General features: G+C 42.1%; 2 protein-coding genes and 1 pseudogene across 6 annotated transcripts; 1 reads left to right on the top strand and 2 right to left on the bottom strand.

The window, feature by feature from the left end:
- Positions 1 to 3,249: 3,249 nt before the first annotated feature.
- On the bottom strand, positions 3,250 to 7,256 carry LOC144283805 (zinc finger CCCH domain-containing protein 14 pseudogene; annotated as a pseudogene).
- Positions 7,257 to 25,157: 17,901 nt separating this feature from the next.
- Positions 25,158 to 85,926, bottom strand: CHIC2 (cysteine rich hydrophobic domain 2). Of its 5 annotated transcripts, XM_077848034.1 has the most exons (8): positions 85,539 to 85,818; positions 64,572 to 64,626; positions 64,273 to 64,428; positions 42,600 to 42,656; positions 42,374 to 42,433; positions 29,801 to 38,645; positions 29,353 to 29,385; positions 25,158 to 25,610 (listed from the first exon to the last, which is right to left on the bottom strand). In XM_077848034.1, the coding sequence occupies exons 1-6, from the start codon at positions 85,655 to 85,657 to the stop codon at positions 38,595 to 38,597; spliced, it is 498 nt and encodes a 165-aa protein (XP_077704160.1). In that variant the 5' UTR covers positions 85,658 to 85,818; the 3' UTR covers positions 25,158 to 25,610; positions 29,353 to 29,385; positions 29,801 to 38,594. The 5 variants fall into 5 exon arrangements, with proteins under 5 accessions (XP_077704160.1, XP_077704164.1, XP_077704163.1 ...); XM_077848038.1 differs by lacking the exon at positions 29,353 to 29,385 and having other exon boundaries at positions 85,539 to 85,787; XM_077848037.1 differs by lacking the exons at positions 29,353 to 29,385; positions 85,539 to 85,818 and adding an exon at positions 84,967 to 85,223.
- Positions 85,927 to 118,199: 32,273 nt separating this feature from the next.
- GSX2 (GS homeobox 2) lies at positions 118,200 to 120,491 on the top strand. Its single transcript, XM_077846629.1, has 2 exons — positions 118,200 to 118,903; positions 119,618 to 120,491. The coding sequence occupies exons 1-2, from the start codon at positions 118,324 to 118,326 to the stop codon at positions 119,956 to 119,958; spliced, it is 921 nt and encodes a 306-aa protein (XP_077702755.1). The 5' UTR covers positions 118,200 to 118,323; the 3' UTR covers positions 119,959 to 120,491.
- Positions 120,492 to 144,179: the final 23,688 nt, after the last annotated feature.

Consider the following 144,179-nt stretch of genomic DNA (forward strand, 5'->3'; position numbering starts at 1 on the left):
GATGTGTAACAAGAGTGATCTCGCTGCAAGGTAGCAGATCACCTCCAGACCTGACATTTCAAAAAAAGTCAATAATTTGCTTCCCAGCTTCATTTTCTAATGCCAGGGGTGTGCGAGAGGGGGGGGGGGGTGCGGTGCTTGGAGGGGTGGGAACAGAGGAGCCAGCTCCTTGAGACGGAGCACAGCAGAGGCCCGGGGCCTGGAGAGGCTGCGGAAGGATGGTTGGTGGGAGGCCTCCTTGTTCCCACCGGGAGTGAACCCACTTCCCTCGTGCCGAGCCCCAGGGAGGAATCCGGCAGGAGGAAAAGATGAGTCTTAGATCCCATGAAAAGTACTCTTTAGTAGGAATCTTGGAATCGTCTTGGAGGCTTGTCGCTTGGAGGATCAGGGACGAGCCCGGAGGCTGCTAACCCTTTGTTCCTCTTTGGCACTGCCTAGGGTCCCTGTCCGCCAACCCCTGATGGAAGGCAGAGTGAGAGCACCGTGGACCCTGTAGGAGCGCCGCATGGTCTGAGCGCACCAGCGCTGCCTGGAGGCCCCGGGCACATTGGGGTTTTCCAGGGGGTCAGGGGAAGCATCGTGCTCCAGGGGGACAGGAGGCAGATGAAGGCAACCTTGAAAAGATCCGCACAACAGGGCTGTGAGGCCCCTGCAAGAGGTCAGGGGGAGCTAGAGGCACCTGCAAGAGGTCAGGGGAGCTAGAGGCACCTGCAAGAGGTCAGGGGGAGCTAAAGCTCACCGTGGCTACGGAGGAGTGAAGAAGGAGTGAAGGCAGAGGAGGCTGGAGCCCCGAGCGCGGCCTTGAACACCCTGCCAAGGAGCCGGGCCTCGGGCCTCCACCAGATGGAGAAGAGTAATGCAGCGCTGGGGAGGCCGGTGTAACTGAGCCTCCGGCACGCATTGGTAGAGGCCAGGCCGGGAGGGGAACACTCAGGAGGCCGGTGGGTTGCCCAAGCGGGAGGTGCTGAGGCTGCGGGGCCGCGAGCGTGGAGGAGAAACAGGCACGTGGGGACGCGGCTTGGACAAGACCCGGCCTCGGGGCGCCGGCTGGATGCGGATGGCCCCTGCGAGCCGCCGGGGATGCAGCAGGAGGGAAGGCTGCCTTGGGACGGAGGGAAGGGGGACCTGGGCCCCCTGGGCCTACCGGGGGGGGGGGGGGGCCCGCACGGAGGTGTCCCTTGGGACATCCACGCACCTGGTGCCCACAGGCAGTTGGGGAAGCACAGATTGGGTGGATTCCGTGTTGCTGGAGAAAGAGGTGGGGCTCGTGTCTGTGGGACCCAAGAGCATCACTCAGGAGCCGTGGGCGGCCGGGCCGCTGAGCAGGGCTTTGAAAAAGGGGGTAAAGGAGGGGGGCTTCAGGCACGGGCTGAGCGTTTGCTCCTCCTAAATTCCCCTGCTGAAATCCGAATCTTGCATGGGATGGTTTTCTGGGCGCTCGGGAGGTGGTGAGGTCACGGGGCTGGAGGGGAGCACCCTGGGGTAGGAGAGCCCCCGGGGGACCATGCCGTCTGGGACCCGGGAGGAGGCCTCCACCAGGCCCTGACTGCGCCACAGCCCTGCTCCGGGGCTCCCCGGCCTCGGCGATGGGAGATGCCAAGGCCCGTTGCTCAAACCCCCCAGTCTGTGGACACTGGCGACGATGCACCCGCCAGACAGGCCTCGGGCTCAGCGCTGGCTTTAGCATCCCACCATTGCTGTGCCCGTTACAGACCTCAGCGGTTCAGCACCGCCTGCGGCCCAGGGCATGGTCCTGGGGTCCTGGGGTCCTGGGATCGAGTCCCACGTCAGGCTCCCTGCATGGAGCCTGCTTCTCCCTCTGCCTGTGTCTCTGTCTCTCTCTCTCTGTGTGTCTCTCATGAGAAAATAAATATTTTATTTTTTTAATTTTTTTTTTTAATTTATGATAGGCACACAGTGAGAGAGAGAGAGGCAGAGACACAGGCAGAGGGAGAAGCAGGCTCCATGCACCGGGAGCCCGACGTGGGATTCGATCCCGGGTCTCCAGGATCGCGCCCTGGGCCAAAGGCAGGCGCTAAACCACTGTGCCACCCAGGGATCCCAATAAAATATTTTAAAAAAAGAATAATGCCTATAATGGATTTAAAAATATCAAGTATATAAACAAAAGGTATGAGTTTCTAATATTAAAAAAGAGAGAGACAGAGAGAGAGAGAGCTGGGGCACCCTGAGGGGAGACCAGGGCCAGGAGCAGAGGAGCCAGACGGTGCGGAGGTGAGCAGGGCCCCGGAGCGTGGAGGCCACCAGGAACTTTCTAAAGAGCCGGATAGGAAAGCAGGAAAGAGCCTCTCGGGGATGCGGCATTAAGGGGGGACTTGCATCCTACCCTGAGCCCACATATGAGGGAGAGGCGGGGTGACAGGGAAGAGCGGGGGGGGGTGGGAAGAGGGGTGATGATGGGAGGCACGGAGAGGGGGGCTGCTGGCCCTGTGCTGGTTCGGGCCCCCCTTCTCTGCGAGGTGGGGCTGCAGGACTTGCCGTCTGGTTTCCTGCGTGCACGTGCCCCTGCTCTCCTTCTCTCCGCTGGGAGGGCCCCCCCGTCCCTCTGCGCCCATCACCTTGAAACAGAAGCCACCTCTCCCGAGGCTCCCTCAGGTGCCCCTCGCTCTAGGGCCCCCCAAGCCTCGGGCTGCCGGTGATGTTTCCCTGTTCGGCGGCCTTGGCGTTGCATCTGGGTTTGTCCTTTTCTCGGGGCTCACCCCGAGTTGCCGTTGTTGGGAGTCGGGACGTCCCCACTAGTGGGAGTCGCCTGTCAAGGGCAGGATCGTACCTGAGCCACTTTGGAGCCTCCCGCTCAGTTCACCAGCCTGAACGGCGGGGTGCACACCGAGCACCCCGCAGCCCTGCCCAGGAGACCAAGTGCGCCCTAAGCCAGTGGGAGGAAGACGCGGATCCCAGGGCCTCACGCACCCGTGGCAGTGAAGAGGTCCAGCAAAGGATCCTGGAGGGGAAGAGAGGAAAAAGTAAAACAAGACAAAATCAGAAAGGGAGACAAACCCAAAGAGACTCTTGGTCACAGGAAACAAACTCAGGGTCACTGGAGTGGGGAGGGCTTGGGGGGACGGGGTGCCCGGGTGATGGGCATGAAGGAGGGCACATGGTGAGCCCTGGGGGTTATATAAGGCTGAGGACTCGCTGACCTGTGCCCTCTGAAACCTTTTATTATTTATTTTATTTTATTTTATTTTATTATTTATTTTATTTTATTTTATTTTTTCTCTGAAACCTTTAAGGTTGAATCCATTTCAAGGCATGTCGTGGTGGCACAGTAGTGGTGGGATGCTAACGTGTGCGGCCAGGTCTTGTACACTGAGTGTTCAACCTGCAGTGTTTTGGACGATAGAAGGGACATTCCATTGTCTTACAAGCAATGAAATAACGACACAGTTGACCACTAGAAGGTGGTGCTGGTGGTGCAACTGGTTTTGGAGGCAGTACTGGAATTCTCCTACTCTTATGAGTGAAGGGACGGTCTGGTTTAGTACATTTTGCGTCGTATTTACAATTTGGATGAGCAAATAAACATTTTGCAGCAAATTTACAATTGGGGAAGGCTTTGCAGGGTGAAACAGGCTGATGGTAAACACACTCATCCCCATTTTTACAGGCAGGCCAGTACTTGCAACGCTCCAGAAGTTTCTCTGGCTTCTGGACCACACTCACTTCACTCATTTCAGCCTGACGGATCTGTAGGGTTTCTGCCGTTACTGGGTCAATCTGCAGTCGAGATAATAACAGCCTCTGCTGAAATTTGGGGTGGAATTTCCTTGGCTTTTTTCTATATTATCTCCCTTTGCTTCCTCTTCTTTAATGGGGGCTCTGTCAAGGGCAGGATCGTACCTGAGTCACTTTCGAGCCTCCCCCCTCCTCCAACAGCAACACGGGGTGAACCACGAGAAAAGACCATATAATACACCTTATGTTAATTCATTGAATCTATATTTAAAAAATGAACAGACAAAAAAAATAAAAAAAATAAAAAAATAAAAAATGAACAAACAAATAAATGAGAGATGGAACTCATAACCTGGGAATACACTTACGGGGTGCCCGGGTGGCTCAGTGGTTGAGCGCCTGCCTTAGGCTCAGGTCATGATCCCAGGATCCTGGGATCGAGTCCCGCATTGGGGTCCCCATGGGGAGCCTGCTTCTCCCTCTGCCTGTGCCTGTGTCTCTGCCTCTCTCTCTCTCTCTCTGTGTGTGTCTCTCATTAATAAATAAATTTAAAAAAAAAGAAAATGATTTGCATCTTAACTTGAACTCCTAAATAAAATGTATTGGAAAAATAAATGCACCATGATCAAAGGCACATATAAAAATATTTGAGTGATCTTTGCCACCCAAGGCAAGTCATGTAACCTCTCGGTTTAGTGATTGCGGTTCCTCAATCACTAAAGGGAGAATAATAATTATAAAGGCTACTTTTAGTGCTGTTTAAATCATTGCATAAGACGGTGCATATACAGTGCTTAGCACAACATTTTGCATACAGTAACTGCTTAATAAATAATAGATATTACTATTATTAACCAACTAGACAATCTCTGAGACCCATTGTGACTCAGTTCTGTGATTTTTTTCTTCCCCAGTGCAGATGATTGAAAGTAAACCATAGCTATAAAACATGCTCGCATTTGATAATGCATGATAGCCGTGAAGCTAGGGTTAATCCTATACTTTTTTTTTTTAATTTTATTTATTTCTTCATGAGAGACACAGAGAGAGAGAGAGAGGCAGAGACACAGGCAGAGGGAGAAGCAGGCTCCATGCAGGGAGCCCGACGTGGGACCCGATCCGGGGTCTCCCGGATCACACCCTGGGCTGGAGGCAGGCGCTAAACCTCTGAGCCACCAGACTGCCCTAATCCTATACTTTAAAGTAGAAAAAAAAAAAAAAAAAAAAGTCAGAACTTGAAGCAAACTGAGAAAAGGACCCTTCCAGATCTCTTTCTGTAAACATTTCTAATGTAATTAGGGGCTATTATAGCTCATTCATTTGTTCACTGCACAAGCAGTTTGGAAGCTCTTAGAATGTGCAGACCGCTCTGGAAGGAGCCGCAAGGGAATCCAAGGGGAATAAAACTCGAGCTTTGCTCTGAGGTGTTCAGAGGTGGGGGGGGGGGGGAATAAATAACTGCACACCACAAACAGCCTTCTGTATGGATAGGAGCCGGTCCTGGAGGAGGGCTCTAGGACAGGGGCAGAGAGGACCAGGCCGTAACAAAGATACTGCACCAGGCACATCAATCTAGAAGCAAAAGCCTTAGGAGCTTGCCTTTGACCATGCTGGATTAAGAAAAAATATGCTGTTCCTCTGAGTTTCCTTCTCTCCTTCACTCAAATTCTTCACAAAGGTGGGGAAAGGGGCTGGCTTGCCCACAGGAAGCGCCAGCAGGGCCCGAGGACGCCAATTTCAAGGGACCTTCCATTATTAGGGCCGGTTGGATTTAGGGAGCCCTCGGAGGTTTGGTGACGTCTGTAGAGCAGGTTGATGCTGGATTTTTTTTTTTTAAGATTTTATTTATTCATTCATGAGAGACACCGAGAGAGGAAGAGACACAGGCAGAGGGAGAAGCAGGGAAGCTCGGGACTCGATCCCAGAACCCCAGGATCATGCCCTGAGCCAAAGGCAGATGCTCAACCATTGAGCCACCCAGATGCCCCTGTTTTGTTTTTGGTTTTATCTCTTTCTTTCTTTCTTTCTTTCTTTCTTTCTTTCTTTCTTTCTTTTTTCTTTTTTCTTTTTTCTTTTTTCTTTTTTCTTTTCTTTTCCTTTCCTTTTCTTTCTTTCTTTCTTTCTTTCTTTCTTTCTTTCTTTCTTTCTTTCTTTCTTTCTTTCTTTCTTTCTTTCTTTCTTTCTTTCTTTCTTTCTTTCTTTCTTTCTTTCTTTTCTTTCTTCTTTCTTCTTTCCCAAGTCCTCAAAAGAGCCAACAGAACCAAAATCTGAAGGAGAGGTGCTTTTGGGCTTTCTATGGAAGCTAGGTCTTCATTAATTCAGAGACTTAACTGGCTTCCTAGCATTTCCATGAGCAGGGAAGCAACCTCGTCATGCAAGGAAAAGACACTCCTTAGAATGCCAAGCAGCATTTTTAAAACAGAATTTTCCAAACAATTTGCAATTTGAAATACAGACTTGAGCTCTAGGTTTTTTGAGAGGGGAAAGTAAGCCAACCGTGTGACTCTAATTAATGGCGCAGACCAGCAGCCCCTGGAAGCCATGAAAGAACTTCAGCCTATTGGCTCACTGGGGGGCGCTCCCCTTCTGCCTGTCGTGGGGTTCTAGGGCTTCGGGGAAATGCTTGGTGGGGGCAACGGCAATGCAGGACCCACCCTCGAGGCCACTCGTGTGGCCTATCCATTCCCTACCTGGGAGTATTTCCCTGGTGAACCTGAAGCTCATGCTTTGAAAGTCTTGGTGCAAGAGGAGTGTTCCACACTCACCAACAAACAAACAAAAACCAAAAAACACACACGAAAAAATGCCCTTGGCTTTAAAATGTCTAAACCCACCAGGCACTGGTGACAATTTTGAATTATTGACGTCAACATGAGCTTTTAGTGTTCTTAATAGAAGCTTTAGAGCATAATGAAGATCATTTGCAGATACTCTGAGTTTTTAAATTCACATGAAATCTGTTAGAGGCACAAATTTTAACTAACTCTGAAACCTAGTTTTCTTTAGTCCGTAAAGCTCAGTGTAGACACCTTATTATTCTATTTAGAAATTGAGAAAATTTTAACCATCGGTTTCAAGGGGATTTAAACCCTGTCAACTAAACATTACAGAAACGAAATTCTCCTAAACAGTCTCATTTGCAAACTCAATTAAATTCCATCAGAAATTCAAGCTCTCCTATATATTTAATATATTGGATCATTTTTAGCACTTCAAATGCTTCTAACAAGCAAAAAGTTCCCCAAGTACTTACATTAACTCTAGCAAAACATAACCATAGTGAATCTCAAGTTCTCTTACGCATTCCAGAATGGTTTCTAGAGGTCTCTTTACACGTTTCAACTGACAGTTAGAAATTACGCTCTTTGAATTGGGATTGCAATCCTCTAATGAGCCAAATCCTCCTTTGCAAATACTTGAAATACCAAACAACGCACATCATACTCAAGATTATAAAACTCTCTTCAAACACACACACACACACACACACACACACACAAACAACTCTCTTCCTGAACTTACACAAAAATGGTAACTGCAGATTTGATCAACTTCACCATGTCTCTAGTTAACTCTGTATCTTAACACCATTAGTAATTCCACCAAGGGGGCACCTGGGTGGCTCAGTCAGTTGGGCATCTGACTCTTGGTTTCAGCTCAGGTCCTGATCTCTAGGTCATGAGATCGAGCCCTGCTTCAGACTCCAAACTCAGTGGGGAGTCTGCTTGAGATTCTCTCTCTCTCTCTCCCTCTCCCTCTGCCCCTCCCCCTGCTCTCATTCTCTCTCTTAAAAAAAAAAAAATCCATCAAGAGAACAGTTATACCATCCCAAGCGAAGGTCACCCCATTAGGAGAATGAGCATTCATATTGGCAGGAGGTTCCTGGCCAAGGTATGAGATTTTTTATCTCCCCCTGATGATGGCCAGAGCACACTCTCATTATGGTCACCATAGCAAAAGCAACTCCAGTCCATGCCCGTTAGAGGGTGTTGGTCTCTCCCAATTTTAAGATATATCACTACCTGGGGTGCCTGGGTGGCCCAGTTGGTTAAGCATCCAGCTCTTGATTTCAGCTTAGGTCAGGACCTCAGGGTCAGGAGATCAAGCCAATTGGACTCCATGCTGGGCGTGGAGCCTACTTCAGAGTCTCTTCCTCCCTATCTCTGTCCCTCTACCCCCACTGCTCGCACTCTCTCTAAAAATATTAAATAAACCAATAAATAAAATAAAAATAAATTAAAAATTTTAAAAAGATATATCATTACCTGGTGCATCTGCAGTCCAGAACCTGCCCATTTCCTTACTACTTTATTAACTAGAATATTCATGCCTAGTTCTATTCTGAATGTTTTTCTTATTCTTCCGGTCTGACCAGGCCATGACTCTTATAAATATCCAAAGGACATTTTTGTCAAATTTTGCATATCTGCCTTTGTCTGGCTCTGCCTATTACTCGATCGAAGCGATGGTCCAAACTGCTTCTGTCCAAATGACCCACCTCATCTCATAAGATGTGGGAAGGCTGACACACGCTCTTTCCCTCTCTCATTAGGTCCACCTCAAACAGAAGCTAGTCGCTCGCTCCCCAAGGGATCCACCCAAGATCACACACTGCAGATCAGACGAGGTGAAAAGTGGCTCTTTTTCACAGCACTGCCTCTCAGACTTGAGCGTGCGGGTGATGAGGACCCAGGATCTGGTTCATGTGCAGACTGTGATGCAGCAGGTCTGGCCTGAGGCCCAAGACTCCTCGTTTCCAAACCTCTGGCCATGCTGGCGCTGTTGGTCTTCCGACCACACCTTACATACGGAGCTTGATAGTTGATGGTGTTTGAGCTGAAGGGTCGATCTGGCCCCCAATTTCTATAAAGTATGCATAGAAACATCTAGTTTCCCCTCACTAAGTCCTTCTGTCTCTTTTGTCAGTCGTCCTCAACTGATTCTCTGTTTCTCTCTCTCTCTCACACCCGCACACACATATACACGCACACCATGCTTTTTCTCTGCCCCCTTTCAAACCTGCTGGTGAGAATCTAATACTTGAGTCATTTAAAAAATATCATTCTGTGGAGTTGGAAAGAAGGCTCTAGGGAGGAAGGGCACACATTTCAGCTATGTACTAATAATAATAGTTACCTTTTACTGAGTGCTAATTACACGCTAGTCACAAGAGCCATTGGTCTCATCTGATGCAATCCCAGGAAAAAGGTTATCATTACTTACATTTTATTTTTTTATTTTATTTTTTATTTTTTATTTTTTTCACTACTTACATTTTAAAGGATGAGGACACTGAGGCTCAGAAGTTATTGCAAGTAGCCTTAGGCCAGCGAGCTGGTACACAGCAGGGTGGGTAGCAGTTCAGATGCTCATTGAGGCTCATCCCACCAGGTGGCCTTGCGACTAACTTTGCCCACATGTAGCAGAAGTGCCTTGCAAGCTTTGGCCTCCGGAGGCTGGAAGCTTCGGCTCTCGCCTTTCTAGAACACCGCTGCCTGTGAAGAAACGCAGCCTCCCCTCCTTGAGGATGAGAGACTGCATGGAGGGTGAGGCCCAGTTATTCCAGTTGTTCCAGCAAACTAGACATGTCTGGCACCAGCCACGCCTGGCCCATCTGCCGGCTGACCAGAGAGAGTCACAGGAATGAGCCCAGCCACCACCTTGTGGGACACAGAGATGAGCCGCCCAGCTGAGCCCAGAGCCTAGATGAGGAAATAAACAGTTGTTGTTTTAAGCCACGAAAACACATGGAGGTTTGTTATATAAAAGTAGATGAGTGGGGTGCCCAGGTGGCTCAGTCGGTTAGGCATCTGCCTTTAGCTCAGGTTGTGATGCTGGGGTCCTGGGATTGAGCCCCACCTCAGGCTCCCTGCTCAGCGGGGGGTCTGCTTCTACCTCTCCCTCTGCTGCTCCCCCTGCTTGTGCTTTCACTCTTTCTCTCTCTCTCTCTCTCTCTCTGTCAAATAAATAAATAAAATCTTAAAAAAAAAAAACCTAGCTAGTGAGCCAAGATTTGAATTCCAAGAATGTGGGAGCCTAAACCTCTTCTGAGTGAGCCCAAAGCCAGCACCCACCAAATCTAACTTGATGCTCCATAACTGGTCTTGGTCCTGCTTACTCCTCTCTGGGTCCCACCTCAGGCCTGGTCCCGCCCACACGTCGCTGCAGATTTCCCTGTCTGTCACCCCCAACCCGTCCCCTCGGACTGACTGCCTTCCAGTGTCCCCTCAACACCACCCCTTCCACTCTTCTCTGAGCTCTCTTCCTAATCTTTATGTAGGGTTAACTTCTAGTCCTCCTTTGATGTTCTAGGCCAGTGTCTCTTCCAGTTGGGTCAGCTTAAGAATCCTCTGAGGGCTAGGCACAAGGACCCCTGCAGGTGACGCTGTGACAGCGGTGTAACAGCGGGACAGACCAAACCTCGCAGCTGCATGCATGGCGACCACAACACGACCTGTGGAGCTGTGGGATCACTGTGTCATACCCCGGGAGTGAACATGACGTTGTATGTTGACTATACTCATTAAAAAAAAAAAAAAAAAATCTGAGACTCTGCTAAAATGCAGATTCTGGCCTGGTGCTCTGCGGGAGGACCTGAGATCCTGCATTTTGAAGAAGCTCCCAGGTGATGCCTTCACGGTGGCCTGCGGGTCACCACTGGGGCAGCTAGGCTCTAGGCTACTCTGTGAGGCAACTGTGGCCCAGCTCCACCGTCCGCACGAGTAACGAGCAGAGCTGATGGGGGGAAGGCCCGGGCTGGATTCTTCCGGCCAAACAGATAGCCTCCACTGGGCACTTGCCAACCCCCCTCAGCCCTGGCTCAGAGGAACCTGAGGTCATGTGCTGCGCACTGACCTCATCGTGCTTGACCCAGGGCATAATGCAAGAGAGAACAGATAAAAGACACAGGTCCTGTGCTCGTGGCATTCAGACCACAGCAAGCATTTACTGAGCACCTACTGCAAACACGATGGGATGATGGAATCTGGGCAGGGGAGCCCAGGGCATCCTCTCCTGGGGGCCTGGACCCCCTAAGCAAATATCGTTTTATAATTACACTTTTTTCTCTGGCCACCAGACAGGCCTCTGAGCTAACTGAAGCCTGTGGCCTTTACCCAGGATGCTGTCGGATGCGATTCCATTGTAAGACAGCAGCGTGACTTTAGGAGTAAGTGTGACGCTGGAAATGTCACAGTGCAGTTAGTGTCCAGCTATCTGTGTGCAGAGGAATGATGAGTCTTTAAGAATGTGTGTGTGGGTGGCGCGGGGTGTGTGTGCCTGGGGGGCTCAGTGGGTTCAGTGTCTGCCTTTGGTTCAGGTCATGATCCTGGGGTGTTGGGATCGAGTCCCTCCCTGGGCTCCCTGCTTAGTGTGGAGCAAGCTTCTCGCTCTTCCTGCCCACCTGTCCCCAGCTCCTGCTGTTGCTCAGGCACACGTACTTGGGTGCACGCTCTCTCTTTCTCTCTCAAATGAATAAATTTAAAAATCTTTAAAAATAATGTGTGCATGCGCAGAACAACCCCTTTCTTAACAGGAATCAAGAATGTCCACAGGTGACCCCATAACATGGCCAGGTCGTTATCTTTTTTGATCTGAATCCCTGAAGACTTTGCTTCAGAAGTACAGGCCCCCAAAGGGAGATGCCCTGGGCCTCCCTGGACAGGTACTGCCACAGCATGTCTGGCACAGGTCCTTGGAAAGTATTTGGTATACTACTGAATGAATGCCTTGAAATTTGGATCTTTATCTTTTATCTCTTTTCCTCTTTTATCAGCTGAGTCGTCCTAGGACAAGTGCCATGTGTCTGACCAGATGAAGGAGCTCATTTCTTTCTTTTTTTTTTTTAAGAGTTTATTTATTTATTCACAAGAGATGCACACAGAGAGAGAGGCAGAGACACAGGCAGAGGGAGAAGCAGGCTCCATGTAGGGAGCCCAATGTGGACTCGATCCCGGGACTCCAGGATCATGCCCTGGGCCAAAGTCAGGCTCTAAACCACTCAGCCACCCAGGAGTCCCCGTGGAGCTCATTTCGCTAGGGACCGATCAGCTGCAAGAACATCCCCACCTCCCATCCCCAGTACACACGCCCCTGCCTGGCATGGCGAGGAAATGTAATTCTTAACTTTTCTCTCCAGCCAGGGATCCACCTCCCTTCTTTTCTTCTAGAAGAGTAGAATGAGATTAAAGCTTGGTTTGTTGTTTTGGGTTTTGTTGTTGTTGTTTTTGTTCCTTTTTAAGATTTATGAATTTATTTGAGAAATAGAGAGCATGGGCGGGGGCAGGTAGGAGCAGAGGGAGAGAGAGAGAGAGTGTTAAGCAGACTCCATGCTGAGCCCAGAGCCGGATGTGGGGGACTCGATCTCACGACCCTCAGATCAGGGCCCTGAAATCATGAACTAGGCTAAAACTGAGAGTCAGACCCTTAACCCACTGAGCCACCCAGGCGCCCCAAAGCTTGCCTTGTTTTATCCATTCCTGGGTTTGCAGGTCAAAGGCCTACCTCTGGAACTATGAGCTCAGCCTTCAGTCAGCCCACAGGTTAGGCTGAGGAAGCAGACACAGTCCCTCCCTCTCCATGGCCTAGTGAGAGACTGACTGGTCCAGCCAAGCTCTAGGGCATGAAAGTGGTTGCACGCTACAGTGAGGAACAACCGCTGTTCACATGGGAGCACTCAAAGCGGGATACCCACCCTCGTCTCGGGAACCGGGCTGGTGGTGGCCACAGGAAAGACGTCCCTAGGAAGTTGTCACCTAAGCTGAGTCTTAAAGACTGAGTAGTAAGCTGAACCAAAAAAAAAAAAAAAAAAAAAAGGAAGGAAGGAGGGGGGAATCGCTGGGTAGCTCTGCGATTTGGCACCTGCCTTTGGCCTGGGGAGTGATCCTGGAGACCCAGGATCGAGTCCCGCATCGGGTTCCCTACATGGAGCCTGCTTTTCCCTCTGCCTGTGTCTCTGCCTCTCTGTGTCTCTCCATGAATAGATAAATAAATAATCTTTTTTAAAAAAAAAAAAAAAAAGGAAGGAAAGAGCATCCTGAAGGAGGAAAAGCCAATGTAGAAAAGATGTTTGCAAAGACTGTGGAATCAAAGTCCAATCCAAGCGCCAACACAATTGGAAATGTGGAGGGAACCTCAGTAGCACCATGTGGGCTACAAATACACCTGAGCCGGTCCCAGGGGACTGGGGAGTTTAAAACAGGTATATATTATCCTTGCAAAGAACTATTTCTAGAGAGGAGACAAATGCACACCATTCTGTTTCTTAGCATTTGGAGTGTGGCTCCCTTCTTTGCAATCGTGCTGCCTTCCAGTAAGTGCATCCCGCGTTGGAATGCTCCCCCGCGGAGCATGTGCCAATGGCGCAAGGCCGGGCTGACAGTTACCTTGGCTGCACCTACAGAGGAAGAATTTTGCTAAGTTGATGAGTAGAGGGACTGAAAGCGGAGAGTGTCCTTAACCTACTTCAAGGGCACATGTCTTTCGTTGGGCATTTTGTCAACCATGCTATATGCAAATGATGTTACACATGAAATTAAAAATCGGCCTCATCCATCCATCAGAGCATGGCCGCAGCTTCCCCTCTACTGGGAAACACTTAGCCCTCATAAAAATAAGCTTGAGCTGAATTACACAATGCAGCATTTCATAAGTACTTTTATTAAAACCTTGTATGAGTTTTACGTGACCTTCTAACTTATCTGACTGGTGAGGTTGCTTCAAATTTGGCAGATGCTCGACTTACGTTTTTCTTTTTCTTTTTTCTTTTTTTTTCTTTTTATTTTTTGACTTACATTTTTCTAAGCCTTGTATATAAAAAGGCAAGTTTCTCAATTCTTCTGATATGAAGAGTTTAAACACGACTGTAATAACCAACAACCGATACACATTTTACTTATTACCACGAAACTTAGGCCCAGCCTCCTTATCTCATTGTCTTACGGAGGCTTTATTGGTAAGACAATTGTTTTTTAATGTCTGGCAAAGGGTGTCAAAAAATCATTAATGCCGAGCTAGAGAGGAGCTTAGAAGTTTCTTGGACTCCAAGTCCTCTCTCTACACTGAAAGAACTAATGTCTAGAGAAATGAGGGATTTCCTGCAAATTCACAACTCTTAGTAAAATATCACTATAGGGTCACCTGTTCTCATTTGAAATCTCAAAAGCTCTTGAAAACAAAAGTTATTTTTTAGGTTTAGTACCAAAACGTTTTTTTAAGATTTATTTTATTCATTTATTCGGGTGGTTTTGGGGGGCGGGCGTTGCGGGCAGAGGGAGAGGGAGAAAATCGCAAGCAGACTCTGTGCTGAGTGCAGAGCCCGATGCGGGGCTCCATCTCACGACTCTGAGGTCATGACCTGAGCTGAAATCAAGAGTGGGATGCTTAACGGACTGAGCCCCCGGGTGCCCCTTAGTGCCAAAACTTATTAAGTAGCAAAACCTGGCCCAAGCTAACGTGAGGCTACGTAGCCCACTTAATGTGAATATTCATACAATTCTCTGAAGAAATACCAACGTGTTTGATTGCGGAGAGCTATCCAATACCTCAACAGAGATGCCAATGCGCAGCCTTTATACAATCTGGAGAGTTCCAGATTATAAATCATACCCGGTGTCGAAGGTTTTGGGTAAGGTATTAGAAGCTCTTAGCAACAGCCATTGAGCATTTGCTTTGCACCAGGTATGGGCCCAAGATGTTAGATGCCTTTTCATAATTTTAATTCGACAGATTCCATGCTGACCCCGCCTCCTGTCTTTCCAGCTCACTCTTTCCAGTGCACCCCTTCCTCCAATCCATTGATCTTTTCGCCCATTTTTTTTTAACTTGAGGCCCTAGCTTCTGTCCTTACCCAGCTCAACTCCTTGTATTATCACGTTGTAATTACTCACTTCAGAACCCCTGAAATCCCTTGCCCCTCTCGCTTTGTCACACTCGCTTAGCAAACCCACATGCCTGGCAAAACCCAAGCCTCAACACGGACTCAAATGGTTGAATGTGTCTGACGAAAAACTCAACTGTGTGGACTGGCCTCATTTTGAGCTCATGATCCTTAACCCCGTAAGTGGGCCCTTCCTGTTGCCTCCCATTCACAGTGTCTCCCACTCGCTCTCCTGTTCTCCTCGACATTCCATACTTTTCTCTCCCCCATCTCCTCTCGGCTGATTACTGTGCTCCCTTCTTCTCTGAGACATTCGAGAGAACCAGAAGCAAATGTCCACAGACTCCCACCACCAGACCCGCCCACCACTGCCAGCGTCTGCACCCACACCTCTGCCCTTCACCTGTTGCCACAGAATCCCTGTGCACCCACCCAGAGCCGATCCCTCTCACTACCCAAGCACATCCTTCGAGCATTGTTCTCTCCTCTCTCCTGCATCAGCAGTGTTCACTCATCACGATCGTCACACAACTGGATCCTCTGCGCACAAACCCATTATCCCTCCCGCACCCAGGCCCCCCCCCAACCACCAATGGTGAGCCTTTAAAATATGGGTCAGACAGGCTCCCCATTGCACTCCCCATTGCACTCCCCATTGCACTCCCCATTGCACTGTGGGTTCTGAGGGCAGCCCAAAGGCCTCCACAGTCTGGTCTGCAGTTGCTTCTCGCCCTCCAAGCCAGCCACACTAGCCTCCTTCACACTAGCTTCTCTCACACATGCTGGGCATACTCCTGGCCTCTGGCCTTTGTACTGGCTGTGCCCGTTGCCTGGAACATTTTGCCTTCTGATATCCACATGATTTACCCTCTCGCAAACCTCAAAACTTTGCTCAAGCATCACCTTCTCAATGAGGCCTAGCCGGTCTGCCTCTGTCTACACTACATGGAGTTGCAATGCGCTCCCACCTCCCGGGTCCCTGCACCACTGTTTTCCCAGCCCACAGAACTTCTAACAAAGCATGTACTGATTTTATTCTGTTTATGGTTTCTTCGTTTGCCCCCCACCCCTCTACCCTTGCACTGCTCCATTCCCTGATGTGGGCCGTGCCTGGCACACAGTAGGTGTTCAGTGCGTGTTGAATGAATGCAATCCTTCACAGTAACCTTATGAGCGAGCTTTTCTATTAACCTTGTTTTATAGATGAAGAAACAGGCTGAGGGAGGTCCCCAAAATGTGCCTATGGTCATGCCATAAGAAAGGGAGAGGGTGAGAAACCCAAGTCTTTCTGACTCCGTAGTCTGCTGGCTAAATGGCCCTGCCGCGTGGCCTTCCTACGCTGTACTGCCTCGGGGTTTGGAATAAACGCGTTGAGTCACATCTACCATAAATAAACCAGCATCCAGGGCCACCATCTTATGTCCCCTTGGGGCACTTGACAGTTGGTAGTTTTCAATCTAAGATCAAACGCTACTCAATTTACTTCCTTACTCCAGAAGACAAAAGGCCGGGAGGCCAACCGAAGGGATGGGTTTTCCTTCGTTTATGTCTACATCCACTGGATCCGTGTTTACTGAGGCCGTAGTGAGGACTGGTGCTGTGGATGCAACCAGTGGACCAAATTTCTCCTTCAAGCCACCAGGAAGGGAAAAACAAAACCAAAAACCAAAATACTCCACCATCATTTTTGGAACTAAGTCCGCAGATGGCAGATGATCTTCACTCCAACTCCCTCAGCAGGAGTGGCACCCCCTCGCCCAGGAAGCATCTGGGGCCAGGCCCTGTCCTCCGGCCTCCCTTCCAAGCAGAGTGACAGAGGCGAGCCTGCGGGGCCAGGCCCAGTGCGGGGCCAGGCCCAGTGCGGAGAGCTTGCTCCTTCCCAGTGGCCCGGTGCTGGAATTTGGAAGGAATTTGTGCAGTGCTCACCATGCAGCTCAGTTTGGCTTCAGGGACTATTTTAATTAAATTAATTATCTCTAGAAGAAACACTTGGAGCTATTTAAGCCTAAACAATAGGGACTTGTTCTCACTTCTAATAGGATGGCCTTGTGCAGCGTTCTCGTGGTGAGCCGAGGACAAAGCCACAAGCAGATATTTAAAGAAGGCCCCCACCCCCGTGCCCTCTCCTCCTCCTTTGCTCTCCCTGCACAGGCGGTGAAGAGGCTTTCAGGGAGGAGGGGTGCAGGCACCAGCAAGAGGGAAGCGCCCAGAATCCACAGAAACGAGCTCTGTGGCCTCCCCGGCTTTCCCTCCTCTGCCTGCTGGGGCCCAGGTCACCCAGCCTGGGCCCACTAGTGTGCATTTCCAGGAGAAGGGGGTCCACCCCTGTGGCCCTTCCTGTGGTTACCCTAAAGGGAAAAAAGGTCACCACTCTTTTCTTCTCCCCGCCTCATTTCCTCCTAATGTGTCCTTGTTTCCAAGAACTCTGGGTGGATTTTTTGGTTTGTTTTAATGTCATACCTGCCTCGTTGCAAAAAAAGAAAGAGAGGTTCACGCTGGCTCATTTGTTCCAGTCTATCCGTTCCATTCAAGACTGTGGTGCAAGGAAGTAAAACGAGTCAACACCCACCTCGAGCTCACCCCTGGTCCTCACATCTAGTTATGCTCTGCGACGTGTCACTAGAAACGGGAGTCCAGGCCTGGGGGTTCCCTTACCCCTCAAAATCCACTCTTCAGACCTGTGTATTATCTCTCAGTGTGCATCACTCCTTTGGGGGAAAGCCTTGATGCCATGGGATTTTTTTTTCTTTTTCTTTTTCATTACTGAAAGTGAGAATGTTTAAAACCTTTCTGTGCGGGGCTCAAACCCTCCTCCCTGAGCCTTTCCTCTGAGTTTGATTTACCTTCAACAGAGCCATAAAGGGCCTCTATTCTTTGGTGGCTCTCCCAGGGCCTGGTGGACAGGACACACAGCACAGAGCCCTAAGGGCAGTCGCTATGGTAGATGGATGGACAATGACACTATTAAGTGCTATAGGGGCTGGGTTTGCTGGAATGAGTGCGGAATAAGGACCAGAACTTGTCGAATTAGCTTCACGTAATGACCCTGTGCAACTGGCGTTGGAAGAAACGACCAACAGCCCAGGCCGCAGGCCAAACGGGGTCCCACGCAGCTTTGACTGGAGGCATTATTTAGCAAGTCGGACTCGGTCAATAGGGCCAACTCCACCCTTAGACTACAGTGATATGTAATAATGACACTCTGGATTATCTTAAGTTTCCTTTTGGTATATTCTAATCATTACTAACGGGCAGTAGAGAAAAGGAAAACAGATCTGTTACTTAAAGAAAAAAACAGTTTTGTTGTAATTAAAATCTCATGACTAATTGTTAATGTCTGTTCCTTTTTCTTTTCAGAGATGACCCCAACTTCCAACCTATTTAGCAAAAACTCTTAGAATGTAACACACAGTAAAATTCCAAGTCTTTTCAACATCATTTGCCTACAGGTTAACAATCCAGGGAGTAGACCAATTGCGAATGGCCAATTTTTAGTTTTCCTAATCTGCCTTGGTACCCTTTGCTTCATGGTCTAACAATAATGACTAGAGCCCCTCCCCCCTTCTACGGGTGAGGAAGCAGAAATCTAGTAAAATTGAACAGTAAAAGTGAGCGTGATAACAGATCATATTGAGACAAGCCTCTGTTCATGAATGCTAAAACTTTAGCCCGTGCACTACCCATTTTTTCTAAGATTGACTATTTTAGGATACAGATGAGTTCCCATATGTCCTACGTAAGAGAAAAGAGGCAAATATCTAAGACCGGTAACCATACTCTGCCTTCCACTTGTAAATGCCTAGTAAGGTTTACTCCACACACACGCATTCTCACACTAGGGCATACATTTGGATTAATGAGGACTAAGTTTCATGGTTTCACTCACTTGAAAAATGAAAAAGCAAAAAAAGCAAACAAAACCCAAAACAACAAACTTCTATAATTCCAGGAAAGATTAGTCTGTGGTCAGAAAAGAGCAGACTACCCTCTAAACTGTACTTTGGACAAACACAAAAAAGATAGAGATGTTGGTGCTGTTTTTCTTTCCTGTGTGTGTGTGTTTTTTTTTCCTCATAGGATGGACTGTGTGTGGTCTAAAGTCATGACCTGTCCAGGATTTACATATTTTCAAAGTAGACTCCCGTCTTTGTCTCATCTCTCTTCACATCACATGATACTATTACCTTTTGTGGGCCCCATCAGGGAAGCTCACTACTTTACTTAAATCAAGGGTCAAGCCAGATAGATACTCCAGTGTGTGAGAGATTTTGACGATAGTGTCTCTGGGTTTTTTGTTTGTTTTGGGCCTGCACTGATAATCTACTGATGAGTTTCCTCACTGATGTCTCTTCAAAGATCCTTTTGCCCTTCTTCTCATTCTGAAGGGGTTTGAAGATGATAATTTCTTAACAGTGGCTGGTTAGGAGTGGCCAAGCTTCTCAAAGCAAGGAAGGAGGTAGTGATGCCCTGGACCCACAGAACAATGGGAGAAATGAGGCACATTTCCTAGGGTCCAAGTTGTGGGGTAATGCCAGTTGTATATTAAAACAAGGGCAGCCCTGGTGGCTCAGCGGTTGAGTGCCTGCCTTCAACCCAGGGTGTGATCCTGGAGACTCAGGATAGAGTCCCACGTTGGGCTCCCTGCATGGAACCTGCTTCTCCCTCTGCCTCTGTCTCTGCCTCTCTCTCTCTCTACGTCTCTCATGAATAAATAAAATCTTTTAAAAATAATAATAATAAAATAATAATAATAATAATAATAAATAAAAAAATAAAACAAGTATGCCTGCAGGATTTATTCATTCATTCAGCAGATATTTCTTGTGTCAGCCTATGTTCTTGGTGCTGGTAATATGGGGGCTGGGATTTAAATTGGCCAATGTCCTCCACTTCATGGGGCTGATAATCTAATAGAAGACATACCAAGGGACAAAAATGTGAATAAGATAAATGCAGACCGTGCAGAGTAGAATCAAGAAAATACAGGAGCCCCCCCCCCCACACCCCCCGGGGCAGAGGGTCTAACTCAGATTGAGCGGCTGGGAAAGGTTTCACTGATGAAGGGAGGCGGTGGGGCTGAGGCCCGAAGGACAAGAAAAATCAGTCGTTTTGGGAAAAGGCAGAGGGGAATAAAGGGCCCCAGAGGAGAACTAAACTTTGTCGTTTTGAGTAACCAGAAATGACCAAGGATCCAGACTGCAGTGGGTGAGAACCGGGTGCTGGGAAGGGGGTGGAGGGGTGAAGGTGAAAGTGAAGCAAGGACCAGATTACACAGGAGGATGGAAAACCAGTTAAGGGGCGGCTGGATGGCTCAGAGGTTCAGCACCTGCCTTGGCCCAGGGCGTCACCCAGGGGACCCGGGATCGAGTCCCACGTCTGGGCTCCTGCATGGGGCCTGCTTCTCCCTCTGCCTATGTCTCTGCCTCTCTCTCTCTCTCTGTCTCTCATGCATAAATAAATAAAATCTTTAAATAAAGAAAAGAGAAAGGCAGTTGAGGGCGACACTCCTGGGAGGAAGTGACAGGAGGCCTGGACCAAAGGGAAGGCGATGCTCTGGACAGAGATGAGTACCGAGGCGGGGGGGCGGGGAGAGGGGCGCTCGAACCCGGGACCGGAGGAGCCACTCGTGACCCGTGGGAGGACACCGAGGGCAGAGTGGTTTGCTCGCGGGACCCAAGGGCCCTGCCCCGGCCCCGTCGGGGGTGAAGCCCTCGGAGTCCCGGCCCGGCAGCCCAGCAGCCGCGGAGGGGGGCGGGGAGGCCGCAGGCCTGGGGGCGAGGTCGCTGGGGGAGCACGGCCAGGCCCCAGAGGACGGGGCGCTCAGCCGGGCGCATGTGGGGGGCAGCCGGCCCGGGCAGGGTCCGCGGGGCAGGGGGTTCGAGGCGCTGTCCGACAGGGGGGAGGGAAGCGCCCCAAAGGGCTCCGGCCCGGGCAGGCTTGCTTGGGGCAGAGCTGGGAGGCGCCAGAGGATGTGCGCACCTGTGCTTAGAGGGGGCGGGAGGAGGGCCCGGCGCTGCACACCTGGGCGGGAGGCTGCGGCCCGCAAGACGACACAGGTGTGTGTGAAGCGGGGGCGGCTCGGGGAGTCACCGGCGCTGGCTGTGGGTTCGTCTCCAGCGGCGCCCAGCTGCCAGCTGTGTGTGGGGGGAGGGGACGGCGTGCCCGGGGCCCCGGGGCGGGGCGGGGGGGGGGGCGCCGAGGGGCAGCGGCCGCGCGCCAGGCTCCCAGCGGCTGCGGCCCGAGCGCAGGGCGAGTGTCCGGATCGGCAGCCGGACTCCATCACTTCCAGAGGAGCAAGTGTCCCCAGCTTACCCTGAGGCCCGGCGTCCCCCTGGGGCCTGGGGAGGGCGGCTGAGGTCGCCCGTGGCCATATGCAACCTCCCAGGCCGCGCTGGCTGCTCGCAGCCCCGCTTCCCCAGCACGCCCCCCCCACCCGCCCCCGCTTGGGTTCTGGGGCGCCCGGGGGTGCAGTCACGCCCCGGGCACCTGCCGGCAGGGTGCCCACCGACAGCTGCACACCTCGGCGCTGGGCCGGCGGGCGCTGTGCTTGCAGAGATGCTGGATTCGATGTCCCGAGCCTTTCAGTTAAACTTGCGCGAAAATGTTCAAAGGATCAGAAGTCTGACATTCCGATTTATCCTGAGTTTGAATAATAGTGACTCGGGGTGAAAAATCTAAACATAAGAAAAATCTATCCACATAGGAGAGGCCAGCAGAGGTGGAAAGCGCCGTTGCATTCACTCCGAAAATAGACCACAGGTTGTCCCTATGCTAGGTTCGGAGTGCACGCGAGCCTTGGGCTATTACAGTTCCTTTTTTTTTTTTTTTTAAGATTTTATTTATTCATGAGAGACACAGAGACAGAGGCAGAGACACAGGCAGAGGGAGAAGCAGGCTCCATGCGGGGAGCCGATGCTGGACTCGATCCCGGGTCTCCAGGATCTGGGCTGAAGGCGGACGCTCAGCCACTGAGCCACGCGGGCGTCCCAATGTCACAATCCCTTAAAAAATAGTTAAGCTGTAACTTTACTCCAAGCATTGCACTAAGCAACGAAGAAGGGAAAGCAGCCCCTGGCATCTGGAGGCCGGCTTGTTACAATTAGTGAGGCCTCCGGCAGCCTGGGGGGCCAGCAGTTTAGCATCGCCTTCTGCCCAGGGCGAGATCCTGGGGTCCCCGGATCCAGTCCCACATGGGGCTCCCTGCATGGAGCCTGCTTCTCCCTCTGCCTGTGTCTCTGCCTCTGTGTGTGTGTGTGTGTCTCTCATGAATAAATAAAATCTTAAAAAAAAAATCAGCGAGGCCTTGGTGATCTCCTGTGGAACACAGACTGAGCCTCACAGACCACCCCGCTTAGCCAAGGTCACTCTGTGACCCTGATGAAATGAGGCCAACAGATAAGAACTCTCCATAATTTTGTCTAAGGATGGACAGGAACAAAGCCAACAGCGCAAACCACAAATTCCAAACGACCTCCCGTCTCCCCTCTGTTGCTCGGCCCTGCTGCTCCTTTACCAATTACAGCCTTGACTTTGCTTCCTTCGTCCCGTCTTCTAGGCGAGATCCATTAAGATGCCCAATCATAAAATTAAACCCACTTCCTCAGAGAATCTGAATCCAGAACAAACTCTCGCGGCCTTGAACTCTTCCAAATCCTATGGGAAGTCCTTTCCGGGGCCATCTGCTTGAAATACCCTCACTGATTCCCCCTGGTGTGTGCTCTGGTTTCAACGAGCGGCGAACCCAATTTTGTTCAGCTCCCACTCGTGCTGGTGGTCTTTGGTGGGGTGGTGGTGCCAGGAGAACATATGCATGATGTTACTTGATCCTCACAGCTATTTCTTGAAACAGGTGGCATTATAAATCTATTTCACAGGCAGGCACAGAGCCGGGAGGTAACATTCCCAAGGTCACACAGCTGGAGAGTGACAGCCAGGATTAGACTCCACGTTGGACCCCAGAGATGCCTTGATAAATTCCCAGATAATTACCCAAAATGGTTAGAAAGCTGGTCTTTCAGTTAAAGGGCACAGCCGTTTTTCTGCACCTTCATTGGTCTTCTTGGGAGAATAATTAGTTATTGAACTAAGGAATCAGGACTTGTTAGCTTTAAGACATTAACTTTGGGGCTTGTTTATTCCGGCTCATTTCAGGGTCAGAATGAGCCTTATCAATGATGGACTGATTGGGTCCATCCAATCATTTTCCCCAAAAAGTCCTTCAATAGCTGCAGGGTGGAGTTAAAATTTCAGCACTATCCCTTCTTCCTTTTCCGGCCTTCTCTTGATGCTTCCTTGTAACTTAGTAATTTAACACATAATTACTATGCACCAGACCATCTCCCCCTATTTTCCAGGCATGCAGAACCCGTTGTTGTGAATAGTGTGTCTGTTTGCAGTTGACACACAGTGTTGTATTAGTTCTGGGAGTACAACGCGGTGACCCCACAACTCTCTCTGTCGGGCTATGCTCACAAGTGTAGCTACCGTCTGTCACCACACAGTGCTACTACGGTGCCCTGGGCCTCATTTTCTGTGCTGTACCTTTCATCCTTGTGCCTTACTCATTGCTTGACTGGAAGACTGTAGCTCCCACCCCCCCTTCACCCAGTTTGCCCATCCTCCCACCTCCGTCCCCCCCCTCTGGCAACTGTTCCCTGTTATTTCTCAGAACCCCTCAGGTTCTTAATGCCACGCATTTGTATCTGTCTCTGCGTATTCCATTAAGTTTCAACTGATCCTTTAACATCACCTTTCACTGAACTTCCCACCCAACACAAAAAGGTATTGCCCTGTCGTGGCCTGGCCTCGCCAGGTAGCTCCCTTGACCTTTATCATGTCACAGTACGTGCGTAATCCTCCAGCCTCAACTCATCAGAGGCAGGGCGATGTTATTTCCTTCAATATCGTTTGCCCTTGGCACAATGTCTGCAAATGGGCTAAGCCTAATATGCTGCTTGAACCCTTCCTTCACCAAACCAATTTAAAGTAGGACTCTATTAAGAACAGTTCGATTTCATTGGAATGTATTTCTAGCCCTGTAACCTGGCATGCAAATCTACATTAATCAACCAGTAAACTGCATTAGCCACAGTGAGGGGCAATGGTTTTCAGACTATTTTCCTAAGATCTACTGTGGATTGGAAAATAATGTATTAACTGGATTTTTCTGTCTCACTCAGGAAGAGAAGTTCAACAGATCTTTAGGTTACAGCAGCATCATCTCTTAGAAGTGTGCTTCAATACACTTTAAAAAAAAAACAACATTTTATTTATTCATAGAGACACACACAGAGAGAGAGGCAGAGACACAGGCAGAGGGAGAAGCAGGCTCCATGCACCGGGAGCCCGATGTGGGACTCGATCCAGGGTCTCCAGGATCATGCCCTGGGCTGCAGGTGGCCCTAAACCGCTGCGCCACCGCGGCTGCCCTCAATACACTTTTTTTTTAAAGGAAGTCTTCGTCTGCTATTCCCGGCCACAACTTACATGATTTGAATCTCTTTGATAACTGATAGGAAAATAAATACTAATAACTTAAAATTTAAAAAACTCCACAATGTAATACAAATATTACCTTATGGAAGAAAAACTGGCAACTTCTTCTGTGCCTTCTGAACTTTGAACAACAACAAAAAATGATGAAAGTTTTCTTTAAAGCTGTAGTTGTTGGAAATGACAAAGTCATGTAGATAGCGTGAGGCAACTTATTTCGTTTACTCGAATGTAATGGACAATCCTATGAAGAAGAGTATGCTAATGGCAGCATTTAATAGATTTGACATATTGAGCTGGACTCCTTTGCTTTAGGAAAAAAGATTCGATAATCTATTTTTAAACGGTTAAATTGGAGTCAAAGAAAACACGCTTGAAGTGGCATTAAAATGACAATAATAAATTTGTAAATTTGCTTCCCACTTTTGTTTTTGAGAAAAAGGTATCTTAGAAAGGCAATTTTGTGAGTAGATGGATTTGCTGTGATAGTAAATTCGATCTTGTTTGAATTATTTTTGACATTCCCTTGGATTTGTTTTCAAAACTACAGCAATTAGATCTGGCAGTTTCAAAAAGTTTAAACCTTTTCATGTTGAAGAAAGCAAAATAAGCATTTTGTCAAAACAAACGTGAAAATAAAACTCAAATTCTGAAATCTACATGTTATTCCAAGGCAGAACTGTTTAGGATCTCTGGTCAGCGCTTTGAATTATTTAGAAACAAAAATCATTTTTCATTTTATTGTTTTATTATTTTTTTAATAAAGATTTTATTTATTCATGAAAGACACACAGAGAGAAAGGCAGAGACATAGGCAGAGGGAGAAGCAGGCTCCAGGCAGGGAGCCCGATGTGGGACTTGATCCTGATACCTCGGATCACGCCCTGAGCCAGGGCCAGGTGCTCAACCGCTGAGTCCCCAGGCGTCCCTATTCTTTCTGTTTTAAACTATTTCAATATTTCTCCAATTGATTTTAGACATCACTCAAAAGTATACTTAGGACAAATTTTAATATACTATTTAAGTTATCTGTAGGTTTCAACATTGCTAGCCCCGTACTTCATCTTCCTGTTTAAATAAAACATCCTCCAGGTAATTTTGAATGATTTAATGAATTTCATTTGTGATTTTAATACAAATTCATTCCACGAATGCAATCTTGATAAGTAAATCGGAGTAGTTAATGGAGGAACCACAAAGATGACCAAGATTCTTCATGTTTTCTCCTTTGTGTCTGAAAATGTGGCATTCAATTATAACACATTTGAAGCACAGTGACAGGGGCTCCATACTGCTGGAAGAAGTGTTAAGAAAGACAACTGTCAGAGTTCAGTAATCTTACATCAAAAGGCTGTATCTTCACTGATGGCTGCTTCTTCAAGAAGAGAACTCCAGTACCACACTGTCTTGATGATCACAGTTTTGTAGTGCAATCTGAAATCTGGCATTGTGATGCTCCCAGCTCTGGTTTTCCTTTTTAATATTCTCCTAGCTATTTGGGGTCTTTTCTGATTCCACACAAATCTTAAGATGATTTGTTCCAACTCTGAAGAAAATGGAACAGAATAGAGAATTCAGAAATGGCCCCTCAACTCTATGGTCAACTAATGTTCGACAAAGCAGGAAAGACTAACCACTGGAAAAAGGATAGTCTCTTCCATAAATGGTGCTGGGAAAATAGGACAGCCATATGCAGAAGAATGAAACTAGACCATTCTCTTACACCAGACACAAAGATACACTCAAAATGGATGAAAGATCTAAATGTGAGACAAAAATCCATCAAAATCCTAGAGGAGAACACAGGCAACACCCTTTTTGAATTTGGCTACAGCAACTTCTTGCAAGATACATCTATGAAGGCAAGGGAAACAAAAGCAAAAATGAATTATTGGGACTTAATCAAGATAGAAAGTTTCTGCACAGCAAAAGAAACAGTCAACAAAACTAAAAGACAACCTACAGAGTGGAAGAAGATATTTGCAAATGACCTATCAGATAAAGGGCTAGTATCCAGGATCTATAAAGAACTTATGAAACTCAACAGCAAAGAAACAAACAATCCAATCATGAAATGGGCAAAAGACATGAACAGAAATCTCACGGAGGAAGACACATACATGGCCAACAAGCACATGAGGAAATGCTCCGCATCCCTTGCCATCAGGGAAATACAAATCAAAACCACAATGAGATCCCACCTCACACCAGTGAGAATGGGGCAAATTAACAAGGCAGGAAACAACGAATGTTGGAGAAGATGTGGAGAAAGGGGAGCCCTCTTGCACTGTTGGTGGGAATGTGAACTGGTGCAGCCACTCTGGAAAACTGTGTGGAGGTTCCTCAAAGAGTTAAAAATAGACCTGCCCTACGACCCAGCAATTGCACTGCTGGGGATTTACCCCAAAGATACAGATGCAGTGAAACGCCGGGACTCCTGCACCCCGATGTTTATAGCAGCAATGGCCACAATAGCCAAACTGTGGAAGGAGCCTCGGTGTACATCGACAGATGATGGATAGAGAAGCTGTGGTCTATGTATACAATGGCGTATTCCTCAGCCATTAGAAACGACAAATACCCACCATTTGCTTCGATGTGGATTAACTGGAGGGTATTATGCTGAGTGAAATAAGTCAATCCGAGAAGGACAAACATTATATGGTCTCATTCATTTGGGGAATATAAAAAATAGTGAAAGGGAATAAAGGGGAAAGGAGAGAAAATGAGTGAAAATATCAGTGAAGGAAACGAACAAGGGGTGGTGGAAAGGGAGGGGGGAGGGGGGACAGGGGAACTGGGTGACGGGCACTGAGGAGGGCACTTGACGGGATGTGAGCACTGGGTGTTATACTATATGTTGTATACTGAACTCCAATAAAAATTTTAAAAAAAGAGAGAACTCCAAACTATGTAAGTTTCTGAGAGTGCTCCAAGCGTTCAAAGGAAAAGCACATCCATAAAAGTATTAAAAATTCTGTGATATTTTGAGGCTCATAGTTTTATCAAAAATATATCTAAAACTGATTTTTTTAATAGCTACTGAATTTGCAAACTATACAAGAACAAGTTCTGCAATGGGAGATCCTGGTTAAAGGGCTTCCAGTCAAGAAAAACAGCTTTAGATGTTGTAACTTCCTGCAGCTGAATAGTTAACACATTTCAAATTCGTATGATACACGATTTTCTTCTTCAATCACAGCCTAGAGTCATAATGTCATCATTACTGACGCCGATAACTAAAAGTAGGGCCTTTCCTGTCATTTCTCAGGCACCTGCTTGTCAATTATTCTCAACTGGCAGCCTGCTGGACAGCCGGCTCCCCGAGCAGAGTTCTTAGTTCCAACATTGCAATTCATTACGCTAGCCAGCCACTATTTCCTCCACAACCCTTTCAAATTCCTTGTAACTTCACAGAACTTCCCAAAGTAGAATATGTTTACAGGAATGACAAACCGAAGTTGAATAATTCTAATCTCTAGTGAATATTAACTGTCAAACATTCCATTTCTATATTGTCACTCATTATCAAGACTGTTGATTTCCATCCATGTGGATGCAGAACTAGAGTGGCAAGTCTATGGAAAATTGGCTTACTACATAGCTGAGCAATGATGCTCAGACTACACTTCATTATCCTCAAGCATTTGTTACCTAAGGGAACATTACACGGGGTTTATGTGCATAGATCTATAGAAAATGTAAAGTAGGGTTCACTGAAATTAATGTTGCTACACATTACAGTGAGCTCACACTTTAAAATAAAAAGGGAAATTAATGGTAAGGAAACAGGATATAGTTAAGTTAGCATTACATTATTCACTGTTTGCTTGGAAAATGCAATGAGAACACACACATACAAATCAGTATTTGTAGACCTGCCTTTGTAATTTAAAATGTTAATGACATGTAAATTTTTTCAATACAAAATTCATGAATGTTCATCTCTAGGCTACATTGTGTCCAACCTTGTTGGAGTCCTTTTTTGATTTTATTAGTACCAAAAGTCCCTCATTGTCCATTTCTCTTCCATCTCACCACCACCAAAGAAAATACACTTGACAATCACAATCAGAATGGTGGCAGTAAAACATAAAATAATTTTAATTTACAAAACAACACACCCCTTGCATTTTTTTGTAACGAAATCAAGTTTTTGGGTTCCAAGCTATTCATCATGAAGAGAATGTGTTTAATTTGATGTGAAGTTGGCTACCCAGCAGTCTAGTCAGGCCGTAGAATGTTTAACTCAGGGCCTGGTAGGCTGCCAGCCATTCTGAATGTTTTCACACGGACCAGCAATAAATAATTAAATGTCTAAGTCACAGTTCTCAGGTTGGGCAGTAGATAGAGCTAAAATCTCCTCACTTCTGGAGATTAAAGATTGGGGGAATTTTTTGGTCCAACAATTTGCTTCAGGAGATACTCTTGTAGTTACACAGAATCAGTTTTGATAATGCTTTCTGGATTTCAAAACGATTACTCCTAGGATTTTTTTAATCACTGAATTTGCAAAGAAGACTATTTATAGCACTTATTGCAGGAATGACCCCACATTTGTAAACTAGAGTTCCTATGTCTGGTTTTAGTCCTGGTGCTGTTGCTAACCATCTAGGATCGTAGACAAGTGACATACTTCCTAGGTCATTATAAGGTTAGAATGGGGAGGGAATTTCAAAATATAAAATACTTTCCTCTCCTCCCACTTCTAATGGGGGTGGGGATATAGTCATGTATAGTTGAAAAAACAGACACACTCCCCAGTTGATTCTAATGCATATTCCCCATAGGACACCTTTGGTGTTTCTTCAGCTCGGAAATACCACATTTTTAATCAATGGATGTAAGAGCAAGAGCCACTACTGACAGACCTGGAAGAGAAGTTAGTGTTTTTCTACACACATCCTTTCTTCAAAGCTCTTTTTTTCAGCCTCATTGTTGGTAGTTTTGATAGTATTTACAAGCCTGCCATGCATTTACAAATAACCTACCTCATCTTTGCCCTAAATAAACAAAAGAAATACTAGTCAATCAAGGCAGAGGTATTGATTTCTTACACTTGCATTCTTTTATAAAATAACCTTCCAGCAGGTTGTCGTATATTACATACAGAAGACTAACTAAGAAGAGTTGGATTTATCAGAAGTCTATAAATCTTAGAATTCCTCTGATAAATGTTACCTATATTTGGAAAATAATTTCACAAAAGTTTCTGGTACATGTTGGATGCTCAAAGTAAAACTACACTGCTTGTGTTTTGCCTACATGAACAAAACAGGTTTGCCTACCTCTTAAGGTCAGGTTGTCCAAGCACAGGAATTCTAAAGTTTAAAGTAATGTAAAAGTCACTTTCAATGGATTAATACCAACATGGGGGTGGGGAGGGGGGAGGTTGAGCTCTCAATATAGAATACAAAAATACTATGTTTCTCACGTCTCACTACCTTTCACCTATTAATTAATAATTAATTCCTAGCTATTCTCCTCATTCTTACAAATTCTCAATTTCAGGTTATAGCGTGGAAGAATGGTAGAATTAATACAGAAACCACTGACAAATACAGTCACATATGCCAGGCTGAAGATATAAATTCATCCCTATACTTTTCAACTTTAGTCTTTAAGCTATAGGTAATTCATATTAAAAGCTTTAAAAATATTACAGGAAGGAAAAAAAAGCCATACCCAGAAATATGGGTATACCACGATTTGGAGATAGAAGACAAAAATTCTTACCAGATTTAGTCTGCAAGTTGGGATTTTATCTATGAAGCACAGCAGTTGACACACATCTTCTGGGAAAACCATCTAATGAAAAGGTACTATAAACAGAGGAATTAAGGATTTCCTTTTCAAATGTTCTTTATAAATTTCATATTTTCCACTGGTAGCAGAATGCCTTTGCAAATTTATGCTTCTTGCCCAGATCATTCAACATTAAAGAACTATTAGAGTTTTTACTGATGTAATTAATTAATTGTTTTGACAGAAACAGTCATTTCTTGTCTCCAAATAATGCAAGCTTGTCCTTTTAACACTTGAGATACTTCCTTTGTGATCAATTTTAAATTTGCTCAGACTTGTGTAGCAATATTCTTCATGGTTTCTACATTCTTTTTGACAGTTCTAATTTAGAACGTCTAAAAATTTTTCAAGTTTTATCAGTGCAGTATTTGTGCTGGTTAAAAAACAAAACAAAGCTAAGCCATGGGCATTAATAGGAGACTGCCTGAACAATGTACACCACTGAAAGCGTAAGTAGGGCTGTGCCACAAAGGTATCCCTTAGCACCTTCAAGGTACCGCAACCCAAGCAAATCATTTCACTGGTGCAAGATGGGACTCCTTGCCTTCTCCTCCCACTCAGAATGTTTGAGTTTTACGTAAGTGAAGAGAGCCTTTGAAGTCTAGAATAGGATACCAAACAAGGAGCACAGAACCAAAACCTTCAATTTAACAATCTAGTTAACAACCTTCTCATCCAGTGACTGACATACCAACAACAATATTTGAATATGCTAATCCGCACAACCCAAAGAACTGGTTCATCCAGAGGGCTTCCTTTAAAGGACAACTAAGGTCATAAGGTATAGAAAGTCTAGCCTCACTCATGCATGAAGAAGAGTTCAAAAAAGAGATCTGGGGGTGAGAGAGAGAACCATCTCTTTGCCACTCGAGACAAGAGTTTCTCATTTTTAAGGGCCCTGTGTTGGTCAATGAGGTAATCTGTGGTATGCAGCCTGGGCTCCAAAAAGTGGGTGGTCTCTGCAGAGGGAGGTGCTCACTCACTCTACCTCTGGCCAGAGCCAGTTCCTGCAGCTGGACCGAAGGCAGCCCACAGACTACACTCGGCACATTTCTTCATTTCTCACTTGAGTGCCCTTCTTTAGTTCCCTTTCAACTGCCCACTTTATATCGGCTTCATTACACCACCGCTCCATTTGTAATGTAAATTGGGAAACTCGGGGAAGTTTTTCTTTTGGCCTTGTCTACGGAAGAATACGGAGAGGTATTCAAAACGTATTAACACAAATCAATGGCACCAATAAAAGCAAAATCTCCTTAGCAACATAATCTTGATTGCAAAAGGAGAACTGAGAGCATTTAGCAGAACAGTGGCCCACATGGAATACGCATTTGTCTGGAAGAATCCAGCACAAAGCCTAAAAGAGAGATTTTGAAAAAATCCAAAATTAACTCACAGGGAACAGTTACTCTTTTTTTCAAAAGTACACAATTGGCTACATTAAATCTATCGTGTGCTTTTGGCTCAGCAACATTGTATCACACCACTTTGCAAACTGAAATTACAACACCCTGCATGCTTCACATGAGTTACAGGGTGTTTTTTGTTTGTTTTGTTTTTTGAGGTTTTTTTTTTCTTCCTTGATTTCTTTAGTAAAGCAAACAAAAAAGTCTCAAGAAATATTCATCTCACACACAATGCAAAGAAAATTGAATGGCTATCTAACAATATCTAAGACTGTAGGTACAAAAGGTTGGGCTATCTTTTTAGGCTTTCTGTGCTGGGTTCTAAGATAGTAAAGCCTGCCAGCGGTAATGGCATTTTTGCCTGGGTCTCCATTTGTGAAAAAGGAAACTGAATACACTTCTGAGAACTCTCATATTTTGTCAGAATGAAAATAAGAAGTGAATGAAAGAACAGGAATCCTGAAAATAAGGAATCAATTCTTTTAAAACTACAACACTGAGATGATTCGAGGAGACAAATAGTCCACAAACACAAAATTTCCCTTAGTTTTTAAATGGTTCAAAGAGAATTGTCCTTTTGTATTTTAACTAAAGCAAACCAGGTGATGGGGGTGAAGGCATCTTTATTGCCAACCATAAACTGAGGTACAGTTTAGCTTAGAATGAAGTATGTGCGCACGTGCGTGTGTGTGCACATACACGTATTTTTCCCCATATACGTGGAACTACTTCTTAAAGATTTGCACTAGAATCTGGGTCAATCAAGTAAAATGAAAAAGTAAAAGTGTGTTCGACAAGTAGTTATTTGAAACAATACAACAGATAAACTCTAAATACTGCCAAATATATGATGTGTATTTACAGTAGTGATTAGAATTCTTTCTGCCACCCCCTGAAAGCTTAAAAACCAGTGCTAAACCTAAAAATAGGGTTCTCAGATAACTAAGAACCCTATTTTAAAAGCTGTATTGGCTTTTAAAATTTAGGGACAACTTAAGATCTTTGGTGAAAAAAAGACAATATGTAAGTTGTATGTTTTTTCTATTTTTTCTAATTATGTGCAACTTATGAATACATAAATACAAAATTTCTTTATTATGCATGGTTCCTAGCCTCATATTCATAATGTCAATTATTTTATCTGCAGATATTTGTACAGGTCATATCTACGTAAGTATTTGTGTATGTATTCATTCATAAGGTCATTTTGACAGACATCATTAGTTTGGCCAATTTCTTTTAAAGTAATTTAATCTCTACTTAAGTACTAGGCTCCCTTTTCCAACTTCACCTAAAATTGGCTTAAAATCTTATTTAATATAGTATAGTCTTTAAAGACCAAATGCTGTAAATTAGCCCACATTTTAGTTTCAAGCACAGAATCATGCATTACAACCAACTCACTTAACAACAAAAACTCAACTAGCCAAAGCAAGCAAGCAGAGAAAAAGTAAAAAAAAGTCCCCTACTTCAAATTAGAAATCCATTTGTTTACTAGGAAAACCCTGTCAATTAACATTTGATTCTTTTTGATTCATTTTTTTTTAAGACTTGATTTTGTAAGACTAAATATATTGCAACCAACATGGAACCAAAAACCAAACTACCCATCTACATATTTCTTCACAATTATGAAGGCCAACAAATTTTTATCTAACAACAAAAAGTCTTGTATGAGATGTTTGACAATGGTGTTAATTTCTTAATAATGTAAAAAATATAACATATACCTTTAAAATTCAACTGTATATTTTACCAAAGTTATTTTCATTTTTTAAAATGTTACTAGACTTACCTGAATGTAACCAGAATTACCTGAAAGCAAATAGGGACCTTATCTTGGGTCTACATAATTAATTACTCACCCATCGTAAGTTTCTGATTATTTTATTTGAAAATTATTCCATGCTTATTAAGGATATAGGAATAAATTCCAAAAATCCTTTAGTGTTTTTTAAAAATTGTCACACTTACATTATAAAAGATAAATAAAAGAATACTTTATTCAAAGTAGCCTCCCATTATCTTCTCAAAGGACATGATAGCAGAGGAAGACTATCTAGAACAATATTTTTTCTTTCTTTAAAAAAAATAAGTTCCATTGTCATACATAAAGTATAAAAGGAAGCATAAAGCTGTGTGCAATTGCATAATTTTGCCCCTTGTAAATCAAAGCATAGGATAACAATGTAGTTATTTCTCTCACACGGTAGATTTTCAGCATACTGCTTTCCAATGTCTACCTTGCTTCCACTGCCAGCTTCATAATACTTAGCTCCTCTGAGAGGACAAAATGTCATTCATTAGCTCCAACAAATGTAAAAAGAAATAAGAGACTTTAAAAGAGCTTTGATAACTTCAGTTAAAACAAACTCCTATTTGTGAAGACTTCATGGCAATGCAAGGAGATTATTGTAATTACCTAACTAAATAAGCTGCTACTAGGAGAGAAAGGAGTTGGTCTTTTATTAGTGCAAAAGGTTTCTTGAAGGAGTAGAATCAATCCTTCTAGAACATTTTAAATCCGTATAGTATTTATGTCAAGAACTGGAACCAGTTATACTAAATTACAAACCAGCAGGAGAGAGAACAGGAGAGGAAATCTGAAGTTTGAGAATGTCTTATGGTCCAATACAGTAGCCAAAACATTGATCCATTACTTGTCTTCTCTTAAAGGCTGGTTGATGCTCTTTAAAAATAAATACATAAAATTCTGGCTTATCTGCCAAAATTAAGAATGCCTAGTATGGTTAATTTATTAAAATATTTCTGAGATAAAGAGCTGAGAAAGCAATATACTCTCTTTCATAAAGAGAAAAAAGCAAAAGCAGCCAACTCTCCAATTCAGCACCATGTTTATGAAGTAGAGGAAATGCTATTTAAGGAGCGGGCATGATTTTGCTTAGGTATCTGTAATTATATCTGAAAAGGTCTTATTAGGAAGATTATTTCTCAAGTATTTAATGTCTATGTGATTTTTAAACATGCAAATCATTACTATAAATATAGGAAGTACTCTCTAATTTTAAATGCAAAATTTGATAGTAACTCAGGTTTCTGCTATGTAAATAAGTCAAAAAGCTACTCATTCACTTCTATTCTTATATAGACCTTAGTAAATAATAGCAAAAAAAATTTTTTTTTAAATATGAGGTAGTCATAGTATCTTCCTTTTGTGGAAAAAGATAAATGCAAAGAAGCCAAGTAATTTGATAATTTTGCAGAACATCAGAAATAACTTCAAAATCAGGATTAGCATTCTAAATTTCTATCTTCAGTATTGTCTATTAAGGCTACAAACAACCTCTGTTGTTTCAATTCACAATGATGGCAGGAAGGGGAATACTGCTCCCTAGTACACAGAATTATGACTACTAACAAACATAAACAATATTTAGGCTTCTCTTATATTACTATCTAAAAAGGCTCTGTAAAAGTACAGAACAAGATGATAACTCAAGTTTCAACTTAATATAAAAGGTATGTTCACATTTCAACTTAATATAAAAGGTATGTTCCTAAAAATAAGAAAGTTGGCAATTATATCTAAAAGTATATTTAACACAACTATTATGGGATAATTAATAGTTTGGTTTAGGATTGGCCTTAAGCCTATTCCTTCTGCCATAAGACTAGATATAAATCAGCTTTCTTCAGAAATGGTGGTTTGAGAAGCTCCACATGCAACCGTCCTATTATCCTCTCCCTGCAACGTCTGGACTGATAAGGTCTGTTGAAAAGGAAAATATCAATTGTACCACTGCATCAGTGGGAAATTTAAGTTAAGAAACTTTTAAAATGCAAGTACCACCTTAACAGAATTGAGAGTGTCACCCATTAATCACTTAATGTAACTAACTCACTTTAATTGGCCTTCTAGACACCCAGCTAAGAATGCAAAAGAATTACCATTTGTACTGTGAGCTCTGGGGAAGGAAGACAAAAGGCAATGTGAACTATGTCCCTGTCTGGATGAAGACTGGACATCAAGAGGGCAGCAAAAGGACCCAAACTACTTCAGTAGGATAGAGAAGACAAGAGGGTCCAGGACTAGATGTTGGAATTCAGTCAAAGACAGTTTTAAACAGATTGTACTTCTGATTTAGTACTACTGACCAATACTTAAACCAAAGCAAATATTTACAGTGAAAATCAGGCATGCAGCTAAAGGTTATAAATGCAAAGCAGAATACCATAAAAGTTAAAACAGTCTACGTACATAATGTTACATAAGACTATTGTAGTTTGAATGCATGCAACTGTGGGTCCAGCTGTACAGGTTACTATTAATATCATTCTTTTATAACCCAAGATTGATTTGGAATGTTGTCAAAGTTTTATACAGTTTGCCTGTGTCTACTAATATAAAGAAGCAATCAGAAGTTGTCTACAAATAAAACCGAAAACCATGGAGAAAGTTGTAGTTCTTCCTGATTTAAAATTGTTCAATTATAAAAGTAGTTTCTCTAGTAAGAAAAGAAAATCATTGCTTACTATTAAAAGTTTGAACACGTTTTGAGTTTCAGCCAAAATTACATGTTTATATTTCAAATTAATGGAACCTAGCCTTTAATTAAAGAGTCTTAATAAAGCATCTATGACCATTTTTATATGAGTAAGGTGAACCTCTTGTGAGCAGGGCCAGTATCTGCCTTAGAAACTAAATGTGTCACTTGAGTTTTACTTATAGTCTTTAGATTCTAGAGTACATATTTTAAGCCAGATATAAAATAGTCATGTGTTAAAATAAATAAGCTTTGCAAATAAATGTTTCTCCACAAGAATGATGGACTACCTGTAAAACGCCAGTAATATATAAACAAAGTTCATTAAGTTATTCACTTAGCCTATGTAAATCCTACACATATAATTCTATACGTACTCTGTAAAAATCTATACTAGATTTTCTGCCAATAATACCTTTCTTTGGCCAGTTTTAAAACTACTTACGCTTCATATCTCACAAACTTTAAGTCAGAAAACAGGAACTGAAGAACAATTATCATTTTAAATACTTCCTTTGACTAATGTTCATACAACATAGGCATCTCTGACATTTCTAATTTCCAGTAACATGGGAACTTAGATTCATGAATCAAGAAAAGATAAGCCAGAGGGCTTAACTAGGGGCCACAAAGAAAAGACCAAACATGGAAATCTAACAGCTCAAGGCGTAGCTGGCTAATGGCAATGCGACATATTAGGCATTCCTGGTTCTTTTCTACATATACATTAGAAATGTCAGAGTGTACATTTCTAGGGGCCCTTAGAGCAACTGACATACCTCTCAAAATCAAAAAAGCTTTAAAAGGATTCCTATACCTAAATACTAACAACTACAAAAATTATCTTACTGCTACAATATTCTTTGGGGAATGATTTTTAAATTGAAATTTCCAGAAGACTAATAATAGGAGAAAAAAATTATACCTAAATAGATACAGTTGTTCCTATAAAGCTGATCAATATGGTACCCTACAAATTTACAGAATTTAGGACACTGTGTTGCAGAGTCTACAGTTATATTTTTCTGCTCTTTCAGAATCCAGAGGCAGTTGGCCTTCTCCAGACAATAATCTTTCACACTGAAACCATATAGGAATACTAGTTTTTGAATAGCATTACCTTTCAGTTCCACTACTTGAAAGTGGTAGGACACACCCTGGACACAAGGTCAATAAAGCGAGAAGTACTGGAATTATTTGTACTTTGAGCTCTTCGTAGGAAAAGTGGTTCATAAATTCAAGTTGCGAAGTGTTTTGGAGGGCAATGGAAGCAATTAATTCTCAAGTGAAAAAAAAAAAAAAACCAAACCACCCTAGTTTTTAAGATAGTTCCTAATGTCCAATATAAGATATAGGATATAAGATATTAGAATCCAACTGTTCAAATTTATATAGAATTACAGTACTTTGGAGAAGTACAGAGAAATACTTTTAAAAAATACAGGTATATAAATTAATGAAACTGGTATTTAAAAGATTTAATACAAGGAGAAAAGATATTGTATAGTGGTACCAATTCTTAATACAAATTAGTAAGCATAGTTTATATAATTTCAAAAGTTATTCACATTATTGCTAGATACCACAGCTGTATGGAACAAGTTTTTGACACACATTAAAACTTGTATAATGCCAGGTCTATAAAAACAGAAATTTACACATAGGTCACTCAGAAATTTAGAAAGTTTTAAAACACATGGAGATATGTACAACCAAAAGGAAAGAAAAAAAAATATGTATGTGTATAGTTAAAAGAAACAAACTAATCTGAACTTATATGTCACATTCTCGATCAAAAAAGTATACATAACTGGACAAGTGGATTAAAACAGTACTAAATATGTCCTCCATTTCTTAGTAATAATCTGTTCTAAGTATCAATGGGATATTAAACACCAGTTTACTTTTAGTTCTAGAACTTTTGCTTTCTTTCAAAAACTTTTCAGAAACATAGCCATTTTACAATTATGTTAGATTGGGAGAAATATTTTCCTTAGAAATTTTTTAAAGGAGTATTTCCATACTTTTCTATATAAGATTTGATAAACGATAAAAAATAACGCAAGTAAGGCCATTATTATCATCTTGATCAAAAATATACACAGATTGTAATGCTACCGTATTTTGTGATCCTGAGCTCTAGTAACCATTAGGTGCATGCATACCATTCATTATTTGTCTATTCTAATAAAAATAATTTAATCCTGCCTTATTACCTCTGAAGACAGAAATACTTTCAAATTTTTTTTGATAGGTTTTCATAATGTTAGGGATATTTCTGCTGTAAACAGAGCATTAGGAATTGTATGGGAAGGGATGTGTTAGGTTCAAAAAGCTATTAAAGAAAACTTATTGTTTTAAAATAACTATTTTAAATTTTAAAAGGAAGAAAAATAATACAAAGAGTGTGCTTGCTAGAATAGATAAGTAGAGCCTTACAAAAGTGTTCTTCTATATTATGGAATTAATAAATAAAGGACTGTGTGTACCTTGGTGAAAAATAAAAAAGGCTGGCCACTTTTTATGCTAAGTTCAAATGTATTTTTTCGATAATACAAAAAAGTAATCCTTGAAAATCAGAATACATAACAGAAAAGAGCACAATAACTTAAGTATTAAACATCTGTAAGAAATAACTTGCAAAGTTTGACAAAAATGCACACTTAGAACATGCGGTTATTTAAAAAAACAAAAACAGAAAAAAACACCACACGATTCTGTAGAACCAATGTTATGTCACCACCAGGAGAGCACCAAGCAAGGCACCATTGGAAAGACAACATACTTGGAAAGTCTCTATAAATAAAGTAAATGCTAATCTGGTCGAAAAATCGGTGTCTTTGGTAAAAATTCTATGAGGATGACCTGTAGAAGAAGAAAAAAAAGTTTTAAAAAAAGATGTAAATGGATTTTTATCTTAAAAAAATTTCAGTTCTATTTCATCACTTACAGCCATTTTGATAGTGCCCCTGAAGCAGAATGTATGCAGGGATGAATGAGGAAGGGAGCCAGAGCTAGCATCTTTTGAGAACCGACTATATACCAAGCGTCTCATACACTATGGATCTATTTAACCATAACAACTTCTCTATGAGGCAAGTATTATCACTCTCATTTTACAGATGAGGAAACTGATGATTCAAGTAAGTGTAACACCATGTACTGTGGAGTCAACCTGAACAAATGACTACCTTACCTCGCCCTTTCTACTAGAGCACAATGTGGTTACAACCAACCCAGTATTTATTTCTCCTGCCTTCCTCGTTTTTATCTCACTCAATTCTATAGGTCTTTAGGTTCTAGATTTGTTCTCAATTTACCCTACCAGGTTATGTAATCTCTTGATAAAGGGACCTATAGCTCTTTAATTTTTTAAAAAAAGCTTTTTTCTTCTTAGGTCAGCAAAATTAGAAATTAAATTTGCTCCAAAGGAACTTTTACTAGGAAACTGAAGGAAAACCAGTAAAAACAAAACACAGTAACACAGAAAAACACAAGTTGACCAAAGCTAATTTTTATTCCAAACTTGAGCTACCTTAAACGACAATCAATTCTTTCCCTTGTTCCAACTCTGTATGAAATTGATGCTAAACAAAACATTATTTGAACAGCTTCCAACTTTGGTGAATTCCTCATTTTTCTTTCAGAAACTTGTCCTGATATAACCTCCAGGTTTGGACACTCTTCTACATTTAGCCAAATGGGCCAGAAACTTTTGTTTTCACTCTTCAATTCTCCTGACTTTTGATCTGCCTCAATAAAGAAGGCTCTCCTACACGCAGCTCAAAAATATTTCTCTATTTGGTTATTTGGTTATCCTGTACTAAGCTTTAGGTACCACCCTTTGCCACTCTTCTGACCTGGTATTTGCTGACAAGATGTTCACTAGCTTCCTGTCTAGCTTTTTATTTGAGCGAGATTTCCCTGTTTCTCAGTTTCCTCATATAAGAAAATAAAGGGACTGGACTAGATGACAAAATTCAATGCAGCTCTAAAATTTGATGATTAAACTATCTGATTTGATGTTTAAACTACTTATGAGTTAACATTCAATAAACACTTCTATAATTTCAAACATGTCCTCATCAGAGATAGTTTTTATAATTTCAGGTCTTAGGTATAGGGAATTACATTTTACAGTATTTACTACATAATGCAAAATAATTAGGCTACTTTTAACTGTATTTGAATTATCATTAGTTTTTTTTATCATTAGTTTTTAAAGACTATATCCTACAGCCTCTTTTCCTTCAGAAGTCACACAGACACTGCCACTTGTCTTATTTCTTCTAAATCATACTGTTCTACTGTATTTGAAAAAAAGAAAAGTTGGTATTTTTTCTAGATTGTCCCCAGTATTCAAAACATAATCAAGGAGAATTATTTTCCTTTAACTGACAAATGATATTTCTGTGAGTTAAAGAAAAGTTAAGGTCAAAGAGAAACATGTGGTAAAAAAAGGACCCAATTCATTAGAAAAATAAAGCACTCTCTTCTTACTATTTTGCTATCTCAACTTTTGAATGGGGAGATATTTTTGTTTTGTTTTGTTTTGTTTTAAAGATTTTATTTATTTATTCATGAGACAGACAGAGAGAGGCAGAGACACGGGCAGAGGGAGAAACAGGCTCCATGCAGGGAGCCCGACATGGGACTCAATCCCGGGTCTCCAGGATCATGCCCTGGGCCGAAGGCAGATGCTCAACCACTGAGCTACCCGGGCTGCCCGAATAGGGAGATTTTGAAATTATGTTATTCCCGCATGCAATGTATCACAAATATACATACTCTGAGAAAATTTAGAAAAAATACATTTTTGCAGCAATTTTTATATATTTTTCCTTTAAAAACAATTTGTATTTTTAAGTAATCTCTACACCCAACATGGAGCTCGACCCCACAACCTGAAGATCAACAGATCACATGATCCACTGACTGAGCCAGCCGGCACTCCTATATTTTTCTTTTTGACAGCTCTTCTGGGTATCTTCTATGATGGTGTATACTAAATAAAATGGTTTTAGGAAAAGAGTTTATCTAAATATTCATGACAAGTTAAACTATTTTGCAAACAAAATACATAGTTCAGAATATTTTGGATGGTTAGTAAATTATTTTATTTTAATAAAAGATAAAAGAATGTCATAAAAATAAACATGAATATTTGCATTTTATGAATGAATGATGTTCTTATAGCTGTATCTGGAAATAAGAGCACTGGAAATAGCTTTCAAGCTTTCCTTTCCAACGTAAATTCAGAAATGGATTAGTATTGGGGTTTATAAATATAGCAGGTATTTTCTTCACAAAATCCTTTAAATCATCCCTCCCTGCAAAATATAAACTCTCTTACCATCTATGATGAAAGCACAAGACTAGAATTTTCATAGGTCAATCTCAAAACAAGTTATTTGAATATGCTTTTTTTAAATAAAAAAAGTTATCAACTATCTTTCTCATCATCATAAATTAATGTTTGATATAATAGATAATGATAAAATCTACATTCTTTGATTCACTGAATAGAACTATTCTATGAAAAAAGAGACATTTTTAAGATGTCTTTTATCTTCAAGGCTAGAAATGGGATTTGACTGTATGATAATGAAAGAAAGGGAAAAGGCTACAGAGAAAAATGATTTTATGATAATTTCCAACTATTTAAGTACTGTTTTAATCAATCTCTTGTTCAGACACACATGCACACACATACATATACTATCTATGATAGCTATATTGTTTCAGAGAATAGACAAAATCTGCCAGAAGTGTGCCTGGTACTTCACAAAGACTATGACTTTCATTTTCAACAATTAACTCTTCCGCAGATCTTTTTCTTTTAACATAATAACCTTTCCATATTTAAAATAAAACACCCAAGCTCAAGAGAGAATATATAAAAATTCATGATTTTCTACAGTATTCTGAACTTCTCAAAAGGAGGAAAATTGTTCAAGTAAATCAAAGAGTCAGTAAATTAAATCTCATACCGAATAAATACTAAAATTCATTGTATACATGTGCCAATTAGATATCTTTTAAAGAATACAGGATGAGCAACATCTCATCTCCTGCTTTACTTTTAGGATAATTCTTCTTTACAAAACGATATTCTTATAACATTTTGAAAGATTCTTTAAAGGCCACTGAGGTATGGGCAGTTAAAATCTATAAAGGCTAAAGGTTTCTTAAGCTCCAACGGCTTGGCTGAAAGGTTTTCTTCCATACTTGGAAACTTGATTAGCATTATATAAAAAAGCCATATCTGACTTGCTGCGTAACCAAAGTTGTGGTTATTCTTTATACAGCATCTAAAATTTCACACTCCATCAACACATGTTCAGGCTATTTTATCTTGGCAATTAATTTATTATTTTTCAGAACAGAGTGAAGCCTTGTTTTCAAGTCATTCATAACTTTATAAATCAGTCTTGCACATGAAACCATGCATCTGTGAACCGTAGAAAATCCTTGCGCTCAGGAGATTAAGCTCCTGACACCTTTGCTGATTAATAATCATGGAAAGAATAAGATCAGAAGCAAAATAAATGATCATTTAATAGAGAAACTCACAAAACAGCCCTTTAACTTACATATTCCATCATGTTATTCGTTTCACATTTCCTTTTGCTCAGTCTCCAGTGCAAGCACAGCTAGACAAGTAGGAGAGTAAAAGAAGAAAAATGAGCTCTATTTTATTGCAGCACACAGACTAACCCATTTGTCCACCTTTCATATTTTTAGTTCAACAAAAGCATCTGTTTCCATACTGTGCAATTCAGACCCCAACAGTACGAAGCTGCTCCCTGTGGTACTCACCTTGTGGTATAACCTATTGTTTTCCCATTCTAATAACTTCTCAATCGATCTTCGTGTCTGGAAGACAAATGAGAAAAAAGTTTACTCTTGACTGGTTTTAGAAAAACTTTGTTATGCAGCTGTTTTTTGTGTGAAAAGGAGAGACGTAGAAGACAGTGACTGAGTGAGTACATGGTGGTCTATAATACTTTCAACATTTTAGTACTAAATAGTAACCTGAAGAGAAACAGTACTCTATTTCAATAAAGATATGGTTTTATTCTTTAGTACTGTATCTTTTTTTCAACTGTTTCAAACTTATTGGCCTCTCATATGAAACTATTAAAGTCTTCTAAAAGGCTAATGTCAAAAAAATAAACAGTGTCATCTACCAAGTGATATGAATTTTAGTCTCCATTTCTTTCAAAACTACTTCTGCAATACTTAAGCAATGATAAAAGTTCCTCCATATATGTTTTAAAACAAGTTATTTAAATATTAGTTCATAAAATACAAATGACTTTAGGGTAAATTCAAAAAGAAAGTAATTAAAAATAATAAATAAATAAATAAATCAGCTATCAAAACAGATTCTCACATCATACTTAAAAAATAATACCCAATTTAAAAGCTAGCTTATTAATTATTCCACAGATAAAGATTTTCAAACAGGCAAAATACTGTATATAAACCAACAGAAATGATACTAAAGTCAAACTCCTGTTAAAGGAATCAACTGAGAAGTTTATGTTTAAGTTCACTGGATTTTTGCAGTATCTATCAAGCAGCATAAAATGTGTCTTGCCTGGAAGTATGAATAAAGGAGAGGATAATTCATGATGCCAGGTGTTAGGATGAGACTGACACAGCTGCAGGTGCAAAAGGGACAGTGTTGCCCCAAGAATCAACTGCAACTTGGTGCAGCTGCAGCTTCCTTGCAAGGGAAGGAAAAAAGCATCTACCACCATTAACATGTATAACTAAATGAGTACTAATAATCAAATATGAAAATCTGCATGTCAAGCAAGGATGAGTGAGGTGAAAAAGTGTTAAGATCAAGCCGGTTTTGAATAGTTTAATGTTATATAATAAATGGTTATTATTTAAAGTATCTACTGTAGTCTAAATTACCATATTACCTTTTAGCATGTAGTACATACTAAAGATACACTAGTCACATAGGTGCCAATTATAATTCATAACTACCAATGAATTACCGACTATTACCATTTTCCAAGCTTATGTCATAAAAATCAGAAATTCACCTAACTCTGAGCAATAATATGCCAATGACTAATTTATTATATTACTTTTTTTGAAGTTTTTTTTGGCAAGAATTTTAAAGGAAAAAAGTGCCCTTGTTAACAATGATCAGCAGACCTCACTTGTTTCTTTGTAAAGATAGCCTTTTAGAGGCAGCTCTCCTTTTAAATGAAAATAGGGCAGCAGTTATGGTCACACTTTTTGTTAATTTAGTTGCCAGTCAGCCCCAAATCAAAAGAAAATAAGGCTGCAGAGTGTAATTAACATTCAGTTCAGTCGTTTTGTCCCTTGTCTAGCCCCCAAGCTTTGTTAAAATTGCCATCTGAATGCTGAAGGCTGTAGGGAAATCGATTTGATTCTAATCGCACCATGAAAAGAACATGATCTAACTGCTTTCAGCCCTCCGTAAATCTGTACTAGGTCTTTAGCACAATGCAACTTCCAATTTAAAAAGCACTGAATGTCTCGTCAATGACTTTGTGAAGAAAAAAGAACAAGGAGCAGACATAAAAATTCCAATAGTTGTTTAAGCATTAAAGTTCATTTGCATCACAGCGAACCTGAAAAGGGCTGACCTCTCAAACCGCCTCTCAGGTCTATGAAGTTGTAGCCTTGACAAGCTCACATTGACAGAGCTCATTGACTCTGAAAGGCTACTCTATCAATGGTGAAAAATGGCAATAGGTTCTACTCTGAGCAGGCATCTGCCTGCCCACCCGCTGCTAAACCAATGGCAAAACCGATTCAAAACCTGAATCTACCTTGTAATCTTCCTTTCTAGGACTTTTTAATAATAGATTAAGATTACTATACAATTTGAGGTTTTACTTTTACTGATGTTTAAAAAGGAGGGTGGAGAATGAAAGAACTAGGATGGGGAGAACAAGCTATCCAAGTCCATGCTTTTATATCAATGTATAAAAAGTAAAAGCTTAACATTACATTCAGCAAATATCCATATACTCAAAGAAAAAATTACCATCATATTTCATCACAAATTTAAACCTATGCTATATTATAATAAGAACAGATCTCATTAGGGATGGATCTCATGATGTATATAACATACGAAATCTATTTAGATACTTGAAAATAGTTACTTTAAATAACCTAAGTCAACTAAACAGTTTTTGGATAAAAGGTAATTACTACAAAGTATAAACCTGAAATTCCAAAATATTTATGTATGAATTCTGAATTTACTCTTTGCCTCTAATTAAGAGTTTAATGATAGGGTTTGGTATAATAATTGTATCTTACAATATTTAAGAACTCAAAACCAAACAAACCCTGATATGCCGTATTCTAAATAGGCATCTAAATATAAAATATTTCTACATACTTGACAGTCTACAGAAAAAGCTGTGAATTAGCAGCATCTAATCTTGTGATAAGACTTCTTTCCTGCTTGACAGGTGAAAAAAAGCACTTGCACGTGCAGCTTAATTAATCATTGCACTTGACATCTCAATGATTTACAGTGAGGAGCAGGTGAGAACATACAAAACCAGAAAGGAACCCTTGATCTAAGTGGAACATTTCTAGGACACTAAGGTGACAAGTATATAGATTCTAGCAGTCATTTTAAAAAGGAAAGAAAGAAAGAAAGAAAGAAAAAGAAAAAGAGAAAGAAAGACAGAAAGAAAGAAACTGTGCCACAAATTATTTGTTAGTAACAACAAAAGCTCAAATTAAATGGAAAAAAAGCTTTAACTACCAAGAATGTTTAATACTCTGCATTATTTTAGCTAAAAAAATCAAAATATATTTTCAAGCTTACATACAATATTAATTTAGCAAATGCTGAAAAAATATATGACATCTTAGCATTTATAAAAGCTATTTAAAAGCCTTCAAGAATGAAAAAAGTACCTTATAATTACAGTCATCTAAAAATAAAAGTTAGTTTATATCCACAGAGTTGTTAGATGGCTATTTCTAAAGAAATATAAGATTCAACACTGCCAAACTCTATTACTACTAGACATGCAAACCTAACCACATAAAAATCTGTTCTTGTTTTTTAAAAACCTGTATCAATCACCAAATTCAATATAAATTAAAGCAAACTAATATGCATCAGAAAAAATTAGTATGTATAGGGCCTGTCAACACAAAACACCAAGAAAATCATCTTGCAGTATTCTAGGCCAGTGGATTTCTAAAAATAAGTCATCTTAATTTTCTTAAAAGAATTTGGTGCTTGTGAAAAGCACCAGATTGATAGTCATGGGAACTAAAAATCTTCTATTTAACTGAAAAGAACAGGGGAAAGGGCAGTGCAGGCTTCAGTGCAAGCTTCCCTACAGTGGGCCTTAATCCTTTTCAGTGTTCACACCCTGGGGGTGAGAGGACAGGTTAGTGGTTCTTTACCAATGAATCTTCAGTCCCAAAGCATAAGATGATGAACAAGAAATCTAATTTTATCATAGAGTCTTAATTAAAAGGACCAAGACCACCAACTCACACCATGCAAGCAAAACAAGTTTTTAAGAGAATAATTTCATGCCATTAACCTGCTCTGGACAGACTCAAGAATCTGATGTGGACCCCCACCTATCTTCCTTATCACAGAGCTCATTTTTTATTTTTTTTCACATATTTCTCTATTTCAACATCTTGCTAATAACTATATTTTTCTCACAGGTGAACTAATTCCAATATAGCCATTTGGCAATGTTAAAGTAAAAAATAAGACAGATTCAAAAACATTTCAATTTCTAAGTTAAACTCAGCTAATAAACAGACGTTTAAGCAATAGTAATAATAGAAGGATATAAATTTTGGCTCCATTTCTATTGCTTTTGATTCCTTTTAATTTTTTGACAGAATTGGGAATAAGTGAAAACATGAAAACTTTATAGATGTAAAATGGCCTGGGTAATTCACAAAATGGCTAATTAAATAATAATAAAAAACTTACATTAGGCATGACATGTTCCTATCAACTTCCAAAGAGGCCTCCAAAGTAAGCTTACAAGAGGAAAATACCTATAGAGCACCTAGAAATAGTTAAGTTAGGGACTTGAAAATTAGTTTCCTGAAAATTCATATTTGAGTTATTATGAAGCATTTTTTTTCCATTTTTTCCTAAATATCACTACTTTCTAAGGAATAAATTACTATTCTCTATTAGCAAATTACATACCATTAGATATAAATAAGTCATTCAGGGCAGTAAGGAATCATTTAGAAAACCCTGAGTGTATTACTCCCCTACTTTTTACCACTATTACTTAATAGTACAGTCATCACCAATGTTTCATTTATCACAGTCAATTGTTTGAAACGTGGTTTTTCAAAAAGTGGTTTTCTAGAAGTTGCTAATAAAATTAATGGAAATCTCATGAATTTTAAAGTACTTTAAAGCCAAAGGAAAAAATGTTAAATGTGGAAGCTGTAACAAAATTTCTCTGAAATTTTCCCAAGGAAATGGCATTCTTATCAGTCTTTAAAACATAAAGATGCTAAAATATGTTAACAAGATGTATAAATAGAATATCTCACTAATACTAATAACTATAAAAGTTCAGCTATTTCAACTTAGAATTTATTTGAATGAAATTTATTCATAACATCACAATGTCAAAGAGCAATTTCAAATGCTCAATTTCTTTTTTAAAACAAGTTTTAATTTTAAACTCCTGAATTTATAATGCATTAATAAGCTTTAACTAGAACAATGCTTTGAATATATGCATAATCTTTTTTTAAGTATTTTCAAGGAAGAACTATACTTTCTTTTGACATCTGTACAAATTCAAATTGCTAAAACAAGTGACACAAAAATGTTTTCAGTTAGAAGTCATTAGAAGGAAACCATATAAAATTTAAATGAATTATTTTAACGAGAAAATTACATGATTCACCTCCATTTCTTCTGGATTAATAAAGTCATATTGTGGTGATGTGCAGAAAACTAAATGGCATATCTCAGTACTGTGACGCATGAAAAATCTGGATTCAGCAAAAAGACAAACTAGGATCTGATCAGACTCCTCAAAAGGATGTTTAAATAAATTCCCTTCCTGTACTTCAAGGCTCCTTTTAAAAATTTTCATGTGAACATTAATTTTTTTAAATAATCTAGATAAACTAAAATATCCACCGAAGTATCATTACAACAACTCTCTTAGTACTATTTGTTAAAAGTAATATTTTGAGATGGAGATAAACTAAGCAACTGCAGATATTTTATGTATCAAAACTATAACTAATCTTAAATAAGTCATGCTTAAATAAAAATTTATCAATAGTTTATGACCAAAACTAGTGGTTCTTAACTTTTTTAGGTTACTCCACTTGGTGAATGATGAAAAAGGTACATATGCATAAATATATAAAATGTTGCACATAATTTTAAGGGAATTATCCACTAACCCCTGATAACATTTCAGTAAATAATAACATCTCAAAAATGAAAACTGCATTCATTGTGGATCCATTATACTCGAATAAAGATTTTTAAAAACTAAAATTGAGTTTTAACTGACATCAGAAGATCAGAAAAATTGTTCATAAGATAAATGAATTTCACTAAGCTAATATAATCAAAAGTATTATTATCAGGGATTTTTAAGAACCATGTATTTACACAAGAATGAAACACTGGTTAGGACCAACAGGTAAAGGGGGGAAAAATCACTTGCTAAGTGATTATAATGGATAACTGGAGAAACAAAAAGGGGTAAGGAATAGTATCTATTGATCATCACTTTAAGACTGACCCCAATGCTAGGTGTCTTCCCTTTGTTACGTTATTTAATCTTCAAAAGCATCTATAAGGCATCTTATATTACTTTCATTTTACATATGAAAACTACAGCTTAAAGGGGTTAAGAAACTTAAAGCTGCACTAGAAACAGAGCTAGGATGTGAAACCAGGATTGTATGGCCTTCGATATAATGCTCTTTCCACTATACATCAGAGCTATGAGTTTGTAAAGAATCTGTAACTTGTCAAATAACACATCTATGACACGCAAAAAGTATCTAACCCACTAATGACGCTATTGGCCTTGCCCATCCAACTTACTCTAAAACTATATTTTCCACCTCTGATACTTTGTGATTCTAAGGTCTGGGAAAACCCATTCCACTCTACTCTTTAGTCTCAATGAGAGTCATCCAAAATGTATTTTATTTTTTATACCTTTCCTCATGCAATTAAACATGACTTGAGGTATATTTCTATTTTACACATTAAGTGCACAGACTTACAAAATCTAAATGGTTTGCCCAAGGTTGTATCACCATTAAGGGGAATGACAGGACTCAAGCTCAAATCTCCAAACTTTGGATCAGCAACTATATTTCTGCTTGCATCTGAATTTCATAAAATTTCAAATAAAAAAACGTTAAAAAACAAGATAAAAACAACCATCTAATTCTTTTCCTTCAATCATGCAAAGAACAGAATTATTTACATCAAGCAAAAGTAGTTGAAGACTTTTACTTCTGAGTAGCTGTTGTAGCTGGTGTTAAGCCAATACTCCACTATCAACAGATACGGATAAACTGAAGAAGAAAAAAAAAAACCCATCATTTTTAAAACATCAGAGAATTCTGAAAACAACACAGAATAGATGAAATAAAATCCAAGGAAGAAAAGAGCCCTTCCAAAATCATTTCATGATTACAGGTCATTTTCTTTATTTGTTGATTCTAGGGGTGAGCTGAAGATCAAGCTTGGCAACAACCAGTGGGACTCAACTGCGGGGAAAGGGAAATCAACAAAACTTTTTCAGGTTGTTCATGCTGGCTCAATGGATTGGAAATTAGATGTACCCTAAAATGCAAAGCCAGTTCTCCCCCAAGAGATATTATTGAGTTTTGGGGCAGCATGAGAAGGTCGGAGACAAAGCCAGAAAGGCAGAGAAAATTACAGTCTCCCAGGGCTCAGGAGACAAAATTCTGCTGGAAGGAGAAGGATCTACAGGATCCTGGGGTCCTGTAATAGAGTCCCACATCAGGCTCCCCACAGTGAGTCTGTTGCTTCTCCCTCTGCCTATGTCTCTGCCTCTCTCTCTCCCTCAGTCTGTGTCTCTCACGAATAATCTTTAAAAATTAATTAACTAACTATGGTTAATATGTTCAGTAAAATAAAAGGAAAAGATGGACAAGTACGAGTGAAAAGAACATGATTTCGAAGAGAACTGGACTCTCAAAAACATCAAATGGACATTCTAAAATTAAAAAACACAATGTCTGAAATTAAGAACTCACTGGATGTTAACAGCAGACTGGACACTGAAGAAGATAGGCAAAGCAAATTTTTCTAAAAACCACACCAACATTAGGTTCTAAATATTCAAAGAGAACTAAATGTCAGCCAGTTCTTGGCAAAAATACATTTTCTAAGTTGTCTAATACATCTTTCTTTAAAGTCCTAGTGCTACTTCTGCATGTTTAATGCTTAAAATCTATACTTTGAGTATCTTCATTTATGATGAGAATTTAGTGACATGTTTTTATTGCAATTAAAAAATTATTGGGATCTGGGTGGCTCAGGAGGTGAAGTGTCTGCCCTCAGCTTAGGTCATGATCTCAGGGTCCTGGGATCGAGCCCCATGTCAGGCTCCCTACTGAGTGGAAAGTCGGCTTCTCCCTCTGCCCCCCTTCTTCATGCTTGCATGCTCTCTCTGTAAGAAATAAAATCTAAAAAAAAAAAAAAAAAAAAAAAAAATTTCAGTACTGTTCACCCTAATGGCCATAGTATGTTTACTTTATGTAAGAATCAGTTTTCTAAGTTTCAAGCCTCAAGTGTTCTTTAAAATGAAATAACTAATAAGTATATTTCTCATTATGTCAAATGTTTTACATGCTTTTCCAAAGCTATTGAAGTAACATTTCAAAGGGGTTACATCTGTTTCTTTATCCCGCACTTTACAACATGGGAGATACTGAGGAAGGGGCAACAAACTACAGACAACACCTACAGTTGGACAAAGAAAACCCAACTCTTGAGAGTCTCTGTCCTGCCTATGTTGCATTAACTCATTACATGGCACTCTGAATCTCTCAAAGAGTAAAATATATGTTTCAAGGAAAGATATAATTTTAGGGAGTATTTAAAAAATACTTTACCAGAAATCAAATATACCTACTGGTTAGTGAGAATATCATAAATAATTTTTTAAAGACACATATGTTGATTTTTATTTGTTTTTATTTTTTTATTTGTTTTTATAAAAGTAAAATAGAACCAAAAGTACTCTATCAACTCTTAGTTGTCCAACTGGAACTCTGTATAAAATCTGATTAAAATGTACTTTTCTCCTGTGTCCACTTTATCTGTTTTACAGCCTTCTTCCTTAACTGTGACTCTGTATCTTCAAGAAATACAAATTTATTTAAATATTAGGAAAAAAATTAATTAGAAAGATAAATTTGCTGAAAAACTAAAGTATTAAAAAAAAACTAAAGTATTATAAAAGCTAATATAAAATGCTTGAACATTATTACCATTTATAAATCAACCAGATAAACTATCCTAACTTGTGGAATAACAATCTTTTAAGTCCTTTCAAACCTCTAAAATCTCCCTGCTTCTAGGTATAAAATCAAATTATAATAAGTAATTTTTAAAAGCTTGATTTTGTATCCTTATTGGAGAATGGGTGAGGGGGAGGAAGTCATGAGATTTGGAGCTGTACGCCTGGGATTCTAATTGTGCCTTAGCCTTAAGATTGTGGGGCTTCCAACAGATTACTTAACTTCTAAGCCTCAGTTTTCTCATCCTTAAAGTAGGAATAGCATGAGCATCTACTCTTGGAATTTGGGGAAAATTAAATGGCATGGTGCAAGTAAACTGATTAAGTGATCTTGGCATATAGCAAACATTCAATAATTATTAGATGTTATAATATTTACCATACAGGACTGTTGTAAAGATTAAAGAGGATGTATAAGTTTTATAATATATGTATATATCAAATCATGCTGTACACCTGAAATTTATACAGCATGCCAATTATATATCAAAGCTGGATAAAAAAGAAAATGTATGGAATAGATCTTAAGTTAAATTTTTTTTAAAGATTTTATTTATTTCTTCATGAAAGAGGGAGAGACAGAGAGAGAGAGACACAGAGAGAGAGGGAGGGAGAGGGAGAGGGAGAGGGAGAGGGAGAGGGAGAGGGAGAGAAGGGCAGAGACACAAGCAGAGGGAGAAGCAGGCCCCATGCAGGGAGCCCAACGCGGGACTCAATCCTGGGTCTCCAGGATCACATCCTGGGCCGAAGGCAGGCGCTAAACCGCTGAGCCACCCTGGCTGCCCTTAAGTTAAATGTTTTTATCATACATACACACAAAAGGAGGAGGTAAGGGGAAAATTATTAGAGGTAATGGTCAGTTCATGGTATTGTTTATGGTAGTTTCACAGGTGTATACTTAGCTCCAATTTATCAAGTTACATTGATATGTACATACATTAATATGTACAGCTTTTTTTGTATGTCAATCATACTTCAATAAAAAAGGAGATGTGATGTATATGAATGATGTATATGAAATGAATGAATGATGTATATGAAATGCTCTGACAACAGCAAGTGTACAATATAAGTTTCCCCAGCTATCCAAGAGTGTTCTTTTTTCTTTTTAGAGAGAGTGTATATATAAGCCGGAACGGGGGGGATGGGTGCAGAGGGAGGGAGAGAATCTTAAGCAGACTCCAGGCTTACCACAGAGCCCAACATGGGGCTCGATTTCATGACCCTGAGATCATGACCTAAGCTGAAACCAAGAGTCAGACACAACCAACTGAGCCAGCCAGGCACCCCTATCCAAGAGTATTCTTAGTGAAAACTTTCATAAACTGAAATAGCATAAAGAAGCAATTACCATAATTTATACAGAAAAATTTCTGAGCCTTCCTAGACCCAAAAAATAACCTCTTAGGCTTTACTGATACCCTATGATGTATCTTGCTAACAAATGTCCAAAATAAATAAGAGACAAAACACAGATGTTCACAGACACAGTTCAAAATCTGGCAGCTTGATGCTGAGGTGTTGAGTATGTAGCTCCTGGGGAAGGAGCTTGGTGAGGCCACCCTTGCTGCTCAGGACACACACTGCCTCTATAATAGCTGGGGGCAAAACAAACACTAAACACTATTTTTGCTTTTTGCCTTTCTTCCTGAAGCGAAAATCCTCTTTAGATTTTCTTCAATTAGCAAAAACAGGTACTAATATAGATCTTTTGTAAACTGAAATGTATGTCATAATGTGAACTTCCAAAAAGCAGGAGATACCTGTAATTATTTCTCATCATTTGTTCCTTGGAGTCCATTATTCCATTACAGATCACCATGGATTTTATATCTTAGCAAAATATTTTCAGCTATGGGGATGCCTGGGTGGCTCAGAGGTTTAGCGCCTGCCTTTTGGCCCAGGGCGTGATCCTGGGGTCCCAGGATCAAGTCCCGCGTTGGGCTCCCAGCATGGAGCCTGCTTCTCCCTCCTTCTGTGTCTCTGCCTCTCTCTCTCTCTCTCTCTGTCTGTCATAAATAAATAAATAAATCTTTTAAAAAATATTTTTAGTTATGTAAATATCAGGAATTTAGCAATTTGGAAAGACTTATATTATAAACCAAACATTAATATCTTAAATTACATTTAAAAGGGGGTAAAGGTCAAATATCTAATACAATATGAAAGATTTTAAAAAATATAACAGGATGTCTCTCATTTAAATATATAAATGTGTAATTCAAGCTTGTTTCTCCTGGTTTATAGGACAGAAATTTCTGTAAATTATATTTTATATTGCTACATCTATCACAGTATATTAAACAGCATTAAACTTTCCTGTACAACAAAGATCAGTTTCCTGAAAAACCTCTGTAATAAGGGCATATAAAGTCAGGACAAAAAAGGATACCAAAGACTAAGAGCATTACTGACCACATAAAAGCCCTTATATTTGTTATATTTACAGAAACAAAGCAAATTAAATAGCATTCTAAAAAAGACAAAAAAAAAAAAAAAGGTTAGCATTGATTTTCTACATCTTCAATTAATAATAATGGCTGCCATAAAAACATATTTCATTCATCATCTTTTGTTCACTAGAAGCTTTTCAGGATTTCCCTTTAGCAAAATTTCATTAAGATACTTTTAAGGGGATCCCTGGGTGGCGCAGCGGTTTAGCGCCTGCCTTTGGCCCAGGGCGCGATCCTGAAGACCCAGGATCGAATCCCACGTCGGGCTCCTGGTGCATGGAGCCTGCTTCTCCCTCTGCCTGTGTCTCTGCCTCTCTCTCTCTCTCTCTCTGTGTGACTATCATAAATAAATAAAAATTTAAAAAAAAAAAAAAAGATACTTTTAAGTTTGGGGGTGCCTAGGTGGCTCAGTCAGAAAAGCACACAACTCTTGATCTCAGGGTCATATGTTCAAGCACCACATTGGGTATAGCAATTACCAAAAAAATAAATAACTAAACTTTAAAAAGAAATAGATGCTTTTAAGTTTATTTTGCTTTGTTTCATTATCTGCAATATCTTAAAAGCATTTTTGTTTATCTAATTCTTCATCCAAATGTTCAAGGCCATTTTCATTTTATGATTCAGTTACCAACTACAAACACTCAAATTCCAAACACAGAGTAAATTAGAAGTCTAAAAGTTGTGGGTAACTTTCAATACTGTCAGTATAACTGAATAAGTATATTTCAAATTCTTCCCATATACAAATATTTGTAGCTACCCCCAGGTTGACCTTCCCTTGAATTTAAGTCTTACAAGACCACATTCTCACTCAAAAACTCTACTTCTGACCTATCCCATTTGAATTTTCAACTCCTACAACATCCCAAGAAAAGTAACTTACAATTACTAGATAACTAAACTGAGGTTAGAGAAAAGATATCCAAAAGTAAATCTAAGCATACTAAATTTAAAGAGAAATGCACTTAGATTGGATACAGACCCTTTTCATCAAAGTTTCAAAAACTAAACAGCAATTATCTTTAAAAAATAAAACAAAACTTGGGGTTCCTGGCTGGTTCAGTCAGTGGAGCGTGCAACTCTTGATCTTGGAATTGTGAGTTTGGGTCCCACATTGGGTGTAAAGATTACTTAAAAGAAAAACAAACTCAGAGAAGCGACACACACACACACACACACACACACACACACAAAAGCTTGTATGAAAATTCTTACTAAATGTTAATTCTTTAGATTTGAAATAAAAATCAACATTGAAAACTTAAAGCTTAGAAATACAAATTTTTTTACGGCCGGACACAGCTCAATATTCTAAGGATTATAGATTTTCAGAGCTGTAAAGTACCTGAGAAGTCAGTTACCCTCTCTTTTTCTTATATTAAAAGAAAAAGAAGGGGGCACCTGGGTGGCCCAGTCAGTTAAGCATCTGCCTTCGGCTCAGGTCATGATCCCAGGGTCCTGGGATAGAGTCCCATGCTGGACTCTGTTGGGCAGAGCTGTTTCTCCCTCTCCTCTGCCCCTTTGCCTGCTGCTCCCCCTGCTTGTGCACACGCGTGCTCTCTGTCAAATAAATAAAATCTTTTTTTTTAAAAAAAAAAGGATAATGGCTGAGCATAAACAAAGTCTATAAAGTCACTAAAGTTGGGATAGGATATATATTTATTTACAAAATCTCAGAAGATTAAAACTAATAGTTACTTCAATATGAAAGACAAATCAAAACAAAAATATTGTAATACAACATACAGTAAAATTACAAAACTTGTTTCCCCAAAAAATCAGCACATACAAGTCATAAAGATTTCACTCACTTGGACATCAATTTTCTAAACTATAATACTACAATTAAGACACAATCAAAAAGCAAAGTATAAACAAATATATAAATAAAAATAAGCTTTTGCAAAGAAAATGTCATAAAATCTATTTAATGAAGCTGAAGCATTTTATTCACTTGGAAGCTCCGCAGGCACTTACAAAGAACCTACTAAAAGGCTGAAGCTTCTTGTTTTATGGTCTTCCAAGTACTTATCACTATTTGTAATCACATCATTGGTTTTTGTCTATCTTTTAAGTCCACAAGAGAAACCACACAGCCTCTAAATAGTATCTAAATAGTGTCTAAAACAGTACCAAGCCCATAATGTGGTTTCAGAAATATTAGTTGAATTAATGAATAAATAATTTCCAGAGAATGGTACACTAGCAGCATAAAGAAATGGCAGCTGAAATCTGCATTTTCATTAGACAAATATGCTCTTTTCCCAACAGTATTGACCTAATAAGTCATTTTAAGCATTTTCTATTAAAACAAATATATGTTATATAACAGAATGAAAAGTTCAAATGCATATTTGAGAGGTAAGACAAGACTTCAAATACATTTTGTGATTACAGGTGAACATTTCACATTTCTAGGCCCTAAAGATACATATTTATTGTCTTTGTTGTTAGAGGTACTTTATGAAAAATATGACAAATACTTACAAACTTAAACTACCTCTGTACTCACCCAACTGTCCAAGCAGACTACATGCTCTCTGAGTAGAGCATGAATATACATCTTTCTATCCCCATCATATGCAGCACAGTACTTACTTACTCTATAAAGTCCCCCAAATATCTGAAAGCTAATTAAATACTTCTAAATAATGCATTGGTCACAGAATAAATCAAATGAGGAATAGAGAAGTAAAATGAACTGAATGAAAATTAAAAACACAACATATCAAACTTTGCACAATACAACTAAAGTAGTATTCAGGAAGGAAATTTATAATATTAAGAACCAGAAAAATAAAATAAAATAAATAAAAAAATAAAGAACCAGAAAAGTTTCAGACTAATGACTTGTTTCTACCTTAAGAAACTAGAAGAAAAAAATTGAACTCAAAGTGAGAAGACATAATAATAGTCAAACTAAAAACCAATGCAATATAAAACATAAAATCAATAGAAACAGTCAATGAAATCAAAAGCTGGTCTCTGAGAAGATTAATAAAATTGATAAGCCTCCAGCTAACTGGCCAGGAAAAAAAAAAGAGAGAGAGACAATGAATAAATTAACAATTTCAGGAATGAGAAAAGTAATGATCTCCAAAGATTTTACAAATGTTAAAAAGGGGGCAGCCCAAGTGGCTTTGCAGTTTAATGCTGCCTTCAGCCCAGGGCCTGATCCTGGAGACTTGGGATCAAGTCCCACATCAGGCTCCCTGCATGGAGCCTGTTTCTCCCTCTGCCTGTCTGTCTGTCTGTCTCTCTCTCTCTCTCTGTCTCTCAGGAATAAATAAATAAAATCTTTTTTAAAAATGTTAAAAAGGTAATTAGTAAATATTATGCCAATTATAAACAACTAAGATAAAATGGACAAATTCTTTGAGAAACAGAAAACTATAAAGCTCAACCAAGATAAAATGGATGAGCTAAAAGTCCCATATTTTAAAAAATTGAATTTGTAGTTTAAACTCTTCCAACTAAAAACTTCCAAAATTTAAGGATGAAACAAATGCATACTTTGCACAAACTCTTTTGGGAAAATGAAGAAGAGAGAATACTTTCCAACTCATTTTATGAGGCTATCATTACCCTGATGCTAAAATCAGGTATTACAAGAAACAAAGACTACAGAAAAATATCCCTCATAAACATAGATGTAAAAATTCTCTTTTTAAAAATTTTATTTATTTATTTATTTCAAGTAAGCTCCATACCCAATGTGGGGCTTGAACTCACGACCTTGAAACCAAGAGTTGCACACTCTACCAATTGGGCCAGCCAGGCGCCCCTAGATATAAAATTTCTAAACAAAGTTATATTCTATTAAACACGACAAAAATATAAAAATAGACACAACCAACCAAGTGGCTTTCACTCCAGGAATGCAAGGTTGGTTTAACATCAATCAATGTAATTCAACATATTTCTAATCTAAAAGAAAACCCATACAACCATTTCTAAAGGAGAAGAAAAGGCATTTGACAAAATCCAACATGTATTCCTGATAAAAACTTTCTGCAAACTAGTCAAAAAAAACTTCCTCAAGCTGGTAAAAAAAACATTTACAAAAATCCTACAATTGGAGTACCTGGGTGGCTGAGTCAGTTAAATGTCTGCCTTCAGCTCAGGTCATGATCTCAGGGTCCTGAGATCAAGCCAAATGGGACTCCCTGCTCATCAGGGAGTCTGCTTCATCCTCTCCCTCTGCTCCTCCCTCTGCTTGTGCATGCACACACACTCTCTCTCTCTCTCCCACTCAAATAAATAAGATCTTTAAAAAAATTTTTTTTAAACCCTATAATTAAGACGATAAGAAATGAAGAAAGTGTATATTCATTTCTCCTAAGTCAGGAGCAAAACAAGGATACCTGTTTTCACTACTTCTAATCAATATTTTTCTGGAGATTCTAGTCAACTAGTGCAGTAAGGAAAAGCAACAAAAAGCATCCTTATTACAAAGAAAAGTAATATTGTCTTCATTGCAGATGATATGACCATCTATAAAGACATTCAATACTCTACAAATGAATCAACCGAATAGGTGAGTTTAGCAAAACTATACCCTAGCATGAAAAAAATAAATGATTGAAATTTTAAAAATATTTACTACATACACAATTCCAGACTTCAAATTATATTACAAAGCCATAGTGATCAAGGTAGTATGGTACTGACTCAAAACTGACACATTGATCAAGGTAACAGAAGAGAATATTGAGAAATAAACCCACAATTACATGGTGAATTAATCTTCAGCAAAGAAGAAAATAATACACAGTGAAAAAAGTCTCTTTAATAAATGGTGGGAAAACTGGATAGCTACATGCAAAAGAATGAAACTGGACCACTTTCTTCCATCATACACAAAAATATAAACTCGAAATGGATTAGAGACCTAAATTATAAGACCTAAAACCATAAAAATCATAGAAGAGAGCACAAGCAGTAATTTCACTGACACTGGCCATAGCAACATTTTTCTACATACATTTTCTGATGCAAGGGAAATAAAAACAAAAATAAACTATTAGGACGACATCAACACAAAAACTTTCTGCACAGTGAAGGAAACAATCAACAAAACTAATAGGCAACATACTGAATGGGAGAAGATATTTGCAAATGATATATCCAATAAAGAGTTACTATCCAAAATATATTTAAAAGTGTATAAAACTCAATACCCAAAAAAATAATCCAATTAAAAAGTAGGCAGAAGACATGAACAGATGTTTCTCCAAAGAAGACATACATATAGCCAACAGACCCATGAAAAGATGTTCATCATCACTTATCATCATGGAAATGCAAATCAAAACTATAATGATATATCCCCTCACACCTGTCAGAATGGCTAAAATAAAAAACTTAACAAGTGTTGGTGAGGATATGGAAAAAAAAGAAACCGTCATGCACTGTTGGTGGGAATACAAACCTGTGCAGCCACTGTGGAAAACAGTCTGGGTCCCACAAAAAAGTTACATATAGAACTGCCGTATGATCCAATAATCACACTACTGGGTATTTGCCCAAAAAAATATACCAAAACACTACAGTTTACTGTACCCCTATGTTTACTGCAACATTATTTACAATAGCCAAATTACGGAAGTAGCCCAAATGTCCATCAATAAAGGGATAAAGAAAATATGGTATTCTCTCTCTCTCTCTCTCTCTCTCTCACACACACACACACATACACAAAATGGAATATTAGTCATAAAAAAAGAACAAAATCTTGCCATTTGCAACACGGATGGAGCTAGAGTATATAATGCTAAGCAAAATAAATCAGAGAAAGACAAATATCACATGATTTCACTCATATGTAGAATTTAAGAGGCAAAACAAAGGAGCAAAGGCAAAAATAAAAAGACAGAGAGAGAGAAACCAAGAAATAGACTCTTTACTACAACAACAAATTGGTGGTTACCAGAGGATAGGTGGTTTGGAGGTTGGGTGAAATAGGTGATGGAGATTAAAGAGTACACTTAACATGATGAGCACTGAGCACATGCAGAATTGGCAAATCACTATATTGTATACATGAAACTAACCCTGACTTTCGTCAATGTACAATGGCAATTTAATGAGGAGAAAAGTCTTTTCAACAAATACTGCGAGTCACCGCCATATGCAAAAAAATGAACTCTGATCAGTCTTTTATATAAAAATTGGCTTAAAATGGGTCATAGATCTGAAAGTAAAATGCAGAACAGATCATAAAAGAAGAAGTCTGGAACCTTGGTTTAGGCAAAGAATCCTTATATATAATACCAAATACATAATCCACTTTTTTACATAATCCATTTTTTAAAAATTGAAATTAGGCTTCATCAAAATCAAAAACTTCTGCTCTGCCAAAAACATTAAGAGAATGAAAAGACAAGCTACAAACTGGAAAAATATATTTGGTTACATACTTGACAAGAGACTTATATTCAGAACATGTATAAAGAACTCTCAAAACTCAGCAATAAAAAGTAACTATTTAAAAATGACCAAAATATTTGAATAAACACTAACAGAGGTTTTACAAATGGCAAATAAGTGCATCAAAAGGTGCTTGATACCATTCGTTATGAGGGTAATGTGAATTTAAACCAGAATAAGATGCCACATCTATCAGAATGACTAAAATTTCTTAAAGTCTTGGCAAAGATACTGAACAACTGGCACTCTCATATATTGTTGGCTGGAATGTAAAATGGTACAGCCACTTTGGAAAATGATTTGGAAGTTTCCTATAAAATTAACTATATGCTTACTATAGGATCCAGCAACTTGACTCCTAAAAGTAAAAACTTATGTTCACAGAAAACATGCCAGTGAACATTAAAAGCATCTTTATTCAAAATCACCAAAAACTGGAAAACAACCAATGTCCTTCAGTTAGTGAGTAAACAAATTGTGACACATCCATACAATGGAATATTACTCAGCAAAACAACCCCCCAAAACAAAAAACTATTGACTCATGCAACAAAATAAATGAATCTCAAATGCACTAGCTAAATGATAAAAGTCCGATTCAAAAGGCTACATATACTGTTTAATTCCATTTATTAACATGCTAGAAAAGGCAAAACTGTAGGGATGGCAAACAGACCAGTGGTTGTCAGGGTTTAAGAGCTGAAAAGAATATGACTACAAAGGGACAACACAAGGAAGGTTTTTTTGGAGAGAATTATATCTTGGTTGCAGTGATAGTTACACAACTCTATACATTTTTCAAAAATCATAAAACTATACATCAAAAAGAGTGAATTTTGCTGTATACTAAATAATTTTCAAAAAATAGGTTATGGCAATTTTTTTAAAAAAGGAAAGGCAATTTGGAAGGAATAGTAATAATAATAATGATTAAAAATAATGTCTCACGGGCAGCCAGGGTGGCTCAGCAGTTTAGCACCGCCTTCAGCCCAAGGTGTGATCCTGGAGACCCAGGACTGAGTACCATGTCAGGCTCCCTGCATGAAGCCTCCTTCTCCCTCTTCCTGAGTCTCTGCCTCTCTCTCTCTCTCCCCCTCTCTCTCCCTCTCTCCCTCTCTCTCTGTGTTTCTCATGAATAAATAAAATCTTTAAAAAACAAAAAAACCAATGTCTCCAGAACGAGGTCAGTTCATAAAAAGGGGCTCAGTTGGAGATGGATTTCCAAATCAAGGCAAAAATCTAGTTGCCCAAATTATTGAATAATGTCATAAAGGTAAAAATGCTGAGCTGCCTATGAAGTATGCCTTTGGTCCTGATTTATCTCACAAATCTACGACAATTCTAACCATATTCCACATCACAAATGAAGACAAAGGGAAGGCTCAAAGCTAACAATCAGGCAGGACTTTAGCCTTTACTTATACTAGTACATCTTAATCAGGGGTTCTTAACATGGAATACCTAGATAGAATTCTAGGAATCCACAAAAGTGGATGAAACAAAAATTCATCTTTATTTTCACTAATCTCTAACTGAAATGTGATATAGTCTTCTTAGTTTATGAATGTATGTAAATAACTGTGTAGACTAAACAGGACCTGTAACTCTATAACTCAGAAATCAGATTTTTCCCATCATATCGTATTACCGTAGATTCTCTCCTATCTTATTTTGGTATGCATTAACAAACATTTATAAATAATATATCTGAGGAGTTTTAGTACTTTGATAACTTTATTTCACATAATTAGTTTCCTTTATAATCTTGTGTATTTCATTTCATACATTTAAAATACATTAAATCTCTTAAAATACAGATAAAGCATTATTCTAAAAGAGGGTTCATAGGCTTCCCCAGAACACCAAAGGACCCATGAGAACTATCCCTGCTCTGAATTATCCTGCTCCCATCATACACAGCACCACTTTTTTCAGGTCTCTAACACCTTCATACATGCATGAAGTATCACTCTCTCCATGGATATATAATAGTTTACACCCAAGACAGAGAAATGCACAATTGTTTTTTTTTTTTTAGCAGTAATCATATTTGTTTGTACTCACTAAATGGTAAAGTCCATATAAAATTAAATCATATACATACAAAGAGAAACCTCAGACTAAATACTACATTGTTAAATGAAACTACACGAGAATGGTTAAAAAAAAATCAACCTATCTTATGTCTCAAATAAAAAGGAATTAAATGAATCGTCTGGAAAATATTCTTATGTTGCTAAAAATGCATGGAGAAAAGTAGGAAGTTGAGTTTTGTTTTCTAAATCCTATACTATGCACACATTGCAATACCTTATCCTCTCATTTAAAAAGTAAAGAACAGGGGAACCTAGGTGGTTCATTTAGTTAAGCATCAGACTCTTGATTTCGGCTCAGGTCATGATCTCAGGGTCATGGGATCGAGCCCCACATGAGGCTCCAAGCTTAGCGGGGAGTCTCCTTGAGATTCTCTCTATCCCTCTCTCTCAGCCCCTCCCCCTGCTCATCTCTAAATAAATAAATCTTTTTTAAAAAGTAAAAAAACAAAGGATCTCAAACTTAAAAGAACTAGATCACACAGATTTCTAAAGTAAAATTCTTATGACTACTTGAGTTAAATAATAGCAAACTGCCAACCAAGTGGGATACAGTAGTCATTTAAATAATGAAAAAGCCCAAACAGTGGAAGGGAGTGAGAGGATCTAAAGGCCAAGAACCACAAATTCAATTGTGGATCAAGGGATAACCGAAAATTTTTTTTAAATTCTGTAGTCTGAAGATGACCTGGTCAGAAATGGGGGGGAGGAGGGAAGAAGAAACATTCTTGGAGAAAAAAATAAATACTACAAATATTACAGGAAATATTACAAAATCAATTCTATTATAAAGGTATTATCTCCTTATCAATAAAATATAGTAGTTAAAAAATTTTGAGTAGGAATATACTGCTTATTTTGTAACAGAAATCAAGGAACAGGGATCCCTGGGTGGCGCAGCGGTTTGGCGCCTGCCTTTGGCCGAGGGCGCGATCCTGGAGACCCGGGATCGAATCCCACATCAGGCTCCCAGTGCATGGAGCCTGCTTCTCCCTCTGCCTGTGTCTCTGCCTCTCTCTCTCTCTCTCTCTCTGTGACTATCATAAATAAATAAAAAAAAAAAAAAAAAAAAAAAATTAGAAATCAAGGAACAAATAGAATTTGCTTTTCCATATTTCCTATCATTATTTGATGACAAAATGAAATGTAGCCACACAAAAATCACTCATTCAGTTTTAACCTAACAGTATTTCATTTTTATACAGAGTTACCATAATTTTTAAGATGTTAACAAAAACGTAATGCACTCCATCTATAACAATTTGCCATATCCCTACCCATATCTTAGAAATTTTTCATTTTAAGCAAATTATGACTCTTCAAATCATTTTTTTTTCTGACTACAGAATCACTATGTACTCATCTCAGAAAACTTGTAAAATACAAAAGAAAAAATTTCTTAAAAAGAAACCAGAATTCCCTGTAATCTTACCAACTACAAACAAACATAACCATGTTATTTCCTCTATGGGTACCAGCTTACATATTAATAATAATGCTATTAGTCAATGTCTATTAGACACTTTGAGCTATTTAGCTAATAGCTTTACATACACTATTTCATTTTACACTTACAACAATCCTATTCAAGTAGGCAGATGAATATTGCTATTTTACAGATAAGTCAACTAGAGATTAAAGGGGTTAGGAAACATGCCTAGAGTCACAGAGATAAGTGGTAATGCTATACCACCATTAATGTATATATAAACAGAGAATGCTGTGTATTCTAGTCTATTCTAAGGTAACTCCCTGATCACAAAAATTATAAATAAAATTAAATTTAATGTAACAGCATGTGGACATACCATAATTTAATCACTCCTCTACTGGATCAGATTATTTTTGTATAGTATTCAGCATGGTGTTACTCATTCAATACAAAAAATAAAAAGTAGATAAATGCAAGACTTCCTTGTCTACTTCTACATTTAAATTAAAATATATTAATTCAACTTACTCTTTTACTGAGGCAAATAACTGGCCACATACTGCAACCTAATGTGCAGCAGCAACAAAGGCAGCCACAAAGTAGCCAACGTACATTAACAGGAAGGTTCTTCTTAAGACAACTGTTAACTCTGTTGATGCTGGCTTTAAATTCTTCAGGAGCTACCTAAAGAAAAATTTTAAGAAATAACAATACTGCAATATTAATGTCAATAAACATGTCTCATTAGCATAATTGTTTCTCTAATTTGTTAGGAAAAGACTTTACTTTTGAGGTATATAAAGAGTACCTAAGTAAATGACACTCACTTTTCCAGTTAATGAAGAAGGGAATTCTGATTCAAATTTGTTGCTCAGTCCAAATCTATTTAAAAAAACAAAAAAAGTTATTACCTGTCATTGGTGGGGGAAAGAAAAGGCCAATTAACTTAATCAAAGGTCAAGTAAATAGATCAACTTGATATACAAAGTAACAATGGAAGTTTGAGACACAAAAACATTGTAATCAGCAATTTATGAAATGTAACAAGCAATTTTAGCAGCTGAATCAGAACTTTTCTCAAAGAAGCTAAGAATACAAAGCTAAGCAAGCAAAGTATTAATGTAATGAAAAAACAACACAATTATCCAATTTTCTCAAAATTACTGAGATTCTTCCAATTAAGTACTAGAAAGCTACAATCTCTGCTATTGATTATTCTTTAGGTCAAGAGCACTTGTTAACACTCAAAAAAGCAGTAAGATGTCTAAGAATGCAAATTGATCAGTTAGTATTTTCTGAGAACGGCATATCCACACTGTTGTTACAGCCAGAAAATGCTTTGAAAAAAAACAAAAAACAAAAAACCTAGAACAATGTGATAGCTGCCTGGCTACTTAAACTCAGAAGTACTAGACACTTACTATACATACCAGAAATGGAACTGAGGTAGTGAATTTTAATAATTTTAAACTTTTAAATGTCTGCAAAAGTCACAAGGATTGATTAGGCACTTAACTATTCCTTTGTATAGGTTATTAGGAAAGGATAAGATACTCATGGACATATTGGTAAGGTAACGGCAGATTGCACTCGGAAATAAAAACTGAGATACCTAAATATGATGACTTTTGTTAGATCCTGAAGCCAAAAATTTTTTCAATTTTATTGAGATATACTTGACATAACACTATTCATTTAAGGTATACAAGATAATGATTTGATATATGTATATATTATGAAATGATTACCACAATAAGTTTGGTTACCATCCATCTCCTTACATAATTACAAATTTTTTTCTTCCTATGATGAGAACCCTTAAGATTCACTGTCTTAACAGCCCTTATAAATACACAGTCCTGAAACAAGGAAGAAGAGTAAAATGCTCACTGATAGCTCTCTCAGTACCTCCTTTTCATCTATTTTTTTAGAGACGAGGACATTCAACAAATGTTACTAAGTATAAATTATACATTTCCATCTCTTGAAGTATAATCTCCCTTGGTCTGAAGGTTTTCTCTTTCAATCAAGAGTTTCCATTTCAATTATGTCTATTATTGCAATTAACCATCTACTTCCAAGTGGTCTTTGAAAAATTTTAGAAAAGCAACACCCAGAAACCTCCAAGTCTTCGCTTTTTTTTTTTTGAGAGTGCACACCTGCAAAGTGGGGGAGGGGCAGAGAGAGACTCTTAACCCAGCACAGAGTCCAACATGGGGCTCGATCTCATGACCGTGAGGTTATCACCTGAGCCAAAACCAAGAGTCAGACACTGAACCAACTAAGCCACCCAGAAGGCCCTCTCCACCTTTCCTAAATAGAAAAGTCTCCCTCTTTCATCCCAGCCATTAAGACATTTAACACAGATTAAATGGAGGGAGCAGTCCAGGATGAGTTTAAACCCTAATTTCCTTTTTTTCTAGAGCCTGAATATTTCCTTATTGGCTACACTGACTGCTGGCCATGTGAGTGTTGATTCTTTACCCAGGGAACATAACAAGCTAATTAATTGCTCTGTTGTTCCTGCAGGTCAGGGCTCCTTTTAAGTCAGGCTAGTTATTCTTCTGATAAGAACTTGTAGTTCCAAGGACATTGACTTAGTTCCTCTTCAGTCATACTTCTTGTTAAGTTGCATCTGAGGAACAGATAGTAAACCTTCCTCTTCCTTCATCTCACCCCTAAAAAAAAATACCAAGAAAGATTACCCCGTGACAAGATTATCACTATATAGAATGCTTAGCTTTTCTACCAGTCATTAACTTGGTGTTAATGAATATTCCATTCCCTTTTGCTTGCATTTCCCACCCACTGAACAAGAATACCTGAAATAAATGTAAAGAAAATGCTGCACTTGAAGCCCTTGAAGTCCACAAGAGTGAACCCCAACCACGCTTTGCTTTCTCTTTTAAAATCTCTAACCAAGACATATAATATCCAAATAAGTACTTATGATTACTAGTAGAATGAGCCATGATAATCAGGCACCCCTTCTCCATCTGCATTTGGAATATAGTTCTCTGTTACAGGGGTTTTCAAAGGTTTGGCATCAGGACCTTCCCTCTCCTAAATCTTTGAGGACCTCAATAACTTAAGTTTATGTGCTTTATATTTACCAATATTTTGGATTAGACATTAGAACTAAGACATCTAAAACATTTTTACAACTTATTCATAGGGGCCCCTAGGTGATGCAGTCAGTTAAGCAACCAATTCTTGGTTTCAGTTCTGGTAGTGATCTCAGGGTCATGAGACTGACCCCTCCCACCCCCACCCCAGTCAGGATCCACGCTCAGGGCAGTTGGCTTGAGATTCTCTTCTCCCTCTGCCCTCTTTCTCCCCTTCCAGCTCTATTCCTCACAAGTAAATAAATAATTCTTAAAAAAAAAAAAAAAAAACACCTTATTCATAAATGATCCCAGTATATGCTAACAAATATAACATTTTTATGAGAAATGACTTTTTCAAACCAAAAAATTTTGGAGAGAGAAGTACTATTTTACATTTTCACATCTCCTTAACATTTGACAATGGAAGACAGTTGGATTCTCACATTTCTTTGTGCATTCAATCTGCTGTGATACGCTCTTTGGTTGATGTTTATAAAGAAAATTAGGCCTCACCAGATATGTAGTTGGAAATTTGTGTATACCATTCTTTGATAATATACCAAAACTCAACACATGGTAGTGTCTGGAGATAACTGAAACTACATCAATTACCTTTTAAACTTTAGCTATGTTTTTGTTTTGTTTTGTTTTTTTAACTTTAGCTATGTTAAACTAAATTCCATTGGTATATATTACGTTTTGAATGGTTTTACCAATACCTGATTTTGTAACTTCATACATTTGTCCCTTGAAAATATTAGTAAACTGAGTAAATTGAGTTATTCAAATCTTCAAAATGTTGGCACACTTCATTATAATATTAGAATCATCACATTCATTAATATGACCACTGAGCTCACTAGAAAATATGGGAAACTGCCAAGTTCCAGTGACAGATACAAGTTTTCCAAAATTCTAATTTTCATCTGAAAGCTAGAGTTTCATTACTGACAACAAATGCTAAGAGTTGTTTTCCTTGAAGTGACAGTCTTGATTTTTAAAAAGTAAGAGGCTGAAAGTTAACGAACCAACACTACATAAACAAGAGAAAAAATGATTCAATTAAAAATATTAGAGCTACCACCTATACCTTAAAAACTAAGTTCAAAGCTTATTACTTAATAGATCTTTTTTTCCTAGCTTTGAATGTCACTGGTGGAGATGAGCAATGGTTGTTATTTTTAGTGGGTCTCCAGGCTACACACAGGCAATAAAAAGCAAAAGGAAAAAAAAAATGTAGGGAAAAGTGGGGAAAGAGAAGTAGAAGAGGGAAAGACAAAATAAAGAAGAAAGTAAACATTGACAAAGTGCTACCAACAGCTGTCTCATTTACCATTCAATATCTACTGTCAGTCCATAAGATGATATAAAAGAAAATGTAAACATGTAGACATGTGCTATATCTACATTTCCCATTACCTAAAAGACCTCTTTCTCAATTATGGTTAAAACACTCATGGCTTCAGAATTGATAAAAGATTTAAACTTTTTTCAAAGAATGGTAAATATGACAAGATAAAGTACATTAAACTTAACCTAGTTTATTCTTATCCATAACAAGTTTACAAGTCTTGAAAAGAGAATTCATTCAAATCACAACCACTGAGCATCTTCTCTGTAATACTTCATAACAAGATCCTAGAATAGATGACTTATACAGCTTTTAAACCAAAGATAGCATGTACAAAGCCAATTTTACTTTTATGTAATTTGAGGTAATTCTGAAAGTTCATGTAATATTATCTAGTAAAGCTTTGGAGAGAAACAGCAACTTTACACCTAACTCTAAAGGAATCTTCAAATAGGCTTGTTTTACTCTTATCTCACCTTCTTCCATTTCACTGTCACCTCATTCTATAGCTATAACTCAAAGCGTAAGCCAATCTGTTACCTTGCACTCTCATCTTCATCCAATTCAGAATCTCCTTTTTCTGGGGCACCGGAGTAGCTCAGTCAGTTAACCGTCTGACTCTTGATTTCAGCTCAGGTCATGATCTCAGATTCCTGAGATCAAGTCTAGCGTCAGGCTCCACACACACTGCAGAGTCAGCCTCAGATTCTTTCTCCCTCCCCATCTGCCCCTCCCCACTCATTCTCTCCTAAATAAATAAAATCTTAAAAAAAAAAAAAAAAAAAAAAAAAAAACTCCCTTTCCTGATAGATCACCTCCCTTCTAAATTCCTTTTAAGATTTAACTTTGGTACCCCTAATCTGTATATCTACCCTGCATAACTCCTTATCTCTTCTTTAAAAAAAAATTTTTTTTCTTCTCCAATATAACCAAACATCCTCTTAGAATGACACTCTTTCCTAAAAATTCTCAATCATAGCTCATTCTCTGGAAGCCCACCTTCCAGACTCCATCTTCCATGTTCCCATGATACTTGACTACATTCTCTCTTGTGCAGTCCTTATCATACTTTATAATTATGTTTACAAGCCTAATTCCCTACTCTGAGTTGTTTGTGGGTAGGTATCTAAATTATCTTTATATCCCAACAGTCTGGCCCAATGCCTGATAAATACTCAATAAACATTCGCTGAATGATCAATTTCCAAAACAGAAAATATGTCTACATTCCACTAACTCTTCATTGCAAATTTCCACACCACTGTTCTGTCTTCTTCTGATGCCCATGATTTCTGTTTCTATCACATTGCTCCAAATCTCAATCATCATTTTCAGCCTTCCAGGTCACACTCTCTGTGCTAGAGCTCCACAAAACTACCCTCACGTTTGATGATTTACTAGGAGGCTCACATGACTCAGTATATAGTTGTACTCACTGCAGACAGATACAAAAGCAAAATCAGCAAAAGGAGAAGGAACAAAGGGCAAAGTCCAAAGAAACCAAGAGCAAGCTTGCAAGAGTATCTTCTCAGTGAAGGCACAAGGATGTGCTTAATTCCTCCAGCAACTAGTTTTAACATGTATACAATACTGTCTACCAGGAATGTTCATTAGAGATTCAGTGCCCAAGGCTTTTATCAGGAACTGGTATACATGCACCCTCTACTAACAGAGACCAAAATTCCAGATTCTCAGAAGGAAAGCAGGTGTTCAGTATAAATAACATTGTTTGTTCAAACAATTTAGGCTCAGTGAGCCATTCCTATCAGTTTGGGGAATACTGGGAACCCTCCTCAAGTCCAAGCTCCCAGACACCTGCCAAGAGCCAATACTACAAACAAGTGTTTCTAAGGACAGAAGTCTGGAGCCTGCTATGTTAACTCCTTTCTGTACACCTTCCTACTCTCAGGACAGTTTAGACTCTCGTCTTCATCCCAATTAGACGTACTTATGTCCTCAGTATCTTTACTATTTTTCTCAACGAAGGCAAGCTTAGCTTCCCAAAAGCTAACCATTTGCTCCTGGTTTTATCTCCTCCAGTCTCCTCTGCAATCAGTGTATTGTTCCCTCTCTTTTGGCTGCTTACACATAGCCTACAAACCTGCTTATGTCTACCCAGGTGGAGAATCTGAAATCCTATTCTCTTCTCCCTCAGTGTATGATGGCATCCACCTCTTTTCCTTCCTCATATAGTGTCCTGAAAGAGTCCTCACATTAACTGTCTTTATCTCATCTTCCATTCATTATTCAAACTACTACAACCCAGACTTTAATCTACATTTCTTTACTGATGAGACCAGTCTACAGAGTAGTTGAAAACAATTTTTTCAGCAAGTCCTCCTTAATAGAGCATGCTTTCTCCTAGCAAAGAGCTTGAGAATTAGAGTGGGGGAATATCTTAGTTGGCTACAGCAAATACCTCCTTTGCAATGTCTTTGATTTCTGGCAGGCTTTTTCTATACTGTTATGTATTACCTATATTATTAGTTTGCAAACTTCATTTTTAAAAAGATTTATTTATTTTATTGAGAAAGAAAGAGCTTTTTGTTTGTTTATTTCATTCTAGGGCAATCAAAGCATTACTGTTTTAAGATCATCTTACTTTACTAAATCGATTAGAAAAGGCACATGTCATGTTTAGTAATGTAATTGCAAAATACCATCTTAAATGGTTTTGATGTTACATAGGTTACTTAGTTTTTATACTATCTTAGTTCAGTTTGGGGGAGTGTTTTTGTTTTTTTTTTTTTAATTTTGGCAGGAAGTGGGGTCTGTTAGCAATGAAAATGAGATATATGTCTCAGCTTAACTTGACTGCATTATAAATTACTGCTTTTATTATAAATTACTTACCTTTATCTATTATGCTCTCCAAGTCTAAAGTTTTTGAGTATGGCAAAAAATAACTTCCTTTATTCTAAATCAAAGTACAATTAGACCTGGACAATATCGAAAAAGCCAAATTTTATCATGTAAAATTACAATTTGATATTCTTGAAAGAAGAGTAATGGATAGGAAGCTAAACTCCCCTCAAACCTAATAATCTGTATTAATCTAAAAAGCTGCAAGTAGCATTTAATAATTTCAAAAGATACAATTCAAGGTGGATGGCATCTTAATTCAGTTATCTACAAAGACTAATATGTAAATGAAACTAAAAAAATATGGGACACCTGGATGACTCAGCAGTTGAGCATCTGCCTTGGGCTCAGGGCATGGACCCAGGGTCCCAGGATCAAGTTCCACAGGGGGCTCCTAGTGGGGAGCCTGCCTATGTTGCTGCCTCTTGTGTGTGTCTTCATGTCTTTCATGAATAAATGTTCTTTTTTTAAATCTTAAAAAAAAAAAAAAACTAAAAAATATTTATCAAGCACCGTCAATGGAACTTTAAATTATTACAACCATTCCAGAAATAATTTGGCATTACAAATATTTAGACCTTTGTCATAGTACTTTCTCTTTCAGGAATCTAGCCTAAAAAATAATCCCGCTCTCGAATAAGTCTTTAAAAAAAATAAAGTTTGCAAACTAATAACATAGGAAATATGTGTTATACCATGAAGTTAAAAAGAAAACACAAAACTGTACATACACTGTGCTCTCAACTATAAAGAAAAAAAACTGGGATCCCTGGGTGGCGCAGCAGTTTGGCGCCTGCCTTTGGCCCAGGGCACGATCCTGGATACCCGGGATCGAATCCCACGTCGGGCTCCCGGTGCATGGAGCCTGCTTCTCCCTCTGCCTGTGTCTCTGCCTCTCTCTCTCTCTGTGTGACTATCATAAATAAATAAAAATAAATAAAAAATTAAAAAAAAAAAAGAAAAAAAACTTACAAAATAATAGAAACGTTCAGAGTAAAATTTGATAGTATATAAAAGTAAAAAAAAAAAAAATTCGTAACTTTTGACCCAGGTAGTACTGGGTCAATTCTTCTAGAAATGTATAGAAATCTATGGAGCCTGTATTTCATACTTTAAGAACCCTCATATAACTGGCAAATGTTCCCAATATGTTAAATGAAAAATGTAGAATACAAAATCCTTTTAAGTATGGTTTCAATTTTTTAGTAAAAATATTTACACATATGCAGAGAAAAATTCACAAAGTTAATCCATCAAAATATTAATCATGGTTAATCATAGGCAAGAAGCTTATGAGTGATACTTCATTTTCTAGATTTCCAAGTTTTCCAAAATGTCTATAACATATATTGCTATTTTAAACTAAACAGGGACTCCTGGGTGGCTCAGTCGGTTAAGTGTCTGACTCTTGATTTCAGCTCAGGTCATGATCCCCAGGTTGTGGGACTGAGCCCTCTGTGGGGCTCCACACTCAGCAAGGAATCTGCTTAAGTCCCTCTCCCTCTGCTCCTCCCCTAACTCCCCACCCTCAACCCCTGCTCACTCTCACTTGTGCACTCTTTCTCTAATAAATAAATATTAAAAAGAAAAGACTCCTAGAAAGAAAAATTTAGTAAGGATGAAAAATAAAGACACCAAAATATTAAATGACCTTGGTCTCTTGGTAATTATAGGCAGCTTATTTTCTGCTTCACTGAGACATCCCTATTTCCCAATTTCTAAATAATCTTTGTTTTTCCTTATAATTAGAAAAAGGATTTAAGAAAAAGAAAAAAGATTAAACCTGAAGGAGAAAATAGATTAAAGAGTATTTGTTTTTAAAGATTTTATTTTTAAGTAATCTCTATACCCAACACGGGACTTGAACTCAAACCCCAAGATTAAGAGTCACATGCTCCACCAACTGAGCCAGCCAGGCACCCAAAGGGGTTTGTTTTTAAGTTAAAGTAAAGAAATATATGTGCAATTGACATGCCTAGATTTCAAAATAATTATACTTTTAAGGTATATTGTAGAGTACATTCTTAAAGGATTTTTAGAGATGTAACAAGTATACTGTAAAGAATTTAGAAATTAAAGAGAAAAGAATAATTTCTAGTTCACAACAGTACAAATCTCAGAATTGGAAAGCTGGAAAAGAACACAGTTTTCATTCAGTCCAAACATTTCATTTCACAGATGGAAAAATATCTAAGAGGTAAATAACATAATATGTAAGATCTAGTCTAGAGCCTTACTTTCTTGAACCCAAGCCGGGGGCAATTTCTACTACAGGTCAATGCCTCTAGTAATTCTCTGAAAGTGTAAAAAAAATGTTTATCTCCTTGACCTAGAAAACTTGTAGACTGAGAAAATATTTGAGAAATGGAGGGAGAAAGAGTTATTTTCCATCAAACAGAAATTATACAATTAAAACTAGTACAAAATAGGGATCCCTGGGTGGCGCAGCGGTTTGGCGCCTGCCTTTGGCCCAGGGCGCGATCCTGGAGACCCGGGATCGAATCCCACGTCGGGCTCCCGGTGCATGGAGCCTGCTTCTCCCTCTGCCTGTGTCTCTGCCTCTCTCTCTCTCTCTCTCTCTCTCTGTGACTATCATAAATAAATAAAAATTAAAAAAAATAAAAAAGTTACATTTAAAAAAAAAAAAAACTAGTACAAAATAAATGTTAACGTTCTCATATGGACCTAGAAAAATAAAATCTGTTTTTCAGCTTTTCACATTTGTACCTAAACTCCCAAAATATACAGGATTTATAAATGTTTGTGTTGATGAATAATATAGAAAATGCATACGTTTGTTGCTTTGGTTCCATAAAATAAAAGAAGCAATTAAGCAAACAGACTCTGGAGCCAGCCAGACCTCCTGGAATGAAATCTTAACACTACCATTTACTAGATGTGTCACTCTGAGTAAGTTACGTTATGTTTTCTGAGCCTGAGTTTCCTTATTCATACACCAGGGACAATAATAGTGCCTAACTCATTAAATAATGTAACAAAGCACCAACAGTGAATGGCATAAACACTGTATGTTGTAACTGCTTTTATTATTATAAAACAACATAAATGTCTAGTGTGTTTTTATTATGGTTATCATTCTTCTAATAAACTGGGCAATATCATTTAATAGCCACTTTGGACAACTTGATAAACTAGAGAACACCCAAATATCAATGACTTCACAAACATCCTCTTCAAACAGCTTAGCAAATAGAATAGCCAATGATCGAATTGCCTAACGTTAACTGTGAAAGATTTTCCAACTTTTTGCCAACCTTTTCAAGGTCAGGAGGTGGTATACAGGAAACGGGGTATCCAGGAAGGTGCTAGGTTTAGGAAAGCTGGGCAACACTGATGAGTTAAAAACTCTACAAGCTAATATGGGCAAGCATCAGGCCAGGAATCCAGGTTAAGACAAAGGTTGAAAAGCACAGAGAAGTTACTGTGGTAAAGATGGTAGAGCAATACAAAGGAGAGACCTAATGCCCAAATTCTAATCCTGGTTCAGAAAGCCATGAGGTCTACTGTCTTGGGAAAGCAAATCTCCCATCTGGTTTTATTTGCTTCAGGTAAGACAAACTGGCCTCTCAGCGTCAACAATGGCCCAAAGATCAAATGGTGTCCCAAAGTTTTTCAGAAAAAAAAAAATTAGCAAGGCTTCCTGAATTCACATTTTACCGGTGGGACAGTTGCTATTAAAACAAGAAGAAAGTTTAAAACTTTATTTTTGTCATAAAGTTTAGTTTTTCTCTTTGCAAGAGAAGGCTGTCAAAACTTTGTACTTTTTATCAAGTATGTCTCATCTCAACTCCTTGAGAAAGCTGTTACGAAAAAAAGAGTAAGGGAGAAATAAATGAGTTTTAATTTTAAATGGGAGGGGGTGGGGTCATTAAGAAGACAATTGTGAAAAGAAAATAACTGTGAAAGATCTGAAGGTGAATGAGCCAGCCATTTGGATATCTGGAGGGAATATTCCAGAAAGTGGAACAAGCCAGTGCAAAAGTCCTAAGCCAGGAGCGTGCCTGGAATCACTCAGAGAATAGAAAGGAAGCCAGTGTGACTAGAGTGGGGTAAACAAATCAAAGAATATAGAGGGGTGTCTGGGTGGCTCAGGCGACTGAGCATCTGACTTGATTCCTGCTCAGGTCATGATCTCAGGGTCCTGGGATCCAGCCCCGCCTTGGGGCTCCATGCTCAGTGTGGAGCCTGAGTTTCTTTCTTTCCTTCTCCCTCTGTCTCTCCCAACCCCCTCCTTCCCACTCCCACCCCCACTTGTGCTCTCTCACGCACTTGTACTCTCTCTAAACTAAATAAATAAATTTGCTTTGTTCTTTTTTTTTTTTTTAAGAAAGAATAGCAGAAAGTCAGAAAAGTAACAATGGGTCAGATCACATAGGTCTTGTAGGCCACCAAAAGGAACTTAAACTCTGAAGATGGGGAGCTTTGGGGAGGTTTGATACAAAAGAGACAGGATCTGATTTTAAAAGAATCTCTAAAAATTAAAATAAAATAAAATAAAATAAAATAAAATAAAATAAAATAAAATAAAATAAAATAAAATAAAATAATAAAATAATCTCTATGGGAGAAGTACTAAGAAGACTGTAAAGGCTGAGAAGCAAAGGAGGAAGGGAGAAAAAAAATTCAGCGTAAGCAGAAGTGAGATGGTGACAGCTCACACTGGTTAGTGGAGATAACAAAAAGTGGTCAAATTTTGAATACATTTTGAAGACAGAGCCAATGGATGATTTCCTGACAGCCTGGATGAAGTGAAAGAGAAAGAGAGACCTTACAGATGTGTCAGAGATGTTTTTAGCCTAAGCAAATAGGTTGCCAGATCTGCCACCAATTGAGAATAAAAAGGCTGCAGTTGAAATTGATTTGGGGAAAAGATTATGAAAATCAGTCTTGGATATTTTGGATCCTGAGACATTCAACCTGTACAAATCTCGGCTCATAGAATTTTATCTTCCTACAGATATGACAAGACCTATGAATACATGAACCAAAAATTTCAGATTCAAACTGAAAACATCAACTATGCAGATGGCAAGTGAAGACAGCACTTATTTCATAATGTTGAACTCTGAGCTCAATGGAATCAGCTTTTTAGCTATTTTGGGAGATAAATTCATCATAACTACGGAAGAAATTAAGAGATGTTAATTCATAAAAACCATGCTTTAAATTCATCTGGTTGCCTCAATACACATCTGAATATCTGAATATCAATGAAACTCAAAGAAGAAGGGCTAGAACTGAAAGTATACTGTGCTTTCCCAGAAGACACAGAACCCCTGGAGTTAGGACATAAATATGAATCTCAGAACACGTCTAAAAATTCTGTGTGACCAAATTCTGAATATTTGGTTGGGTTCATCCAGCTCTGTGAAAATACAATCTTATTAATAAACTAGTGAAATCAAAGACTTATTTTTTAAATAATTTATTAATTTGTTTTATCATAAACCTCATCACTAATAGTTCTATAATATTCTAGCATTAGAATTTTACTAATTTTCAACTATTAAGATTGTATTTTCAAGTATTTATAGACGATTACATATGTTATTAAACAATGGAAATTATTTAAATATATACTGATTAAACTTCTTGGTAGTAACCTCTAACAATATATGAGTTCAACTAATCTAACTCAACTATCTAATTTATACATACATTAGAATATTCTTCACATATAAATCTTACAAGCAACACAATAGTGATAAATTATGTTCATTTAAGAATATATAGGTTGAACTGGATTATAATATAAACTACCAAAAATATAAATTTCAAGGACATTTAGAATAGTTTAGAAATGGCAGAAAAAGAAGGCTGGGTACACAGGAATTCCTTTACTAAACTTCAAGGACTCCATTATAACTACAACACAAAATCAAAGAGAATAAAAAAAAAAAAAAAGAGCTCTTGCAGGAAGTACACACACATATACACACTCACGATTAAAAAAAACAACAACACAAAGTTTGGTTACCCCAAAGTCAAACCAACTCTAACCAACATAAGCTTAGGTTTTCTTAGATGGTAAGATCCTACATAGACCTACATAGATGGAGAAGAGCTTAAGGAGAAAAAAAATCAGTTGTCTAGGTCTTTGTGAGAAAATTCAGCCCTTGTATATTCAATTTAGTTTTAAGTGTAAAGACTTAAAAAGCACAGTCTTTTCCTCAAATCTAATAAACAGATCATTGTCAAACACCACGCCTCTCGTAGCCAAAGGGTAAGACTTTACAAAGCTCACTTCAAAATCTATGATCTTGTGGGAAAGCCCCTCTCTACTTCCGGGACACGCTGTTCCCTTGCACTAGCTGCCCTATGGTAGCAGAACAGGAAATGCAGGTATGTCATCGAGAGGGCCTCTAGTCAACAGTAAAGGCAACCACAGTTCTTTGACCTCACTCCTTATAAAACCAAAGCAAAAAACACAGCAAAACACGAGATGGGAATGAGGATGAGATGGAATGGGGAAAGAGATGGCACCAGGAGTTCCTGCTGTTTTTTCAGACCTCACTGAGAGTTGTGAACTTTGATGACTTCTAGACAGAACTTTATCTAAAGACCATCACCACAACCATCATGTCTCATCCAGGCCATTCAGCAGCCTCCTAACTACTCTCTCCTGTTTCACTCTAATCCCTCTACAATCCTCTCCTGCTCCTATTCAGTTCACCAACTTCATGTCAAGGCACCATCCCCCTTACTCACTACATTCTGGCCACTGCACCCAAGTGGCCTTTCAGTTCCTCCGGCCAGCCAGACCTATTTTGCTCTTCTCCATACCTGGAATGCTCTTCACAGAACCTTTCATAGTTCCTAAAATGCTACTATTCAGAAGAGCTTCTCCCTAATCCCATTATTATCAGTCACAGCACTTTATTTAAAGGGCTCCTTCGCAGCAATTTGCTCAGACATAATTTGTCTCTTAACTATAAGCTCTGTGAGGACAGAGCAACTATGTTTGTTTTATTCACAACTATGTACCTACTGTCTCACATAATACCTAACATAAAATTTAATAAATGCTTGTCGGGATCCCTGGGTGGCTCAGTGGTTTAGCTCCTGCCTTTGGCCCAGGGCGTGATCCTGGAGTTCCAGGATCGATTCCCACATCGGGCTCCCTGCGTGGAGCCTGCTTCTCCCTCTGCCTCTCTCTCTCTCTGTCTCTCATGAATAAATAAATAAAATCTTTAAAAAGATAAATAAATAAATAATAAATGCTTGTCAAACTACTTATCAAAAAACCTCAATAAAAAATTATTTGAGGAAACAAATATCTTAAAACTCAAGTATTAAAATTCAAGCATCTAAATCCAGTACTCTTAGCCAACTTTTCTTTTTTTTTTTTTTTTAAAGATTTTATTTATTCATGAGAGACACGGGGGGGGGGGGGGGGGGCAGAGGAAGAAGCAGGCTCCCTGCAGGGAGCCCACCGTGGGACTGGATCCAGCAGGGCCCCTAGGATCAGGCCCTGGGGCGAAGGCAGCGCTAAACCGCTGAGCCACCCAGGCTGCCCGCAATTTTTCTTATTTCGTAGTTCTAATTATGTTGGTTGTCTCATTCCCAACCTACAATTCATCTATTAGATAGAAAGAAGGTAAACAGAAAGGAAAGCCCACACATGTGAAATGTAAATGGAAGTGCCCTTTAGAGAAGATCTTCAAACCCCAAAATACCTGAATGACCCCTAAGAATATCACTGTATACCAACCTGATAATACCTGCTGATTAAATGTTTCAACTCAATTGGATAATTCTGACTTATGCTCAAGATCTTGTTTAAAAGCAGGAAAGCATATATTACCTTTTCGATGGATTTCCAAGAAAATGATAAAGATGAGCCACAAAATGTGCATGAAGGGATAAATACCAAAATATGTAATAAGTAACAATTTGCTAAATGTTTATTGTGAGTCCACCACATTAGGTAAATTATATTGGACTCCCATACCTAATCTTTGAGGTAGACATTATCCCTTTTGCAAATGAAAAAACTAAAGCACAGAAAGGTTAATGGTTACATTTAGGTTACAGTTGGGAACTATCTGAGAATTAAAACTAACCTGCTGAACATCAAAGACCATACTCGTTGTGCCACATACCATCAATTGCTTCTAAATGTGTCTAATATGATAAGAGAATCGCCTAAGCTCTTATTAAAAATAAAAATTCCTAGACTCTTCTTGAGATTTTGATTGGGGATGTTAGAGCAGAGAACCTAAAATGTGTATCTTTTAAAACGCTCTTAGTGATTTTGATAATCAGGCAAGTTTAAGAAATCTTGCATTGGGATTAAGCTACACTACATGAACACTGAAGGTTTGGTTTAAGATCTGATTTTATAAATGGATTCTGAAACAAATTATGAAAAGTCACAAAAAAATCTTTCACAGAAGATACTAAAGACACTAAACATAGCTGTTGCTACGTGTTATATTGAAAACCTAATTTTATTGAGAATAAAATCATAAGTAGTTTTATAGATTAGAAAGCTGAACTAGACACAGACACTATGGAGATTTAAAAGATCCGGGATGCCTGGGTGGCTTAGCAGTTAAGCGTCTACTTTTGGCTCAGGGCATGATCCCAGGGTCCTAGGATCAAGTCCCACATGGGGCTTCCTGCATGGAGCCTGCTTCTCCCTCTACCTGTGTTTCTGCCTCTCTCTCTGTCTATAAATCAATAAAATCTTTAAAAAAAATTAAAAATCTCCTTCCAAGTTTACAGTTGGTCTAATAACCTGAGCCTTTAACCTATTAGAATATAAACTCAAGTTGGGAGTTCAAGAGCAGCTCTCAAAGTAAAAAATACTGTTCTTTAAAGAAATATTATTATTCAGAGTAATATTATTTAGAATAATACTATTTGAGTAATTACCATCATAAATAATTTCATATAACTTATTTTTCACCATTTAGTATTCCACTTAGCTAGTCACATAAAATTTTAAGCAGTAGTCAATTTTATATCTGTTAAGAGGCATAAATCCAACATTGAACTGTTTGGACTGAAACACCATCTAAATTTCAAATTCAAATACAGTAAAATTTTGAAACTTCAGTTCGCTACCATATTCCTCATTTCTTCAAGAAAGTTTATCCACTGAGAAGTTTTAGTAGTTGATCCCATTAAAGTATTCAGCATTTTTTTCTTTATATTATCAAAGATATGTTCAATGCTATATTCTAAATCAAACTAATTTCCTTTCAAATGATAAGGAGTAAGAAAAATTTCTCTGGGGGAAAAAATGTCTCAATGTTACAATTTTCCTATAATTATCATCAAATTTTGTTAAAACAAAAAGAGAGAAGCCATTTATCTTTTGAATATGATTTTATAAGAGTTCTACTGTAAAATATTGTTTGCCTTCAGTAGGAGGTTCAGGAAGGGAGGAAAACAATTACTCCTTTAGTAATTCTGACAAGATCCAAAAATGTATGCAATTATCTCATTTACTTAGAGAGCGTTTTAGGACTTATAACATTCTACACACTATATTAAATAGTGGAGAAATAAAGACCAATAAACACAATTCCTGTTCTCAAAGAACTTCACAGCTTTATGGAAAAACATCAAAATAAGGTCTTCAAAAACTCAAAACAAAATGTTTAATCTTTAAAAATGGAAAGGAGGTGAAAATTATAAAGTTAAAAAAAAACCTGTTTAATCAAAGTAATTCTGTTATTTGGACAAATCATGATCAGATCTCCGGGTAGCAGTGTTGAAATACTGATACATTTCAAGATAGACCATCTTTTATTAACGCTACCATTTGAAAGGTCAAGATGTTCTTGTGATATCTCCTATGCAAAGATCTTATTGTACCCCAAAGAAGTTTCCAACTTTCTTCATTTCAAGTCACACTTCTAAATCTTTTGATTTTCCACAGCATACCTGAGATGAAGACAAGCAAAGAGAGTGAGTTCCACAGCCATTGGTAAAAACTGGTGCTGAAGGATGAGGAATTATTTGTGGAGATGGTAGGAAGATTATACCTCAGAAGAGAGTACACGAAGATACAATAATTTAGTGAAATTAAAAGAGAATAACATTATTAGAAACAAACTTTAGCAAAATAACTTGGCTCTATGACAGGGCTTAAGTTAGAAGTCAAAGATTATGCCTAGGAAAGCCCCAAGTGATTGTGATACAGGAGGGCATGAAGTGAGACAGAAGCAAATAATGTCAGTTATAGTGATAGATCAGCTAGGAAAATACTGGCCTAAAAACTATATTTAAATTCTAACTTTTAGATTAACATCCTTTAGCACTATCATTATGAAAAGTTAAAGTCTTCACCAACGATCACTGTATTTTGCACAAATTTACTGAGAGGTAAAAAACTTCGTAATTTTAAAATACTAACCAATCTGGCCTACACCACCTAGTAATCACTTTTCCCCTCATCTTCATTACATAATAGAATGAGAAGACTCTCTCCCTCCCCCTTTCCTCTCTTTCTCTCTCACACACACACACACAGAAAATCTACTTTTAATTGAAATGTGAACTCAAGTCTTTTAAATTACATGTACATCAATATTAAGCAATAATAGGAACTTATTCCCCTCTTCCTTCAAATATCACTTTTCCTCAAAATATGCTTCTGTATAAGAGATCTCTCTGTTGGAACTGCCATATTGTTCCATACTGCTACTTGCAAATCTAACAATGAAGAAAATTATTAAACTCATCCAGAAGAATGTCAAAAAAGAAAACCGATCATGATGGAAGTACAAAGTATAAGTCTGATTTGCAGTCAATATAAAAATATTTGCAGGGTGCCTGGGTGACTCAGTCGGTTAAGCATCCGACTCTTGATCTCAGCTCAGGTGTTCATCCCAGGGTCATAATAAGTTCAAGCCCTGCACTGGGCTCATGTTAGGTGTGGAGCCTACCAAATAAATAAATAAATAAATAAATAATAAATAAATATTGAAAACCACATTAAAGCAGACTTTGTTTAGACAAATTATTATATTACATCCTTATATCCCTAAAATTTGATTATGCCCCCAAACTAACAAAAACTTGCCTGTGTAGTAGAAAATGGAAGGTAACTTACTTTGTCACATCACTATAATGACTTGCCAAATCATGTCATATGAGAATACAGTGATTCCCAAAATAAGAGTAATACTATAACATGATACATTGAAGTACGGAGGGAAAAAAAGCAAAAATATCCAACTATAAACGTCTACTCAAAAGTGAAGTCTATGAAAAATACACATGGATGAATCTATATCTTTTCAGACTGATCAGAATTACAGATAATTCAGTTTGTACTATGATTTATTTCCAAATCAGTAAAGGAAGACTTCTCTAAAGAGCTCCTTGGTTTAAAAAAAGAGGTGGGCTGGGAGCAGCAGCAGTTTTACCATAACTGCCTTACTAGTTTTTCCCATCTGTATTTAGAGGCAAGAAAAACTGAGTCTGCTCACAGTTATAGTAACCCATAAGCACCAATTTCAAAACCTTTATAGGCACTAACTGGGCTACTAACTGGCACAGCATTCCTTTGTATTATGCATGACAAAGTCACACACACCAAAAAGTTTTGTATTACTATTACTCTATGTCACCACAAAACAGGTTAAGGTTTTCAATAAAGATTCTTACTAATTGTCACCAAAATATTTTACATGGCAATTTAACCTCATGTAAATTGTGTAGAAATGGAAAAATAGGACAAAAGTCAATCATCATTAGGTCTGAAAATGGCAGTTCTGATTTCTTAGTACTCTGCCGCTATGTTTCTCAAAGCAGAACACTGACTGTGGAGGATAACTAATGAAAGTTATTATTTATTGAGCACAGTATCACATAATGTGATGAATCCTTGGCATATATGGTCTCATATAATACTTAATAATCTTAAAGGTTATATAATCTACCCAAGTGACTGGGGGTAGATTTGAACCTAGAGCCCAGATTCAAGGTAATGGGGAAGAGAGGTAAAGTGATTGTACAGATCACAGAAATAACTCCCAATATAAAAAGGCATATTGCTTACTAATGGCAGAGAGTTCCTCCTCATACTCTGGAATAGTGGTTTTCAACCCTGGCTACACATTAGAATCACCTGTGGAACTGTTTTTTGTTTTTTTTTTTTAAGATTTTATTTATTTATTCATGAGACAGAGAGAGGCAGAGACACAGGCAGAGGGAGAAGCAGGCTCCATGCAGGGAGCCTGACGCAGGACTCGATCCCAGGTCTCCTCCAGGATCACATCCTGGGCTGAAGGCGGCACCAAACCGCTGAGCCACCTGAGCTGCCCCTCACCAGTGGGACTTGCTTTTAAAAAAAAAAAAAAAAAAAAATCCATTCTTGCCTGGGACTCTCACTCAGATACCCGGCATTCAGTTGGCCTGCCCTGGGGTTAAGGCACCGTTTTTTGTTCGTTTGTTTATTTTTTTTTTTTTTCATCTCTCCAGGTAATCCTAAAGGGGCAGTAAGACTGAAAACCACTAATAATTCTTTCCTATCCTGCTAATCTCTCTAGTAGGCAAACAACTACAACCAAATGTACTCATCACCTACTTGGTTCTGAGTGCTTCATCTATTACATATCCTATTTACTCAACAAAGTGCTTAGTTTTTCTTTTCCTTTAAGCAAAGGAAACATTACAACTATAGCTGCACCTTTTTAAATAACAGAATTTCACAGGCTTTTCCTTTGACAAGCAGAATACAGGGGGCAAGGCAGGGAGACAGCACCAGAGTCTGAAAATTCCCTTCTTTAGGCACCCATATGCTCTTTAGGTTCAAAACAAGGTAAAAAGGGGGCAGCCCGGGTGGCTCAGCAGATTAGCACAGCCTTCAGCCCAGGGCGTGATCCTGGAGTCCTGGGATGCAGTCCCACGTCCGGCTCCCTGCACGGAGCCTGCTTCTCCCTCTGCCTCTGTCTCTCTCTGTGTCTCTCATGAATGAATACATAAAATCTTAAAGAAACAAGGTAAAAAGGTCCTAAGACTCACACTAAAAAAATTACATAGCAGGCTATAAAAGTTCTGTGATACGTGCTAGAGATTTACTATCCATGCTCTCTCTTAATTCGGCTGGAGATGACACTGAAGACACTAAGTAACTGTTATTCTGGTGATAAATCCTATTGTCTTCCCGTGCAGCGTCTTCACCCTATAAGTCACCTGAATGTAAAGGGGACAGGTGCTAAAGAAATCAAAGCATTACATAAGCATACCCAAACAACAACATGGCTGGTCGCACCACGTAGTGAGAGATCAGGGTTCTGCTGACAACCTCCTATGGCAAGTCTTAACCATTTCCCTCCAAGTGCTGTTCAGGGCACATCCCACTCACCCTACACACCAGAAGGGTCATGAAAACTACTCCAGGCCGGCCCCAGGCTCCCTGTCCCTTTTTTTTTTTTTTTTTAATTTCACTAAACAGGTAACAGTCTGGAGAACACCTGACAAGCGTGGAAGCTTGGACCTGGCGTCTTAACAAGAGATCCGAAGCGAACAATAATAAACACTCCACGTTGTCCAAAGCTCCGCACTTCTCGGAGAAACGTTACCAAACTTCCTGCTTCCGGACAGCTCAGGATTTGGTCCGAGTCTTCGCATTCCTTTTATTAGTCATGACCCTTCGGGGCGAAGCGAAGCTCTCCCTCCTTATTTGTTTGAAAGATCTCGGGACTTTTAAACGCTGCAAATCGGACTTACGCGGGGGAGGGGGAGGGACACGACCCTTATCCAAGGAAGAAACCCTATAGATGCCAGAGTTCACCCCCAGAGGAGGCTTGGATTCCCCGAGAGCCCCTTTAATAGGAACCTGAGCTCAGTGGGTCCATCGCGTAGATTTCTTTCCAAAACAACAAAAACAAAACAAAACAAAACAAAAAACCGGGTAGTTACACGTATGCCGTTCTGCGTGGTCTCCGATGCTGGTTCATCTACACATTTTTATCAGAGCCGATTACAGGAGCCTGCGTTAGTTCCGCGGAAATGGACCCTGCAAGGCTGGGGGGACCTGCGTGTGCGTGTGCGTGTGCAAGGCACGGGCACGGCGACGGGGAACCGCTCACGACCAGCTGTCACGGGGGGGCGCCTCCCCCCCCTTCCCGTAGGGCCCACCTCTGGCCACGGGGCCGCCCGTCAACAAGGGGCAAGGGGATGAGGAAACGAGGGGGAGGCGCCCCGTCCATACTGCGCTTCCGCCGCAAGCTGAAGGGCAGACCCCGCGGGAGAGACCTTCCCCCCGGGGACCCGCCACAGCGCCGGGGCCTGCAGGGGAGGATGGAGGGGCGGGAGGGGGAGGGGGAGGGGAGGGATGGAGGGCAGCGTCTGTCCCCACGCCGGCGACCCAAACACACGAGGTGAAGGCAAGTTCTCGCTTCCTGGCGGCCCGCTCCTCCCGCAGCCCCGACGCCGGGGGCGGCCCGGCCCCGCCGCTGCCCGTCCTCGCCCTCCCCTCCTCCGGGCCTTACACGGTGACGTGACCGGAGCCGCGGACCACCACCGGGTCCGGCGAGTACTTGAGCAGCTGCTCCTCCAGGGCCCGCTCCTCGTCCTCCTCCTCCTCGTAGATCTCGTCGAAATCCGCCATCCTGGGCCTCCCGGGCCCCCCGCCCCGGCCCGAAGGGGCCCGACTCCAGGGCCCGGGCCCGGGCTCCGGCTGGCGAGGCGGCGGGCGCTGCGGGGAGTCGCGGCCGCGGGCTCCGAGGCCGCGGGGACCGCCCTGGGCCGCCGGGCTCCGGCTACAGGGCAGCTGCCGCCCCGGCCGCCGCCGCCGCCGCCATTACCGTCAGCAGCAACAACAACACGATGTCAACATCCGCCCGCGGGCCGACACCTCCGGCAGGACCGCCGCCGCCGCCGCCGCCGCCGCCGCCGCCGCGCCGGCAACCACAGCAACAGCCAGAGCCGCCCGCAGCGGGAGCCGCCGGCTAGGGCATCGCGAGACTTCCCGGGAGTGCGCGCGCACGCGCGGGGGGCGGGGAGGCCGGCGCGGGGGCGCGGGCGCGCGGGCGCGCGGAGGGGCGGGCGCGCGCGGCCCGGCGGCGGGCGCGCGCACGCGAGGCCCCGCGCGCTCCCGAGGCGCCGCGCTTCCCCCGTCCGCGCCGCCGCCGCCGCCTGCCCGCCGCCCGGACCGCGGGGAAGGGGGGGAAGGGCTGGAAGGGGGGCTCCGAGGCCCGGACGCGGGGACCCCCGACCCCGAGAGCCGAGCTCCGAGTGTCCAGGGGAGCCCTCGCTCACCCAGGTAACCTCCAGTCCAAACCACTGGGAATTAGACCCCTGGCCGCGATAGAGAACGGAGAGCGTGGGTCTCTGCCTCTGCAGCGAACGGTGGCCCTCGCTCTTCGTCGGCGGCTGCCGTCTTGGTGGGAACCGGGGGCTAGACTTTCCCAGCCGACACGCTGCAAGCATCTTTTGTCCACGGACACGCTGCAAATACCTTTCTGTCCACGGACATGCTGCAAGCATCTTTTGTCCACGGACACGCTGCAAGCATCTTTGTGTCCCTTGCAAATACCTTTTGTCCACGTTAATCCGGGAATTTTCAAAGCATGTCCAAATGCAAACATTGCATCCTCCCATCCCCTTGGATATCGTCCAATATGTGAAGCCAATGATGCCTTTTTTTTTTTTAAGAGAAAACTCATTGTAGTCATGCCGTGAAGCAAAATGGACAGACACATGGTCTAGATTCTAGATTAAAAGATGAGGTTTCCTGCCCCAACTCCCTCATCAACCATGGCCTGTTTTCTTAGGTTAGGACTTTAGAGAATCCGTTCCCTTCCTTCAGCTCCTCCAGCAAAGGGAAGAGTGGAGAAGGGAGCAAAGGGGAGGGGACAGGAGGGGAAGAAGGGATTCTGCTTACCTGCCTAGACCATTAATAAAGTCCTAATGGTCACCTGGGTACTTAGTTTCATAGTCAAGAAACTGTCCAGACATACAAAAAGTTCAGGGGCAGGAGTGACCTCCTGAAAGAGTCCTAGATAATGACTATATACCATGGATACAGGACAGGATAGTCACACTGGATCCAGGGCTAGCCAGCCGGTTCTCCAAGTAGTGTTCACATTCTGACATCTCCCTTTAGATGGGTCATTGTTGACCTTGAGAAAAATGCAAAAGACTGACAATAAAGATAGCAAGAAATACCAAACATTTTCTTGCTGGAAATGGTTGAAGGAAATGAGTGTAGTTAACCAAGAAAAGATAATGGGAAAACACAGTTGTATCAGACTTGCTGTATAACTCCCCAGAGAACATTTATTCATTTATTCATTCAACAAATGTTTACTGGGCTCTAACTATGTGTCAGGCACTGTGTGTGTGTGTGTGTGTGTGTGTGAATGAGCCACAGTCCCTCTATCTAGTAGCTTATTTATCACCAAGGTACGCAATTATAATTTGGTCAAGTGCTCCCAGAGGCGTTTACAGAGGGTGCTCATGAAGCATCCAGAAGGCAGCTTCGCTTAGTGGTTAGCAATGGGTTCTGAAGCCTAGATGCCTGCCTTTGAATCTCAGTTCTGCCACTTACTTTGTGACCCTGAACCGGTCACTTAACCTCTCTCTTCCTCGTGTGTAAAATGAGGATTAAAGTACCAACCCCCACTGGTCTGCTCTGCAGATAAATGTGTATGAAACGCTTAGAAGAGGGTCTGGTGGGTCACCTGGGTGGCTCAGTGGTTGAGCGTCTGCCTTTGACTCAGGTCATGATCCCAGGGTCCTGGGATCGAGTCTCGCATCAGGTTCCCCGCGAGGAGCCTGCTTCTCCCTCTGCCTGTGTCTCTGCCCCTCTCTGTGTCTCTCATGAATGAATGAATGAATGAATGAATGAATGAATAAATAAATAAATAAATAAATAAATAGATAAATAAATAAATCTAAAAGAAGAAGAAGAGGGCCTGGTGCATAGAAAATGCAGGGCAGCAATAAGGGCTGTCTAAGGCCCCATCCCACTAATCAGCTCTATGAGGATGAGCACAGTTGTTTGCACTACATAGGTCTTTACAGTTTATAAAGCTCATACATAGCATATCATTTCCTATTCCCCAAGAACCCAACGAGGTAACCCAGAAGGATGTAATTTCTTCCTTCATTTCAGAGATGCTTTGTGACTTTCTCATGGCCAAATGGCCCTTTACTAGTCAGACTCAGGACTTCAACTTCAGGACACTGGGTAGGCCAAGCTCCTGAATTTCCTTCTTGGCAGGAACCAAGAGGCCAGCGGCTGCACTCTGTTGTTGAAGGAGTAACTGCAAATGGGAGGGTGAGAAAAGGGAACGAGAGGAAGGAAGGCCAGTACGTTCCAGGCCCGGCCCACAGCCAGCATGCTGTGACTGAGAATTCACCGTTCTGTGGAAACGGTGGCCAAGATAAGGGGCTGGTGCCCCCAAAGTATCTAAATCATCACCCAGCTGACAGCTTCCCAAGGGCAGAGGAAGTCACCCACAGCTCCTTCCCTCTCAGCAGTTTCCCAAGTTCTGGCTTCAGAAAAGGAGCCCAGTCAATGTTCTCTGAGTTGAGGCATATTGTTACTAGTCCTAGCTCCAGAACATCATGAGTTAATCAGGCTTCTGAGGACTGTGAGAATGTCACCCTTTATCTTAACACTGGTTCTGTGTGGGAGAAAATGTTCTTATTCTGAGATCTATTCAACAGGGAGGTCTTTGTATCGCCCGCTGCCTCTGTATAAGGTGGGGGCTGTCTTAATTTTGTTCTTCCTATTTTGCTCTTCTTTTTCCTGCTCTGAAAACCCTGTCAGAGCCAGCAAAAGGGTGTGGGACCTGGGAACGAGGTGGAGAGGATGAGAGAAGATGAGTCAAATATTTCTCTGATGATGGTTGACATCATAATCCCAAACTCCACCCCCAACCCTCCAGGGCCCAGCTTCCTGTCAAACTCCTGCCCCAGTCTCTTCCTGGGGATAAACCCCCCTTTCTCTCAGTGTCCAAGGTGTTATCCTGCTCTCTACTGTTTAGACATCTCTCCATATGTGCTCCTCTTTACATTCCTGCTTCACGCACTTTCACATTTACCTTCAGACTAAATGGCTCAAAACCAAACAGGATAATGCCTCCGGAGCCTCCGGAGGCCACAGATCTTCAGTTGCTTTCAAGGCAGATATTCCTAGATTTGAAAACTTCCAAGTTCTGTCACTACCTAGCCAAGTGGCGTTGGGTAGATTCAACTTTCTAAGCCTCCTTTTCTTCATCCTGAGACGGAATCTATGTTGTGAAGTTATCAAAGATCAAATGAGATAATGCCACGGACTGAATTGTGTCCCCCAAAAAATTTATGTGTGGAAGGACCATGGTGATGGTAGTTTTGAGAGGCAGGGCCTTTGGAGGCAATTAGGTTTGGATGAGGTCATGAGGGTAGATTCTCAGAATGGGATTAGTGTCTTTATATGAGACCAAAGAGCTTGATCTCCCCACTACTCTCCCCTTGGTGTGAGGATACAGAAAAAACACTGCCACTTGCATGACAGGAAGCTATCTCTCACCAGGAGCCAAATAAGCCAGCCCTTTGATCTTGGACTTCAACTCTCCAGCACCAATGAGAAATAAACTTCTGTTGTTCAAGCCACCCAGTCTATGATATTTTGTCATGATAGCCCGAGCTGGCTATGATAGCTGTAAACCCTTGCTTCTTCACTCATTCATTCATTAAATATGCATTGAGTTATTCTCATGTGCCTTATTATGTGTCAGGAACTAGGGTTTAGTAATAAGATATTAAACCAGACACAATCTGTACTTTCATGTAGCATAAAGTCCATTGTGGAGAGCTGACAAAAATGATTACAAAAATGATCAACTGAGGGATGCCTGGTGGCTGGCTCAGTGGTTGAGCGTCTGCCTTTGGCTCAGGGTATGATCCTGGAGTTCTGGATCAAGTCCCACACCGGGCTCCCTTGCAGGGAGCCTGCTTCTCCCTCTGCCTGTGTCTCTGCCTCTCTCTGTGTGTCTCTCATGAATAAATAAAATCAATCTTCAAAAATGATCAGCTATTAGAATTGTAGTGAGTCCTGTGGAGAGGCACAGGGGACCATGAGAATAGTTAATGGTCCTAAGTCACTCTGAGAAATCGGGAACTCTTCTCTAGAGAAATGACATTTAAGCTGATGAGTCAAGCAGAGGTATGAAGATGGGGAAATAGAAAAGAAGAGAAAGCTCCAGGCAGTGAGACCAGCACGTTTGTAGTAATAGTCTGGGCCGCTATAACATAATACTATAGACTTTTAAACAACAGAAATTTATTTCTCCACCCTCATGACCTAATTATCTACCAAAGTCCCCACATCCCAATTCCATCACTTTGGGGATTAATATTTCAACTTATGAATTCTAAGGAAACACAAACATTCAGTCGATACCACGTTTAAAGACACGAAGGCAGGAAAAAAAAAAAAAAACAGGACCTAACAGTTCCTAAATCAGGAACAAACTAAAGCCAGTGGGGTTGGACCATAGTAAGGAAGGCAGAGCCAAACTGAGATGAAATCAAGGAGGTTGATAGAAACCTGAAGGCCTTGTTAAGGAGTCTGAAGTTCATCTTGAAAATAAAGGAGATGCACTGAGGATGTGAAGCCAGGCAGCACACCCAAGAAAGCCAGTGCATTTTAAAAATTCCCAAATGGGAGACCAGTTGTCCAACCTCCCCAGAATGCATCCCTTACTTCTTTTGAAAACAGTACATTGCCAAGATGATTTGTGGTAAATCATAACTCCCCCACTCTCAATACATGTGACTGGGTCAGGCTGGCCACATCCCTCATTACAAGAGTGAGCTCATGGACTAAAGCTAGCAAATCAGAGAACATGGGATACCTTGGGGCACAGAGATTGGTTTGAATGGATACATGATTCAGATAGAGCCAATGAGATTCAGTACCAGGACTTTTAATAGAACTGTGGGGAAGGGGGAAATCTCTTTTTCTTTGGCTCTACTAGGAGCTGTGTTGCTCTTGCTATGGTAGAAAATGCTTAGGAATGATGCCAACCCTGAGGAAAGCAGGACCAAGGGATGAAGCAAACATGACAGTGTCTCGATGATCTTGTTTGAGTCCCCCTTGATGATCTTGTGGCTTAATCATCAGCCACACCTAAGGATCTCCGAGGTCTGTAGGACAGGATAATGGATTCACTTTGTGAGATGTGAGATGCCCAATGGAGATACTGAGTAGAACATAGATAAAGATATTTGAAAGGTAGATGGATAGAAGCATGAATGGATAGACAGATAACACAGAGAGTGGAAAAGGGAGAAAAGGGCAGGAAGAGGCTCAAAACAGAAGTCTTGGCAAGAAATAAATACATTGGGATTCATCAGCCACAGATGATAAAAGTAGCCATAGCAATGACGGAGATGGCAGGGCACCTGTGTGGCTCAGTCAGTTAATGGCAGACTTGGTTTCAGCTCAGGTCATGATCTCATGGGGCTTGAGTCCAAGACCAAGCCAAGCATGCCTGGCTCAGCGCTTGGTGGGGACCCTGCTTGAGAATCTCTCCTCTCCCTCTGCCCCACCCACCACTGCTCATACTCTCTCTCTCTAAAAATAAATAAATCTTAAAAAAAAAAAAAAGATATCACTGAGATGGCTTTAATGCCACTGAGGTGGGCAGCTCAGGTGGCTCAGCGGTTTAGCGCCGCCTTCAGCCCAGGACATGATCCTGTAGACCCTGGATCCAGTCCCACCTCGGGCTCCCTGCATGGAGCCTGCTTCTCCCTCTGCCTGTGTCTCTGCCTTTCTCTCTCTGTGTGTGTCTCTCATTAATAAATAAATAAAATCTTTAAAAAAAAAAAAAAAAAAGCCAAGAGGTGAGATGACCTAGGGAGAAAGTGAGAAGATAAGAGGATCTAGGATGAAGGAATTTCAGTAATTAGAAGTGGGGAAGGAGGAGGGACTGACAAAAGAAACCAAGAGGAAATAGCCAAGGTGGTGAGAGGCAAACTGAGACAGTGTGGTGTGACAAGTGAAAAAAAGGAAAAAAGGGAAAGAGAAAGGAGTTAGTAATCATCCATGTGAGATGATGTAAGACAGGAACCAAAGACTGGGTGTCTACTATATCCCGGAGAAAGACTCCATCAATATTTATAACCAGCAATTTGACAGAGCCAACTTGGAACCCTTTAACTCTGCAAACACATAGAAATCCTAAATCAAAGAGGGGTGCCTTGGGTGGCTCAGTTGGTTGAACGACTAACTCTTGGTTTCCGCTCAGGTTGTGATCTCAGGGTCTTCACTTCAAGTCCCTTGTCAGTTCCCCGCTCAGTGGGGAGTTTGCTTCAGGATTCTCTCTTGCTCTCCCTCTCTCTCTTTGCCCCTCCCTCTCCATGAGCATGCCTATGCTCTCTATCTCTCTCTCAAATAAATAAAATCTTTTAAAATAACCATCAAAAAAACAGTAATAAAGGAGAGCATAACTCCCCACTGCTTAAGTATGAACTATTCATAGGACTTCCTTCCAAAGAGTGGGAAGTAGGGAAAAAGAGAAGACTAGCCACAGTGGTGGCACCTGACAAACACTACTGTAGCCAGGCGACCAAAGTCAACATCAACAGCTGTCAGTCATGTTGATAGTAGGTACCTTTGTTATGATATGGTGAAAGTGACACCTAACCTTTCTGATCTTCCTCCCAAACACCCATACCCCCATTCTAATCATGAGAAAAACATTCGACAAATTCCAGTGCTGAGACATCCTGCCAAATACCTGCATGATACTCCTGACAGCTATCAAGGTCATCAAAAACAAGGAAAGTCTGAGAAACTGTCACAGCCAGGAGGAGCCATTGGAGACATGATGACTAAATGTAATGTGGTATCCTAAAAGGGATTCTGGAACAGAGAAAGGAAATTGGGTAAAAGCTGAGGAAATCTGAATAAACTATGGACTTTAGTTCATAATAATGTATCAATATTGGATTATTAATTTTAGAAAACATACCTGAGGACGTGAATAATAGAGAAAATTGTGTGCAGGAGTATAGGGAACTGTCTAGAGAGTTCTTAATTTTTCCTGAAGTCTAACGCTGCTCAAAAAAAATAGGCTATTAAAAAAAATAGTAATGGAGTAAATACTAAATTCAAAAGAGAGGAGAAACATTTTAGTGCCAGAAGCAAAAATGAAGCCTACATGAAAATGAAGGCATGAAAATGAAGCAGATGCTCTTGAGTGATAGACTCATAGACTATAGCATGGGGCTGAGAGGTGGAAGTGGGAAGGGAGGGAGTTATTGGGCCACAGGTAGTTCCCAGAAACCAAGGGCAGGAGTTTTAACACTCATGCTGTGATAGGAGACTTGGCCATGGGGTTGGTTTAAGGGAAGAGCACAGCATCCAACCAGGAAGAGCTGCAAGACAGAAACCAGGAAAACTCTGCCTATGGACCCAACAAAGCAATGTGGAAAATTTTTCTCCTGGAATTCTGCACATATCAACCCATGTAGCCTCACAAACATCCTTTTAATGTAGGTACACTGTAAAATAGGGATATAGATATATATATATATATATATATATAGATATATATATATATATATATATACTAAGGCAAAAGGAAATTAGGTAAGTTGGCTCAAGATCACCTAACTAAAAAGTGGTAGAACTAGGATTTGAGCCTAAACAATATATTTCCTCATGCCATGATCGTATCACTTCGCTTTACAGTCTTAAACACCAGCAGGGAAATATTCAGATTATTTTCATTTTCCCAATTGCCACAACAGTGCTTGGCATATATAGTTAGTGCCTTATAAATATTAAATAGATGGCTATATGTATGAAATCATCCTCTTTCCATTTTTCCTTGATTATTTCGCACTATATATACATATTTACTGTGTCTGTCCCTAAATATTTTTATAATAAAATTGTAAAATCCAGAGCACCTGGGTGGCTCAGTCAGTTAAGCAGTTGCCTTCAGCTCAGGTCAATGATCCAGGGTCCTGGGATTAAGTCCTGCGAGGTGGGCTCCATACTCAGCAGGGAGTCTGCTTCTGCCTCTGTCTCTCCCCCTGCTTGTGCTCTCTCTCTCTCACATATATATAAAGTCTTTTTTAAAAATTGTAAAACCCATATGGATGCTCTTGGATTACCCTAGAATAGTATCTATGGCTACTCAGCTGATTTATTTATTTTTTTTTTAATTTTTATTTATTTATGATAGTCACAGAGAGAGAGAGAGAGAGAGGCAGAGACATAGGCAGAGGGAGAAACAGGCTCCATGCACCGGGAGCCTGATGTGGGATTCGATCCTGGGTCTCCAGGATCGTGCCCTGGGCCAAAGGCAGGCGCCAAACCGCTGCGCCACCCAGGGATCCCTACTCAGCTGATTTAAACCAATGCTGGAAATATGTCATACAAGTTGTACTGGGTTTTCTTCACTGCCATCTTTTAAATTCACAAGTGTCTGAAGACTACCCCTAAAATTATAGGCTCACAGAACCAGGATGGAGCCCAGAAGTCATCTTGTCCACACTGGACAAGACTTTGCTTCAGTCTAAATCATGTGGTGTTTCTTTCCTTATTGAACATCTCAATAATTATATTAAAGATCTATAGTATATTGGGCATATGCAAAAATTCAATATTATTTAACAGTTTTTAAAGACTGCATGCTTTTTTTTTTTAAGATTTATTTATTTATTCATGAGAGACACAGGGAGAAAGGAAGAGACATAGAGGTAGAAACAGGCCCCATGCAGGGAGCCCAAAGTGGGACTCGATCCCGGGACCCGGATCATGCCCTGAGCTGAAGGCAGATGCTCAACCGCTGAGCCACCCAGGCGTACCAAGACTGCATGCTTTAAGGTCTAAGACTGTGTCTTGGCCTTTCCCCCCCGCCCCATCCCTTGAATATTGCCTGGAATCTGAGAGTCATTCAATACATTTTCATCTGTTTATTCTCATTCCAATCTCTAGGGAGATAAGTTTTCTCTTTCTTCTATGTGACAGGCCTCAAATAAGTACAGATATCCCCACCTGAAATCTTTTTGAGTTAAACATGCCCATTAATATCAATCATTTTTCCTTCAAGAAGGTAGTTTCAAGTTCCTAACTCTTTGCAGAGACTGTACCTGACTCCTAGCTTTGTTTGGTGAATAGTCTTTATTACCTAGGGTTCAAAACCAGGGATTTGATGAGTGTGAGAGCCAACCTCTAAGATGATCCCCACTGAGCCTCACCATCTGGTATTCATGCCTTCTGTGGTCCCCTCCCACGCTGAATAGAGCTGACTGGTATGACCAATAGGATTGGCGAATGTGACAGTAAGTGACTTCTGAGTTCATGTTATGAAAGACATGGTGGTATCCATATTATTCTCTTAAATCACTCATGCTGAAGGGAAGTCAGCTGCCATGTCATGAGGACACTCAAATCCCATGATGGGGAGGTTCACATGGAGAGAAACTGAGGCCCCCTGCCACTCATGTGAATGAAACCATCCTAAAAGCAGATTGTCCAACCCTAATCAAGCCTTCAGATGACTGCAGCCCCACCTACCATGCTGACTAAAATATTATGAGAGATGCTGTGCCACACACGCAGCTAGGCCCTTACCAATTCCTAACCCACAGAAACTGCCAGAAATAATCAACATATATTTATTCTTCTTTAAGCCACAAAGTTTTGTAGCAATAGATCATTATTACAGCCAAGTCAGAAGAAACAGGGACTTACTTTTCCTTCTTGACACTGGATATCATAAGAAATGGTAGGAAGACAAAAAAAATAGATTGAACAGATTGATCAAACTATTAATTTTGAAGGTTTGGGGGAGATTGTGTGTGTGTGTGTGTGTGTCCATGTGTAAACATCTCCTTGGTATCTTTTTTAGTTATTTTGCTTTATGCCTCTGTGGCAATGCCATAATGCCATACTTATAAAGACATTCAGTACATAGCTTTTGAAATATTGTACTTTACCTTGAAGGCTTGAGAGGCACAACCAATTCTTGTTCCTAAATGGGAGTGATGATAATCTATTCCACATCCTTTGTGGAACTCTTCTGGGAGCCAATGGCCTTCTTACCAATGTTAAGAGTTTTGTACACTCCTTTGTGTTGTTTTTTTAATTTTTGTACACTCCTTTGAACGTGGTAAAGAGTTGGATTTAGTAGTTAGAGTCAGGCTGGACCTCTTATGTGATTGAGGTTAGCCAGCACCCAACTCCCTGTGGGAATGTGGGAGACAGCCCACCCTCTGTTCTCTCTCACTGCTCACCCCACCCCAACACATACGCACAGGCCTTGCTATCATGTGTTTTTCCTCATACTCTAATTTTTTTCTTATAGTATTTTCTCATATGATTTTCTTTCTGAACGTCTGCTTTTTACATTTACACTTCTGAAGTTTCCTTCTTTTCTGGTCATTGGCTACCACGTTTCAACATCTTCTTAAAATGTGAGTTACTTTCATATAGAACTAAATGTTAAAGGTGGAATTCTCTCAAATTAACTTTAGGGCTTCAATATTCAAGGTATTGTGTTGCTCCTGGCAACCTTAAGCACTTAAGAAGTGTGAACAATTTTAGGCTTTGGGAGATCAACTGATAACTGAGTGCAAGATGCATTTAACGATACTAATGTGTCCTTAGAAGATGTAATGAGCTATGAGGTATTCTGAAGGTTCAGAAAATTAAGTGTACCTACCTGCCATGAGAATAACTTACACCTGGAGGCATGAAATAGTTGTAAGTGAATTTCTTCAGAAATCTTGCTATTATCCTTATTGTTGTAGTTAATTGCACCACGGGAAGACATTCAGATATGAACAGGTAAAAGAATGCAGTCTTTATTCAGAAAAATAAGGGGGAAAGGGAGGCAAAGAGAAGAAACCATCTACAAGTAAAAACAATATTTATATCAGTGTTTACATAGTGCTAAACATCTTACAAAACATTTTTATTTATGTCTCCTCTCACCCTCACAACACTCCAATGAAATAAACAATGGGATATTATTCCCATTCTATAAATTTCAGAGGAAACAGGTTAAATGACTTACTTGAGCTCAAGTGGCTCTTGAGAGGCTGAGATACAATGAAGATCAAAGACTCAGATGCCTGGGTGGCTCAGGGGTTAAGGTGGCTGCCTTTGGCCGAGGGTGTGATCCTGGAGACCCAGGATCGAGTCCCCATCAGGCTCCCTGCTTCTCCCTCTGCCTTCTCTCTGTGTCTCTCATGAACAACAACAACAAAAAAAAAATCAAAGGCTCCTCTTGGTTCTGTGGGTAAGTTTCCACTACCAGGAAGGGTAGATAAATAAGAAGGATAAAAATACAAACTTAATGAGAAAACGAGGCTAACCGTTTTTACACAGCATAATGAGGAACTGCTGAGTGGTTATAAAAGAGCTCATTTACCTCTCCAAACACTTAACATTCCCAGGATGATATTTAAGAAACAGGAAACTAGGTTGACTCAATACTTGTTATCCTCATCTGTGCAGTGGAGCTAATTATAGCTCTCATTGCATGGAGTTGTTGGGAGGATTAAATGAGATAATATATGTTAAGAATGGTAGGTATTCAGTAAGTGTTAGTTGTTGTTATTGATGACAGTGTTATTTCAATCAGGGTGGATAGAATACAAGAATAAAGAGCCGTAGATATGCATTTTCATGCTGCCTTGTAACCAGCCTACCCAAAATTATCTTCCTTGACTTCTCTTATCTAGAGAATGAAGACAATGTTCCTGTCTAGGTGCCTCCTTCACAGAAACAATTCATCATGCTGGATCATGTTCTGAGCATTTATAAAGGCACACAGAAATACAAGAAAATACCGCCACTATTTCTCTCCTGGTTTTTCTCTCTCCTTGCCCTTCTGAGCTAAGTCATACGGCAGGCAGTGGAAAGGGTTTAGGAGAAGTCATCCATTCAGACCTACACAGATGTTGAGCAACTTAAAAATTCAATGGTCAAAGTGGAAAGAACGGTCAACTTGACTTCATTGTTTTCTGAGATTCAAATGGACAGTTCGTATCATCTGTAAGGTTCGCTGAGGGGCCAATACATGCATCAATCTAAGAAATAGATTATTTTGCACGGATTAGCATAGTGATTAGCCTGTGACAGGTCTGTCGACAAGGAGATCACTTCCACCCAATATCCTTGCGGGGCTGCTGCGGCTGCTGTTCACCTTCGAAATGATCCCACTTTGGCTCGGAGATCTCACTCTGCCTGTGATATGTTAGATACTTGTAACTGCCTTCCCACAGCACCCCTCCTGCCACCTGACCGCGGACCATGAGGAGCTGATGTCTAAAGGCATGTCACCTGAGCAGGTGATCGATCACCCCTGTTGGTATCCCAGAGCAGCCGACCATTCATGATTGGCTAAATCAGGGCCATTCGGATCCGACTATACCCTGTGGCATCAGCATGCTATTTTACCCTGTCCTGCCTGATTTAAGATGCTTTAGGAATGATGTAACTTGGCAAATGAATCCAAAATAAAAAGCTTTGTAGATGATAATCTTAGATCGACTATAAGCGATGCCAATCCACCCATGAATGTAATGTTTCTCACATGTTAATTTTATAATTCGTGCCCAACTAATATAGTGGCTTTTTCAGGTTATTGAAATGAGCTTACAGGACCCTATCATCACACACACGTCAACTGCCATTCTGATAAATGCCATTGCCAAAGGCTTAGATTACTTTCTGTTCTCATTCCTAAGATGATCTGAAACAACATTTTGATGGTCATGTCGAACAGAGCAGTTTAGTCAGATTTAATTGAGCCAGATTAGGCTCATACCATTAGGGAATAGTCCTACAATTCTTTTGAATCCCCCATTTGTTTCTGGATCATAATTAAAATAACATAGAAACAATTTTATTAATACAGTTTGAGCTATATTCATCTGTATTGAACCTTTCAGTTTTCTGTCCAAACTTAAGAGATCTTCTTGTGATTTATTAGCTATTATTTGTGCATTTTCCTATATGACAATGAATTATACAATCTTAGAAATTTTACTGTATATTTTCTCTTCCAGGTTAGTGTTAAAACTTCTCTTTCCAGAGAACTTTTATCCTTATGTTTTGATTTCTTCCATCTTTTCTATATTTTCATTCTCCTGAGGTATGTTATTTCTTTCCTTTGACTAGAATCATAGTGACCTCTTTTTTCCTCTCTTCCTTTCCTTAACTAATATCTCAGAGGTCTTTTAGGGATGCCTGGGTGGCTCAGGGTTGAGTGTCTGCCTTTGGCTCAGGGCGTGATCTCGGGGTCCTGGGATCGAGTCCCGCATGGGGCTCCCTGCGAGGACCCTGCTTCTCCCTCTGCCCATGTCTCTGCCCCTCTCTCTGTGTCTCTCATGAATAAATAAATAAAATCTTTTTTAAAAAAAAAAAAGGTCTTTTAAACACTGACTAAACAACTGTATTAAAAATACTAACTACACACCATTTTTTAAGATTAACAGTGAAAATTTCCCAAAAATATGTGGTGAAGGGGCATCTGGGTGGCTCAGTCAATTAAGCATTTGACTCTTGATTTCAGTTCAGGTCATGATCTCAGGGTCCTGGGATAGAGCCCCTTGCTGGGCTCCCCCTCAGTAGGGAGTTCACTTGTCTTCCTCTCCCTCTGCTCCTCCCCCTGCTTGCACCTCTTTCTCTCTCTCAAGTAAATAAATAGATCTTTAAAAAAAAATCGTAGTCAAAGCGATGCATATTTTATCCTGTCTGGGATATTGGTTAATAGTCATCAACTGTTAAAATCAGCATTTCCCAATGTGATTTTATTCTGGGAAAACCTAGTCCTATAAAATGCTTCTAGAAAAAAACAAAAAGAAGGGTATTTTTTCATTTTCCTTTCTTTTCTGTTTTTTTTTTTTACCCTAAGTACTCATATTTTTTTAACCTCTGCTTTAAGTTGCAATTAACAAAACTGAATTCAAACTGTTTCCAAAAATGAAGATATTTATTGGCTTCACTGATAACATACTGATTGGCTTAGCCTAGATCACATGTTCCTCTGTGGAGCCATAGACAGTGTCAGCTTCCCTAGAATTCCAAGGCTGAAACCATACACTACTAATGCTGTAGAAGCAACTAACAGGTGTCAGGTGTCCACTATATACAAATTTGGGGAATACTGGCTTATACCCACTTCTTAGTTCAAATACAGTCCTGAAAATGAGGAAGACTTCAAACCTAGAGAATAAGCATCAAGAAGAGAATAAATATCTATGGAATTAATGAAAGAACTGGTTTCCTGTGAAGGGCCTTTTATCTGAAAGCTTTGTTCTCTTACAGGGAAAGAGGATCCATAAAACTCTAAGTAAGCCCCTTCTGAAGAAATGGGCATGAGGAGGAGTGATTTTTTTTTTCACTTCTCCACGAGGTCTGGCTTAGCAGTTGCTGAGGTAGATCCTACTCTCCTTTATTTCACCATCTATCCTCACCAAAACACTCATCTGCTGAAGGAATTAAGAGCCATGTATCCCTGCAACCTCAAATTTAATTCTGACTTTCAGTACACAGCCCTGCACAAGGAGGAATGGAAAAGGGTGAAAAAAATACCAGAAACTGTTTCTGTCCTTTAAAAAACAGACACTAAAAACACGGCAAGACTGTGAACTGTAGAGTCTCAAAGACTGGGGTTTTAACCCAGGTTATGCTCTTTACTGGTCACGTGACCTCAAGCAAATTACTTAAACTCTTTGAACCCCAATTTTCTCATCTGTAGAATGAGAATGATCTCCTCCTCATTCTTTACAGTGACAATCAAATGTAATAATATGGCAAAATGCTTAGTACAGGGGTCTTAGTACAGTGCCATACCACTCAGTGAAGGAATCATCATCATTATTAGCTCCATCATCCAAAAAACTTCAAATTGACTTAGTGGAACAGTTGAGTCAACTCAATAATCTTTCTAGGTGATGCTGAGGGCTCGTCTATATGATATTGCTCTGGAAAAATTAAGGGTATTCATAAGTCCTAAAGAAATTATGCCCCAGTATATACTATGTAGAGATAAAACTTATAGTTACCATACATGGAAACACTGAGGAATTTTGGATAATTTGAGTTGTTACCATTAGGAAGAAGAAGTCATATGAAGAAGCTATGGTTTTGAGGAGCATTTTAAAGATTAAAACCGGACAAGTAAGAAAAGGATACAAGCATTTTAAGTGGGGAAAGGTGTGGGTTGGAAGCCCCACATATGGGGCTTTGTGGGCTATGACCACAAACAGGCCTGCGTGGTTGAAGCAGAGAGGTTGATCAAGAACATCAGAGGATGTTAGGGCAATTGGGGCAGGCGGTAACTGATGGGCAATTCACGGGACCAGTACCAAGTTCTAGTTAATGACAAATGGCGACACTCTATATGATTCTGTGCATTGATTTGTCATTTATCCTTCATTTTTCTATCTACATGGGATCTCAAAGATGAGCCATTCTTCCTTCTAGAGGTGGATACAACAGACCATTCTGCAAGCACTTTAAATCCATCCCCCCCCCCCCAAAAAAAAATTATTTGGGAAACACAAACATCTTGTGACCTGGAACAGTCACTTAGGATTCTGACTCAGACTGGGAATCTGAGCAATGCTGTGCTAATGAGCCAGAACCAGGCCAGAAACATCTGGCTGCCCTACTTGATGGATCTTTGGCATGTTAAGTCATCAACAGGCTCTGTGAAGATAAGGTTGACTCTATCAGAAAATATCTAATATCTGTATGGGAAAAGAATTATTTTGGAATGAAAACAAAGCAGGGTACCTGAATATGACATTGGGATTTCCCTACTTCACTCTATTTCTATTAGATGGCATGGGATGGGGACTGGGTGCTCAGGCCAACTTTCTAAGGCATTTGGTTGGCTAAAGGAGGCTATTTTTAAAAATTTGTTTAAAGGGTTTTTTGTTTTGTTTTGTTTTTTGTTTGTTTGTTTGTTTGTTTGTTTTTTTGAGAGAGAGAGAGAGAACAAGCGTGTGAGGGCAGAGGGATCATGACCTGAGCTGAAGGCATCACGCTTAACCAGCTGGCCACCCAGGTGCCCATAAAGGAGGCTATTTTTAACTCTAATCCCATATCCATACCAAGCTACCTTCCAACTTCAATAGGGTTTCCAAATCCACTGTATTCCAGTCTCACTGTCAAGAGGTAGGTACCTGATAACCTCTAGATAGGCTGACCAAAAGATTAGATAATTCCCCAGAGAAAGGAAGTGAGGCTCCAGGACAGAGTCAGTATTCAGCAAATATGTTAACTACTTTGTGCCAATTACTCAGAAAGATACTAGGTCAAGACAATGACCCCCACCATCCTAACCATCACCTCAACCCTCAGTAATTTCATCTGACCTTGATGTTCCAACAATTATATATAGTCTAAATTCCACAGGCTGAGGTCATATTATATATATAGTCTAAATTCCATAGGCTGAGGTCATATTTATTTCCAACCCCAATTTCTCTAAAGTTCAGATCTATATTTCCAACTGCAATTACCCATCAAAAATGTCCCCACTCGCTGTTCTGACAGTACGCTTAACACCAAAAACTTCACCTTGGTCCTCTTCCACCCACTCTATCTACAAGCCCATCTGGAACAATGAAACACACTCACTGCTCACCTTCTGTAACCACTGTATTTGTTAACAGTGCCCTCACTAACACAGATACCTGAGCCAGAAATCCAACTCCCCACTGACTCATTTCTCTTTCTGTCCCCACATCCCACCTAAAGAGCAACCAAGGGAGTCCCCTGGCTGGCTCAGCATTTTAGAGCCTGCCTTTGGCCCAGGGCATGATCCTGGAGTTAGAGTTCCATGTCCGGCTTCCTGTATGGAGCCTTCTTCTCCCTCTACCTAGGTCTCTGCCTTTCTCTGTGTGTCTGTCATCAATAAATAAAATAAAATCTTTAAAAAACAAACAAAAAAGGAGCAACCAAAGACTGTTGGCACTCTTGAATTTATCCTCTCCTCTCTTCTCCCACCACCCTCATCATCTGGAGACTGATGCCAAGATTTAACTGCCTCTAATTTTTTTCTCTCTTCCAATCCATCCTTTATAATGATTTCTACGTAATCTCTTTGGTTTTCTCCTTAGCATCCCTCCAAGACTAGCCATCTAATACAGAGATACCTCGTACTCCTTCACCAACCACTCAGACACTCTGTTTCTGCTGCTAAGCAGCCCTTATTCCCTGCTGCATGCACCACCTCCACAGAATGCATCTTCCAGGCCTGTGCTCACTCATGGACCCTTGGCCTAGAAGTCTCTTCTCTCACTGTTGTGCTATTGTTGTTGTTGTATTGTTTGTAATCTGAATGTATCCTATAAATAGTTCAAGGCCCAATCCCAGAGTCCCTGATGCCTGCTGGAAGAAAGAATGACTCTCTCCTCCATGATTCCATAGATTACTGCATTCCATTATCATATACTTAATAGAATTCATGGAGAAGGAACGCCTGGGTGGCTCAGCGGTTGTTTGGCTCAGGGCGTGATCCTGGGATCGAGTCCCACATCGGGCTTCCTGCATGGAGCCTGCTTCTCCTTCTGCCTGTGTCTCTGCCTCTCTCTGTATCTCATGAATAAATAAATAAAATATTTAAAAAAAGAATTCATGGACAGCCGTGGTAAGACTTTAGTCATCTTTACATCCCAGCACCTATCTCATGCAGATACTTGATCAATGATGGTGAATTTCAATAGCAACTGTAGCTCTATTTCCAGAAGTTCATCTAACCATATGACCTAGGCCTTACCTTTAAAAGTAGCCATTAATCTAAGATGCTTTGTCTTTTATTGGCAACTAAGTACACAAAGACTTCTCTGGGTAGAGGTCATTCTCTGGCCAATGTAAATGGTAGTATGATCATTCCTAGGTACATTGTTGGAACTCCATTTACTTGCTCAATCTCAAACAACAACAACTCAAGGTTTAAAAAAGCACCCTTTGGAACAGCAATGATGCAGTTAACTGTGAGTGCCATTGCTCCTTCCTGAACTATGCCTTCTGCATTTATAATTAACATCTCTGTTGCTTTAGTGCACCTGAAACAGAAAAATAGTACATAACTGAAACATGTATTACATTCCAAGTGGAGATGGCATGTGTTAATCCATGAATAACCAAACATCAAATTAATATATTTTTAAAAGATTTTATTTATTTATTCATGAGAGACACACAGAGAGAGGCAGAGATGTAGGCAGAGGGAGAAGCAGGCTCCCTGTGAGGAGCCCGATGAGGGGCTCAATCCTGGGACGCCTGGATCACAACCTGAGCTGAAGAAAGATGTTCAACCACTGAGCTACTCAGGTGCTCCTCGAATTAATATTTCAATAAGCAAATTGTTCTGTTCCTTTTCTTGTCTCGAAATGTTTACATTTTCCTCATTTACATAAAAAAGTAATAATTTATGGTATTTGAAAGATAACAAAGAGGGGTGCCTGGGTGGCTCAGTGGGTTAAGAGTTTGCCTTCAGCTCAGGTCATGATCCCGCAATCCTGGGATCATCCCACATTAGGCTCCCTGCTTAGTGGGGAGTCTGCTTCTCCCTCTGCTCCTCACCCCAATCGTTCTCTCTCTCTCTCTCTCTCGCCCTCAAGTAAATAATCTTTTTTTTTTTTTTTCTAAAAAGAGGGGCACCTGGGTGGCTCAGCTGTTGAGCATCTGCTTTCAGCTCAAGGTGTGATCCTGGGGTCTGGGACTGAGTCCCACATTGGGCTCCCAGCAAGAAGCCTGCTTCTCCCCCTGCCTGTGTCTCTGCCTCTCTGTGTCTCTCATGAATAAATAAAATCTTAAAAAAAAAAAAAAAGAAAGATAACAACGAGATAATGTCATTTATTTACTACACATGAACATCCTTGAGGAAATGGTGTTATCCTTTTTTAAGTTTATTTATTTTTTAGTCATTTCTACACCCAGGGTGGGGCTTAAACCTATGACCTCTAGATCAAGAATGGAATACTTCTCCAACTGAGCCAGCTGGATGCCCCAGAAATAATGTTATCTTAAAAACTTGTTCAGAAAAAAAAAAAAAAAAACTTGTTCAGAATTGGTAATTTTATATTTACATCTATTTTCTGAATCATATTACTTTTTTCCACTATCTTTGTAGTTCAGTGTAATAAATTCTCTCTCTGATAGCAGCTATTGATTAATGACGAGATATTAATGTCCTCATAAGAGGATGCCAATTATTACTAGTATCTGTGGAAGACAATGGTGCTGTATGTGCCTAGAGAATAAGGAACGTCGTCTTGCTCAATCAGTTGTCAATGAGCTCATCAGCTAAATCTGATGGACTGACAGAGAACCCAAACATGAGGCAAGAACTATAATGCACTGACTAAGACAGTGTGTTGGTTTGCCCAGAGCAGTCAGATGAGGGAGGGCATCCAGCCAAGTCAAGAGATTCAGGCCAGACTCCAAATGAGCTTGAGCAAACAACAAGACAATATCTCTTATTTTCAACCCTGTGTAAATTATAAAAACAAGAGGATGTGGCATTATGGAATGTTCTCCCAAGCACCATCCGTTTAGCTGGGGATTGCCCAGTATGTAACCCAAAGCAAACAGTGGAGGAAGGACCCCAGCCCTCATCCCAGGGCCAGAATTTAGAATGATCCACATTGAATCCAGTAACCTATGTTTTCCTCATTTAGCCAAGAGGCTTAGAATAGAGAACTTGTCACCTACCAAATATGACACTTTGATTTAGATCCTAGTCCTGAATCTGATTTGGATGCATCTTTAATCTCTGAATACCTCATTGTGGAAATAATACTCTTTTTTCTTAACATTTTATTTACTTATTCACGAGAAACACACAAAGAGAGGCAGAGACACAGGCAGAGAGAGAAGCAGGCTCCCTGCAGAGAGCCCAATGTGGGACTCGATCCCAGGACCCCAGGATCATGATCTGAGCCAAAGGCAGATGCTAAACCACTGAGCCAGCCAGGTGGCCCTGGAAGTTAAATTTAAAAAAAAAAAAAGTCCTATCCAGCTTATACAACTGTGCACATCCAACGACATAACATATTTAAGTCCTTGTCAACCCCCAAGTGCTATGTAGAGGTAAGATAGAATTGTAGTACATCTACCAAGAACACTGATGTTCTTCTTTTGAATCCTCATCAAATATTGATTGGGCAACTATTATGCCAGACACTGTTCTTAGTGACCCCACGGATATAAATGTCCTCCAGAAGTTTTCTTTCTCAAAAGGGGAGATTCAGGGGACGCCTGGGCGGCTCAGGGGTTGAGCGTCTGCCTTCGGCTCAGGGCATGATCCCAGAGTCCCAGGATCGAGTCCCACATCAACCTCCCTAAATGTAGCCTGCTTCTCCCTCTGCCCCTGCCTCCCTCTGTCTGTCTGTCTCTCTGGGAAATTCAGACAATAAACACATAAACTCCATGCATTATATAGTATGTTGGAGAGTGGTAAATGCTATGGGAAACAAATTAAACCATGGTAAGGGGGGTTGGGAATGCAGAGGGCAAAGTAGGGCCTTCGATAGTTTCAGAAGAGTGAGCAAGTGACATTTGATGGAAGACCTGAAGGTAAGCAACTGGACTTGCAGCGAAGAGTTCTCAGCTGAGGGGAAGGACAATGCAGGAGAGGGCCAGGCAAGAAAGGAAAGCAGAGCGAGTGAGCAGGCCAAGTGGAGGAGAGGAGTTCAGAGAGATAGCCACTGCTAAGACCGTGGAGGGCCTTTCTGTCCTTTGTAAAGTCCGTGGTTCTTACTCTGATCCAATCTGACTTCTGTTTTTAGAGGCTTCCTCTGGCTGCTAAATCGAGAACAGATTGTAGAAGCAGGTAGGGAGGAAGGACCGAGTCAGAAGGCTCTGCAGGAGACCAGAGTGAGGCTTGGACCAGTGTGATAGTGGTGGGGAGGTTGAAAGTGGTCACTTTCTGGATATGTTTAAAGGTAGAGCTATCAGGGCTTCCCCACAAGTTAACTGTACAGAGAAATAGAGAAGATTCAAGGAAGATTCCCAGGGTTTGTGTCTGAGACACCAGAAAATAGAGTTGCCAGCAACAGGGCTGTGCCAGTACGGAAGCGAGCTGGAAATCCTCCCCCTTTTCTCCTCCTAATTGCCAGGACATCTTCCTACAAATATATGGATAATGTGGACAGAGGAGCAAAACTGAGATGGTCAGTTTTGGTGACTTGGTGACTGCAAGGAGGGACTCACCACTTATAACATTACTTCTCTTTGGACCTCAGTTTCTCTGAATGTCACACAAGATGAATGGGTCAGCTGGATAACAGCAAAACGCATTTTCAGTTGCTAAATTTGAGAACCCAGATGCTGCAACCAGTTCTTGTATTTTTCATGATTTTTGAAAATATCTATTTTCTTGAAAAAGCCTCAATAAGGAAATTCAATCTTCAAAGATACACTTTTTGGTGTAAAACAAAATGACCTTATGGTCCTAGTTTGAACTCCTAAAAAAAAAATCTTAGCAAGATGGTAAGACATTAAAAACAAAACAAAACTACCATGTCCCGTAATTGTTTATACAGTACCTTGTTCAGGGAAGTGCATGGCTAATCGGGAAGGGCACTTCCTATGTCATACTTTACGGGAAGTTTAGCTCACAAGGTTAAATTACAGCACGCATTTTGTGTCACCGCGAAAATATTCTCTTTCACTTTTCACGGCACATGGGAGGACTAGAAGCGCTTCTAAGGCTGCCTGAAAGGACATTTGGCTCTTGTAGGTTCCCCCCACTACTTTTTCATTTCCCCTTAACAACAGCACTAGTAATGACATTGGTCCAGCAGGGTAAGAAGTTAGTGGAGAAGCAGAAAGACACCGCATTTAGTATTCACAACCCGACGCCGCAGAGCACTGTAAAACACACACACACACACACACACACACACACACACACACATTACCTCAAGTCTGCAATCTCCCAAACTGTGTAATCTACACCCGTCACTGGGGAGCCTGGGTGGCTCAGTTGCTCAAGTGTGGGACTCTTGATTTCCTCTCAGGTCATGATCTCAGGGTTGGAGATCTAGCTCCCTCTGCCCCCTTCAAATAGATAGATAGATAGATAGATAGATAGATAGATAGATAAATTTTTTAAAACCCCACCAAACTACACATCTCCCCTTCTCCACCGCACTCCATCAGGCCAGCAAAACACCACTATCAGCATCACGGGAGCTTGTACAGACTGAGTGCTAAGCATGTGCCAGGCTTGGCACCCACGGTTGGCATGACAACTCACTGGCCGCCCACGCCACCCCATCAAGAAGAGTGCCACTGCCATGTCCACTGTCAAGGAGGGGGAGTCACACCCAGGACCGCCTCCCCTCCCCTGGAGCCCCAGGGCGCTGTGGAAGGGGTGTGGTTTGGGTGGAGACCGGAGGCACCTGTCTCTTGCTGCCACGCTGTCTTCTAAGCTCTCCACGCGCCCTCGTCGGCTTGAGGCCCAGACCAAACTTCTCGGTCCCGGGCACTCGCATTCTGCACAGGGGCCACACCCGAACACAAAGCCCCTGGGCTCCCCCACTGCCCGCTGCCCGGCCCTGCCGGTTTTCCTAGCGGGTAGAGCAGAGCCTGGTATACTGTAGGCGCTCCATAAATACTTGTTGGGGAAACAACCAGAAAGACGATCCAGAGGGTGAAGGAGGCGAACTGGGGGATGGATGAAAAAGGGGGGCCCCTGGCGACGGCCCCAGAGACCCCTCCCCCCGCTTGTTTGCAGGCTTGCACCGTGAGGGGCCACGCGTGTCCCCTCCTTCCTTCGCAGGGTGGGCAGCGGAGGGAGGACCGGGTCGCTGCCTCGGGTGCCCTGGGGGGGTGCCCCGGGTGCCCTGGTTGCTGCCCTAGGTGCTGCCCCGGGTGCCCTAGGTGCCCTGGGTGCTGCCCGGGTGCTGCCCTGGGTGCCCTAGGTACCCTGGGTGCTGCCCTGGGTGCTACCCTAGGTGCTGCCCCGGGTGCTGCCCTGGGTGCTACCCTAGGTGCTGCTCTGGGTGCTGCCCTGGGTGCTGCCCTGGGTGCTACCCTAGGTGCTGCTCTGGGTGCTGCCCTGGGTGCTGCCCAGGTGCTGCTCCGGGTGCCCTAGGTGCCCTGGGTGCTGCCCTGGGTGCTGCCCTGGGTGCTGCCCTGGGAGGTGCCCCGGGTGCCGCCCCGGGCGGGCGGGAGCGCTGAGAGCGGAGGTCGGGCTCCGGGTCGCCCCCCCCCCCCGCCCCCCGCGCGCTCTCGCTCAGAGGCCACCTTCCCGCTCCCACACCCGGCGCGCAGGCTCCCGCGCGGACCCCCGGAGCGCACGCGCACTGCGCGCCCCGCAGCCTCCTGCTCGGCCCTGGCGCAGCCACACCCCCCTCCTCACAGTCCTGCCGACAGCCCCCTTCGGGCTCCGCGACACCCACGCGCTCACGCTCCCACCCGTGCTCGCACCCTGCCCTGCTCACGCACTGGCCCACCACGACCTCCGCCTCGCACGCCCTCGGCTCGCGCGGTCACGTGCGCCCTCATTCTCACGCCCACGCACGCCTCCCACGCGCTTGCGCACACACGGCCACGCGGAGGCCCCCTCCGAGCGCGCGCGCTCGCGCATGCGCACCGCCGGCGGCCAGGCGGCGGCCCCGAGCGCGGGCGCCAGGTGTGCGGGGGGCGTGGCCGCTCGCGGCGTCCTCAGGCTCGAGGCTCATTAGGATCCCGCGGAGGCGCCTGGTTTTTACGGATCGGTGGATCCGGGAGGAGCCGAGGCCCCGAGCCAGAGAGACAGACGCCAGGGAGGGCGCAGGGCGCGGGGCTCCAGCTCCCGCATCCCCGTTTCGGGAGCGCCTCCCTCCGCTGCACCCACGGGTGGGCTCGGGGTTGACCTGGGCCCGGCCCCCATCCCAGCCCCGGGGGCCCGGGGGACACAGCGCAGGATGCTGTGGGCTGCACCTGCACGGGGGGCGGGGGGGGGTCTTGGTGCTAGAAAGGCCTCGGTGAGCCCCCTCTTGCCACTGGGGAGTCTCTCTGAGCCTGTTTCCTTATCCGCAAACTGAAGACCCCAACAAATATTTATCTGCTAAGACATGCCTGCCCTAGGCTGGGTGTTTGACGCCCGTGCCGAGGAAACCAAACAGACCCCGGTTCTGTCCAGCTGTCCAGCTGCAGCTGGCGGGCATCTGGGGAGGGTCACGTGCTCCACCAACCCGTGGACCTGTGTCTTGATTACGTGGAAGGCTTTCGAAGTAAAAGCATGAGCTGTTGCTTTTACCCACTTCAAATGTTCAGGGTGTAGGGGGATTAAAAGCAATCGCATTCCCTTTCTTCATCCCAGTGCCAGTTTGTGCCCCGTCATACCACGGGTCACATTAACCTGGCCTTTGTGAGCTTTGAAATATAGGAAAACCCCACATACCAGGAAGCGGGCAAAAGGCAAGGGAGTAAATAATAAGAGTACCTACTTCACACGGTCTTTGTGAAAAATTAAAGATACATTAAAGAGCTTAATTCATACCCTGGCACATAATAGGTGCTCAGTAAACACTAGGTATCCTTAGGAGATAGTATTACCTCGTCCCTAAGACCCCACGCCCCTGCATCAGAGGGGGTCTGAATCCTGGCTCTGCCATCTTTAACAGTCTGACCTTGTAAGTCTTTGAACTTCATTAAGACAAATCCTGTCTCATATAAGAAACAGCCATAATAACGACATTTTATCTGGCAGATCAAATGAGGTCATGCACGCAAGTTTCCTCATTCAGAGGATGCGTGCTCAGGAGCTCAGGAGATGGTGGCTGTGAAGACTGGCATGCTGGAATGGCACCTGCTTCCTCTGGTGCAAAATGGACCAGCAAAGGGCTGAGTGGCTGGCTCAGTAGGAGGAACACGAGACTCCTGATCTCCTGGCCCTGAGTGTGAGCCCCAGGTTGGGTTTAGAGATTACTAAACAAATAAATAAACCTAAAAAAAAAAAAGCCAAAAACAGACCAGCAAAACTGCAAGGTTTCTCCAGGCCAAAGAAGCATTGAAATTTAGGGCACAGTCCCAAGTAAGGAAGTGAGGTCTTTGAGGCAGGTGGAGAGGGGGCATGGGGAAATTGCCCTGGAAGACCTAGGTTGATGGGGGTGCCGAGGAGACAGGTACATCCAGAAAGGGAAGGCTAGAGAAACCCCAGGTTGGGCACCAAGCTGCGAAGGAGCCTCGGGAGTGGAAACCCAGCTCGGAAAAGGTGTGTCATCTCAGAGAGATGATGGGACCCCTGCTCCAGCTTCCTGGTTCCTCGCTGCAAAGCCCAATGCTCTGACACTTCATTCCCCAGCCTCAAGGCCACATGGACTTGCAGATCCTGGATAATAATAAAAACCAGAGCCACCCAGAGCTCTTCCCAGGCACCAGGCCTGGCGCTAAGCAGTCCTCAATTCCTCACAAGGACTGGAGGGTGGCAGGCATTTTCCTATCTCACAGACTCAGAATCTAAGATTCTTCGAACAATCTCGCTGGCTTCCTTTCAGTTCTTGCAAATAACCAAAGTAACTCTTCCCCGCTTTCGTGTGAGCCCTTGGGTGGCCCAGAACACATTCCCCATCTCTCTTTCCCAGGCCAACTGCCACTCATCCTGCAAGTCCCCTTCAGACTTCAGTTTTACCCATTTCTAAAGCCAAGTGGGTGTTTCTCTCATATTCATGGGACCTTTTGCAATTCACTGCCTCTGAGATGATTTGTTGATTCGTTTTAACCTTCCTGGAAACTCCCAAGGGACCTGTCTTGTGCAAGGCAGTCCCTGTATGCCAGGAGCCCGGCATATAGTAGGCGCTCCATACTGGCTTTCCAACCACCAGCTGCTGAATGAGGCTCAGAGAGGTTAAGTTTTTCTCTTCAGGTTCCAGGATTAGTGGGGTAGGATGTGTCCGTTATTTCTCAACCCTCACCTGCATCAGAAGCAGAGGAAGCAGTTTCTCTTTGTTTAATTTTTAAGCTTGGGCCCCACCCCATTAAATCAAGATCTCGAAAGCATGCATACTTTTATAACGCTGTCCAGGTGATTTTTGTAGATGACCAAGGTTGAACACCAAAAAAGGCTGGATCGCTAAAAACTACAGGGTTCACTCTTTTTGGCAGCAGTTTAAAAAAAAAAAATCAAAAACCTGTCTTGAATTTCATTACCAAGCGGCTATTTCAGACCAAGGCTTTCAGCAAACTTTAGGCCGAGGGAAGTGCGGAATTCGTATGCGTGTGAATGATTCAGCCCTCCCCTTACGCTCCCAGCAACACCCTCCCCTAGCAAACAAAAACCACCAACTTTGAAAAAAGGTAGTTTAAAAAAAAAAAAAAAAAAAAAAGGCCAGCTCCACGGGAACTGGAGAGGGAGGGAGGGAGGTGGAGCATTTGCTTCAATTATCCGGATAATTGTTCGCCACCTCAGGTCATTGTTACTGAAATGAAACAATATTCTATTGGATACAGTCTCGGCCTTTTCAGGCGCGCTCCCCGCAGGGCCTCGCACACGCTGGGCACCGAGTAGGCGCTCAATAAATTTCACTCTGATGACAGAGGAGAGCTGTAAGGCTGGGGGCAGGGATGCCTTGTTTAGGCCCAAGGATTTGGGGGCGGGCGAACATTCATGAAGGGGAAGTGGGGAGCAGAGGGGCTGTGGGCCATCCAGACTGTTCGGAGGGGACTGGGTTTTGCCCCCAAAAATTCAGAGCCAGACTCCTCAACGCCTTTCCCAGGGGCCCCCTGCCACCCCCCTTCTCCGAGGGCCGAATTGAACTCTTGCGCCTGTCGTCGCGAGCACAAAAGGCGAATTGAGGTTTCTCAAAGGCCCATCCGCTCTGAATAAACACGAGGGAGAAGCAAGACCTTTTTTTTTTTTTTTTTTTTGGTGGTGATGGTGGGTGAGCCCGAGGCCGCTCGCCTGCGCTGCTTTCCAAGGAATATTCGGGCAGCGGAAAAGGGAGAGCCGGGCGCCCCTCTCCGCTCCGCCAGCCAGCGTAGGAATGCGGGGACTGACTCCTTCCTAAGTGCCCCGCTTTGCTTTCATCCCGGCTCCTGGCTTTTCAACAGGGGGGGGGGGGGGGGGGGGGAGCTGGGGTCCTCCGAGGGTGTGTTCTTTGCTAATTGCAGCCTCGGTTTAATGAGATTCTTTGAACTCCACCCCCCCCACCGCACCCCCCCGCAGCCCCAGGCCGGTCTGCAGGTGACAGCCCTAACCGGGGACCCTCGTTTTCCACCCCGGCTACACATCCTGTGAACAATCGCCCCTCGGGCTCCTGAAAGGAGAGCGAGCGCCCCATTTCTGCTGAATGCACGTCTCGGTCCCTCCGAGGCTGGCGGGCTTTTTGATGGCCACAATGCGAGTTACGCCCCAAGAGTGTCCCTTTGGTCAGATCGACAACGCTTGGCTTCACGTTTGCAAGTTAAACGGGCAGAAACCCGGCTGAAACTCCCACGCCAGACGCCGGCGAACGTTTCCCTCCGCCCTGCTCGGGGCAGAACTGGGGAATCGGTCTGGGGTGGGGGGGGGGGGTGAGCCGGGTGGGGAGGAAGGAGGGAGGGAGGGGGTTGTCAGGAGGCGGCGCGGGAAAAAGAGTCCCGATTCTAAGCCACCATCTAGAAGAAAGGGGGGGGGGGCCATATTCTCCAGCTTATCCCTCCTGTTTGTATTTTTATTTTATTTTTTTCCTTTTGCTTTGTTGGCAGCTTTACCCAGCGAGCCCCCCCCCCCCCCATTAAATAAGTAAATAAAATGAGAGCGTTTTCTCCTTGTCTTCACCTAGGTGGCTGCTTTCCTCCAGCCGCAGAAAATGTGACTCCTTCATAAAATCAAAATTTATGATTATTCAAATGTTGGGGACTGTGAAAAGAGAGGAAGAAAGAGAGAAAATTAATATTGCAGCTGTTCTTCTGATTAATGAGAGATAATTGCTCATGAAAAGTCACCCCTGTGGCATTTTGTTGTCTCCTGGATCTTTGTTCTTTTCCACTATTATTGAGGACTTTCTTGAAGACTAAGCGGTTCTTTTCAATTTTTGGGTATTCAGAAAGGGTTGCCTGGTTACAGAGAATGGGGAAATCTCGGGCTATATCGGGTAAGATGTGCCACAGACAGCAATATCACAATGCCACTCGGAGAAAAGGATGGATACAAGTTAACGATGCGCTTTCAATAAAACATTCATAGACTTGTTCACGCTTTGATAATGACCTCATTAAAGGGAGCTGGGGGCAAGTAAGTCCTGTCTCCTGTTTGTGTTCGGCTAACAAAACCCAGCTTTGAGATCATTCATCGCTTTGGAAACTAATATGAAATCAATGTAAGAGGAGCAAATAAATCCGAGGCCGCCCCGCCAACTCCTGGGCTGTCCCGCCCTGCTTGCCGCCTCCGTTTGGGGCAGGAGAACCGTGTGGGCAAACGCTAAAAATGAGAGAAAAAAGGACTAGGGATGGGGAGGGGGGGAGCTGTTAGGGAGGGGGGGACGGGTGCAGAGGGAAGGGCAATGTGGGAGTTACAGCCAATAAAACAGCTAAGCACATCAATAGGTCAGAACTCCAGGGCCTGTGGAGTAAGCAATGCTAAGTCCACATTCTTTGCTTTCCCTGACTTTGCCCATGAAAGGAAACAGAAAGAGTGAGAAACAAGAGGGGAATGTGGGGTCCAGGTCAGGTGTGATCCCAGATGGGGGGGAAGTATTGGAAGACTTCTTGAAAGCTACAACGGAGAATTCACATCTCAAGGTTGAGCTAGGAGGAAGCTGCTCATCCAGGCTCAAGTTGGAGAGTCCCGGGGCAAGAAGGGGGCCCCTCCAAAGTGCCTTTTTTTTTCTCTCTCTCTCTTTCTCATTTGAGGGTTAGGGTGGGGTACCCTGACTGTATGTGTTAGGGGGAGTGGAGGGGGGACAACTGTGCTACCTTCGTATTTGTGACACTGTCTTGCACTCAAGGAAGACAAAGCCATCCCCTGTCATCCCAGCAAGAGGGAGGAAGTCAAAGGATCCCCCTGCCCCTTTAGAAGAACTAATTTTCTCCTTGAATTATGAAAGTAATGGCTTAGGTAACAGCCTGTACTCTGTACCCGACTGCTTAATACCAAATAAATCCTTCCACGTGGCTCCCCGAGTCGTGGCAATTAGAGCTCATTATAGGCTCATAAGAGTTCTCATTTCAGGGATTACTTAATGGACGATGAAATTTTATCGGACAGAATCAGTGAGAAATAAAATTGTGTGGCAGCGGGGGCACCGTGGGGGCACACTGACAGGCTGCTCAGGTCCCCTTCTGCTTTGAGCGGTTTCAAGGAGCTGCTGTCCTGGGCAAGGGTCTGACTGGGCCGGTGGTCACATAGCTGCTCAGGATCCTGAAGGATAGGCTTCCTTTGGCGGGGGGGGGGGGGGGGGGGTGGGGGGGGTGGGGGTGGGGGTGGGGGGGGGGGTGGCACAGGAGGCACAGTGGGGCCAACTTCTGAAGACGGGGCTGGAGTAGACAAAGGAGAGAAAGACTGAGAGATCCAAAGAGAACTAATAAGGAGAATCCGAGAGCCTCCCAACGGTGGAACATGACCCCCAAATATTCACTGGTGGTGGGCTTAAGCGATCTATTTCTTAAATTTTTTAAAACTTCTATTCTAATTCCACTTAGCATACAATGTTATATTAGTTTCAGTTGCACCATATAGTGATTTAACACTTCCATACATCACCCTGTGCTCATCGTGATGGCTCAAGCAATTTACCTAAGTCTTCTCTCATAGGCAAGTTTCCCAGACGTGGTCTGCTTTCTGCCTCCAGTCTGCCCCTCTTGCAGCCCTAGGTAACCCCATGGGCCTCTCATTTTTCTCAAAATTCCTTCCCACTCCAATTGGATGTTTCCATACTTAGACATAAATTAAATTAGTTGCTCAAGCTTCATGATTAGGATTCTCTAAAGTAAAATGGTCCTCACATAAGCGCAAATTCCAGCACATTAGCATGGGGAGTTCTTCCCGTGAGCATACCCAGAACCACTGGGAACACAGTGACCCAAACTGTAAGCCCCAAACAGACCTCAGATAACCTTCTACCCAACCCAGAAGAGGAAAAAAAAAAAAAAAAGGAAACGGAAAAGCCAATACCTTCTTTGAGCACTTGCAAAGTAAGCTGAACAAATACACCTAAGTATAGATTATATAAATTATAGAGATATGTACACATATCTCTATACACACACACTTGCAAAGGGAACGGGGAAGTCATGTCACCTATTTGAACACCCATTAAGCATCTCTTAGTGGTTGAGCTTGCAGTCGTCCTGGGGACTACCTGCATTCTCCTGACACGAGCCAGGGCGGGTGGGCAGGCAGGCTGGGTTGAGGCTGAGCGTCTGTGATGGCTGCATCAGCAAACCTTGTGGTACAAAAGTAGTTACAGCTGAGCTGCCCTGAGTTAAGCCCTGAGACTCCTTAATTGTTGTCACAAGATGTTGGATTAGCACATTTCTGGAATAGCTGTCTGTTTACACTCTGGAGACCCACCGTCCACTAACCGCTTTCTAATTGAATTCTAATCACATTCAAATAGCTCAATAACCAGCCTCAGCTGCAATTCATAAAACTTTAATTGCCATCCATAAATCCTGGGCTCCCCAGAGCGGGGCGTCCCTACAACCCAATTACACTTCTCTAGCAAGCCAAAGAAACAGTCCCAGAGATGAAAAAGGGACAAGGAGAGACGGACAGAGGACAGAGAGATAGCCATGCTCCAGCTGAGAAGCTGGTGCTCCTCTAGGACTTGGCCACTTGGTTCTCAGAACTGGAGGGAGTCCTGTCCCCAAGTTTCTTAACACCATTGTGAACTCAGGCCTGCAGTCGGCTGTTTTGGGAAAAGGAGCAGACTTGTAGCTGTTGCTCACCCTCCCTGCTCCAACAAGATTTTCTACAGGGAGGAAGAAAGAGAACGCTGTCACCTCTGCCACCTTACCTTCCCCAAAGTTCAACGGTCCCTATCTTGGCTGCTACCTTCTCTCACAGAGCCGCTAAAGCACAAGTCTCCTGCTGGAGCCTGTGCCCCACAGATTTCCTTTACCAAGCCACTTCTCCCATCCTGAGGCAGGATTCCTTGAGTGGCTCAAATTCCTTCAACCTCTTTCAGCTTTTAAAGGGGTGCCGACGGGGTTGGGGCGGGAGAGTGTTGCTTGGTTAGCCTGCCAGCTGCTCAAGATCTGTAAAATATAAAGGGGCAGAAAAGCACAGGACCCCAGAGCAAAGGCAGGCTCCCCCCCTCCCCCCTCCCCCGCGTGGTCTCCAGGAGGGCTGGGGGTGTGGGTCCTCTCTCCAAAATCATTGGGATGGAGTGTGCAGGGTTGTCCTGGAAATGCATGGGCTTGGAGAAAGGAGAGTGGCTCTTCGACGGGTCTGTCCGCCGAAGGGTGCCCGGCCCACTACAAAGGAGCACAAGGAAGTGTCTTTGATCTGAGTGGCCCCAGGAAAGCCCCAAGTGCAAAGGCATTTTAGAGCTTCTCAAGCATTAGGATGAAAAGCCCCCGCAGCTTCTTAGCTGGGAGGCTTCGCTGGTGCACCCCGGCTCCACCACGAACTGACCACCTGAACGGCTTTGGCTAAGGCTAAATGCTGGGGGACCGCGTGTGTGTGTGCGCGCGCGCGCATCCGTGGTGCACGCCGGGGTGCGGGACTGGGCCGCTGTCCACACAATCGTGCTCTAAACCGCAGGCCCCACACTCTCCTGCGCCTCAGCAGAGGCTGACTCGGAGGAGAGGGAGCGTCGGGCATCCCCACCGAAAGACCTCAAGGTCCCCACCTGGTGCGCTTTTTGGCCGGGGGGCGTGGGGAAGAGTTGGGTTGGGGCCCAGGCTAGGGAAAGGGGCCGGAGGGAGGATGCGGCTCCGATTTCCCGAGAAAGCGTGGAGAAAGAGGGGGGAGGAGGCCGGCCTCCCTGCGAAATTAACAAAACCTACACTTTGCAAAGTCTCCCCCATCCCCCTCCTTCGAGTTCTTCCCTGCCGCGCGCCCGCCCCTCCTCGCCGCTTCTGTTGTGACTCGGGCAGCCTATCCCGAGGGTGGGGAGCTGCCGCGGAGCCCGAGCCGAGCGGTGCTCCGCAGCATCACGTGCCGGGGTGGGGGCTATAAAATCCCGGAGCCGGGGCGCCGGGCGGGGGACGTGAGGACCAGCCCTCTCCAGGGACCCCTTTGTTCGCCGCCCAGACGCCGAGCACCTCCGCGTCCCCGAGGGCCGGACCGCCCGCGTCCGCGCCGCGCCCCGGGCAGAGCTCCGGCCGCAGAGGGGAGGGGGCGCCGCCGCCGCCGGGTCCCCCCAGCCACCCACCCCCTCGGCATGTCGCGCTCCTTCTATGTCGACTCGCTCATCATCAAGGACTCGTCGCGGCCCGCGCCCTCGCTGCCCGAGCCGCACCCCGGGCCAGATTTCTTCATCCCGCTGGGCATGCCGTCCCCGCTGGTGATGTCGGTGTCTGGGCCCGGCTGCCCGTCCCGCAAGAGCGGCGCGTTCTGCGTTTGCCCGCTCTGCGTCACTTCGCACCTGCACTCCTCGCGCGGGCCCGCGGGCTCGGGCGGCGGCGGGGGCGCGGGGGCCGGGAGCGCGGGCGCCGGGGGTGGCGGGGCGCCGGGGGGCGCCGGGGCCCTGCCGCTGCTCAAGGGTCAGTTCTCTTCGGGTCCCGGGGACGCGCAGTTCTGCCCACGCGTGAGCCACGCGCACCATCACCACCACCCGCCGCAGCACCACCATCACCACCACCAGCCCCAGCAACCGGGCTCCGCCGCCGCCGCTGCGGCCGCGGCGGCGGCGGCGGCGGCGGCCGCGGCGGCCTTGGGGCATCCTCAGCACCACGCACCTGTCTGTGCCGCCACCACCTACAACGTGGGGGACCCGCGGAGATTCCACTGCCTCACCATGGGTAGGGCGGGGGCTCCGGGCACCTGCGCGCCGCGCCTTCTGGGCCCCCAGGAGCAAACTTTCCGCCTCCAGCGGAGGAAGTGGCAGCCCGGGGGGCGGAGTGGGGGGGAGGTGGGGTGGAGGGGGGAGGAGGGGCTTTATGTGTAAGTGTGGAGTCGTCCCCTGAAGTTCCACGAAGGGGGAAGTTGGCTTTCGAACCTCTCCAAGCAGCTGGAGTGCGCGCCCTCGCGGGACCCGGTGTCCGAGCCTTGCTGGCTATGGGGGAGGGGGGGGGCTCTGGGACCCCGACCTGGAGGGTTGAGAACCCCAAGGCTAATCGGGCGGAGGCTCGGGGTGGGTCTCCTTGAACTTCAGCGCGGCGATCCGTCGTCGGGGCTGGCTGGAGCGTGACGATGCTTTTGGCTAAGCCAGCCTGCGTCCCCGCCGGGCTTGGAGGGAGACGACGGGACAGCGCAAGTCCCCACCCCGCCTTTAAGCCTCTGACTTTACGTCTCACACATCAAAGGCCTTCACTCACCGGGGGGCGTCTCTATCTTGCCCCCCCCCCCGCCGCCCCTCGCAGGGGCACGGAGAGCCTCGGAATGGGACAGGGTGAGGGATGGATACAGGTGTCCGACTGGGCGTCGAGGGTGGGTCCTTCCCCAGGGCTGGCACGTGGCGGTGGGACCACCTCACCCGAGAACTCTCTCTCTGCCCTGTCTTGGCCGGTCTGCAGGGGGCTCGGACGCCAGCCAGGTGCCCAACGGCAAGAGGATGAGGACGGCGTTCACCAGCACGCAGCTCCTGGAGCTGGAGCGGGAATTCTCTTCCAACATGTACCTGTCTCGACTCCGGAGGATCGAAATCGCGACCTACCTGAACCTGTCGGAGAAGCAGGTGAAAATCTGGTTTCAGAACCGCCGGGTGAAGCATAAGAAAGAAGGGAAGGGCACCCAGAGGAACAGTCACGCGGGCTGCAAGTGTGTCGGCAGCCAGGCGCACTACGCGCGCTCCGAGGATGAGGACTCCTTGTCGCCGGCCTCGGCCAACGATGACAAGGAGATTTCCCCCCTATGAGGGGGCCACCTGCCTCCCTCTCACCGCACGCCCCTGGCACCCCCCACTCACCAACGCAGCCGGTGCCCGGGGCCCAAACCCTCGCCCTGCCGTGGTCCCATCTGGAGAAAGCCTTCTTGGGGCGTCCATGCCCAGCCTGACCCTTCAAGTCTCCTCTTTGACCTGTTTGTTTGAAACTCCGCTCCAAGCGATAGGTCTTTTTTTTTTCTTTCTTTCTTTTTTTTAATGTAAATAATCTAGATTCAACTCAGCCCTGTCCTATAACAGAGAGGGGGGAGAAAACCACAAGGTTGGTTGAAGTTTAGCACTGTATGGGGGTTTTTGAAAGCACATGTCCTTTCCCCTTCCCTGCTGTCTTTCAGAACCTAAGAATACGGGGTTTCTTGGTTATTTTCTGTTGTTGTTGTTGCTGTTGTTTCTTTTAATGGGAGTATTGAGTTGCAAATAATTTAGAAAATTAAACCCTGTAGGTCTCGCTTTCTGAAAATTTTGCCTGGGGAGAGATTGGAATTCAAGTTGCTGGAGTCCCTTTGTATGTGAATAGTTTTATATAAAATTTATATTTATATTTATTTAAATAAATGAAACAAAATCAAGGTTTTAAAATTGTGGTGTTTGCTCTCACCGGCTCTCTCCATCTCCCCCTGGCCCAAATCTAGAGAAAGCCAGAGGTGGGGGCGGGGGAAGGTGTCTGAGAATTTAGAGGAAAGTGTTGAATAAAAAGCTGGTAATGTGGGGCTTTGCTTGAGGGAGCTTGTGGCACACCCTCAGTCATCATGTTGCCCACTAGGTTGAAACACCCCATCCTCAAAATAGCTAAGCTGCTCACAGTCCCTCCATTTAAAGTGACACTGACAATTAATGACAGACACTTTTTGATTGGGCAGGAAAGGTACAAGTCCCTTACCTAGTATTTATTTTCTGTGGCAGTTCCCCCTCTCGCCCCCCTTTCCCCTACATCTCTCTCGGTACTAAAACCTGAATTATGTGAAGGAATTTGAAGAGTCAGAATAGTTTTAGGAGGAGCAACGATCCATCAAACAGGTGGGAAGCATGCACAAGGAAACTCATAAATGATGCTCCAAGTGGCTGAAAACATGAGCCACTAGCGAAGAAATTAGCTGATCCCATCAGTGCTGAGAAAACAAAAGGGCAGGGATAGGGAATTATTCTGCCCAAAGATTTATATCCTCACTTTTCTAAAATAGCTCACCGGAGCCTTTGCACTCTCGCAGTGTTTCTTGGTCTCCCTAACTTTAACCTAAATCTGTTCCCTTCTAATCCCTTTCTCCCCATCATCTTGCAGAGTTAATTCCTGCAAACCTGCGCCTGGAGATTTACTCTGGCTCTGCCCTCAGCGCCGCAACCTGGCTCCTTGCTCAGGGCAGCCAGGGCCTGTCATCTAAGGAAAAGAAGTGACGCTGGATTTATGGAAACTAGACCTCTTTCCCTGCAAACTGAGCCCACTGACACCCATTAGTATTATTTCTGATTATTTTCTGTAGAGACGTCGCCCTAGAGGTTCAAGCGGTAGGAGCCCATTACAACAGACACACACACACACACACACACACACACACACACATTTCTTTAGGTATGGTTTACTTTAGGGATGTAGGAACTGAAACCTCACCAGGTGAGATGGGGCTCTGAAGCTGAGGTCAGGAAGCTCGTTTGGGAAAAGAGGGAAAGAGGGGAGGATGTGATCATGGTCTTTCCCTGCCCAGGGTTCATTAGTTCTTCTTTTCCTCTCTATTCTATTCTATTCTATTCTATTCTTTCTTTTCTCTCCCTGTCTCTCTGTGTCTGCCTGTCTGTCTGTCTATCTCTCTTACACACACACACACACACACACACACACAGGAGACTAAGGAGAAGGAGTTTCACCATCAGCTCCCATTCGGGTACCGGCCAGGGCAGGCGAGAGGGACTGAATAGGGAGCTGTCGCCGCTTTGTGCAACGACCTGGGCCTGGTGCTGCGCAGCGGTCACAGGCGTCCAGCGCGCTCCTGCCCGGGCCTGGGAGGCTCAGCCTCCGGGTCTCTCGGTCACACGCGGAGCCTGGGGCGCGTCGCGCTGCCCCCGCGAAGGGAGGAGGCACAGGCCCGCTGCTTTTCCTGAAGATCCCATCGCCCTCCTTCCCAATAAACAGGCCTCTCTGCGCGCCAGCATCCGAGTGGGAAGAGAGGAGCCCCGAGGCGCAAAGAAGGAGCGTCCGCGGAGAATTCCTGCTCGGAAATAAGGGAGGGACGACAGCCCCTGGGGCAGCTCCCCGCGCCCCTGCCCAAAGCGATCGTCCGCCGCTCTCCCATCCACACCCGGCTCCGCACCCCCCAGTCACCCCGCGCTCGGTCCTGCCCTGCCCGGGTCCTAGCCCTTGGTCCCAGCCTCTGCACCTGCCCGGCCCCGCGCCCAGAGCGCCCAGCCCCCCACCTGCCGCACACCCCCCTCGGCCGCCCTGCGGGGACACGCGGCGCCCGCCCCTCTCGCCAGGCCTTGGGCTGCTGCCACGGCCTCAGCCCCTCTCCTCCCTGCCTTCGGGGGATTTTCCTTAGGGAAGAGAGAACAAACAATGCGTCCCTTACCAAAGGCAAAAAGTTTCAGGCATAGATGCCTATCTAGACGTTGGACATTCCCGGAAGAAACCCTCTCCAGGGGTTTCAGGGAGCTTCTAGGACATTCGGTGGACCTTCTCACGTTCGGAGTGAACCATGAGGTCCCCGCTCTACTAGGGTAGATGTTACATCTCCCCAAGACCCTCTCCCTCACTCCTGCCCAAAGTAATCAGTTGATGTTTCTGAAGTTTGCAGATCCTAACAAGGCTTTGGGAATCTCTGACTTTTTTTTTTTTTTTTTTTTTTTAAGATTTTAAAGTCCTGCAGTTTTCACCTTAGGTTAAGAACTCCTAGGCCAACATTCGGACATGCTCTGCGAAACAACCTGGATATCAGTCAAGCACTTTAAGTGCAATGTCCTCAGCTTTATTAAAGAGATGTGTGGGGTCACCCTTGACAATTTCTCTACCTGGGAAGCACCAGATGCTACCTTTTCATTATGCCCCAATTTGTAAAACATAATTGTTTCCCCCAAAATATGGCCTCTTAGGGGCCTATACACACATAATGGAGAGAGAGAGAGAGAATGAAAATGAGAATTAGAAATTAGGATCTTGCTCCACTAAGAGAAAAGACACAGCAGGAGCCATTAATATGGTTAAATCTACCTCTTTTGAGAGCAAGTCCTGCGGTGGCTTCAAACAGGAAGAGGTTCTGGGTGGGAGTGCAAAGCTCAAAGGATGACCTCCTGCTCTCGTGCCCTAAACCCAGTCCAGTCATTCTGAGAGAAAAGGAGGAACGGAGACCTTTCCCCTTCACCCTCCCACTCAGTGACCAATGCAAGCCCAAGGCCAAGGGCCTAGCATTGATAGTAGCACTTGGCAAGGCTTCCTGACTGCAAACCACGCCCAGGTCAGAAGGGACCCAGCAGCCTATTCTTGGGGTATCCACCGACCCAGGTGATAGAGATGCTGGTGGTGGTAGATCTCATCCCCTCCTTAATCTGAAGTTTTCTGAAATAGTCATCTTATTGTGGTTCCTTTCTCCCTTACCCATATCTCCTTTACTCCCCTCCCCCAAGGATATCCAAAGGTATTTTAAGAGAAAGAAAAACTGATTTTTGGCTCCCTCCTCCTTTTTCTCACCCTTACACTACCAGTTCGGATCAGGATTGGAAATTCAGTTTACTTGGTTTACTCGGGCTGGTCAGAGAATTGTCAGAAAGGTAATTGTTCTAACTGCAAGTGGTCACAGAAAGCAAGATGGTCTGTGTGTGTGTGTGTGTGAGAGAGAGAGAGAGAGAGAGAATTCCACCTGTGTTGGTCATATATATGGAAAGAGAAGAGTTGTTTGCATCAGATTTTGTTTTGTTTTGTTTTGTTTTGCTTCCCACCTCTACCTTTCCTGCAAGTTCTACTCACTTTTCATGGCACTCCTTGGGAGATCTCTTTTGAGGGAGGTGGAAAGGTGTTTAGAGCCGGTTTGTGGAGAGGAGAAAAAGCGAGAGAACTGGGAGAGAGAGGTCTGGGTAGGATCTGAAGCCCAGCCTTAAGGGTATGAGGGAGAGGAGAGTGACACTCCCAATAGAACCTATTTGCTAGAGGAAATTGGGTTTAAAGGAGCAATCAGTGCTTTAAAAGGAGCTCCTCCCACCCTCTCCAAACACAGCCTAAAGCTGTCCTAGACGATGAATACGGCTCAGTGCCTCAAAGCAATTGTTCCTATTTTCATTATTCACAGGGAATCTTTGAATGTACCTGTTAAGGTGACAGACCTCTTAAAAGGGAACATTTTTCCATGCAATTAAATGGTGCATTTACTAGGCTTCTATTAACATAATTTAATATAAATCTATTTTATAAATCTTTAGGCTCACATTACTGAAAATTGAGCTGCTCTGAAAAAAAAATGCCCACGTCTCTCCCCTAAATTAGATGTAATAGAATCCAAAAACTTGCTATTCTAAGCCAGCTGGAAATATTAAAAGTAGAAGGATCTTTTGTATTGTCTTTTGTTAATGGTGAAAGTGTGAAGGGAAAAAAAAAAAAAGGCAGTCTCTTTCACAGAAGATAAGAAATTCTACAGGGATACAGGTTTCCTACACCCCAGGCCCTGGCACTTGGAGTGACATGGAGTGGAACCTGGAGGAGGAGCCGACCAGAATGGGAACTGAAAGAGAACTCTCAGGAACAGTTCCGACCAGACCTCAGATGGAAAAAAAAAAAAAAAAAAACCAGAAGCCAGCCCCGACTCCTATTTGGAAGTAAGTTTCTTCGATTTGAGGAGTGGAAAGCTCATGAGACCTCAGGGTCCCGAAAGCTACTCCACGATGGATATTGTGGTCCGTTCCCGGGGCGGGGCTCCTCGTTCCCAAGCACACCGTCCAAAATTCTGGGCATCCCATTGTCTCTGAAAATAGCGTTTGGTGTGCCCCGATGTTGATGTCCGTGCCTGCCCTTCTGCACTGGGCATTGCCTTTCTTCAAGCTGAGCCCTGTGTTTTCCTGAACCCTCGGTCCCACCTTTGTTGAGCCTTCCAAATCCCAAACCCAGGAAGGCCCCAGGGGCTCCCCTCTGAGTGAATCCCGACAGATCGGAAGTGTGTGCTGTGTGCTTAGGAAAGTAACTAGTTTCAGATTAATGAAGCAGTGACAATTTCAATCTGCTTAAAGGCGGAGGTTGGCACTGCCCAGGCCTGAGCGTGGGGAGCTCGCCAGGCTGGGCTTTATATTGTCCGCTTTTCTGAAGAGCAGACAAAGATGGATAGAGAGACATTGAAAAGCAGGGGGCGTATTTTAAACAGCCCCATAAAGAGGGCTGTCACTTTAAGACAAGAACCATAGTGCTTTGATGACTTTGTATTAGCTGCACCATTTCAAATAAGGAACTCAAGTCCCCAGCCAGAGGGAGGAAAAGGAGAGAGGGAGAGGGAGGGAGCAAAGGAAGGGAAGGGAAGAGAGAGGCCGGCAGAGACCCGGAGATCGTAGCAGTATTAGCCGGTGTCAGCACCGCAGCCCCACTAATTCTTAGGTCCTACTAGATCTCTGAAGTTCAGGGGGAAACAGCCCACAGCAGGTGCAGAGAAGAAAGGCAGGTGGAGCTGCTCCCGCTGGGCTGGAGTTCCCTGCCCGTGGGCGGCCGCGGCTCCAGGGGCTGGGGGCAGCTTGGCCTGGGTGTGCGGGGAAGGGCTCGAGAGGGCCGCGCCTCGGCGGCCCCAGACCGCTGAGGATTATAATGGAAATTTTTGAGAGCGTGAAAGAGAAAGAATAGGAAGGGGGGGGAGGGCAGGCCTTGGGAGTCTACCTCCACAAAGCCTAATTTAAATTGTTTGGGGTCAAGCAGCAGCAAGCCACCTCCCCCCTTTCCTCCTTAATTAATTAATGACTACGATTAATTATTAGGGTCGAATTTCAAGACTTCAAAACGCCTTTGCCCGGAGGGGCTGGAGTTTGCTAGAGCCTGACACGTGGTTTTAACTTGGGAGCAGGGAGTGGAGAGTTGGTAGGATTTGTCTCTCGGTCCTGGCTACTGAGCTCCGTCTCTTTCTGCCTTGGGGTCTCTCTCTCTCTCTTCTCTCTCTTTTTCTTTCTCTTTTTCTCTTCCTTTGTTCTCCAGGCCGACGTCCCTATCCACCTCCAAACTGCCCTGGTCCTGGCTCAACCCTCCCAACTCCAGGCCCCCAGCCTTCTTCTGATGAGAGAGGAGAATACCCAGGCTCTGGCCTCCACCCGGGGCGTCCCCCGCTCCCCGCGTGGTCCGTGGTGACAAGTGAGTGGGAGGCAACTTAATTTTACCGGTTGGATCAAGAGTTTTTGACAGCTTAGATTTTTCTTTCTTTCTTCCAAAGAAACATTTTTCTTTCCTTTTTCTCTTTCTTTCTTACTGTCTTTCTCTCTCTCTCTCTTTCTTTCTCTCTTTTTCTTCTTTCTTTATTTCCTTTCTTTTAGTCATGCACACGGGAACTGGGACTGGGAGATCGCGCTAACCCTTTAAAAGGCCGGCGAAAGGGCTCCCCCGACGGTGGCACTGGAGGGAGAAGCGTTTAGTCACTGTTTCATTAGGCACTATTTGAACCTTGCAACATGTGGTAATTTCTGGAAGCTGAAAAGGGGGGATTATGTAGGAGGGACACAAGGAAATTAGCGAACGGTTAATTTAACTCGTTTTCTGCTAGACTTTTCGATACATTCCTAATTGACTGAGGGGCAGGTGAAGCTCCCGCCCCATGCAGGCTCATTCACGGTGGGAATAAATGGTTCTTTTTCAACTCACACTGCTCACAATATATCATCGGGGAAAAGACATGCAATGAATATGTTGATTTTTTTTATTAATGGAATTACACCCTGCCACGCAGGTGTGAGAGTAAAAACCTATACTGCAATGAAATAAGATTAACAATGAAATTAGAATTTTATTAGCTTTATATGTCACATAGACCTGGATTTGAACTGTCAAAACAAGCAACAAGAAAAGATATTTTGAAGGCAGCCCTGCCAATCAAGCAGGAGAGATGGAACAGCATCCTAGCCAAATCATAACCGGCTTCCAATTCCCTTGGCATGTCCCTCGGGCCTTGGGCAGGAGGCAAGTGGGCGGTGGGCCTCGCAGGGTAACTGCCGGTGCTCTGGCCCCTCTGGTGGTAGCCAAAAAACGCCACTTGGGGTCCCGAGGCCCCGCCTGGACCAGGAGCCAGCTGAGGGCAGAAGGGCCGAGATGGCCCGAGGGCTCCGAGAGGTCAGCGAGAGGGGCCGGGCCGCCCTGGCCTGCAGGCCTCGGGCTCCGCACCCCCTAAATCAGCTGCTCCGGGCTGGCTGCGATCCGAGGAAACGGAGAGAAAAGTCGGGATGCGAGGCTGGAGGCGGAGAAGGGCGCCCCTTGGAAACCACACGGTTTTGTTACCCCGGGGCCTCGGAGCTCAGGCGCGGCTACCTGGGTCTGGCAGGCGCAGAGGTGCCCTATGCAAATGGTTCACTATTAGGGGAGAAAGAAATACTTCAAATGGCCCTTTGTAACCTTCTATAGAAAATCGAGGTACTCTGCATGACAAAGCACAATTAAGCTTTCTATTCAGGAGTTCTGCAGCTGGTAGCCCATTGGGAAAGTGGGAGGAAACGCGAATATATTAATAGTGTGGCAAAAGTTTTTGTGTGCGTGTCCTTTTCTGGGTCGGGGGTGGGGAGGGGCGGAGGGTGGACCCGGAGGGGAAGAAGGCTCCGCCTTGGATCCTTGCCACCTGAACGCCGTCGCCCGGGCCCACGTGGAGGGCTCCGCTCGCCTGGCAGCCGGGGCCTCCTGAAGGGTCGCGGCCACCCCCCAGCGCAGACCTGGGCTGGGCAGGACGCGTGCCCCAGCCTGGCCTCCGCGGCCCTCCCGGCTGCGCGGAGCCCCGGGGCCGCGATGGTCCCCGAGGGCGCGCAGGAGGGAAGGCCCCGAGCCCCGGGGCTCCGCGGGGACCTCGCGGCAGGTGGTGCGCAGCGCCGAGAGCAGGGCCAGGTCTTCCCTTCGGTTCCAATCCCTCCTTCCCCGGGGTCGACTTTCATCTCCCCATCGCTCATTTTTACAACCCCCAGGGAGAAGGATTGCGCTTCTTTAGCGAGAAGGGCTACCGCCTTAGCCACCTGTGCTGGTTTTCTGCTTGCCCTTCTCCACCCATGTCCCCCCCTCCTCTGACCTGCAGGGTGCCCGCAGACAGCGCCCTTTGTGGATTGTATTACTTGCTCCCTGAGCTGCATCTCCTGCAGCCCCCTTGGATGCGGCTTGCATTCGGGTTTGGTGAGTGAGTGGCCCTGCGAAAGGCAGAGCAGCCTAAGGAGAGAGAAGCAGAGGTGTACTGGTTGTTTCTGGGGATGTGTCCGCTGCACTGTTTCTGGTCTGACAGCGCTGCTATTCTCTAGAAATTTCCTCTCCGGGAGCCTCTTTTTCCAAGGCTCCAGCTATCATCAGGCTTCCCTGCACCTTCATGGAAAAGGGTTGGAAATGCTTTCTGGCCTCTACTGGTCCCTAGGTGCATCAACATTCTCGTGGGTTCCCTCAGCCCTACACACATCTCTGCAGATAGTCATTCTGTTGAAATATTTCTTTAAAAATCCCAGCTCAAAGCAGTTGCCTAGTGGCTTACCAGCTGTGTAATGCTTGAGTCAATCCTTCTGGACTAGCCAGGTCAATTGTCTCCTCATTTTTGCGGGCACAACTCCTGTGAGAGAATCAGAATCTTCCCTTATGATTTCTAGCCCTGGGTCCTACCTAGTTCTTTCCGCCCATGGGGCTTCTGGGTGTCTTCTTCCCTTTTCCCAACTGTGAGGGCCTTGAGGACAGCAGCTATATCCTTAGCATTGATCACAACACTCAACACATAGTAGATGCCTAATAAACAGTAGCTGGATCAATGCACCCAGACTGCTTCCAAGTCTCCACCAGTTGCCTCGAACATGAAGGTTAGAAACAGCTATATTTCCAGTGGTTGAGCATCTGCCTTTGGCTCAGGGCATGATCCTGGGGTCCTGGGATCAAGTCCAGCATCAGGCTCCCTGTGAGGAGCCTGCTTCTCCCTCTGCCTGTGTCTCTGCCTCTCTCTTTGGGTCTCTCATGAATAAATAAAATCTTTAAAAAAAGGGAAACACCTATATTTCATATGTGATAAATATATGTGATATGTTAATATATAAATATATATTATAGGTATTATAGGTATAGAATAAATGAATAAATAAATAAATATATACACACATACATCTATAGGAGATATATATACACACCACATATATGGAAAGAGAGAGAAGGTTCTGGAATCAGTTTGCATGCCCTCCCATTTACCAGCAGTGTGACTTTGGGCGATTCATTTAACCTCTCTGATTTCCATTTTCCTCATTTGTAAAATGAGGATAATTAACAGTACCTTCCTTATAAGAGTGTTGAGGATTGAATAAGGGTATATACATGCAGCTATGTAGATACTTATATAAATTAGAGAAAGTCTGACTGAAAAAGTAACTTTGGAATAAAGACCTGAAAGAAGTATGGAGAAAACGACCATGTGGCTGGAACAAGACAATTCCCAACAGAGGTAGCAACAAGTGCAAAGGTCTGGGTGGCAACAGGGCTGAAATTGCTGAGAAACAGTGAAAAGGTAGAGTAGGTGGAGAGAGCATGTGTCTGTGGGTGTCAAAAGGGCAGTCAGAGTGATGATGGATCCTCTAGGTCATAGTAAGGATACGGGCTTTTATTTTTAGTTAACTGGGAAGCTTTGGGGGGATTTTGAGCAGAGGAGTGATATGCTATCATTTGTGACTCATCAGGATGAATTTGGCTTTAGTATTGAAAGAAGCAGGGAAGTTAACTCTGTTGAATTAAGCCAGGTAAGGGATGATGGTGGCAGGGACCAGGGTGTAGGTAATGGGAGTAGGAGAGAAGCACTGAATTCTTAAGGTTTGATCTAGTAGAGTGGCCAGGATTTTCTGACAGACTGAATCTGAGGAAGAGAAAGAAAAGGGTCAAGGAGGACACCAAGGTGTTAACCTTATGCATTTAGAGAGAAAAAGTTGCCATTAAAAAGAACAGAGGAGGAAAAAATTTTAGGATATGTTAAGTTTGAGATGACAATTAGACATCAAAGTGAAGTTAGGATATCATGAAGGCAATTGGGACAAATCTTTAAAAAACTAAAAAAGAACTGGCTCAAAATTATGGAACTGGCAAATACAATCCCAGAGGTGAAAACCACAGCAGATGTGATTAACGACCACAAGACACTGTAAGTAAAAGACTAGTGACCTTAGCAACATAGCCATCGAGACTATCCACAACAGAATATGGTGAGACAAAAAACTGAAAAGACCAGGGCATCAGTGAGCTGTGGCACACTATCAAATGGCTAGAGATGTTATTGGGGTTCCAGAAGGAATTGAAAGAGAAAGAGGAAGGGGAAGAAAAAACACTTAGGAAAAAAAAAAAAAAAAAACATGGCCAAAACTTTTCCAAATTTGATGAAAACTATAAATCCACAGATCCAAGAAGTTCAACAAACTCTAAGCAGGAGAAACATGAAGAAAAGTACCCCAAGGCACATCATAATCATAATGATAAACAGAAAATCTTTTTTAAAAAGATTTTATTTATTTATTCATGAATGACACACACACACAGAGGCAGACACACAGGCAGAGGGAGAAGCAGGCCCCATGCAGGAAGCCTGATGTGGGACTCGATCTGGGGACTCCAGGGTTACATGCTGGGCCGAAGGCAGACGCTTAACTGCTGAGCCACCTGGTTGTCCCTACAGAAAAATCTTAAAAAAAAAGGAAACAAAAAAGCTAGAGAAAAGAAGACATTATATACAAAGGAACGAAGATAAGGATGACAGTCGACGTGCTATCAGGAAGGATGCAAGCCAAAGACAGCAGGGGCTTCTGTCTTTAAACTACTGAAAGAATAAAACAGTCAACCAGGATTCTTAACTCAGCAAAAATACCTTTCAAAAGCAAATGTTGAATAAAGAATTCAGACATACAACGCAGAAAGACTGCATCAGCAGCACACCATCCCTACAAGAAATGTTAAAGAAAGCCTTTCAGGGGACACCTGGATGGCTCAGCTGTCGAGCGTCTGCCTTTGGCTCAGGTCATAATCCTGGGGTCCTGGGATCGAGTCCCGCATCAGACCCCTTTTGAGGGGCCTCCTTCTGTCTCTGTCTCTGCCTCTCTTTTGGTGAGGGACTCCTGAATAAATAAATAAAATCTTAAAAAAGAAAAAAAAGAAGTCTTTCAGGAAGACGGAAAATTATATCAGAGGAAAATCTGCATCTATCCAAATGAGCAAAGAACACTGGAAATAGTAAATCTGCAAGGTAAATATAGAATATGCTTTGAAATTTTGTCTTTAAAGGAGAATTGATGGGCAGCCCCGGTGGCTCAGTGGTTTAGCGCCGCCTTCAGCCCAGAGTGTGATCCTGGAGACTCGGGATCGAGTCCCACGTCAGGCTCTCTGCATGGAGCCTGCTTCTCCCTCTGCCTGTGTCTCTGACTCTCTCTCTCTCTGTGTCTCTCATGAATAAATAAAATCTTAAAAAAAAGCAAAATGATGTATGACAGAGTTTAAACCATAGAGTTGATGCTCAGTATTCATGTAGTTACGTTCAATAGAGTTGTCACAAACAGTGAACTTGTAAACATTAAACATTGCTCACAGGAGAGGTATGGGTTAGGTTCCTGTGAGCCTCTGGCTGCTTTTTCACCAACTGGTCAACGTATAACCTCATCTTAAGTGTGTTTCTGTTTAAAGACAGTGTATGTAATATGTGTCGTTGATACGTAGCTTATGAACATTTAGCTCACAGCCTGTGGCTCATTTGTCTTAGTCCTTTTGCTGCTGTAACAGAAACCATAGACTGGATAGCTTCATAACGGCGGACTCTCTCTCTTCCAGTTCTGGACGCTGCCAAGTCCAAGATCAAGCATCAAGGGCAGGTCCTACGTTTGGCAAAAACCTGCGTCTTGGTTCATAGATGCCTGTGTTCTTGTGGTGTCCTCACAATGGTGGGAGGGGACAAGGGAGCTCTCTGGAGTATCATTATATTGCCCATGGGAGCAGAGCCCCCAGAACCCAGTCACCTCCCAAAGACTTCACCTCTTTTTTATTTTTATTAGTTTCAGAGATGGAATTTAGTGATTTATCAGTTGTATATAACACCCAGTGTTCATTCCATCAACTGCCCTCCTTAATGCCCTTTACCCAATGACCCCCACTTCCCCCACTTCCCCTCCAGCAACCCTCAGTTTGTTTCCTAAGTTCAGCATTTCTTATGGGTTGTCTCCCTCTCTGCTTTCATCTGATCTTAAGTTCCCTTCCCTTCCCCTATGTTCATCTGCTTGTTTTTTTTTTTCGCTTGCTTTGTTTTTTAAATTCTACATGTGAGTGAAACCATATGGTATCCATCTTTCTCTGACTGATTTATTTCACTTAGCATACTATCCTCTAGTTCCAGCCACCTTGTTGCAAATGGCAAGATTTTGTTCTTTTGATGGCTGAGTAATAGTCCATTGTGTATATATATATGCATCACACCTTCTTTCTCCATTCATTTGTAGATGGATACCTGGGCTCTCTCCATAGTTTGGCTCCTGTGGACATTGCTGCTATAAACATCAGGGTGCAGGTGCTCCTTCAAATCACTATGCTTGTGTCCTTTGAATAAGTACCTAGTAGTGCAATTGCTGGATCATAGGGAAGCTCTATTTTTAACTTCTTGAGGAAACTCCACACTGTTTTCCAGAGTGGCTGCACCAGTCTGCATTCCCACTAATAGTGCAAGAGGGTTCTTCTTTCTCCACATCCTCATCAACATCTGTTGTTTCCTGAGTTGTTCATTTTAGCCATTCTGACCAGCGTGAGATAGTATCTCATTGTGGTTCTGATTTGTATTTCCCTGATGTCAAGTGATATGGAGCATTTTTTCATGAGTCTGTTGGCCACATGCATGTATTCTTTGGAAAAATGCTTGTTCGTGTCTTCTGCCCATTTGTTAACTAGATTATTTGTTTTTGGGTGTTGAGTTTGATAAGTTCTTGATAAATTTTGGATACTAGCCTTTTATCTGGTATGTCATTTGCAAGTATCTTCTCCCATTCTGTAGGTTGCCTTTTGGTTTTGTCAGCTTTTCCCTTTGCCATGCAGAAGCTTTTTATCTTGATAAGGTCCCAATAGTTCATTTTTGCCTTTGTCTCTCTTGCCTTGAAAGATGTGTCTAGCAAGAAATTGCTGTAGCTGAGACCACAGATCTGCTGCTTGTGTTCTCCTTAGGATTGTGATGGATTCCTCTCTCACATTTGGGTCTTTCATCCATTCTGAGTTTATTTTTGCATATGGTGTCAAAAAGTGGTCCAGTTTTATTCTTCTGCATGTGGCTGTTCAACTTTCCCAAAACCATTTGTTGAAGACATTGTCTTTTTTTCCATTGGATATTCTTTCCCACTTTGTCAAAGTTTAGTTGACCATTGAGAATCCATTTCTGGCTTCTCTATTCTGTTCCATGAATTTATGTGTCTGTTTTTGTGCCAGTACCATACTGTCTTGATGATTATAGGTTTGAGGAGCTTGATGTCTGGAATTGGGATGCCTCCAGCTTTGGTTTTCTTTTTCAACATTCCTTTGGCTATCCGGGGCCTTTTTTGGTTCAATACAAATTTTAGGATTGTTTTTCCAGCTCTATGAGAAATACTGAATGGTATTGTATTTAAAGATTTTATTTATGTGTTTATTTGACATACAGAGAGAGCCCAAGCAGGTAGAGGGAGAAGGAGAAGCAGGCTTCCTACTGAGTGGAAAGCCTGATATGGGGCTCGATCTCAGGACGGGATGATGACCTGAGCCAAAGGCAGACACTCAACCAACTGAACCACCCAGGCACCCCCTGAATGATATTTTGATAGGGATTACATTGGATGTATAGATTTCTCTAGGTAACAAAGACATTTTCACAATATTTGTTCTTTCAACCTAGGAACATGAAATGTTTTTCCATTTCTTTGTGTATTCCTCAATTTCTTTCATAAGTGTTCTATTGTTTTCAGAGCACAGATCCTATCCCCTCTTTGGTTAGGTTTATTACTAGGTATCTTATGGTTTTTTATGCAATTGTAAATGGGATCAATTTCTTGATTTCTCTTTCTTCTGGCTCATTGTTAGTGTATAAAAATGCTACTAACTTTTGTGCGTTGACTTTATATCCTGCCACTTTGTTGAATTCCTGTATTAGTTCTAGTGATTTTTTGGGTGGAGTCTTTTGGGTTTTCTACATAGAGTATCATGTTGTCTGCAAAGAGTGAAAGTTTGACTTCTTTGCCAATTTGGATGCCTTTTATTTCTTTTTGTTGTCTGATTGCTGAGGCTGGGACTCCTAGTACTATGTTAAACAACAGTAGTGACAATGGACATCCCTGTCGTGTTCCTGACCTTAGAGGAAAAGTTCCCAGCATTTCCTGTTGAGGATGATATTTGCCGTCTGTTTTTTGTATATGGCTTTTAGAGATATTGTGGTGTGTTCCTTTTATCCCTACACTGTGGAGAGTTTTTATCAAGAAAGGATACTGTGTTCTGTCAAATGCTTTTCCCGCATCCATTGAAAGGATCATATGGTTCTTGTCCTTTCTTTTATTAATGTAGTGTATCACATGAATTGATTTGCAGATGTTGAACCACCTTTGTAGCCCAGGAATAAATCATACTTAGTTGTGATAAACAATCCTTTTAATGTACTGTTGGATCCTATTAGCTAGTATCTTGGTAAGAATCTCCATGTTCATCAGGGGTATTGGTCTAGAATTCTTTTTTTTTTTTTTTAAGATTTTATTTATTTATCCATGAGAGACACAGAAAGAGGCAGAGATATAGGTAGAGGGAGAAGCAGGCTCCCCACAGGGAACCTGATGTAGGACTCGATCTCAGGACCCCAGGATCATGCCCTGAGCCAAAGGCAGATGCTCAATTACTGAGCCACTCAGGCGTCCCTGGTCTGTAATTCTTCTTTTTGGTGGGGTTCTTATCTGGTTTTGGGATCCACGTAACGTTGGACTCATATAATAAGTTTGGAAGTTTTCCTTCCATTTAAAAAAATTTTTATTTAGTCATTCATGATGGACACAGAGAGAGGTAGAGATACAGGCAGAAGGAGAAGCAGGCCCCTGCAGGGAGCCCAATGTAGGACCTGATTCTAGACCCCAGGATCATGCCCTGAGCCAAAGGCAGCCACTCAACCACTGAGCCACTCAGGTGCCCCCACTCCCCATTTCTATTTTTTGAAACAGTTTCAGAATAATAAGTATTAATTCTTTAAATGTTGGGTAGGATTCCACTGGAAAGCCATCTGGCCCTGGACTGTTGTTGGTTGGGAGATTTTTGATTACTGATTCAATTTCTTTACTGGTTATGGGTCTGGTCAAGTTTTCTATTTCTTCCTGTTTCAGTTTTTGTAACTTATATGTCTCTAGGAATACATCCATTTCTTCCAGATTGCATAATCTGTTGGCATAGAATTGCTCATAATATTCTCTTATAATTGTTTGTATTTCTTCAGGGCTGTTTGTGATCTCTCTTCTTTCATCATGATTGTATTAATTTGGGTCCTTTCTCTTTTCTTTTTGGTGAGTCTGGCCAGGGTTTATCAATTTTGTTAATTCTTTTAAAGAACCAGCTCCCAGACATACAACAGATCCTTGATCTGTTCTACTGGTTTGTGTGGGGTTTTTTTTGTTTGTTACTATACCATTGATTTCTGCTCTCATCTTTATTATTTTTCTTCTCCTGCTGGATTTAGGTTTTATTTGCAGTTCTTCTTTCAGCTGCTTAGGGTGTAAGGTTAGGTTGTGTATTTGAGACTTTTCTTCTTTCTTGAGAAAGGCTTGTATTGCTATATACTTTCCTCTTAGGACAGCCTTTGCTGTATCCCAAAGGTTCTGAACCGTCATGTTTTCATTTTCATTTGCTTCTGTGTATTTTTTAAGATTCTTCTTTAATTTCCTGGTTGACCCATTCCTTCTTTAGTAAGATGCTCTTTAACCTCCTTTTTTATGTTCCTTCCAAATTTTTTCTTGTGATTGAGTTTAAGCTTTAAATCATTGTAGTCTGAAAATATGCATGACATAATCTCAATCTTTTTGTACTAGCTGAGACCTGATTTGTGACTCAGTATGTGATCTATTCTGGAGAATGACTCCATGTGCATGTGAGAAGAATGTGTATCCTGTTGGTTTAGGATAGAGTGTTCTGACTATATCTGTGAAGTCCATCTGCTCCAGTGTGTCATTCAAAGCCTTCGTTTCCTCATTGACCTTCTGCTTAGATGATCTGTCTATTGCTGTGAATGGGGTGTTAAAGTTTCCTACTATTATTGTATTATTATCATTGTATTTCTTTAATTTTGTTACTAATTGGTTTATATATTTGGCTCCTCTCATTAGGGACATAAATATTTACAATTGTTAGATCTTCTTGTTGGATAGACCATTTTATTATGATATAGTATCCTTCTTCATCTCTTACTACAGTCTTTGATTTAAAATCAAGTTTGTCTGATATAAGGATTGCTACTCCAGCTTTCTTTTAAGGTTCATTAGCATGATAAATGGTTCTCCATCCCCTCACTTTCAATCTGGAGGTGCCTTGGGTCTGAAATGATTTCTTGGGGTGCTTGGGTGGCTCAGTCAGTACATTTGCCTTCAGGTCAACTCATGATCCTGGGGTCCTGGGATTGAGCCCTGCATCAGGCTCTCTGCTTAGCAGGAAGCCTGCTTCTCCCTCTCCCTCTGCTCTTATCCCACACTTTCTCATGCTCTCTTTCTCTCTCAAATAAATAAATAAAATCTTTTAAAAAATAAAACGAGTCTCTTGTAGACAATATATCAACGGGTCTTGTGCATTTTTTAAAAGATTTTTATTTATTCGTGAGAGAGAGAGAGAGAGAGAGAGAGAGAGCTAGAGACACAGGCAGAGGGAGATGCAGGCTCCATGCAGGGAGCCGGACATGGGACTCCATCCCGGTTCTTCAGGATCATACCCTGGGCTGAAGGCGGCGCTAAACCGCTGAGCCACCTGGGATGCCCGCATTATTTTTAATCCAATCTGCTACCCTATGTTTTTTAATTGGAGCATTTCATCCATTTGCAGTCAGAGTAATTATGGAAAGATGAATTTAGTGCCATTGTATTACCTGTAAAGTACTGTTTCTGTACATTGTCTTTGTTCCTTTCAGGTCTTTATTACTTTTGTGCTCTCTCTTCATCCTTTAATATTTCTTGCAGGACTGATTTAGTGTTCATAAAATCCTTTAGTTTTTGTTTGTCCTGGAACTCTTTATCTTTCCTATTCTGAATGACAATCTTGCTGGATAATGTATCCTTGGCTGCATATTTTTCCCATTTAGCATCTTGAATATATCATGTGAGTCCTTTCTTGGCCTACCAGGTCTCTGTGGATAGGTCTGTTGCCAGCCTTATGTTTCTACCATTGTAGGTTAAGGACTTCTCATCCCCAGTTGCTTTCAGGATTTTCTCTTTATTTCTGAAATTTGCAAGCTTCACTATTATATGTCGAGGTGTTGATCTATTTTTACTGGTTTTAAAAAAGATTTTATTTATTTATTCATGAGAGACACACAGAGAGAGAGGCAGAGACACAAGTAGAGGGAGAAGCAGGCTCCATGCAGGGAGCCCGAAGTGGGACTCGATCCTAGGACTCCAGGACCATGCCCTGAACCAAAGACAGACACTCAACCGCTGAACCACCCAGGCATCCTTATTTTTATTGGTTTTGAAGAGGGCTCTCTGTGCCTCCTGGCCTCGAATGCCTGTTTCCGTCCCCAGATTAGGAAAGTTCTCAGCTATCATTTGTTCAAATACACCTTCTGCCCCTCCTTTCATTTTCTGGGACCCCTATTATCCAGATATTATTTCACTTTATGGGATTGCTGAGTCTTAGAAATCTAGCTTTGTGACCCAGTAGCTATCTTTCTCTCTTCTTTTCGGTTTCCTTATTTTCCATCATTTTGTCTTTTACACCACTGACTCTCCTACCTTGTTTATCCTCATTGTTAGAGCCTCCATTTGTGACTGCATCTTCGTAATAGAATTCTTAATTTCTGCCTTGATTCAAGTCTCTGCACTTCCTACCTTCCAAAAGTGGTCACTTTTCCATTTGTAGAATTGCAACATTTCTCTTGTCAGGTCTCTGATTGATTTTGCAGGTGTTCAGAATGATTTGATAATGATTTAGCTGAATTCCAGGAACCAGATGAATTTAGGGTCCCCTGCTCCTCCACCATCTTAACTCCTCCCCGAAAGACTTCACCTCTGAATACTATCTCATTGAGAGGTGAGATTTCAACATATGAATTTATAATCTTCTTGCATTTAGGAACACCACGCAGTAATTGGCGTTTTTTATTGCCAAAAAATATGCATGACATAAAATTTATTTACAATTTTAACTATTTTTAAAAATAGATTATTTATTTATTTATTTGAGAGAGAGAGAGAGAGAGAGAGCACGAGCAGGGGAAGGGACAGAGGAATGGAAAAAAGCAGGCTCCCTGTTCAGCAGGGAGCCTGATGTGGGGCTTGATCCCAGGACCCTGTGATCATGACCTGAGTAGAAGTCAGATGCTGAACTGAGAGCCACCAAGGCGCTGCCCCCCCCCCATTTCTGCTATTTTTAACTGTATAGTTCAATGACATTAAATACTTTCGTATTGTTGTTCAACCATCACCACTATCATACATATACTTCCAGGACATTTTCATCTTCCTAGACTGAAACTCCATAGCCATTAAACAGTAGTACCTCCCCATTCTCCCTCACCTCAGCCCTGGAGCCATGATTCTACTTTTTTTTGGCTCATCAGTTTGACCATTCTAGGTACCTCATGTGAGAAGAATTATATAGCATATGTCCTTTGTGACATATGTTATATAATTATGTGACATTTTTCACTTAACATAAGGTTTTTGAGGTTCATCCATATTGTAGCTTATGTCAGAATGTCTTTTCTTTTTAAGGCTAAATAATATTCCATTGCATATATATATTGTCTTTTGTTTATCCGTTCATCCTTCAATAAATATTTGAGTTGCTTCTACTTTTTGGCTATTGTGAATAGTGCTACTATGAACTTGGGTGTATAAATACTAGTTTGAATCTCTGCTTTTACTTCTTTTGGTATACAACGAAAAGTGGGATTGCTGGATTATGTGGTAATTCTATGTATAATTTTTTTTTTTTTAGGAATTGCCATACTTTTTCCACAGCAGCTACACCATTTTGTATTCTCCCCAGTGATATACAAGGGTTCCAATTTCTCCATATCCTTACCAATGCTTATTTCTTTGTTGTTTGATACTACAAACAATTTGAGTTGTTTGTTGTTTGTTGTTTTTTGATACTAGCCATCCTAATGGATGTGAAGTTGTACCTCACTGTGGTTTTGAATTACATTTCCCTAATAATTACTGATTTTTGAGCATCTTTTCATGTGCTTGTTGATCATTTGCATATTTTTTTGGAGCCATGTCTATTCAAATCCTTGCCTATTTTTTAATCAGGTCGGATGTTCTTTAATGTTGAGTTTTAAGAGTTCTGTATATATTTTGGATATCATTCTCTTATCAGATATTTGATTTGCATATACTTTCTCCCATTCCTTGGGTTGCATTTTCACTTTGTTGATATTGTCCTTCAATGCACAAAAGTTTTAATTTTGATGAAGTCAAAAAAATTTTTTTTTGTTTGCTGTGCTTTTGGTGTCATTTGCAAAAAATTAATGCCAAATTCAAAGTCATCGGGATCCCTGGGTGGCTCAGCAGTTTAGCACCGGCCTTTGGCCCAGGACATGATCCTGGAGTCCTGGGATTGAGTCCCGCATCAGTGTCCCTGCATAGAGCCTGCTTCTCCCTCTGCCTATGTCTCTGCCTCTCTCTCTCTGGGTCTCTCATGAATAAATAAATAAAATCTTTAAAAAACAAAAACAAAAACAAAAACAAAAGAACAAATTCAAAGTCATCAAACTTTTCCCGTGTATTTTCCTTTAAGGGTTTTAGCTCTTATATTTTGGTCTTTGGTCTATTTTGAATTTATTTATTTTTAAAATAATTTTTATAATTTTGAAAAAACACATAACATAAAATTTACTATTGTAAGATATGAGGAGTTACATCTTCAACGTACGAATTTGAGGAGTACACAATTCAATCCATAATGGCAGGATATCCACTCTTACGCTGCATTGACATCTGTAAACCAAAGTGATCTTTAAACAGATTCTTTAGTTATCTGATTTATCTGCATAAATCTCTTAAACAAATTGAGCCAAAACCAACCAAACAAACAAATAAACAAATACTGTCTTCTTTCCTTTCATGGTATGCTTTATTGTCTGTGTCACTGTAGTGATTAATCCCCCACCTCATCCCCTAAACCCCTACCATTCTACTTGGCTTTTCCTTAAAGGAACAGCAGCTTGAAGAGTCACCAAACTAGGAATTTCTTTTTTTTTTTTTTTTTTTTTTTTAAAGATTTTATTTATTTATTCACGATAGTCACAGAGAGACAGAGAGGCAGAGACACAGGCAGAGGGAGAAGCAGGCTCCATCCGGGAGCCCGATGTGGGATTCGATCCCCGGTCTCCAGGATCGCGCCCTGGGCCAAAGGCAGGCTCCAAACCGCTGCGCCACCCAGGGATCCCCAAACTAGGAATTTCTGTATGTTTTAGTTACACATATGTTCTAAAGTGTCTTCTCTCTCTTTTTTTAAAAAGATTTTATTTATTTATCTGAGACAGAAATAGAGATAGGGACAGAAAACACAAGCCCAGGAGGAGAGGGAAACAGACTCTCTCCTAAGCAGGGAGCCCAGACTCAGGGCTTGATCTTAGGACATCGAGATCACGACCAGAACCAAAGTCAGATGCTTAACTGACTGAGGCACCCAGACACCCCTAAAGAAGTCACTTTAGAGTATATGTGTAACTAAAACATACAGAAATTCCTAGTTTGGTGACTCTTCAAGCTTTACTTTCGAGGTACCTGAGGAGCTCAGTCAGTTAAGCATCTGATTGTTAATTTCAGCTTAGGTCATGATCTCAGGGTCATGAGATCCAGCCCTGAGTTGGGTTCCACATTCAACTGGGAGTCTGCTTGTCCCTCTCCTTCTGCCCTTCTGCCTACTTTCTCGCTCCCAAATAAATAAATAAATAAATAAATAAATAAATAAATAAATAAATAAAATATTTAAAGCGGCTTCTTTAAAAATTATGGTAAAAATATGTATCATAGAATTTACCATCATGACCATTTTTTGGTGTACAATTCAGTATATAAAATGTTTGCATCATTGTGAAACAGAGCTCCAGAACTTTTCACCTTGCACAACCAAAACTCTACACCCATTAAACAAGTCTCTTTTTCTTCCTTTCCCAGCCCCTGATAACCATTGTTCTATTTTCCATATCAATGAATTTGACTACTTTAGATACTTCATATAAGTAGAATCAATATAGTGTTTGTTCTTTTGTGTCTGCCTGTGTTGTATGAATGGGGTTTTCTGTGATTTGTCCTGCATTAATGGACCACCTCAACCTGGATGTACACAGGCAGGCCAAAGAATGCTGTTTGTGAGACTTGTGCTGCATAGGTGACCTCAGAAACATGATCAGTTGACATTAGCTGGCCTGCAGGTCAGAATTGGTCCATCTAGTCTAGACACCAGAGCTGTAAATCTTGCCTTGCATCCCCTCCGGCTCCAGGCTGGGCTGGTCCCCCAGAATGGAATCTGGGAGGGGAGACAAGCACACCTATCCCAGGCTCCTTGAAGATGTAAAGATATGATAACATAGGAATGCAGCTCGCTCCAAAATGCACGTAGGCAAACAAATGTTTAACTTCAGACCCTGTCATTTGCCCCATAAATATGGCCCTTATGGGATTGGTGAGTTGCAAGTCACCTGAGGGGAGGACGCTCTGACCAGGTCTCTCAGTCGGGACTCCAGCCTGGCTGTCTCCACCCGGCTTCCCCAGCTTATGAGATTGCTTATTGTGAGTACCTGATTTGATGTCACTTTGTCTTATTCTCCTTTACAGCTTATTATTGTCCTCATCTATGCACAGATTTCTCTTTGCTTCTTTTCTGTTTCCGTTAGATTTTTATAATACCAATAAAATGGTTTTTCCGTCCCTTCAAAACTGAGAGTAAAGCTGCTGTGAATCTTTTGTTTAGACCACTGCCTGATTTACCCTAGCATGATGTTTTCAAGATTCATCCATGCTGTAACATGTGAAAGGTTGCATGGTATTCCATTGTGTTTATATACCACATTTTGTTATCAATTCATCCATCGATGGACATTTGGGTAGCTTCTACCTCTTGGCTATTGTGAATAGTGCTGCTATGCATATGGATGTGCAAATGTCTCTTTGAGATCCTGCTTTAATTTCTTTTGGATATATATCTAGAAGTAGGATTGCTGGGTCATATGGTAGTTCTATTTTTTATTTTTTTTTGAGGAATCACCATATTGTTTTCCATGATGCCTGTACCATTTTTTTTACAATCCCACCAACAGCACAGAAGGATTCCAACTTTCCATATTCCTGCCAATATTGTTATTTTCTGTGATTTGTTTGTTTTTTTTTGTAGTAGCTATCCTAATGGTACAAAGTAATGTTTCATCGTGATTTTGATTTGCATTTCTCAGATTATTAGGGATGTTGAACATCTTTATACATGCATGTTGGCTGTTTGTATATCTTCTTGGGAGAAATATCTATTCAAGCCCTTTGCTCATTTTTAAATTGGATTATTTGATTTTTTCATTGTTTAGCTGTAGGAATTCTGAATATATTCTGAATTGTGTCTCTTATGAGATATATGATTTGCAAGTATTTTCTCCTATTTTGTAGGTTGCCTTTTACTCTGTCAGTTCTGTCCTTTGATGCACAAAAAAATTTAAATTTATTCTGTTCCCATTTGTCAATTTTTGTCTTTCATTGCTTATGCTTTTTGTGTCATATCCAAGAAATTGTTATTGAATCCAATGTCATAAAGATTTTCCCTATGATTTCTTCTAGGAGTTACATATTTTTAAGTCTTATATTTACATCTTTTTAATTATTTTTAAAATATTTTATTTATTTATTTGACAGAAAAAGTACAAGCAGGGGGAGTGGCAGGCAGAGGAAGAGGAAGAAGCAGACTCCCTGTAGAGCAAGGAGCCTGACGTGGGGCTCAGTCCCAGAACCCTGGGATCATGACCTGAGCTGAAGGCAGATGTTTAACTGACTAAGCCACTCAGGTGCCCCTATATTTAGCTCTTTAATTCATTTAGAGTTAATGTTTGTTTATGATGTAAAGTGAGTGATTCTATTCTTTTGTATGTGGATATCCATTTTTCAGTTGAAGATATTGTCCTTTCCCCACTGAATGCTCTTGGCACTCTTGTTGAAAATCATTTGAGGAGCTCCTGGTGGCTCAGTCAGTAGAACATGTGACTCTTGATCTCTGGGTTATGGGTTTGAGCCCCAAGTTGGGTGTGGAGAGTACTCAAAAAAATAAAAGAACTTAAAAAAAAAAAAAAAGAAAATCATTTGACATTTATCTCTGGGCTATCTGTTCTATTCTATTAGTCTGTATGTCTGCCGTTCTGCTAGTACCACTATTTTGATTACCATAGCTTTGTAGTTAAGTTTTGAAATGAGGAAGTATGAGACTACCAACTTTCTTCTTTTTCAATATTTTTTTGGCTATTTGGGATCCCTTGAGATTTCACATGAATTTTAGGATGGATTTTCTATTTTTGCAAAAAATGCCATTGGGATTTTGATAGGGATTACATTGAACATGCAGATTGTTTTGGGCACTATTGACATCTTAACAATATTAAGTCTTCCAATCCATGAACATGGTATGTCTCTCCATTGATTTGTGTCTTTAATTTCTTTCAGTGGCTTTATAGTTTTCAGCATACAAGTCTTGTGGGGGGCCATGTTAAACAGCAAAATCACCACCAAGTACAAAATATGACAAAGTGGCACTAATAGTTCAAATGAGACACTTATTTACAATATAATAGATGAAACAAATAAGGCTGAGTATTGCCTTATTCTCCCTTGAGGGGACCTTGGATGACTCT

The sequence above is a fragment of the Canis aureus genome, chromosome 14 (genome assembly GCF_053574225.1).
Source record: "Canis aureus isolate CA01 chromosome 14, VMU_Caureus_v.1.0, whole genome shotgun sequence".
In the NCBI taxonomy this organism is placed as follows: Eukaryota; Metazoa; Chordata; class Mammalia; order Carnivora; family Canidae; genus Canis; species Canis aureus.

Coding starts and splice junctions, on each gene's coding strand:
- CHIC2 (XM_077848034.1), bottom strand. CDS start 85,657: ATGGCGGATTTCGACGAGATCTACGAGGAGGAGGAGGACGAGGAGCGG. Junction 42,657..64,272: donor TTATTTGCCTCAGTAAAAGA/GTAAGTTGAATT, acceptor TTTGTCTTCCAG/ACACGAAGATCGATTGAGAA. Junction 42,434..42,599: donor ACAATAGGTTATACCACAAG/GTGAGTACCACA, acceptor CTACTTGTCTAG/CTGTGCTTGCACTGGAGACT.
- GSX2 (XM_077846629.1), top strand. CDS start 118,324: ATGTCGCGCTCCTTCTATGTCGACTCGCTCATCATCAAGGACTCGTCG. Junction 118,904..119,617: donor ATTCCACTGCCTCACCATGG/GTAGGGCGGGGG, acceptor GCCGGTCTGCAG/GGGGCTCGGACGCCAGCCAG.